We start from the raw sequence: 144179 nt of genomic DNA on the forward strand, positions 1-144179 counted from the left end.
CAGGCAACACTGGGTTCCCCAGGTGCCTCAATCCACCCAGATGTGTATTAAAGTTGCCACCTTATGTAAACCATTAATTCACAATCTCACATCTGTCATGGAGACACTCACCCAATCCACGTCTACTAGCATAGCATAGCGATATAAGCAAACATAGAAGTAACTCCCAAAAGTTTGATAATAAAACAGGTAATAGATTCTACCTCATCTACTTCCCAAAACCCACATATTAAATCAGAACCTAATCATGCAAGTGTTTGAGGATTGAGCTAATGGAATAAAACTGGGTGGAAAAGAGGTATGATCAAAGTGTTACTTGCCTTGCTGATGATCCGTGAAACCTACAGACTCGTAGTTGCAAGCGGCGCACTCCGGGTACTCTATTGCAAACAAACAAGCATACAATAAGAACTCATCTAATGCACGGGTAAAAGTCAAATAAGATATCTAACCAGAAAGTTCAACTTAAGAACTCCGGTTTGCAAAAAGGAATCAAATCAAACGAAGCAACGAAAGTCAAACGGCGAAAGAAACAAACTTCGTTTACTAATCTGGACCTAAGTCAAATTTTACAGTAGAAAAATCTTTTTTGAGTTGGTTAAGGGGAAAGAGGGATTCGATACGAAACTCTAGGCGCTTGAATCGCCTGATTCCGATAAACGAGCGAAAAGTTATACTAGAACGAAAATCGGATCAGAAATCACGATCGGAAATAATCGCGGAAAATCCGAGAAAAGAAAAACGGACGATCAGGCTAACGAACAAACGTTCGTTGTCTGCAGCTAAACGATGAAAACCGTTTGTTAAAACGAACGTACGGACGAACGTCCGCAAAATAAACTAAACCAAAAAATAAACCAAACCGGATCTAACAAAAAAACGGATCTAGGGTTTCGAAAAAAACCGATCGGTTTTCTCGCGAAAACCGAGGCGGCGGCAGCTACCTTCGGCGGCGGCGGCAGGCTCCGGCGGGGTCGACGGTAGTCGGCGGCGAGGCGGACAGCGACGGCGGCGGGGCAGGGCGGCAGCAGCGGGCAGCGCACGGCGCGGGCGTCGGCGGCGGCTGGCTAGGGTTAGTGTTCGGGCGGGGTGCGGTCTAGGCTGGGCCGGTGTGGTGGGCGGCTTATAAAGCCTGGCCGGCGGACGAGTCCGGGTCTCCCACGGCGGCCCGAGTCGGTTCGTTTGTTTGTTTTTCTTTATAAATAATCTCACGTAGAAAAACAAAAAAAAGAAATACTAAACGGACTCCAAAAATCCCGAAATAAATTTTCCCCGTCCTCTAAAAATAAGCCAGACAAGATGAACATTTATTTGGGGCCTAAATGCAATTTCAAAAACGTGCATTTTTCCTAAATTCAAATAAAATAGCGATAAACTCTGAAATAAAATCTTATTTGATTTTATTATTAATTCCTCAATATTTCTTTATTTTGGTAAAATCATTCTATTCCCTCTCTTTTATTTATGTATAAGAAATATTTGAAGATAAAATAAGTAAAATCAAATGATCCTATTTTCAAAATTTGAGAAAACTCGAATATGAAAATAACGAAATCTCCAACACTCTCCGTGGGTCCTTGAGTTGCGTGAAATTTCTAGGATCAAGCCAAAATGCAATAAAATATGATATGCAATGATGATCTATTGTATAACATTCCAAAATTGAAAATTTGGGATGTTACAAACCTACCCCTCTTAAGATGAATCTCGCCCTCGAGATTTGGGTTGGCTAGAAAATAAGTGAGGGTGGTCCTTCAGTAGATCTTCTTCTCGCTCCCAGGTGGCTTCCTCCTCGGTATGGTGCCTCCACTGAACTTTGCAAAACTTGATAACCTTGCTACGGGTGACTCAGCTGGCATATTCGAGAATCTTAACTGGTTTCTCCTCAAAGGTCAAATCACTATCCAGCTGAATCGCTTCCAGTGGCACTGTATCTCTCAGCGGTATGTCAGCCATCTCAGCGTGGCACTTCTTCAACTGGGAAATGTGGAACACATCATGAACTCCTGACAATCCTTCGCGCAACTCCAACTTGTAAGAAACTTCTCCTATACGCTCCAAAACTTTGTATGGTCCCACAAAATGTGGCGCTAACTTTCCCTTAACTCCAAAACGCTTAACTCCTCGAAGTGGGTACACTCAAATATAAACTCTGTCTCCTACTTCCTAAACTATCTCCTTGCGTTTAGAATCCGCATAGCTCTTCTGCCTAGACTGGGCTACCTTGAGGCTATCGTGAATCAGCTTAACCTTCCTTTCAGACTCTTTAATCAAATCTGGTCCAAAGAACTGACGGTCTCCAACTTCATCCCACAACAACGGTGTCCTGCACCTCCATTCGTACAGAGCTTCGAAAGGTGTCATCTTCAAACTGGTTTGATAACTGTTGTTGTAAGAGAACTCTGTATATGGCAAATTGTCGTCCCAACTAGATCCATAATCTAGCGCACAAGCTCTCAGCATGTCCTCCAGAATATGATTGACTCTCTCGGTCTGTCCATCTGTCTGTGGATGAAAGGTTGTACTGAACTCTAGCCTGGTACCCAAAGTTTCATGCAACTGTGAACTTTGAGGTAAACTGGGTTCCTCTATCTGATACAATGGTCCTCGGAACTCCATGCAGACATACGATCCTGGTCATGTATATCTTCGCCAACATAGCACTGGTGTAAGTGGTCTTCACTGGGATGAAATGAGCTACCTTCGTCAAACGATCGACTACAACCCATATTGACTCATAGCCTGAACGAGTCCTGGGCAATCCCGTAATAAAATCCATGCCTAACTTATCCCCCTTCTATTCGGGTATCGGCAATGGCTGTAGCAATCCTACTGGCTTCTGATGCTCTGCCTTCACTCTCTGACATACATCGCAAACTACTACATACTCCGCAATATCTTTCTTCATCCCGGTCCACCAGAAAGTGTCCTTCAAATCCAAATACATCTTGGTATTTCCTGGGTGAATCGAATACGGCAAATCATGGGCCTCTTGCAGAATCAACTTCCTGATTTCAGGATCATTAGGCACATAAACGTGGTCCTAAAACCATAAGGTATCGTGCTCATCCTCACGAAATCCTTTAGCCTTTTCTTTGCTCATCTTCTCCTTTATCTCGTCTATCTCCTTGTCAGTATTCTGAGCTTCTCCGATCTTGCCCATCAAAGTAGACTGAATCTCCAATGCTACTACATAGCCTCTCAGAACTATCTCCAAACATAGCTCGCGAAGATCCTCGGCTAACTCCCTATGTAACTCTCTGGTCATGAGTGTGTTGACGTGGCTCTTGCGGCTCAACGCATCGACTACTACATTAGCGTTTCTGGGATGATAATGCAATCTCATATCATAATCCTTAATGAGCTCTAACCATCTCCTTTGCCTGAGATTCAACTCCTTCTGGGTGAAGATGTACTTCAAACTCTTGTGATCCGTGTATACCTCACAATGGTTTCCGATGAGAAAATGTCTCCATGTCTTCAATGCATGCACTATGGCCGCTAAATCCAAATCATGTGTAGCATAATTTAACTCATGGGGCTTAAGCTGTCGTGAGGCATATGAAACAACTCTTCCCTCCTTCATAAGCACTGATCCAAGTCCTCGACGAGATGCATCGCAATATACTTCATAATCCTTGCGCTGATCTGGCAGAATCAACACCGGTGATGTAACCAAACATTTCTTCAACTCCTGAAAACTGGCCTCACATTCCACAGTCCAATTGAACTTGGTGTCCTTCTTCAACAACTCCATCATGGGCTTCGCAATCTTCGAGAAATTCTCAATGAACCTCCGGTAGTAACCTGCGAGTCCAAGAAAACTCTGGATCTCTCCAACTGTCATTGGGGCTTCCCAATTTTTCGTAGTGACAACTTTGGTGTGTTCTACTGCTATTCCTTCTCCGGATATAACATGTCCGAGAAATCCAACTTCCTTCAACCAGAATTCACACTTGCTGAACTTGGCATACAACTGATGTTCTCTGAGCTTCCCAAGTACGAAACGCAAATGCTCCTTATGCTCCTCTTCATTCTTTGAGTAGACGAAAATGTCATCAATGAACACCACGACGAACTTATCCAGAAACTCCATAAACACCTTGTTCATCATGTTCATGAAATAGGCAAGCGCGTTAGTCAGACCAAATGACATAACGGTATACTCATATTGCCCATACCTTGTGGTAAAAGCTGTCTTTGGTGTATCCTGGTCTCGAATCTTGAGCTGGTGGTATCCTGATCACAGATCGATCTTGGAAAATACCTTAGCTCCTTGCAACTGGTCAAACAGATCATTGATCATCGGTAGTGGATACTTGTTCTTGATTGTCACTTCATTCATTCCTAGATTATGGAGAACCATCCTCAATGATCCATACTTCTTCTCCACTAGAAGCACTTGCGATCCACAAGGTGAAGAACTTGGACGAGTATAGCCTTTATCAAGTAGCTCCTTAATCTTCTTCTTAATTTCCTCCAAATCTTTTGCGGGCATCCTGTACGGTCTCGTAGATATTGGCCCTGTGCCTTGCAAAAGCTCAATCAAAAACTCAATGACTCTGTCTGGTGGCATGCCTGGCAATTCTTCTGGAAATACATCAGGGAAATCCTTCACCACTGGTACTTCCTCTTGTACAACTCCTGATAAGGAATTCACTTCAGTCCTCTTCGGCTCGTGCCGGGATACATACTTGATCCTTCTTCCTTTTGGGGTGGTAAGCAAAATTGACTTGCTGGCGCAATCAATGTTTCCTCCATACATCAATAGCCAATCCATACCCAGAATCACATCCAAACCTTGTGACTCCAAAATGATTAAATTCAAGGGGAAAACATGCCTACCTATGGTTAATGGCACCTAAAAACATCCTTGACTGGCCATATACTCCGCTCCTGGTGAGCTTACTAACATAGGTGTTCTAAGAACTTTGGTGGACAGTTTATACTTATCCACAAATCCCCTTGATTTGTATGAATGCAATGCACCAGTATCAAAAAAAGAATGATTGCAGTAAATGACTTAACCAAAAAATTACCTATTACTGCATCTGGCTGGGCTTCAACCTCTTCCATGTTAACGTTGTTCACCTGTCCCCTGCTGAAAGGGTTTGGCTTCTTCCCAGAGTTTCCATTGCCATTTCCATTCTTAGCTTCAGGACACTCATTTGCCTAATGTCCAGTCTTCTGACACTTGTAGCATGTGACGTGGCTCAGGTCCTTCTTGGCTGGGGTTGATGGGTTGGTATGGTTCTGTCCGTTGCTTCCTCCATTCCCATTACCATTCTTGGGGCCACTATGGTTGTGTGAGCTCCCTCCTCCATGGGCATGCTGAAAAGCTCCTCTCGAGTTTGGGGTAAAACGAGGCTTCTGCTGAGCTCCTCCAGAATTGTACTTCCCTTGTCCATACTTCCTCTTGCGGTTGTCAATCTTCTGCTGCTTCCCTTTAATCATGAGCACTCTATCTACCAACTCCTGGTAATTGTTGAAGGTTGCCACCATCAACTACATGCTCAACTCATCATTCAGTCCTTCCAGAAACTTCTCCTGCTTAGCTGCATCCGTAGCAACGTCATCTGGGGCATAACATGCTAGCTTACTAAAATCATCCACATACTGGCCAACAGTACATCCTCCTTGGCGCAAGTTGCGAAACTCACACTTCTTCATGGCCATAGCTCCTGCTGAAACATGAGCAGTACAAAAAGCCTGCTGAAACTGGTCCCATGTGACAGTGTCGATGGGATAAGTGGCTGTAAAATTCTCCCACCATGATGCTGCGGGTCCATCAAGCTGATGTGCGGCAAAACGCACCTTTTCCGCATCTGTGCATCCTGCAGTGGTCAACTCCCTTCCCATCTTGCGGAGCCAATCATCTGCAAATATCAGCTCGATGCTGCTGGAGAACACCGGCGGATTCAGCCTCAAGAACGGGCTAAGTGATCAATAGGTGGTGGTGGTGGTGGGTTGTTGTTGTTGTTGTTCTTCCCCTGATTCTGATTCTGGACTAACATCTTCACCAATGCATTCTGCTACTGGATCAATTGAGTGATCTCCCATGGGAAAGCAAATCCATTGTCACGTCTCGGAGGCATCTGAGGGTTTAGAAAAGATGAGAATACAGAATATAAGGAGGTTTATAGAGAAAAACACTACCCATATGCACATGAGACAAATGCAATCAATATCACTCCAATAAATTCAAACAAGGGCATACAACGGTCTAACTATCGTTACAAAAGTGCTCTCACTATACTATATACATGGGGGAATACTACTACGGTTATGGTGGTCGACTAAAAAATTGATCGGTCGAAGACTCCATGATATCTGCTCCAGATTCATCAACAAAGTCATCATCACTATCATCTAGGTCCGAGTCGGTGTCGTCGATGATGATGTAGTTCTCCGGGCAAGTGCAATCATCCTCTTCTCCTCCAGTCGCGGGGAATCCCATAAATACTTTTAGCTTCTTCTTCAGATAATCATTCTTCTGCACGAGTGTCCTTATTTCTTCCTCATATCCATCGCGTGTAGACTTGAGTTCTTCTTCCAATTCTATGATTTTGGTCATAGCCTTCTTCAGATCTATCATGCCTGCGCACATCTGGTTCTCCTGGTGACGAATGTGCTGGTTTAACTCCTGGACGAAAGCTGCAATTGATCTATCCTTCCTGGTGCTGATCATCTCCCATTGCTCATCTCGGCGCCCACAAATCTGGTAAATAGTATCCTTGAAATCCTTATGGTAAACTTCTCCAACGCGTCCAATGGTGATGTGGGTTGCCATGCTCTTTCCTAGACTCCTGGTTGGTGCATCAAAGGAAAACTCTATGGGCTTAGTGACTGGCATGAATGTCCTTCCTGGAACTTGAACTTGAATCATCCAACGCTCCTCTTCTGGTAAAGTGGTGATGTAGGTCCCAGTGAAGCTAGGTACTCTGATGCTCAGGTATCTAGTGACTTCCTTCAAGTGGTGTACAAAGGGTGTATATTCATCCGGTTGCGTGAACTTGTTCCTTGCATCCACCATCCTAAAAGAGTAGAAAAGGGAGAGGAGTCAGAAATGAGAAGAGAGTAGTGATCTAGGGCTTTTAGCTTAGTGGTCGTGTCCTACAGTCAGCTGTGCTCTAATATCATCTTGTAGCGACCAGACCTCAAACAGTCTGATCTCTGTGCATTAGTGTCATCCCTGGATCGGTAATGCTAACACACACAGTACTTGAAGGATTTATAACCGAGTAGCAATCACACACTTATTACATTGAATGTCTCAAAAGAGAACTTATTATAATAAATATGGCTTAATTCCATCTAATAATGATAATAACGGAAGGCTTGGAAGACAAGCGAATCCATCAACTCCAATGGCATCACTGAGTATAAGACCACGAACTAAGGCACCTTACTCGTCATCTGAAAAGTCTGCAACATGAACGTTGCAGCCCAAAAACGGGTCAGCACATGGAATATGCTGGCAATGTAACACATAGAGAGTAATGAATAGAAATAATGCTATACTACATGCATATATGGCTGGTGGAAAGCTCTATGGTTACACTTTTGCATAAAGCCAATTTTTCCCTACGGCAAAGGAATAAATTTTATTTACCTATCATGGTGGTTGTTAAACATTGATAAGGTTCACCCAACTCAATCCCAATTAAGCATCATCATTAAAACCCAAAAAATTAAATAAAATAACATGATGAGATTCACATGATAATCCAGGTACTAGATAATCAAAACGTCCATAACCGGGGACACGGGTAACCATGATTAGTTTATATACTCTGCAGAGGTTTGCGCACTTTTCCCCGCAAGACTCGATCTCCTCCGTTGGAATTCTCGCACTACATGGTATTTGAGAAACGGATGACCGAGACATAGTCTTTCAGAAGCATTTGCACCTTACGATGGGTAGACAGTTACACCTACTTTCCCCTACATCTGCTAGTCTACCACTGTAAGAGTTCACACGACTTAATCAACTATGCTAGAGCCCATAGTAGCTTGCGGCTGCACACAAAAGTTTCTAGCAAGAATAATCTCATGATCCCTTTGAGCCTGGGTGGCGGTCCATAGGAGAATCACATGGTACCCCAGGATTTCCAAAAAATACAGGCAACACTGGGTTCCCCAGGTGCCTCAATCCACCCAGATGTGTAGTAAAGTTGCCACCTTATGTAAACCATTAATTCATAATCTCACATCTTTCATGGATACACTCACCCAATCCACGTCTAGTAGCATAGCATAGCGACATAAGCAAACGTAGAAGCAACTCCCAAAGGTTTGATAATAAAACAGGTAATAGGTTCCACCTCATCTACTTACCAAAACCCACATATTAAATCAGATCCTAATCATGCAAGTGTTTAAGGATTGATCTAACGCAATAAAACTGGATAGAAAAGAGGTATGATCAAAGTGTTACTTGCCTTGCTGAGGATCCATGAAACCTAGAGACTCGTAGTAGTAAGAGGCGCACTTCGGGTACTCTATCGCAAACAAACAAGCATACAATAAGCACTCATCTAATGCACGGGTAAAACTCAAATAAGAGATCTAACCAGAAAGTTCAACTTAAGTACTCCGGTTTGCAAAAAGGAATCAAATCAAATGAAGCAACGGAAGTCAAACGGCGAAAGAAACAAGCGTCATTTACTAATATGGACCTAAGTCAAATTTTACAGTAGCAAAATCTTCTTTGAGTTGGTTAAACAGAAAGAGGGTTTTGAGACGAAACTCTAGGGGCTTGAATCTCCTGATTCCGATAAACGAGCGAAAAGTTATACTAGAACGAAAATCGGATCAGAAATCGCGATCGGAAATAATCGAGGAAAATCCGAGAAAAAGAAAAACGGACGAACAGGCTAACGAACGAACGTTCGCTGTCTGCGGCTAAACGACAAAAACCGTTTGTTAAAACAAACGTAAGGACGAACATCCGCAAAATAAACTAAACCGAAAAATAAACCGAACCGGATCTAACAAAAAAACGGATCTAGGGTTTCAAAAACAACTGATCGGTTTTCTCGCGAAAACCGAGGCAGCGGCAACGGCTACCTTCGGCGGCGGCGGCGGGCTCCGGCGAGGCAGCGGGGTTGGCGGCAGTCGGCGGCGAGGCGGACGGCGCCGGCGGCGGGGCAGCGACAGTAGCGGGCGGCGTGCGGCGCGGGCGGGGGCGGCCGCGGCGGCGACAGGCTAGGGTTAGGGTTCGGGTGGGGTGCGGGCTGGGGTGGGGCGGCGGGGTGGGGCGGCTTATAAAGCCTGGGCAGCGAACGAGTCCGGGTCGCCCATGGCGGCCCGAGTCGGTTCGTTTTTTTGTATAAATAATTTCGTGCAGTAAAACAAAGAAAAGAAATACTAAATGGACTCCAAAAATCCAGAAATAAATTTTCCCTGTCTTCTAAAAATAAGCCGGATAAGATGAACATTTATTGGGGGCCTAAATGCAATTTTGAAAAACGCACATTTTTCCTAAATTCAAAGAAAATAGTGATAAACTCCGAAATAAAATCTTATTTGATTTTATTATTAAATCATCAACATTTCTTTATTTTGAGAAAATCATTTTATTCCCTCTCTTTTATTTTTGTATAAGAAATATTCAAAGATAAAATAATTAAAATTGAATGATCCTATTTTCAAAATTTGAGAAAACTCAAATATGAAAATAAAGAAATCTCCAAGTTTCTCCGTGGGTCCTTGAGTTACGTGAAATTTCTAGGATCAAGCCAAAATGCAATAAAATATGATAAGCAATGATGATCTATTGTATAACATTCCAAATTGAAAATTTGTTATGTTACAACCTATTTGTTTGTTGAATGTCAGCTTTAAAATATTCACCAAAGTGGGTACTAATAGGCTTCCCATGATTGCTCAATCGGTTGTCCACCCTACTCAAACTGCTTTCATGCCTGAATGAAACATCTTGGAGGGTGTAGTCGTTCTACATGAAACTATCCATGAGCTTCACAAAAATAAACTTGATGGAGTTGTTTTTAAGGTTTGTTTTGAAAAGGGGTATGATAAAGTCAAATGGCCTTTTCTTCAACAAGCTCTGCAGATGAAAGGCTTCGCAGCCGAATGGCATCAACATGTGCAATATTTTGTCCAGGGTGGGAGTGTCAGGGTCAAGGTAAATGATGATATTGGTCATTATTTCCAAACCCTGAAAGATTTAAGACAAGATGATCATATGTCTCTTATATACCCTTTTTAACATTGTAGCTGATATGTTGGCCATCCTCCTACCACGGGCTAACGAGGATAGATAGATTGGTGGGCTCATCCCGCACATGGTGGAGGGAGGCGTCTTTATTCTTCAATATACTAATGATACAGTTATCTTCATGGAGAATGATTTGTAGAAGGCGACAAATATGAAACTAATACTATGTCTTTTTGAGCAACTTTCTGTCCTCAAGATAAACTTTCATAAGAGTGAGCTCTTTTGCTTTGGTAGATCCAAAGAAAATGAAGACCAATATAGACATCTATTCGGGTATGAGGTCGGCACACTACTATTATTTATCTTGGTATACCCATTCATCATTGAAAGCTCGCTAACATAGAATGGAAAATTATAGAAGATCATTTTGAAGAAAAAACTAAGTTGTTGGAAGGGTAAACTCATGTCATAATGGGCACGATTAACTCTAATCAATGCAGTTCTCACAAGTTTGTCAATGTTTATGTTGTCTTTCTTTGAAATACCCAAAGGGGTATTAAAGAGACTTGATTTTTATCGGTCTAGGTTGTTCTAGCAGTGTGATGAACACACATGGAAGTATCAACTGGCAAGATGGGACATCTTGTGTAGACCAAAGGACCCAGGAGGATTGGACATTGAAAACATGGAAATCAAAAATAGGTGCTTGCTTAACAAATGGCTATTCAAGTTACAAAGTAAGGAAGGGGTCTGGCAAGAGCTCCTACACAATAAATACTTATATTCGAAGACCTTATCCCAGGTGGAAGCCAAACCAACTGGCTCTCCATTTTTAAGGGCTTGATGAAGGTCAAGTATTCTTTCTTTATGAGGGGTTTATTTGAAGTTGGTGACGGTCAATCTACTAGTTTCTAGGAAGATACCTGGCTAGGAAACAACCACTTGCGGTTCAGTACTCATCTTTGTATAATATTGTGCATAAGAAAGACGATATAGTTCAATCAGTCCTTGGTTCAACACCTCTGAACATCCAATTTAGGAGGGCCTTGATTGGCGATAAATGGATGTCACAGCTCCATTTAGTTCATAGGTTGATGTTGGTCAACCTATCTCATGCGCCTGACGTCTATAGATGGAGACTAAATAACAAAGGGGTGCTTGCTACCAAGTCTATGTATGAAGATATTATTAATACGGGGCTTGTGTTCCATAGAAAGCATATATGAAAATCAAAGTACCTTTAAAGATTAAATTTTTACGTGGTTTGTTCAGAGGGAGGTGATCCTCACCAAAGATAATTTGGCTAAACTAAACTGGAATGGATGTAAGAAGTGTTTTTTGTGATAAGGATGAAACAATTCAACATCTTTTTATTTCCTGCCCTTTCGCGGCTTTGATTTGGCGCACGGTTCATGTTGCATATAATTTGCCACCACCAACAAGTATCCCAAATTTGTTTGGAAACTGGTTGGTTGGTATCAACAAAATACTTAAGGGTCATATCTGTGTAGGGGTTTGTGCTTTACTTTGGGCAATTTGGAATTGCCGCAATTACTGTGTTTTCAACAGGTCTCACTCTATTAATTTTTTGCAGGTTATCTTCAGAGCCACCGCATTGATCAGTATGTGGTCATCACTTCAGCGCGGGGATGCTGGGGGCCTCATGGCCATTGGGTGCAACTGTGTGGAGATGGTTTCACAGGCGTTATTCAATCGGTTTGGCTGGCATGTCACTAATAGGTTATGTGGTTAAGTCATCTAATCTTTCGTTTGTACCCACCATTTGTGGTGTTTCCTTTTTCTTTTTGTTGTTTTAATTTATACTATGTACGTTTTAGACCTATTTATTTCCTTTTAATAAAAGTGGTTGTGTGCATCATGATGATGCAGAGGCCGGGGTCTTTCCCCTTTTTGAGAAAATAATAATCTGAAGAGGTGTCTTCTCATGATATTTGTACCTTACAAAGATTCTGTCTTTCTTGAAATTTACCAGGTTCTTTCATATTCTTGCCATTCAATTATTAAAGTTGTTACGCGTATCATATTTCCTATTCTTACCAACAAATTTCAGTCTATTGATTGAGTACAGGGCTGTAATGATTTCCCACTGTCATATCCCATTCCTTTATTAGCTATTTGTTGGTAATCTTATTTGTTGATTTGCTCTTTCAATTTTTTTGAAGTTACTTCCTAATTTATGTATAACACAGAGGAAGTGTGATCTGACAGATATAACAAGGAAACATCCACATCTAATTTGTTCTTGATATATTTTATTTGGTTTATATCTCGCTGATCATACCATTTTTATTTGTGAAATTAGAATCTTTGCGGTCCCAAACAGTTTGTCGGGCGATTGCATTATGCTCAATGAATTTAATAGAAGTATACCCAGAGGATGCTAAACAGGGAAACAAATTACACTCAATAAATTTAATTTGCTTTGTCAAGGATATATAGGGCAAAAATTCCTCTTATAGCTCTCCTGCTTGTATTTGTTGCAATAATCTTTTGGTCACCATTTGGGATCTTATTATAGGATCCATGTTAATCCCATACATTTTTCCTCTCGATTCTTGTCGGATGACTGGAATATTACCTCTCCAGGAGCCATACATGTTTATTTTTCTGTTGTTTATGTCTTGGTATTAATTAGTTGTAGTCTCTGAATATTGTTGTATATGCTCTCATACCAAGCCAATTTGTCTCCATGAACCTTGAGTTTTCCCTTGAATAATATTTTTGTTTGTCTTGATGCAAATTTAATGTGTTTTATGTGGCATTTATTTACAATTTATTTTATCATTTTTTTCATATAAATAGACGGGCGCGGCAACGCGCGCCCTTAATGATCTAGTAGTAGATGATTAGCCCAGCCTCGCGCCTATTGAATTCAAGCTCTGATATGTCTCCAACATATTGAATTTTTCTCACGCTTTTCCTCTTGTTTTGGACTGTAATTTGCATGATTTCAATGAAACTAACCCCGGACTGACGATGTTTTCAGCAGAACTACCATGGTGTTGTTTTTGTGCACAAATAAAACTTCTCTGAATGGAACGAAACTTTGCGAGCAATTTTTATGGAATAAAAGAGGATTTTTGGAGCCAAGACCCACCAGAGAGGGCCCCTTGGTGGGCACAACCCACTAGGGCGCGCCCCCCTCTCCTGGCGCACCCAGGTGGGTTGTACCCACCTAGTGGCCCCGTTGACGATCCACCTGATACTATAAAATCACATTATTCCAGAAAAAATCAGGGAGAAAGAATTATCGTGATCCACGAGACGAAGCCGCCGCGAAGCCCTGTTCTTCCTCAGGAGGGCAGATCTGGAGTCCGTTTGGGGCTCCGGAGAGGGGGATCTTCGTTCCTGGTCATCACCAACCCATCTCCATCGCTAATTCCATGATGCTCCCCACTGGGAGTGAGTAATTCCTTCTTAGGCTTGCTGGTCGATGACGAGTTGGATGAGATTCATCATGTAATCGAGTTAGTTTTGTTAGGGCCTGATCCGTAGTATCCACTATGTTCTTAGATAGATATTGCTATGACTTCTCTATGCTTAATGCTTGTTACTTTGGGCCCGGGTGCCATGATTTTAGGTCTGAACTGTTTATGAATTCATCATTATATCCATGTTTAGATCCGATCTTGCAAGTTATAGTCACCTACTATAGTTATGATCCGACAACCCCGGAGTGACAACAACCGGGCCCACTCTCGGCAATGACCTTAGTTTGAGGAGTTCATGTATTCATTATGTGTTAATGCTTTGTTCCGGTTCTCTATTAAAAGGAGGCCACAATATTCCATAGTTTCCAATATGGACCCCGCTGCCACGGAGGGTAGGACAAATGATGTCATGCAAGTTCTTTTAATAAAGCACGTATGACTATTTACAGAATACATGCCTACATTATATCGATGAACTGGAGCTAAGTGCCGTATCGCCCTAGGTTATAACTGTCACATGATGAATATCATCCAACAAGTCGCAAATCCAATGCCAACAAATTTATATTTATATTGTTCTTGCTAAGTTACTACTATTGCTACTGCTATCGTTACTGCTACAATATCACTGCTATCACTGTTAATGTTACCGTTGCTGCTGTCACTACTATCAAAACTATTATACTACTGTGCTACTAATCACTTTGCTGCAGATAATTAATCTCGAGGTGTGGTTGAATTGACAACTCAGCTACTAATACCTTCAAATATTTTTTGGCTCCCCTTGTGTCGAATTTGTAAATTTGGGTTAAGTACTTACCCTCGAAAACTGTTGCGATCCCCTGTACTTGTGGGTTATCAAGACCTTTTTCTGCCGCCGTTTCCGGGGAGCATAGCTATATTTGTTGAGTCACTTGAGATTATTATCAATTTATCACTATGAAGAATCTCAAGGATCCAAAGAGTAAGATATTTCCCTCAAAGACAAGGGGAGGTAAGGAACTGCCATCCAGTTCTGCTTTAGATTCACCTTCTGTTATGAGTAAACTTGCAACACCACCACCACATGGTATTAATTATGATATGTCGCAAGTTATTGATGATGCTACTTCTACTCTGAATGATGCTTATGATGATTCTAGTACCTTCCTTAATGTTGATGTGCCACTTGGTGAATTTCTTGATGAACAAATTGCTAGAGTAATACAACATGATGTTGTTGAATCTAATGATGAGCTTGAAACTGAAACTCATGAAACGCTTGCTAGAGCTATCCCTCCTAGATATGAATTGCCTAAGATACCGGAAGGTTATGTTATGAGTGATGAGGCAACTAGAGATATTCTTGCTTGTAAGTATAGAGATGATCTTGAGAAATTATTACACAGGTAAAAAAACTCTGAATGCTAGAGTGAAATGTGATCCTGAGTTTGCTACTTCACCTATTGCTATTGCTGATAAGGATTATGAATTCTCTGTCAATGTAGAGTTAATTACTGTGGTTGAATCTGATCCTTTCCATGGTTATGAAACTGAAGCTGTTGTGGCACATCTTACTAAGTTGAATGATATAGCCACCCTTTTTACTCATGATGTGAAAACTTGATACTACTTTATTCTCAAATTATTTCCTTTCTCATTAAAGGGTGATGCTAAAGCATGGTACAATACTATTGCTCCTGGTTGGGTGCGTAGTCCCCAGGATATGATTTACTACTTCTCTGAAAAATATTTTCCTGCTCATTAGAAACAAGCTGCCTTACAGGAAATATTTAACATTGTTCAAACTAAAGAAGAGAGTCTCCCACAAGCTTGGGGGAGGCTTTGTCTGATCATCCTCTTAAGAAAAATGAAATACTTGATATCTTCTATAATGGACTAACCTATGCTTCTAGGGACTTCCTAGATAGTTGTGCTGGTTGTGTTTTCAAGGAACGAAATATTGCTCAAGCTGAAGAATTATTGAATAACATATTGAAAAAATATGATGATTGGACTATTCCTGAACCACCTCCTAAACCAACTCCGAAGAAGAGGATCATATTATATCTCAGTCCTCAAGATATGCAAGAGGCAAAGAAATCTGTGAAAGAAAAAGGTATTAAGGCCGACGATATTAAAAAACCACCTATCGAAGAAATACATGGGCTTGAAGCACCACCACCACCCAATGTGGTAGAGGTAAAATCTTTACTGAAATTCAATGATAGTGATGATCCTCGTAATAAACATTCTAGTAAATGCCTTTATGAGTTTGACAATTACATTAGAAAGCAAGATCACTTCAATGCAAAATGTTATGAAACAATTGAAATATAATTCTGATATGATTGCTCGCTTAAGTGACTTGTTATTTAGAATCTCAAATGATGTTAGAGGTGTTGGAAAACATGCTTCTATGGTTCAAACCCAGTTAGAACAAGTTGCTAAATCACAAAGAGAATTACTTGATTAAATGAATCATAATATACATGACTTTGCTGTTAGAGTTCCAACTAGAGGAGGTAAAATGACTCAGGAACCACTTTATCCTGAGGGACACCCAAAAAGAATTGTACAAGATTCGCAAAGAAATAACACTAGTGCTCCTAGTCCTTATACAAAGGAAAAGAAAAAGAAAAAGAAAAATGATAGGACTTTGCATTCTTCTAGTGAACCTGAAATAGACAAACCTCCTGATAATGAAAATGAAACTTCTATCTCTGATGCCGAAACTCAATCTAGTAATGAACATCCACCTAGTGATAATGAAAAAGACAATGATGAGATTCATGAAGACACTCAACCTAATAATGACAAAGAAACAAATAATGATGTTGATATAGAACCACCTGTTGATATTGATAACCCACAACCTAAGAATAAAAGATATGATAAAAGAGACATTGTTGCTAGAAAACACAGTAAAGAAAGAGAACTGTGGGTTCAAAAACCTATGCATTTTCCACACAAGTCAACTAAAAGGAAAGATGATGAAGAATTTGAACGCTTTGCTGAAATGCTGAGGCCAGTCTTTTTGCGTACTCGCTTGACTGACATCTTTAAAATGCCTCCTTATGCAAAGTATATGAAAGATATCATAACAAATAAGAGAAAAATACCGGAAGCTGAAATCTCCACTATACTTTCTAACTATACTTTTAACGATGGAGTACCGAAAAAACTTGGAGATCCGGGTATACCAACTATACCTTGCTCTATCAAAAAGAATTATGTGAAAACTGCTTTGTGTGATTTAGGAGTTGGTGTTAGTGGTATGCCTTTCTCTTTTATATAAAAGACTTGACTTGAATAAACTCACACCTAATGAAATATCTTTGCAAATGGATGATAAATCAACTACCATACCTATCAACATATGTGAGGATGTGCCCATTGTTGTTGCTTATGTTAGTATTTTGACTAACTTTGTTAAACTTGAGATGCCCGAGGATGACAACATGTCAAATATCCTTGGTAGACCTTTCTTTAAGACTTCAGGGGCTGTTATTGATTGCAATAAAATCAAGCACACTTTTCATATTAATGGTAATGAGCATACGGTGCACTTTTGTGAAGAAACAATTCCAAGTGAATGGTATTAATGTTATTGAAAAACCTCCGACAAATACTATTGGAAGTTTTCAAATACCTCTACCTACTGTCAAAAAGAAATATGAAATGCTTATTTTTGAGGAAATGCATGTCCCCATTGAGGTAACTTAGTGATTTATGAAAGTTCTTCGGTTTCATGCTAATCAAAAGTGGTTGTTAATAAGACCTGATCAAGCTTATTAATGAATCATTTTTGAACGGTATGAAGTTCATGAATTTAGTAAGCACTACCTTATGTCCCTACCTTTTTGTTTTCTGTTTTTATTAGTTAAATAAAATAAAATGCCATGTTTTGTCTGTTTTTTGAATTTCCCATGCAATAAAAAATGACCCAAAAATAAAAGTTCTCGGAATGCTCTAAAAACCTGATATGATTTTTTTCTGAATATGAAAGAATTTTTGGTGCAAAAATAATACTAGAGGGAGGTGCACGAGGTGGGCACAACCCACCTGGGTGCACCAGAACCCCCGGGCGCGCCCTGGTGGGTTGTGGTCCCCTCGTGGTTCCCCTCACTTATCTCTTTAGCCCACGTCATCACTTACCTCCAGAAAAAAAATCCCAACTGCTCTCTCTCCCGTGTTCTTGAGCTCAAACCCGTGAATTTCAATCTCTTTGCACGAAGCTCCGTTTCCGAAACTGTTTCAGGGGATTGTTGCTTGGTATGTGACTCCACCATTTGTCCAATTAGTTTTTGTTTTTGTGGTTTATACTTTGAATAATTTGCTACTCTTGGTGCTGTTGTAGATGAGCTTGCATGTTAAATTCTTATTATTCAAAGTAGTTTGAATGCTTGCTATGGCATCTATGTATCCCCAGGAGTAGGTGCTATCAATTTTGTGAAGTTTTGTTAACAAATTTTTGTTACCTCAAAATTTTTATTTTTCAGAAATTGTACACGAACATGAATATCTTCGGGAAGTTTGGCTCGAGGAAGAACTCCAAGGGTGTTATTGGGGAGTCTTCCGATAGTGATCTCCGCCCTCAGAGGTTGGTGGAAGTACGACCATGCGAATGGCCGTTCATCCTGTTCCTACAAGAGGCTAGAACTTTTGAGGAGTTCATGCAATATATAGCTAATGCCAGCCTCACCTACTTCATCGTAGATGAGTGTGATCACCACCAAATCCTCATAAACATCTTTGTTCAAAGTTTTACTATCCTGCCTAGGAATAATCCTCTTGAAGTGAGCTTTGATTCATATGCTGAAAACCGTCAGATACCACTTACTGAATTTTGCAACATATGCATGGTCCCTTCTGATGGGAGCTTGGCTGAGCCTAGGCCGGCCGAGTTTGAGGCCTTTTATCGCACTTCGACGGTCGGGATGAGAGAGGAGTGTCAGCCACCATGACTGCTAGCTTACACTTTCCTGTCATACATTCTTTTGCTTTATTTGTTGCTAAGTGTCTGCTTGCTAGAAAGAAAGTAGGCGCGCTCAGCGCACCAGACTTTGCTGTTTTACGCCGGGCACTGGAGGGTGACAACACTTATAGCTTGGGAGCTATTGTAGCTCGTCGCCTGCATCTTAATAATTCTCAGGGTCAAATACATGGTTGGATTTTTGCTACTCATTTGGCGGCTCACTTTGAGGTTGAGATACGCCCGCATGACTATCCTTTGACCAAGGTTTACCTAGACCGAGCAGCCATGGATCACAACCATTTCACTGATGATAAATCTCCTGACATCCCTATTCCATATAACCTGGTTTTTAGTGTAAGAACTCGTGATATTATTTCGTTGCTTGCTCCTGCCTTGTTTGATTCTGTTGCCAGGGGCGGATACAGGATTATGCCTACAGACATCATCGCCTGCCGGAACACTCAGGCTGCTGCAGAGGTAGCACAGGAGGTGCCTCAGCAGTAGGATGAGTGGATGCCCACTCCTTAGCAGCCCTTCTACCCTCCAGGCTACTAATGGACTACCAAGTTAGGCCAAAAGCCTAAGCTTGGGGGAGTACGTGTTTCTCACCGACATTATATTCTTGTCCATATACTTCATTTGTCGGTGTTCACACTTTTTCATTGTATCATCCATTCTTAGATTTATTTTCTTTCTTTCTTCTTGTGTGTTTGAAAAACTTTAGAAAAAACAAAAAAAATTAGTTGTAGCTAGTTTACTTTCTATGCATGCTTAGTAGTAGTGTTAAAGAGAAAATCCAAAAATATTTCCTTGTTCTTCTTTTGCTTGTTGGGAGCTTTCCCGTGTAAATACTATTTTCCTTGTTTTTGTTTTTCCCTTTTATTTGCCCGTTCTAGAAAATCAAAATCTCCAAAAATATTTCAGTATGTTTATCTCAATTTCTTTTCTTTTTACTTGAGTCTTCCCAAGGAGAAGACCACGATGAAAATGTTGAGTGGCTCTCATATGAATAATGGTTGAACTAATAAGAGCATATTTTACCTTGTCTTCTCCTGTTGAATAAAATGTTTGCAGATTCCAGCTTAGTCCATTGCACTCTTGCAATATTATTATTTTCATATCATTCGGCCGTGCAAGTGAAAGGCAATAATGACAACATCCGATGAACTGGTCGTGGCAGAGAGAAACTGGTATGAACTCGACTTGTTCCGTTTTTGTAAATATGTTTAACCTAGTATCCATGATTCAACCCATTATGATTAAACACGTTTGCACTGACAATTAGAGATTATAGTTTCTCATGCCATGCATACGTAGCTGGGAGTTGATAATGATTTATCTTGGATATCAACATAGCGTTAAAATGATTGTGATGTAGTATGATGATATGGTATCCTCCTCTGAATGTTTGAGTGGCTTGACTTGGCACATGTTCATGCATGTAGTTGAATCAAAACCAACATAGCCTCTATGATATTTATGTTCATGGTGTTCATATCCTACTCATGCTAGTGTCCAATGTTACTTACGCATAATGCATGGTTATGGTCGTTATTTCTCTCTAGATGGCCGCTTCTCAATATAAATTGCTAGCCTTCGCCTGTACTAAGTGGGAACTCTGCTTGTACATCAAAAACCTTGAACCCAAAGTTATTCCAGATGAGTCCACCATACCTACCTAGATCCGGTATTACCCTGCCGTCCTAAGTAAATTTGCATGCGCCACCTCTAAAAACTTCTAAAACTTATCCTTTTTTGTGTGACTGGATCGTTCATGGAACGACATGTGGTGGTCCGTATCTTCCATGCTAAGAGGGTTATTCTCAGGTCGAGTGTTTATTCACTCGCCATCACACGAGAAAATGGGCGGTAATAGGGATTCCCAATCCCAAACTGCAAACATGAGTAAGAGTTCATCTCTGAAATAATCAAACAAAAGCTCCCAATGGAGTAAAAACCTTTACATTTCCCCTTTGGAACCGCCACTAGCGTGCTTAGCATGGAAGATGTTGATAACTGATGGTCGTGAAGTGAATAAGAAGGGTGCATGTCTCAAAATATCATTTATCTCTGTTTTAAAAATTGAGCTGTGGCACCTCTGCAAATCACTGCTTCCCTCTATGAAGGGACTATCTATTTACTTTTATGTTGTGTCACCACCTTCTAAACCAAGCACCAGAAACTGAGTAGAGCACAGCTGTCATGATTTATGCATTATGTGTAGCTAATGTTGGGTGCATCATGAATGGATCTTTTCTACCATGAATTACAATGTTTAGTCGCTGCTTGAACTTTGGAGGTGCTCTGCATTTATGTTTTGCAGTCTTAGAAAGGGCTAGCGAGATACAACTATTGTCATATTATATCATGGTTGTTTTGATAACGTGTTGCTGTTTGAGATATTTTATTATTGCTCGCTAGCTGATTATGTCATTGATATGAGTCATTATAATCTTTAAATGATATTGTTGACATGGTTAGTTATATTGTTGGCTAAAAACTTGGGTGCTGTTTAAGATTATTTATGCAAACAAGAGCAAAAGAGTTCCTAAAAGTTTTTCTTTCTCACTTTTAGTTCATCAACTGAATTGCTTGAGGACAAGCAAAGGTTTAAGCTTGGGGAGTTGATACGTCTCCAACGTATTGACTTTTTACTACGCTTTTCCTCTTGTTTTGGACTCTAGTTTGCACGATTTGAATGAAACTAACCCCGGACTGACGCTGTTTTCAATAGAACTACCATGGTGTTGATTTTGTGCAGAAATAAAAGTTCTCGGAATGGAATGAAATTTTGCAAGGATTTTTTATGGAATAAAATAGGATTTTTGGAGCCAAGACCCACCAGAGAGGGGCCCTTGGGTGGGAACAACCCACCAGGGCGCACCCCCTCTCCTGGCGCGCCCAGTTGGGTTGTACCCACCTGATGGCCCCGTTGACGATCCCCTTGATACTACAAAATCACATTATTCCAAAAAAAATCAGGGAGAAAGAATTATTGCGATCCATGAGACAAAGCCACCGCCAAGCCCTGTTCTTCCCCGGGAGGGCAGATTTGGAGTCCGTTTGGGGCTCCGGGGAGGGGGGGTCTTTGTTCTTCGTCATCACCAACCCATCTCCATCGCCAATTCCATGATGCTCCCCACCCGGAGTGAATAATTCCCTCGTAGGTTCGCTGGTCGGTGAGAAGTTGGATGAGATTCATCATGTAATCGAGTTAGTTCTGTTAGGGCCTGATCCCTAGTATCCACTATGTTCTTAGATTAATGGTGCTATGACTTTGCTATGCTTAATGCTTGTCACTTTGGGCCCGGGTTCCATGATTTCAGATCTAAACCATTTATGAATTCATCATTATATCCATGTTTTAGATCTGATCTTGCAAGTTATAGTCACCTACTATGGTTATGACCCGACAACCCTAGAGTAACAACAACCGGGCCCACTCTCGGTGATGACCGTAGTTTAAGGAGTTCATGTATTCACTATGTGTTAAAGCTTTGTTCCGGTTCTCTAATAAAAGGAGGCCTTAATATCCCTTAGTTTCCAATATGGACCCCGCTGCCACGGGAGGGTAGGACAAAAGATGGCAGGCAAGTTCTTTTAATAAAGCACGTATGACTATTTACGGAATACATGCCTACATTATATCGATGAACTGGAGCTAGTGCCATACCGCCCTAGGTTATAATTGTCCCATGATGAATATCATCCAACAACTCACCGATCCAATTCCTACGAATTTATATTATATTGTTCTTCCTAAGTTACTACTAGTGCTATCGATATCGTTACTGCTACAATACCGCCGATATCACTATTACCGTTACTGTTGCTACTGTCACTACTATCAAAACTATCATACTACTGTGCTACTAGTCACTTTGTTGTAGATAATTAATCTCCATGTGTGGTTGAATTGACAACTCAGCTGCTAACACCTTCGAAAACTGTTGCGATCCCCTTGTGCCGAATCTATAAATTGTGGGTTATCAAGCTCCCATGTGTACACCCCTTGTGCCGAATCTATAAATTTGGGTTAAATATTTACCCTCGAACACTGTTGCGATCCCCTATACTTATGGGTTATCAAGCTCCCATGTGTACACACTCTTGAATCGAACACACATCATCGCCATATCGAAGCGCACAATCCCTTGGGCCTGTACCACTTGTTTTCACACCTAGAAGTCAGTCATCATCAGCAGCGCACTCCTATGTCACTGCTGTTGAAATCATCAACGTCTTCTACTCTTGACCGCCGTCCCTATCGATCCGCCAAGCTGTTCAAGCCGCTGCCTTGTATGTATGACCCCATCTGCCGGACTACAACAATGCTCCACCTTCACGTCGTATCAACCCAGCACACCATTATGTATTGCTCGACGTCCATGTACAACATGATCCTCGCAATGCATTTGCAGGTTCCTCCGAACCTTATGTGTCTGTTGTTGTCCTTGTCGCACACTGAGGCCCTCCCAACAAACTAGATCCACCAGAAAAATAAACCTTCCGTGCAAATTGCACAACTCCTTTTTTTGTTGTCCCTGCTTGATTATAGCAGTTTTTCTAGAACAATGCAACAGTTATTATTGTTTTTGCAAACTAGCGCCGGTAGCTGGGCCGACCCGTCTAATGCCTAACTAGATCCAGCAGGAAAATAAACCTTCCGTGCAAATTGCACAACTCCTTTTTTTTCTTGTCCCTGCTTGATTGTAGCAGTTTTTTTAGAACAACGCAATAGTTATTATTGTTTCTGCAAACTAGCACCGGTAGCTAGGCTAACCCGTCTAAGGCCTAACTTTTTCTGTCGGAAAGTTTGAAAAGGGTATGTCATCCAGGTTCGAACCCGAGACCTCCCTGTTTAGAGGGAAGCGAACTAACCACTAGGCCATCGTAACCGATTGTGCTTACTTACTTCCTTTCCCTTTTTATCCTCCTTTTAGTTCATGGAACATTTTTCCTTTTTTTTCAATGAACGGGGTTGTTTGTTTTTTGTTTCCTTTTTGCTAAATGCATGAGCTTTTTCTTCATATTCATGAACTTCTAATCCAAAATCGATGAACTTTTCTTTGACATCGAAGAACTTATTTTCAAAACCGAGGAACTTTTTTGAAAATAGATGAACTTTTTTTTAGAACTGATGAACTTTTTCAACTTTGATTAACATTTTTTCATATTCGATGAACATTTTTCAAAATCAACGAACTTTTTTCAAAATAGATAACCTTTTTTCAGAATCGATGAACTTATTTTAAATTCTATGATTTTTTTTCAAGATTGATGACGTTTTTTCAAATAGATGATTATTTTTTCAAAATCAATGACATTTTGCCAAAATAAATGATTTTTTTCAAAATCGATGATCTTTTTTCAAAATAGACGAACTTTTTCCAGAATCGATGAACCATTTCCATAATCCGATGATTTTTTTCATATTCGACGAACTTTTTTTCAAAATTGATGAGCATTTTTTAAAGAAATAAATTTTTTGTGAACTGAATGGATTTTTTTATTTAAATCTATAACTCTTTTTTTATTTCACAATTTTATTTTATAAGAAATAGAAAAAGTGGGCAGTTTTTTTGCTACTGGATCAACAATAGAAAAAGGGAACCGAAAAAACTTGGCTGCTAGCGGGCGGCCGATCCAGTGAAGCGAGCGACCGAACTCAGTAGTAGTTTTTGTTTTCCGGAGCTAGCAAGGCGCTCGTGGGCCACCCATGCCAGCGACGGTGCGAGCGACAACTAGCTAACGGCCGCCTGAAGCACTGCATAGGAGCTCCCCAGTTTGTCGCCATGGGATACCTAGCACCGGCTTGCCACGCTGACTGCTACAGAGTTGCTGCATCCTCGCTTGGGCCTGCCCACGCTTGGGCTGCCTCCCCAGTTTGGGCCACTTCCACCTCATGGGCCTCACGCCACAGAGCATGTTGCCTGCCCTAGCCGGGAGGTCCTATGTGACGCATTCTGCGTCAGCTAGCTGTTGTTTTGTAGAGGGCAGTTCGTTTGTGGGCTTCGTCAATTACCTGGCCCATGATGCACGCATTGCTCAAAAATTTAATTGCGATCGCAGGGATTCAAACATTGGATCGAGTAATCTAGATGACGTGTTCCTACAAACTATGCTAGCTCTCTTATGTGATTATATGGTAGCACCAAACGTAAAGAACCAGACACCCTACGCAGATCAGAATTAGTTTAGGAATTTCTAAAGCAATTTTTTTTCCAAAAACAAAATATTCTATGAAACACAAACGCTTTGCAACTTTCAGAACTTTTTTTTGAAAAACTATAAATTTTTGGATAAACAGGGACATTTTTTGAAAATCATGAACATTCTTTTCTAAACATGAACTTTTTTTGAAATTACGAAACAATTTGTGTGAAACACAATTTTTTATAAAATTCAGAAAACATGGACATTTTTTATAAAATTGAAAACTCTGTAACATTTTCTGAAATTATAGAACATTTCCGAATTTATGAAACAAAATTTAGAAATGAAAACATATTTTAAATGCCTCGAACATATTTTGAGTTTGCCATTTATCAAAAAAAAAGATATTTTTTAAACCTGTGAACATATTTTGAAAATGTGAACATTTTTTATATTACCTATTATTTTGTGAACAAAACGATTTTTGACATTCTGGACATTTTGTGGAAAGTTGTGAAAACTTCGAAGCATAACATTCTGAAAAAATTTAGAAAACTCGAACATTTTTTGTAAATCCATAACAATATTATAAAAGCGGACATTTTCTGAAAACACAATTTTTTTTTCAAATTTGTGATTTTTTTTTTGAAAACACGAACATTTTTTTGAAAACCCCAAACATATTTTCAAATTTTCAAACAAATTTGAATTCTATACATTTTTTAAATTTGCGAATTTTAGAAGAAAGAAATAGAAAAAGGAAAGAAATGAAAAGAGAAGAATGAAACAGGAAAGATAAAAACCAAGACAAAAAAATAGAAGATAAAACCTAAAACAATCCAGCCACAAAAAACAACAGAAAAACCCCGATTCGGGGAACCTTCTAGAAGGTTCCCAAAACCGGGAGAAACCACCCGTACTTACGCTAACCGCTAACGGGACGGCCAGATCGCGTCGCTCGCATGTGAACCCTGTGCAACGTGCATTACAGATATCATGTGCCTTAGCCATCCCGTATGTACCAGTCAAAAAAAATCCATCCCGTACGCTTCTTGCCCAGCGGTTCCGCTGCCGGTGCTACTTCACTTTCCTCCAGGCGCCACATGTGCCTTTTTGTTTTGCCTGATATCATCTGTATTCTTATGAAAATTTCGTAGAGCATCTCTAGCAAACCCCGTATATCACCAACCCACATTATGCACGAGAGCACGAGGATCCAATCTAGCTCGATTCCACAGCCGCGCGAACGCTTGATTTCCATTGCTTCTTGTCGCCACTAAAAATCCTGTCAACACATCGCCTTTTCCTTGCATTTCCTGCACATTAAACAACGTGATTGAACCCACCAGGAAGACGCACCGTTGATTGAACCACCGTTCCATGTCCGTGATTTTAATATTGCGACCTCGAAACACCTATAGCTCATGATACTACTTGATCAGAAGCGCCTGCCAAGTTATAACATCTTGATGGAGCGTCTTCCTTCGATTAATCTCCATTTTATTTTCACCTCATGGTATGTTCTTTTTGACAATATTTGCTCCACAGTACAACACTCTATGTCACAGTAACAACAAGTGGCGAGGTGTATTAATTGCAACTTGATTTTTTGGGTACAATCCAACCCTCTCTCTCGAGATCTTCTATGACATTTTTGGTGCAGTGATGGTACCATTGCCATTTTCTTGTTTCAAGTACAACTGTGCAAGAAGATACTGTTGGAGTAGGACGGTATCTAAAGTTAAGTACCAACTATCAAGTGCATTTTATTAAAACAATTCCCTGCTTACATCAACCTGTGATCATCTAAAGCATCATAGAGGAAACACATGATGTTTCAGAAAGTTTCTGTGAGAGACCCTTTCTTCAAAGAATAAAAATAAAATATATGTTTTGTAACATATAAATTGTACAGAAATATGTGTCCAATGTGTTCATATATTCCACCTCAAAGCCAGCGAGAGAATTCATCCAACTGATACTAGTAGCCAGTTGACTTAGTGAATTCACCATTGTGGACTACTTCATTCGTCCGATAATGTAAGATGTTTTTTGACATTAATGTAGTTTCAGAAACTCTCTTAGATTATGGGATGGAGGGAGTAATAAATAATTATATGCACTTGGCATCCGATGCATTTGGAAGTTGAGAACTTGGGATGATAAAGATCAGTTGAAACTTGGGCACCACTTGTACCTTCTTTAAATATAAGAACTATACATATTATTGGTCTGTCTACCTAGATCAGTTGAAACCTAGCTTGGACCTATTTGGCTTTAGGAGCAGGCATAACCTGTATTTTATTGAAGAGATGTAGTTGCCATCCACGAGCATACAAACCACATCCCATTTCTTACACAGGATATGCAATCTAAATCTTGACCCTTTTTAATTAGTAGCAAGCAGATTGCTAGGTGAGCAATAGCGGTTAAGCGCCAAACACGGCAGCGGTAAAAATTAAAAATATTTTCATGGAAGAGGATTCACATCATAGGATACTTTCCTGTCAGGAGGAGAAGAATACAAGATGGTTAAAAGAGTTGTACCTCCGAATCTTATTGCCAGAATCCAAGAAGCCATGAATAAGATTTCTTCATATCCAACATTGGATCAGTACCCTGCACTCGCAACCAAAAATCCAAGGAGAAGCCCAATTATGGTGCCATTTGTTTTGGGCTCCTTGATGTGTATATCGTTCTTGAGATGGCGGGGTGGTGATTGGATGCGAAATGGACTTGCTAAGGGAGGCCTGGACTAAGGAATCCTCGGTCAGCCGGACTATATAATTTGGCCGGACTTTTGGACTACGAAGATACAAGATAGAAGACTTCGTCCTGTGTCCGGATGGGACTCTCCTTTGCGTGGAAGGCAGGCCTGGCGATTAGGATCTGTAGATTCCTTTCTCTATAACCGACTTTGTACAACCCTAGCCCCTCCTGGTGTCTATATAAACCGGAGGGTTTAGACTTCTAGTGTTTAGCCACAACAATCATAACCTCATAGGCTAGACTTCTAGGTTTAGCCATTACGATCTCGTGGTAGATCAACTCTTGTAATAGTCATATTCATCAAGATCAATCAAGCAGGAAGTAGGGTATTACCTCCATAGAGAGGGCCCGAACCTGGGTAAACATTGTGTCCCCCGCCTCCTGTTACCATTAGCCTTAGACGCACAGTTCGGGACCCCCTACCCGAGATCTGCCGGTTTTGACACTGATATTGGTGCTTTTATTGAGAGTTCCACTGCATCGTCACCAGAAGGCTTGATGGCTCCATCAATCATCTACAACAACATAGTCCAGGGAGAGATCTTCTTCCCCGGACAGATCTTCGTATTTGGCGGCTTCGCACTGCGGACCAACTCGCTTGGCCATCTAGAGCAGATCAATAGCTATGCCCCTGGCCATCAGGTTAGACTCGGAAGCATGGATTTTGTGTCCGACGTCCGCGGAGACTCGATCTTCGACGGGTTCGAGACCATGACGGCGGCCCTCGGCCACCATGATGAACATGACCTAGATCTGTCATTGGGCCACACGCAGGAGATAGCACCTATGACCGCCCTGGCCCTAGAGCCAGAGTGGACTGCGTCGTCCGAAGACGGGAAGCTTAACCCCGCCAAGGAGGCCGCAGACTCGGCGGCGCTCGAGCCACACATAGACCCAACATTGAGCGGGGCTTGTGTTACCGGAACCTCAGACTCGTCTCCGGCCATGGGTTCCGGACCGCGTGCATCCGCGTCCATCGAACCTGATTGGGCGTCGGTCCTGGAGTTCAGCTCCGCGGACATCTTCCAGCACTCGCCTTTTGGCGACATGTTAAGCTCGTTAAAATCCCTCTCCTTGTCGGGGAACTCTCTGCCGAACTATGTCCGGCTCGAGTGGGAAGTGGACAACGAAGAACTTTGTGTTGCACCCACCACCCACTTTGTAGCCACTGTCGACGACTTAACCGACATGCTGGATTACGACTCCGAATACATCGGCGGCATGGACGACCATGCTAGACTGGATCAGGAACCATCGCATACAGGGTGTTGGAGAGCCACCTCCTCTTACGACATATACATGGTGGATACACCCAAAGGAAACAACGGCGGCAACAAAAATCCAGTCGAGGATAAACCTCCTGAGACACAACCAAAGCACCGACGTCAACGATGCCGCTCTAAGCCACACCGTAGTAAAAACAGCAATATCATCACAGGAGAAAATAACACTCTGGATGATGCCGAAAACAACGAAGACCCCGTTGAGCCAACCTCCGAACAGGAGGAATGGGAGGATGGGCGAGTCATCCCTGGCAAACACGCCATGAACGAAGACTCAGAGGATAGCAACTACCTTCCGCTCTCCAAGGACGAGGTGAGCCTTGGCGACGAAGATTTCATCATGCCTGAGGAGCCCGCCGAACAGGAATGCTTTAAGAGTCAGCTAATTGCCACTTCAAGAAGCCTGAAAAAGAAGCAGCAGCAGCTTCAAGCAGATCAAGATCTGCTCAATGAAAGATGGACTAATGTCCTGGCAGCCGAGGAATATGGGCTCGAGCGCCCAACCAAAAGCTACCCGAAGTGCAAACTGTTACCACGTCCTACCAAGGTACGATGCGGCTGACCCACCACCACGTGGCCGGGACAGAGCGGCACCCCGAGCCGAACACCAGCCCGAACTACCTTGCTGAACAAACAGAAATACAACAGCTCGGGGATATACACATGACCTGCAACATGATATGGAAAACAGAGCAGGTCAGACAAGATCGATCTATGGATCACGGGGGTGTGCACCGACGCGCGATAATGGCCATCCGGCTGAACGTGACAAACATAACCACCTCCGGCCCAAAAACCGCATATGAACTCCATCCGAGCTACGTGATGACTTAGCCCGATATAGAGGTGCCGCACACCCCCTTTGCTTCACTAACAAAGTAATGAGACACGATTTCCCAGAAGGGTTTAAACCCATGAACGTCGAATCATATGATGGCACAACAGACCCCGCGGTATGGATCGAGAACTTTCTTCTCCATATTCATATGGCCTGCGGTGATGATCTTCACGCCATCAAATACCTCCCGCTCAAACTCCAGGGACCATCTAGGTACTGATTGAATAGTCTGCCCGAAAACTTCATTGGCAGCTGGGAGGACTTGGAGAACGCCTTCCTCGACAATTTCCAAGGCACATATATCCGACCTCCGGATGCCGATGACGTAAGTCACATAATCCAACAGCCCGGAGAGTCAGCGAAGAAATTCTGGACTAGGTTCTTAACTAAAAAGAACCAGATCGTCGACTGTCCGGACGCCGAAGCCCTAGCAGCCTTTAAACACATCATCCGTGATGAATGGTTGGCCAGACACCTTGGCCAGGATAAACAAAGTCAATGTCAGCCCTTACGGCACTCATGACCCGCTTCTGTTTGGGCAAAGATAGCTGGCTAGGCCGTAGCAACAACAATACAAGCGAGCCTAGCACTTTTGAAGCCAGAAACAGCAACGGCAAGCCCCGACGCAATAGACATAAGCATCGAAACAATGGTGATAACACCGAAGACACGACGGTCAATGCCAGATTCAGTGGCTCTAAGTCCAGTCAGCGGAAGTAGCCATTTAAGAGAAATAATCTGGGCATGTCCAGTCTGGACCGCATACTAGATCAACCATGCCAAATCCATGACACTCCTGATAAACCAGCCAATCATACTAATAGGGAATGTTGGGTCTTCAAACAGGCCAGCAAGTTAAATGCCGAGAATAAGGAGAAAGGGTCACAAAGCGATGACGACGACGAGGAACCCCGACCATCAAACACAGGGGGATAGAAGAAATTTACCCCCCAAGTCAAAAGGGTGAACATGATATACGCCACCCATATCCCCAAGAGGGAGCGCAAGCATGTACTTAGGGACATCTACGCGATAGTGCGAGTCGCCCCAAAGTTCAACCCGTGGTCGTCCTGTCCGATCACCTTCGATCGCAGGGACCATCTGACCAGTATCTGTCATGGCCGGTCAGCGGCACTGGTTCTTGACCCAATTATTGATGGATTCCACCTTACTTGAGTCCTGGTGGACGGTGGCAGTAGCCTGAACCTGCTCTATCAGGATATAGTGAGCAAAATGGGTATCGATCCCTCAAGGATCAAGCCCACAAAAACCACCTTTAAAGGTGTTGTACCAGGTGTAGAGGCATGATGTATGGGCTCAATCACACTGGAAGTGCTCTTCGGATCCCCGGATAATTTCTAAAGCGAAGAGTTAATCTTCGATATTGTCCCCTTCCACAGTGGCTATAATACACTGCTTGGACGAACCGCATTCGCCCGATTCAATGCGGTGCCGCACTACGCCTACTTCAAGCTCAAGATGCCCAGACCACGCGGTGTCATAACGGTCAATGGAAATACGGAACGCTCCCTCCGTACTGAGGAACACACCACGGCCCTTGCAGCAGAAGTATGGAGTAGCCTTTTTAGGCAGAACCTCAATTCGGTAGTAAAGCCCCCGGACACCGTCAAGCGAGTCTGAACTACTCTGCAGCGGGACTGTCCAGCTCGTCAAGAGCTTGACTAGCAATTCGGCCTCCATCCCAATACCAATCAAGCAGTGACATTTGTGCCGTGCGTACATAACTACGCACTCAAAATACCATGGGCATGGACAGAGGCACAGCTAGACCGTGGTCCATAATGCGGCTCAACCGCCCCTGGATTCGCATACCTTCACTTTTTCTTTTTTTCCAGTTTTTTCCTCTTCTCGAGGCTTTTCTGATAACCTGATCATCAGACGGATCATGGGATGGATACACCAAGAAGGCAAGGAGCTTTGACGTACAAGGGAACCCCTAGATGGTCTCTACTAACAATCGTTATACCAGTTTTTAATACTCGCACGTAGCTAGCCCCATGTCATGGCATGTCAAATAGCCTTATTTGCTTATCACATTACTTGTACAAATATGCCTTGACGTATTAATCAAATTACAATGTAAAATAACATGTGGGTCAATATTTGCGGCGTCAGCTTATTATTTCATTTTTTCCTTGTCTTTGTATATATTATAAATTGCACCCGTACACTGTGGTACGCATTAATTTGCCACGGGCTTCATCATACCCCATAACATGGCAATAAAGTCCGAACACTTTTACAGTGCAGTTCGGCACCCCGAACTTGTACCATTATATGCATCGGCTCCGAATCATGTCTTGGTCAATAGTTGGGTTGCCCGGCTCCCGTGCTTACTACCTTACGTTCTGCTATATCTGCTAGGGTAGTAAAGGGAGACTGTGATTGTGTCCCGGTTCTTCCGGACGAGCACCTCAGTAGAGAAATCCGAAAACTGACTGTCATGATGCGGCGAGAGCTGGTCAGCTATTCAAGAGGTTTCAAATCCTTAGAGATTTTTTCTGCATTATGCAAGGAATCGGTTTTTATCCGATTAGGCGTGTATAGCGCCCCAAGTTTGGCCTTCCGAACACCAGGGGATGCACCAAAATTTTCATTGTCAAACTCCTATGGCTAAGTGAGGGTGATAAAGTCGTAGAGTCCGATTGCCTTGTTCGTTGCGCTAAACACCTCCTTTAAGGACCAAAAAGTGGAGTAAAGAGTGTTTAGATTTATCCCGAACACCCCCGTATTATCTACATGGGGGCAGAAGTTGACAACTAGCCAACTCTCAGATTTTATAAACGGCCGCACAAGAGGTAAAATTTTAAATAAACCAGCATTATATGACATAAAGATCTTATTTCATATTATAGGACAGGATAACATGAATGTATTCATGGGAATATAATATCCTTGTCACATCGCTCCACCACAATGCGGGATTCCTCCAGGACACTATCAAAATATAGTTCGGATCAGCGGTGCTCCTTGCCCTTAGGCGGCCCCTCGGTCATCAGCTTCATGGCGTCCATCTTCGCCCAATGCATCTTCGCATGGGCAAAGGCCATCCGCGCGCCTTCGATACAGACCGACCGCTTGATGGCTTCAAGCCGTGGGCAGGCACTCACAATCCGCTTCACGAGTCCGAAGTAGCTGCTGGGCATGGGCTCGACAGGCCATAGCCAGATTATTAAGTCCTTCGTGGCTAGTTCGGCCACCTTATGCATCTCGACCAGCTGTTTCAGCTGGTCGCTAAAGGGCACTGGATATTCTAGTCCAAGGTATTGAGACCAGAATAGCTTCTCCGTAGAGATCCCTTCTTCGGCTCGATAGAATTCTACAGGGTATGATATGCTGCGTGGCAGATCCGCAAACGCCCCTGGAGAACTCCAAATCCGGGTCAATAAGAGGAACCTTTCCTTCACATGTTTGCTCTGCATTATAAAAGCCTTACCCGCCGCGATTTTCTTGGCCGCTTAGATTTCTTGGAGGGCGCTCTAGGCTTCGGCTCGGGCATCTTGTGTGCTCTAGCGGGCCTGGGCAAGTTCGGACTCTCGATCGTTAAAATCATGCTCCAATGACTTGTACTTATTGGTGGCGGCCTGGAGCTCTTGCTGGACCTCGCTGACACGGACCTCCTACTTCTTGCATGCGGCGCGTTCCTTGTCCACTTTGTCCTTGGCCTCGGCCAACGCCTTCTTGAGGGCCGCTACTTCGGTTGTGGCTCCTAATAAAGTTCATGACACTTTAGTCAGCACGAATCATTCGTCCTTCCTGAATAAATACAAGGGTACTGCATACCTTGACTGTCCTCCAGTTGCCTATTCACGTGACCGAGCTCTTCCTCGGCCCGCTCCAGATTCTACTTCAGTCCGGAGACTTCTGCAGTGTGAGTGGTCGTAGCCAGCAGCGACGCCTTCTTATTCACATACACATATCAGATTAGACTCCTGCGAAAATTAATTAATCCTCTGTTCGGCTTTTATTTCTGAACACCAGACAGAGCATCAGGGGCTACTTTCTATACTGTGACATTCTTTTTCTAATTATGTTGCTTACCTCAAAGCCTGTTAGAAGGCTAGTGCAGGCTTTGGTCTATCCGCTTTTCGCGGACTGGACCTTCAGGGTACGGTGTTCGTCAACAATGGAAGCGCCTTTCAGCGCTTCCACCAACCTGTCCGGTGCCTCTGGTTGGACAGAGGTCATCGGCGGGATAGGCGCGCCCCTTCCCTTCAAACGGGGCTGCTCGCCTGATTCCGTAACCGTAGGGGTCTCCAGAATTATATCCGGATAAGGGCCGAATCGAATATGACCCCCATCATCAATATCCATGGGGTCCGCTCCCCCGTATGTCCGGCAGCCGAGGCTTCACCCTCTACCGCCTCCTGGATGGCTGCCAGATTCTCTCCTGGGCCGGGGATCCTTTGGGACGACGCTTCGGTGCCATCCAAGTCCCGAGGAGAGGTGGCCGATGGAATGGTCCCGTTGTCCATCGCCGCCGGGTCTAGTGAATCCTTTAATAAGGACTGCTCAATATGGGACTAGGCCGGACTGCAAATGCATAATTTAAGCACATTAAAACAATAAAGTAAAGAAACCGGGTTGGAATACGTGTCCGTACACTTACGATTCGGCGAGGGGCTTCTCCCTGGGCTTCCACTCCTACTGCTGTTGGTGGCCGCTTTGGAGCTGTCCGGAAAGGAAGCTTTCCCTTTCTTGGTCGCCTCGGCCTCCGGATACGTGGAGGCCGTCCTTTTCTTTTTTTGCCCTACAGGGGGGGAGTGGATTTCTTCCTCTTCCTCCTATTCCTCTTCATCTTCGACGGAGGAGTGCTTGTTGGTGTCCTCGGACGTCACGTCCGAAGTACCCTTGTGGCGAAGACAACTTCTGGTCCGCTTGGCCTTCTTCTTCGCCTTCTTCTCCGGCACCCTGTAAGGTGCCAGAAACAACATCTTCGTCAGGAGCTGAGTCTCTTGGCCTTCAGGCAGTCGATCCGCTCCGATATCTCTATCTAGTCCTAAAATATTCGATAGGGACACTTGGATGCCTTCCTCTAGTATGTGAGTAAATGGTACGCCTTGAAAACACAAGAGAACTTACCGGATTAGCTGGGTGAGTTAGGTCGTGCCCACGATCCTCGTCTGTGGCCGGCGGCAACTCGTTGGCCTTAAAGTGCACCTTCCACATTTCTTCATTCATTGTGCCAAAGAGCTCTAATAGGGTCTGATGCTTGGCCGGATCAAACTCCCACAGATAGCAAGTCTAGCTTTGGCACGGAAGAATCCGGCGGACGAGCATAACCTGGAGTATGTTGACGAGCTTGACTTTCTTGATTATCATGCTCTGGACGCGCGTCTGGAGCGTTGTCATCTTGTCCAAAGAGCCCCATGCCATGCCATCCTCTTGCCAGGAGGTGAGCCGCATTGGGACTCCGGATCGGAAGGCGGGGGCCGCCGCCCAATTGGTGTCGCGTGGCTCGGTGATGTAGAACCACCCCGACTGCCATCCTTTTACAGTCTCCATGAAGGAGCCTTCGGGCCAGGTGACATTGGGCATCTTGCCCACCATGGCGCCTCCGCACTCTGCTTGTTGGCTGCTCACCACCTTCGGCTTCACATTGAAGGTCCTCAGCCATAGGCCGAAGTGAGGTGGGATGCGGAGGAAGGCCTCTGCTATGTCTTGACCTTGCGTTTGTTATCCTTGATGAGGAAAGGGTGATGCAGTAATAGTACCGTAAGTATTTCCCACAGTTTTTGAGAACCAAGGTATCAATTCAGTAAGAGGCTCCTCAAAAGTCCCACGCACCTACACAAACAAACAAAGAACTTGCAACCAACGCAATAAAGGGGTTGTCAATCCCTTCACGGCCACTTGCGAAAGTGAAATCTGATAGAGATAGTATGATAAGATACATATAGTTTTGGTATTTTATAATATAGATTGGAAAAGTAAAGATGCAAATAAAAGTAGATTGAAAGCTTATATGATAAAAGACCCGGGGGCCATAGGTTTCACTAGTGGCTTCTCTCAAGATAGCATAAGTATTATGGTGGGTGAACAAATTACTGTCGAGCAACTGATAGAAAAGCGAATAATTATGAGATTATCTAGGCATGATCATGTATATAGGCATCACGTCCGTGACAAGTAGACCGACTCCTGCCTGCATCTACTACTATTACTCCACACATCGACCGCTATCCATCTAGAGTATTAAGTTCATAAGAACAGAGTAACACATTAAGAAAGATGACATGATGTAGAGGGATAAACTCATGCAACATGATATAAACCCCATCTTTTTATCCTCGATGGCAACAATACAATACGTGCCTTGCAACCCCTGTTGTCACTGGGTAAGGACACTGCAAGATTGAACCCAAAGCTAAGCACTTCTCCCATTGCAAGAAAGATCAATCTAGTAGGCCAAACCAAACTGATAATTCGAAGAGACTTGGAAAGATAACTCAATCATACATAAAAGAATTCAGAGGAGATTCAAATATTTCTCATAGATAAACTTGATCATAAACCCACAATTCATCGGATCTCGACAAACACACCGCAAAAAGAGTTACATCGAATAGATCTCCACAAGAGAGGGGGAGAACATGGTATTGAGATCCAAAAAGAGAGAAGAAGCAATCTAGCTAATAACTATGGACCCGAAGGTCCATGGTAAACTACTGACAACTCATCGGAGGGGCTATGGTATTGATGTAGAAGCCCTCCATGGTCGATTCCCCCTCCGACGGAGCGCTGGCGAAGGCTCCAAGATGGGATCTCGCGGATACAGAAGGTTACGGCGGTGGAAATTGTTTTTTGTTGGATCCCTGGATGTTTTCGGGGTACGTTGGTATATATAGGAGGAAGAAGTAGGTCGGTGGCCGCCCGAGGGGCGCACGAGACAGCGGGCGCGCCCTGTAGGAGTGAGCGTGCCCTCCACCCTCCTGGCCGCCTAGGCTGCTTCTTGGCTTGCACTCCAAGTCCTCTGGATCACGTTCAGTCTAAAAATCACGCTCCCGAAGGTTTCATTCCGTTTGGACTCCGTTTGATATTCCTTTTCTTCAAAATACTGAAATAGGCAAAAAACAGCAATACGGGCCGGGCCTCCGGTTAGTAGGTTAGTCCCAAAGATGATATAAATGTGTAAAATAAAGCGCATAAACATCCAAAAGGGGGAATATAATATTATGGAAGAATAAAAAATTATAGATACGTTGGAGACGTATCAAGCATCCCCAAGCTTAATTCCTGCTCGTCCTCTTTTTGGGGACAATGCTCTAATATTGATCATCACACTTTTATTGATTTACAACATATGAATTAAAACTCAAAATTGGAACAAGATATGACTCTATATGAATGCCTCCGGCGGTGTACCAGGATGGTGCAATGAATCAAGAGTTACATGTATGAAAAATTATGCATGGTGTCTTTGCCACAAATACGATGTCAACTACATGATCATGGAATGGTAATATGACAAAAGTTATGTGTGTCATGATGATAAACGGAACGGTGGAAAGTTGCATGGCAATATATCTCGGAATGGCTATGGAAATGCCATAATAGATAGGTATGGTGGCTGTTTTGAGGAAGATATAAGGAGGTTTATGTGTGATAGAGCGTATCATATAACGGGGTTTGGATGCACCGGCGAAGTTTGCACCAACTCTCAAGGTGAGAAATGGCAATGCACGGTACCGAAGAGGCTAGCAATGGTGTAAAGGTAAAAGTGCGTATAATCCATGGACTCAACATTAGTCAAAAGAACTCATATACGTATTGCAATAATTTAGAAGTCATCCAAATCCAAGCAGTACGCGCATGATCCTTGAGGGATAGATTGCTAGGAAAAGACCATCGCTCGTCCCCGACCGCCACTCATAAGGATGCACAATCCAAGTACACTTCATGTTTCAAATTTGTTACACATCTTTAACCATACGTGCATGCTACGGGACTTGCTAACTTCAACACAAGCATGTTTTCAGGGTACGTGGTTATATATAGGAGGAAGAAGTAGGTCGGTGGCCGCCCGAGGGGCGCACGAGACAGGGGGCGCGCCTTGTAGGGGTTGGCATGACCTCCACCCTCGTGGCCGCCTCGGCTGCTTCTTGGCTTGCACTCCAAGTCCTCTGGATCACGTTCGTTCCAAAAATCATGCTCCTGAAGGTTTCATTCCGTTTGGACTCCGTTTGATATTCCTTTTCATCGAAATACTGAAATAGGCAAAAAACAGCAATACGGGCTGGGCCTCCGGTTAGTAGGTTAGTCCCAAAAATGATATAAATGTGTAAAATAAAGCCCATAAACATCCAAAAGGGGTAATATAATAGCATGGAACAATCAAAAATTATAGATATGTTGGAGACGTATCAGCCTCGCACACGACAATAAATGCCGAGATGTTGAGGATAGAGTTGGGGGCCAAATCATGGAATTCTAGCCCGTAGTGAAACATCAGTACGAGGATGAACGGGTGGAGGGGGAATCCCAGCTCGCGGACGAAGTGTGTGAGAAACACCACCCTTTCTTGGGGCTCCGGGGTGGGGATGATCTGTCCCTTGGCCGAAAGTCAGTGAGCGATATCCTTGGCCAGGTACCCGGCCTCCCGGAGCTCCTTGATGTCCTTCTTCTTGACAGAAGAGGCCATCCACTTGCCTCCTACTCCTGATCCGGACATGATTGGAGCGCTTTTTTGGGAGGAGAAGGCGAGAGCTTGAGTGTTGGAGCTCGAGAATGGATGGGCAGAGGAAGGAGAAGGCGTGGGTGAACAAGGATGAATCCTTATCCCTTTATGAAGGAGGTAAAAGTCATGCGCCTCCGTGCTCGCCTTAAAATCTGCCTATTCCCCAAGCGTCGTGAATATGGCACGGTTGGGTTACCCATGCACGTATTGATGAGAATCCCGTGAAAAGGGGACATGATCTCTGCTTCGACAAGACGTGCCAGTGAAACCACACCTCGAAATACGGAGTGGCAAGCTAAAAAAGGTTCGAATAATGACCGGGCAGTGGCGTGATGTCACGCTAAAAAAAGTTGTCAGTGGATTGGACTCGTGAAATATTATACTCTCTACGGTTGTGTGTGGTACTTGTTTTGCAGAGCCGAACACGTTTTCTATGTTCGGAAGGCTATGTTGGAGTATTTGGAGAAGGAACCCGCCTTGCAATGCCGAAGACAATCCGTGCGCCGGATTCATCATCATTGAACGCTGATTCAGGAGCTACCGAGGGAGTCCTGGTCTAAGGGGTCCTAGGACAGCCAGACTATATGCTTTGGCCGAAATGTTAGACTATGAAGATACAAGATAGAAGACTTCATCCTGTGTCCAGATGGGACTCTCCTTTGCGTGGAAGGCAAGCCTGGCGAGTCGGATATGTAGATTCCTTTCTTTGTAACCAACTTTGTACAACCCTAGCCCCTCCTGGTGTCTATATAAATCGGAGGGTTTAGACTTCTAGGGTTTAGCCACAACAATCATAACCTAATAGGCTAGACTTCTAGGGTTTAGCCATTACGATCTCGTGGTAGATCAACTCTTGTAATACTCATATTCATCAAGATCAATCAAGCGGGAAGTAGGGTATTACCTCCATAGAGAGGTCCCTAACCTAGGTAAACATTGTGTCCCCCGCCTCCTGTTACCATTAGCCTTAGACACACAGTTCAGGACCCCCTACCCGAGATCCGCCGGTTTCGACACCGACACTTGCCAAGTACTAACATGTACCACTAGCATAGTAGACAAGATGATGCCCAGATGACTGGAGCTTTTATTGGACGGTAGAACATTGAGAAGAATGCTTCACTCATCGTCATCGTTCTTGTGTGCTTTACTCCACCGTTGTCAGTACTTAGTTGCCATGCAAACTGTGCTCCATTTCGACTTCTCCAATTAGAAAATAAAATAGCTTTTCAACCATCATAGGTATAGAAAAGGGCTTATCAAATGTCATAGGATGTCGTTGTTGCTTGCTGCTAGACTTCTAGTAATAACACAAACTAAAGGCCCGTTTGGAACACAATAATTCCATAAAATTCTAATCAGTCTAATTCCCCCCAAATGTATAGCGTTTCAAATAGGCCAAATAAACCTGAACCTTGTTTGGTCCATCCATTTGACCAGGTGTGGTGGAGATGGTCTGCCAACGGAATCTACACGGCTAAATCAGCATATCTAATCCAGTTCGAGGGCTACACTCGGAGTGGTTTCGCCGAGTTCGTTTTGAAATCCGACATGCCAGGCAAGTGCGAGCTGTTTGCATGTCTAGCAATACTAGGGCACTGCAATACTACCGACCTGCTTCCTAAGAAGAGATGGCCCCATAACACAACTTGCTCTTTGTGTGCTGGGCCAATGGAAGAAGTCATTCACTTGTTGGCTACATGCCCCTTCACGCTACAGATTTGGCCAGCCGTCCTTCAGCTTTGCAACCCACCTCAAGTTCTTGCCCCCTCTCCAGCCACGACAATACTCTCACAATGGATAGAATGCATCACTAGTGTGCTTCCTGCAGCGTGATAACCCACAAGTATAGGGGATCGCAACAGTTTTCGAGGGTAGAGTATTCAAACCAAATATATTGATTCGACACAAGGGGAGCCAAAGAATATTCTCAAGTATTAGCAGTTGAGTTGTCAATTCAACCACACCTGGATAACTTAGTATCTGTAGCAAGGTATTTAGTAGCAAAGTAGTATGATAGTAACGGTAACAGTGTCAAAAGTAACATCGTCAGTTTTGTAGTAATTGTAACAGTAGCAACGGTAAAGTAAATAAGCAAAGCAGAATATGTGAAAAGCTCGTAGGCATTGGATCAGTGATGGATAATTATGTCGGATGCGATTCCTCATGTAATAGTTATAACATAGGGTGGCACAGAACTAGCTCCAATTCATCAATGTAATGTAGGCATGTATTCCGAATATAGTCATACGTGCTTATGGAAAAGAACTTGCATGACATCAGCGGGGTCCTAATGGAAACTAAGGGATATTAAGGCCTCCTTTTAATAGAGTACCGGACCAAAGCATTAGCACTTAGTGAATACATGAACTCCTCAAACTACGGTCATCACCAAGAAGTATCCCGATTATTGTCAGTTCGGGGTTGTTGGATCATAACACATAATAGGTGACTATAGACATGCAAGATAGGATCAAGAACTCACATATATTCATGAAAACATAATAGGTTCAGATCTCAAATCATGGCACTCGGGCCCTAGTGACAAGCATAAAGCATAGAAAAGTCTTAGCAACATCAATCTCAGAGCATAGTGGATACTAGGGATCAAACCCTAACAAAACTAACTTGATGACATGGTAAATCTCATCCAACCCATCACCATCTAGCAAGCCTACGATGGAATTACTCATGCACGGCGGTGAACATCATGAAGTTGGCAATGGAGGATGGTTGATGATGACGATGGCGATGAATCCCCCTCTCTGGAGCCCCGAACGGACTCCAGATTAGCCCTCCTGAGAGAGATTAGGGCTTGACGATGGCTCCGTATCGTAAAACGTGATGAAACTTTCTCTTTGATTTTTTTCTCCGCGAAAGAGAATATATGGAGTTGGAGTTGAGGTCGGTGGACGTCCAGGGGGCCCACGAGGCAGGAGGGCGCGCCCAGGGGGAGGGGGCACGCCTCCCACTCTCGTGGACCAGGTGTGGGCCCCCAGGCACTAATTCTTTCACCAGTATTTTTTTATTAATTCTGAAAAGTTGCTCCGTGCATTTTTAGGTCATTCCGAAAACATCATTAGTCCGGGTTAGTCTCATTCAAATCATGCAAGTTAGAGTCCAAAACAAGGGCAAAAGTGTTTGGAAAAGTAGATACGTCAGAGACGTATCACAACGACAAAAAAGAAGTGGAACGCCCTGGTGCAACTCATTTGGTGGTCCACATGGAACGAACATAACACCAGAATATTTTGGAACCAACAATCGCCCGTGAGGGCAGTGGTGGAGCAGATGATTGAGGAAGCATGTGTGTGGCGAGCCGTCGGTAGGAGCAAAGCGAGCTCCCTGCTTAATAGACCTAGGCACTACTAGGAAAAGGGCTATAGATGGGATGGACACTAATGGCGCACTGTACATGTGGTGTGCCATTACTAAATACTAATGGCGCACCATGTGTTGGTGCACCATTAGTGTGTAATTTTTTTTAATTCAAAACTACTAATGGCGCACCGTGGGTGTGGTGCGCCATTACTAGTTGAAACTAGTAATGGCGCACCACTCCCACGGTGCGCCATTAGTATTTTGGCCCAAACATTTCCCCGTTTGCACGCCCCCCTTGTGGATCGCCTTTTCAGTTTTAAAAAAAATAAAAGAAAATGATGAAAATGTCAAAAAAATAAAAGAAAATAATATTCCCATGTGATATGTGGTCTAGTTGTTAGCAAAATTTACAAACATGAATTTTCGACTTTTTTGCAAAATCTCTCGAGAATTTGTAAAAATAGGCATAACTTTTGCATACTAACTCGGATGAAAATGTTTTTATATGAAAAATCATCTACTCGAAAAGTTACATCCAAATTTAACGGGGGGAACCCCGTTAAACATTTTCAAAATCCTCAAAAACCTAACAGAAAAAAAGTTACGAGGCTTTTAAGATCTGGAGAGGCAAAAAAATTCAAAAAAATTCAAACTTACTAATGGCGCACCTGCCCGTGGTGCGCCATTACTATCTTCCCGCCTTCAAAATTCAAAATAAATCCAAAAACTAAAAAAAAGTTACTAATGGCACACCTGCCCGTGGTGCGCCATTAGTATCTTCCCGCCTTCAAAATTCAAAATAAATCAAAAAATAAGTTACTAATGGCGCACCTGCCTGCGGTGCGCCATTAGTATTTTCCCGCCTTCAAAATTCAAAATAAAAAAAAATAAAAAAAAGTTACTAATGGCGCACCTACCCGCGGTGCGCCATTAGTATGCCGTATATATGGCTGGGCTTGTCCTCTCCTCCTTACCTCTTCATTCTTCTCCTCCACTCCACCTCTCCTCCACTCCACCTCTCCTCCACTCCACCTCTCCTCCACTCCTCCACTCCTCCACCATACTACCCTCCTCCTCTCCGGCGACCTCCTCCTCCTCCTCTCCGGCGACCTCCTCCTCCTCCTCTCCGGCGACCTCCTCCTCCTCTCAAGTGACCTCCTCCTCCTCTCCGGCGACCTCCTCCTCCCTCCTCTCCTCTCCTCCCCTCCCCTCCCCTCACGGTTTCTCCTCCCTCCTCTCCGGTGAGCTCCTCCTCCCTCATCTCCGATGAGCTCCTCCTCCCTCATCTCATGTGAGCTCCTCCCCCCTCCTCTCCGGTGAGCTCCTCCTCCTCCTCTCCTCCCATCCCCTCATGGTTTCTCCTTCCTCTTCTCCGATGCTCCGATGAAGTCCTCTCCGGCGACCTCGTCCTCCTCTCCGGCGATGCTGCGGTCACCCACTCCTCCTCCTCTCCGGCGAAATCCTCTCCGGTGAACTACTCTCCGGCAAAAGAACATGGCAAAAGAATGTACAAGATCCAAAAACGGGAACAAAATTTGAAATAATATCGTGCAAAAAACGAGCCAAAAAAACGAGCAAAAAATGGGCAAAAAAATCGCGATCCAGATCCAAAATCAAAATTCAAATATAGCAATGGCGCACGGTGGGGGTTAGACGGTGCGCCACTACTATTTTCCCGCCTTCAAAATTCAAAAATACTAATGGCGCACCGTGGCCTATACTAATGGCGCACCAGTGGCCTATACTAATGGCGCACCGAGGCCTATACTAATGGCGCACCAGTGGTGCGCCATTAGTATACTAGATACTAATGGCGCACCACTGGTGCGCCATTAGTAAAAAATACTAGTGGCGTGATACTAATGGCGCACCAGTAGTGCGCCATTAGTAGGCAAAACTGGTGCGCCATTAGTAGGCCTTTTTCTAGTAGTGAGGGAACCTGACTAAGGACCTACATTAGTTGTTGTACTTGTACTGGTGTAGGCATGTCCAACGGTGCATGTGTTGGACATGTACATCCCATGTAACAAACTCCCCTGAACCCCCAAATATCAATGAAAAGCTGCTCTCAGCATTTTCTTTAAAAAATGGACTTGCCAAGTACTAACCCGTACCACTAGCATAGTAGACAAGATGATGCCCAGATGATTGGAGCTTTTATTGGACGGTAGAACTTTGAGGAGAATGCTTCTCTCATCATCATCGATCTTGTGTGCTTTACTCCACCCTTGTCAGTACTCAATTGCCATGCAAACTATGCTGCATTTGGACTTCTCCAATTAGAAAATAAAATAGCTTTTCAACCCTCATAGGTATAGAAAAGGTCTTATCAAGTGTCATAGGATGTTGTTGTTGCTTGCTGTTAGACTTCTAGTACTAACACAAACTAAAGGCCCGTTTGGAACACAAGAATTCCATAAAATTATAATCAATCTATTTCCCCCCAAAAGTATAGTGTTTCAAAAAGGCCAAATAAATGTGACCTTGATTGGTCCATCTGTTTGTGGGCCATTTTCTTGCACACTTCAGTAGAGAACTAGAGATCTGTATGGAGGAAGAACTCTGCAATGGCCAGTAAATTCTCATGGGTAAAGAAACCCTTTACTGAAATTTGGAACTATTTGCAGTTCTGCAGTCAAATTCATGGGACCATCTACTCATACTATCATTTGTCAATGGAACACATAACTAGATAGTATACCTTATCTTGGGAGCCTGCCCAGATTTTCTGTGTCATTGCCCTGAGTCCCATCGTGCCCCTGCCTTTGCCTACAACCATGCCTCTATTCTATTTGTTGATGTCTTTGTCTTGTCGCATTGCATCAACTTTAATAATGATGGTTGTGTGCATCGCAATGATGCAGAGGCTCGGGCACTAATATCCTTTAAAAAAAGCTCATGAGAGTATAACTTTTCATAGAAACAAAGTTAGAATTGTTTTGCCAGTTACAAAGTTCTGATTTCTTTGTGTCCTATACTCCTCAACATAATAAAACACAAATATGAAGAGCAACACACTTCCAGCAGATCCATATAAGATTTGGAAAAAGTGCAAGACTCGTTTTCAGGAATAAGGGTACCAGGAATCGATAAAATTAGTAGCCCAAGAAAACGATTCGAGTAAGTACTCTGGCGGCGCTTGCCAGGCAACGCCAGTGGCCAATCCTAGCCCCGCAAGCAACTGACCCCGACGGGGGTCTTCCCAACGCAGCTACGGCCGGCCTACACCGTGGATGCGGGCAGCCCCAATACCAAATGGTGGTTGGGGATCTCTCAAATAGTGGTGGTTGCATTGTTTGGGCGATCATAGCCTGAAATATGGAGATCATGGTAGCGTACCGCGGTCCTTTACCATTGCGGCAAAGGACATATGGTGGCCACCTAGCCTGCATCATGTACGATCTCGACATGTGCAAGTCTGTTGTGGGTGTTACCCGTGGCGGCACATATCTGCCTTTCGTGCTCTAGTTCCGGCAGCATCGGCCCAAGTGGTTGTTGTGTAGCATCATGCACTAGTTAACACAATCAAAAGTGTGAACTAATTAAAAAAGGCTAGGCAATCACATATATATATTTCAACACGCTTTCTCACATGTGACATGAGATGAAGCGCAAAGCACCACCCAAGTGGATGGGCCTGAACCTAAGGGGGTTAGGCGCGTTCCGCAAGGAGGCTAAATGAGCCGGAGAGGCGGACCGATGGAGGACGCGTGGAAGGAGCACCACTCAGGTCGCAACATGGAGCGCCTACATAACGAGATGGGGGAAGAGAGAGAGCGCACCATCGTATCGACCCACACACAAAAATGTACCAGCAAACCCATTGACTGTTGTCAGTAGCAAAATTCAACAACAAGACATCTTCATAAAAAATATAGCTACCAACACTTCAAAGTCCATTCGACAACACAGCAAATGCCTTCAAAAGCTGGCACCACAGACGACCCGGTCACTGCCTCTCCTCCCCAATTGGTTTTCCAGCGAGTTGTGCGAGGGCTATTTGATAACACCATTTCCACCCCTGGATTTTCTAAATCAAGGCCCCTCCACGCCACCTAACTATCTCTTGCCTAGACAAGACATGCAACAGTAGCAGACTTGCAGTGGTAACATTTCTACTAGTGCCCACATGCCCCCTCTCTCTCATTCCAAAAACAACTATTCATTGATGGGGTTCTTCCTCTGATATATCATTCTATCTCCTTGGGTGATCTTGGAAAGAAGCCCTTTTTTCAGGCTTTCCCTTTCCAGTTTGGTGTGAAGCACTTTCTGGTGTATAGCTTAGCTTTGCTTGTGTGCTGTTCTTGAGTGGAATAAAGCTAGAGTTGCATTCTTGTGGCTTAGGATAGGTAATATTCTTCCTTCTTCCACAGCCATGTGATGCATGAAGCTTTGAGCTTTCGCAATTGCTTCTAGCCACCTCCCACTCCAATCTTTAGCCATCAAGATCCAAGAAAGATCAGGACCAAAAAGTATTGAGCTGCAATCATTCTGAGCTGCATTGTAGTGAGGAAATTTCCCCAAGCTTGGCTCGCTCTTTATTCCTCATATTATCTATCCTTTTCTATAAAAAATCTGTCCTTACTCTAGTACTAGATCAAAGACCAAGAATAGAAACTCCGTGTTTCCCGAGGAATCAGGGGCAGGAGGCTCAAGCAGCAGCAGATTCTCTTCAAGGTACTTGTAAATTATGCTGGATTGGTGATCCTTCTTGTGTTCTTTTTGTCCATGTGGTAACTTCTATGCCAATAGATTCCTCTATCTTGTTCTGAAGAAGATATTTGGGAGAAGCCTCTATATTTAATTGGGTACAAGAGAATCTATAAATGCAACAATCACAAGGTATTAGAGAAATTATGTACTTTCTGTTCTTTAGCTGGGTAGATTCCCTTTGAAGTACTCCACACATATTTGATGTCTTCATGCCCGCACAGGGCCAATCATTGCAAAGGTGTTTGGAATATATTCCCTCTACTCTTGTCATTCTTTGCTTGTAAGGAGTTGTTTCATATTCCTTCACAAAGATAGTGCTGATACTCTAATTCCTTTTCCAGTTCTTCTCTAAGTATGAAGCAGATGAAGCTTCTCTGAGGAAGGAAGGAAGAAGAATCTCCTAGTTTCTTTGCATGGAGAAGGAGGACATGGAGGGGCATGTGAATGTAGTGCTGCCACAGTAGAACCTGAGCCCAGATCTCCCCAACAGTGGAATCGTACCTTGGCATGAGAAGGAAATCTCAACGCTACAAGGTTGAGTCCACCACACTCTCCTGCTGTTTATTAAGTCCATTCATGTGACGATTCACCGAAACAAAAAGGGAAATGTTTCCCTCCGATGGATCGGCCGGGTTTCGGCCGGTCGCTTCGTCGCGCGAGGCGCTAGCATGTGGGACCCATGCAGAAGATTTTTGACCACCGCTGGCCACCTATCTTATCTCTTCACGTGATCCATTTTCATCCCCCACCCACTTTGTTCCCCACCGCCTGTTCTCTCTCTCTCTCAATACAATTCAAGCGGCAGCAACGACGACACCCACGAATGACAACGGTGCTGCGACGGGGAGGTGGGGACCGACGGTGAATGGGATGCTGGAACTAGCAGCAATGGATGCAGCAACTGTCGGCTGCTGGAGCTACAATGACCTCGACCAGCGGCATGGGGGGAGGGGCACCACCGGTGCTCAAGAAGATGCAACCTCGACCGGCCATGGCGGGTGTGGGGACGGCGGTGGCAGTTTGCTATAGCCGACCCTGGCAGACGCTGGAAGCAACCATGGATTTTGCTGGAAGCATCCATGGTTTTTGCTGGATGGCAGACGCGGGCACGCAAGATGCTGCAAGCACGTGTCGGCGAGCTGCAAGCGTGGTTTGGAATAGCTTCAAGCCGCGAACCAGGCGGAACTGCGAGAGATGAGTGGTGGGCAGTGTGCTGGAACCAGATTCCCCGTCACTGCTGGCGCGTTATTTTTGCTGGAGCCATTATTTTTTTGCTAAAATTAGTCTAGTTTTTTGCCACAATCATTGTTTTTTCTGCTGGAACTAGTCTAGTTTTTTTGCTACAATCGAACACTGAATCTCCAGCTGAGTCTACTTTTTTGCTTCCACCATGTTCTATTTTAGATGGATCTTGTCATTGTTTTTGCTTCCACCATGTTCTAGTTTTTTGGCACCACATTCAGAGTTGCGACCATGGGGGCGTCGTCGGGCTGCCGCCGACGAGTTGTCCGGCACTGCGCTAGAAGCATGCGTAGGATTAGGGGGGGAGGAGGAGGTGCGTGGTTGCAGGGCATGGACATGGGGGAGACGAGGTGATTGGGGGGTGGAGATGCGGCGACAGCGAACTCTGACCCACGGTGGGGGCGGTGACCTGCATGGTGCGGGGTAGGTGGTCGTGGGGTGGGTGGGGCATGGTGGCTCGATTTATGGGGTGAGGGGATTTTTTCTCTTAATCGCTTCAAACGATGGGTGGGGGAACGAAGCAGGGAAGATGGCGGACGGGATGCCTTGCATCGTACAGCGTGGATGCGACCGACCCAAATTTGGGCTAGCACGCCAGTGGAGATCAGCGCCCAAGCAGAAACCACCAAATAATTCTTTCGGCTCGGTGGTGTTTCAGAAGAGATTTATGCTCTGAGATCGAGGCAGAGGCATCTCAGCCGGACAAGACATGAGGCGCTGGACAAGTTCATAGACCTGAAAGGTACCTCCTTTGATCCTAGAACTAAATAGCACTTGTTGTTCTCCCCAGCATAGATTTAGAGTTAGTATTCCTTGAGACTCTAAGAAGCTGAATTTGGATAAATTCAGGAAGTATCATGGTGTTCTGCCGAGTCTGGCTGTTAATCTCAACCAGCAACATCAAGATCAAATCACCTGTTACTGTCGAACAAGAGAACATCGCAGTTCAAGCAGTGGGGATCAAGAAAGATTTCAGTGTTGATCTAGTGTTTGACCAGGAGTCAGCGCAAGGTAGCTTCTCGATTGATCTTGCCTCACTACATTTTCACTTCTTATCTATCATCTTCAAGTGTAACTGTTGATGATGCATATGATGTGTTCCATGAGATGAGAATCTGCCAAAACTAGTCGGGGGGGGGGGTTAATATAATCAGGAGGAGAGATGAAAAGAACAATTACAATTTTGATGGACGTTGGTCTATGATGTTTAACATGATTATCGAGAGTCTTAATTTGAGAGCAATAGAACTCACTGGTAGACAATTTACATGGGCCAACTTGTTACCCATTCCGACTTATGAAAAGTTGGGTAGGGTACTTGCTAGTGTGGAGTGGGAAGAAAAGTATCCTTCGGTATCGGTCCATGAGATGCAGAGAGCGATCTCAGATTACACACCACTTGTATTAGACTCGGGTGAGGCTACCCATGTGGGAAATAAAAATGCCTTCTCCTTCAAACAAAGCTGGATCGAGAGAGAACGATTTTTGGAGATCATTGCACGCGAATGGGCTAAGCCGGTTAGTGGAAGGGCGCAAATTGGGAGACGGCAAAATAAAACTAGACATCTCCGACAGTTTTTGAGAGGTTGGGCCAGAAATGAGAGTGGGATTTACAAACAAGAAAAAGAGCATCTTACTCAATTAATTGAGGCACTAGGCTTAAAGGCTGAAGACACTGTTCTTACGGTTAATGAGCAAAGATCCAAGTCCGAGGATGAGCAAGGTCTATGAGATCTCTTGAGAGAGGAGGAGCTCAAGTGGGCATTGCGTGCTAAAACGCTTAAGGTTGTCCAAGGGGACGACAATACACAATTCTTCCATATGGTTGCAAATGGTAGACATAGGAAGAAGAAAATCATACAGCTTGAACAGGACGAGGGGACAATAGTGGGGCATGAAAATTTGAAAGCGTATATCTCTAATTACAATAAACAACTTTTTGCACACGCGAATAAAAGTACGGTGACACTAGATAAATCTGTGATTGATGATGTACCTCAATTACACGCAGCGGAGAATGATATTCTCTCTGCACCGTTTACTGAAAAAGAGGTTATTCAGGCAATATCACAAATCAAACCGAATAAAGCACAAGGACCAGATGGGTTTCCACTTGAATTATATAAGAAATGTTGGCATTTTGTTAAAGATGATCTTATGCCTATGTTTCACGATTTTTTCAACGGCCATTTAGAGCTGTTTCATCTTAACTTCGGCACGATAGTGCTGTTACAAAAGAATGATGAGGCAGTTCAAATCAAACAATTCCGACCCATATGTCTGCTGAATGTGAGTTTCAAAATTTTCACAAAGGTTGGAACCAATAGATTGACACAAATTTCTCATTCAGTGATCCAATCAAGCTAGACAGCGTTCATGTCGGGGCGACACATACTAGAAAGGGTGGCCGTTCTGCATGAAATGCTTCATGAGATTCATTCGAAGAAACTGGATGGGGTTATCTTCCAAGTGGATTTTGAGAAGGCGTATGATAAATTAAAGTGTCCTTTTCTTCAGTAGGCAATGCACATGAAAGGTTTTAGTGAAGCCTAGAGGAACCAAGTGGATACCCAAGTCCAGAAGGGTAGTGTGAGAATCAAGGTGAACGATGATATCGGTCATTACTTTTAGACACATAAGGGGTTGAGACAAGGGGATTCCATGTCTCCTCTTCTGTTTAATATTGTGGCAGATATGTTGGCTGTCATTATTGGCATTCCCAAGCAGCATGGCCGTGTAGAGGGGTTAGTTCCTCATCTAGTCGATGGAGGGGTATCCATTCAACAGTATGCTGATGACACTATCCTATTCATGGAACATGACATGGCTAAGGCACGTAATATGAAACTTATCTTATCTCTCTTCGAACAATTGTCTGGCTTAAAAATTAATTTTCATAAGAGCGAGTTGTTTAGCTTTGGGAAGGCCAAAGACGAGGAACACACTTATAGACAATTGTTCGGATGTGAATTAGGTGCTTTACCATTTAGTTACTTGGGTATACCGATTCACCATCATAAGTTATCCAATAAAGAATCGAAGTGTATTGAAGAATGAATTGAAAAAAACTTAGCTGCTGGAAGGGCAAGCTTATGTCATATGGAGGTCGGCTAGTCCTAATTAACTCGGTACTGACTAGTATGCCGATGTTTCTACTTTCGTTCTTCCAAATTCCGAGGGGTTCAGAAGCGACTTGATTTCTTTAGATCTCGGTTCTTCTGGCAGTCTGATGAGGCCAAGAGGAAATACCGTCTCGCGCGATGGGATATTCTTTGCCGACCTAAAGACCAAGGGGATCTCAGTATTGAGAACTTAGAAATTAAGAATAAATGTCTTATGAGCAAATGCCTATACAAGCTAGAGACAGAGTCGGAGGGTATGTGGTCACAAATCCTGCGCAATAAGTATTTACACTCGAATACACTAGCCCATGTTACCATGAGACTGCCGACTCGCCATTCTGGAAGGGACTTATGAGAACGAAGGACTTGTTCGTTGTTAGGGTCAAATTCTTGGTTGGCAATGGGATGTCAACAAGATTTTGGGAGGATACATGGTTAGGAGAGACGCACCTGGACGTCCAATATCCCAGCCTTTATAATATTGTGCAACGTAGGGAGGATTATGTAGGCACAGTCCTTCAAACTATTCCCTTGAGCATTCAGTTCCGACGTGTGTTAGTTGGTGAGAGATGGACTGCCTGGATGCATTTGGTTCGGAGAATGATAGAAGTTCAACTCTCCGACCAACCGGATTTGACACAATGGAAGTTAACTAAGAATGGAATTTTTACGATGAAATCACTCTATATGGATTTGATTAATTCTGGCCCAATCTCAAGATCATTGTACATGTGGAGGGTTAAGGTTCCTTTGCATATTAAAATCTTTATGTGGTTCATCCACAAGCAAGTGATACTCACAAAGGACAACTTAATCAAAAGGAGATGGTTAGGAAGTTCGCGGTGTTGTTTTTGTGATCATGATGAAACAATACAACCCTTATTTCTTGAATGCCCACTTGCGAAGTTACTTTGGAGAACGATTCATATAGCTTTCAACATTAATCCTCCAGTCGACATTGCGTTGTTGTTTGGGACGTGGTCAGCTGGGGTTGAACAGATTACTGCGGCTTGTATTCGGATTGGAATATGTGCGCTATTATGGGCTATATAGAACCGCATGAATGATATGATTTTTAACAGACAACACACTTTCACTTTCTTGCAGGTCATCTTCAGAGCCAGAAGTTGGATCCATACGTGGTCCTTACTCACTCCTACGGACTCCAGGGAGCCTTTGGTTACTGGGTGCAACCAATGGGAGATGGTAGCTCGGGTTATATTCAACCGGTTCGGATGGCGCTCGCATAATAGGATAGTAGTCTAGGGAGCTTATCCTTCATATTACCGTATCAGTTGCCTTTGTCAGCATGAAATTTTCCTTTTTACTTTGCTCTGCTCCGTTTGCGAGCTATAAGACTATTATGACGATACTTCATGGATTTTTAATAAAATGGCTGCATGCATCATCATGATGCAGAGGCTAGGGGCATGCCTCCATTTCTAAAAAAAATTAGGTGAGGCCAATCCTCCGATCTTCACTTGACGGGCACAACGTCTGCATCCTTGCTTTTGGCCAAACTGGGAGGAGGACCTATACAATGGTCAGTTGGTGCTTGAGCTCAATTGATTGAGTTCAAGGCAATATCTGAAATATGCTTTGAAACTGCTAACTGCTTGCAGGAAGGAACTAGGGATAACCTTGGCCTTGTGCCTCGAGCGATCCAGGAACTGTTTTCTCATGATGCTCAAGATACTTCATGCCTTGGGAGGATACATGATGCTTGAGGTCTACATGGGAAGTCTCAGGGACTTGTTGGCGCCAAGGCAACAACCTCTCTTCAGGTCCATGGAAGGCAATACAACTTGGTAAGACCCATCAATGCACTTGTAAATTAGTATTCCCTCTGTAATAAAATATAAGACGTTTTTTAAGACTCGTAGTATATTGCCTTCAATTCTAAAAGTGCAACAAATGCACTTTTTTTTGTGTTTTTCAGTAACCTCAGCATTCTAGCAACCACAAGTGGTTCTATCCAAGTCGAGGGGCTTACTGATGTCGCAGTACGGACCTCAAGAAAGCCAACCAGTGGTACTGCAGAGGGCGGCGATCCCGGTCGACATCCTGGACAAATGTCAACAATGTTTCAAGCCGATCACATTGGTGGGTTGGTCTAGACAGAGTTTCAGCTTGTGCAGTATGTAGTGGTAAGGTCGTGGTACTAAGTCTAATAGTAAGAATAGGGGGTACATATGAGGAGGCAAGGCCCTTGCTACGACAATGATGTACACACGAGTTTTACGAGTTCAGGCCCCTCTTGGAGGAGGTAAAAGCCCTACATCTCGGTGCCCTGAGGCGGTCGACTGGAATATGGATGTGTGTGTTACAGGGGGTGTGAACCCTTGTCCCAAAGGCGGGGGGGGGGGTGGGGGGTGGCTTATATAGAGTGAGTCAGGACCCCAGCCACCTCCGTTACAGGGGTTCAATGTACATTAAGATAGGGCATTACTGGTAAAGCCAACTATAAAGTGTATTTAATGACCTTTAAGGCTACGGAGTAAATGTCCGATCGTTGCTGTCCTGAGTGACTCCTAGTCTTCTATATGTCAAGTTGTTTCTCGTATAGTCGAATGGTTTGGTCTTGGTCGAGTGGTATCAGTAGGGAGGGATCCCGAGTGAGATGACTGGTCGAGTGGATTACACTCGACGGCTTTGATTTGTACTCTCTGTTGTTCTTTGAATGTCTTTGCTTCCAGGGTAGCGACCTTGGGTATGGCCTATAGGTCAGGCCTATGACCCTACCCTAGGTCCATGGCATCGTGATTAGCCCCTGAATGGATCCAGGTCTGAGTGGAAAGAAGGTGGAAGTTGGTCGTGCCTTGGCTCTTGTGCTTCACAAGTGTCCATGCTAGATTGGAGGCCCACGACGAGACTTCGGCTTCGTCTTTGTCTCCTTGATCGATTCAGAAGTTGTCGAGTGTACTTATGCTGGCTCGAGTGTTACTTTGATGCGAAATCTTTGGCGCGATTGGTTACTGCGTATCCCGGATCTTACGGGATTCAAAATTTTGGGGAAGCGTGTGTGGCGGAGTGCGCCGTAGTAAGTGGGACGGATAGACAGGGGCGCCTCAATTTCCGCGCCACCCTTTTCGCCATGTACCCGGCGTGCGACTATTGCGGGATTTGACAGGGTTGCTCGGGCCCACACGTCAGCCACTCAAAAGTTGGTCCTTAAAAGGCGTCAGGGCCGAGGCGTTTGCACTGTGCGCCCTCAATCCCCTTCTTATTTCTCTGCTTCTCGCCGCTCGCCACCATGGTGAAAGAGAAGACGGCGGCGCTGGAGCGAGCGAAAAAGGCGACAGGCACGACGAAATTCAAGAATACAAATTGGGGTCGTCGTCGAGGTCTGCTCTGCCGCCAGGCTGGATCCAGGGCGATTGGATCCAATCTTTGCCCCGACAAGAGGATCTGGACGAGTTGGCCACCTTCGGTTTGATTGTTTTCGGGTCCGAGAGGTTGCCGGAGGGGGAGACGGAGCCTCAGCCATGGTCGGGTGAGTATGTCCTGCTTGCTACCCATGTTGATCATGGTTTTTCTCTTCCTCCACATTCCTTTTTCTGGGGCTTCTTGAACTTTTTCGGTGCTCAGCTACACCACTTTTCTCCCAACACCATCACGTATCTCGCTGCGTGTGTCCATGTGTGAGAACTTTTTGGGCTGTCGACCGCACTGGGGTCTCTTCAAACACATCTTCATAGTTTGCTCCCAGGCTGTGAAGAAGGCAAATTCAAGTGACAAGAGGACGCACGTGATCCCGATGTGCGGGGGTCTAGGGATACAGATGAGGAAGAGGAGTTCTTTCCCTCCCGTGACACTTCCTGAGTCAGTCAAAGGTTGGCAATTGACCTAGTTCTATTGCCAGGATATTGCAACTCCTGGTCAGTCGACCGGTCTCCCCCCTTTTTCCCTAGATCGCGCCCAGCAACCTTCTTCACTAAAAGTGACCGCTGCGAAGAGGGTGGAAACGAACATGTTGGTGGAGAAGGAGGTCCAGTTGGTCCGTCAGGGTGTAACTGGCATGGATTTGTTGGAGGTGTTTCTCAGTCGACGCATCCAGCCGCTCCAAGCTCGTGACCACTCGATGTGGATATACTCGGGAGCCAACGACACCGCTCGGGTTCACGGATGAGATGGTGGACCTGTGGCTGAAGGACATTACAGGAAACAAGGATAACCCCGGGGGAACCAGGAGAGTCGATCCATTCGACACCAACAACCAGCCAGACAAGGTCTGATCTTCGCTACCGAGTGTACTTCAATCTGTTTTGCAACTGTTTCTGAATCCAACTAATATTTGATTAACTTGTTGTCTTGTAGGTTTATACCAAGATGTACTCAATGCCCAATGGTGAACAAGACCGCAAGACCAGGAAAGAGAGGACAACGCAGAAGAGAGCGGCGAGTGGCAATCTCTAGAAGATGCCCACGAGGAAGATAGTGATGAGTCGGACGACGAAGAGGTAGTCGACTCACCACCTCGCTCAGAGCTTCGATACAAGCAACTCCAAGATCTGGCGGGCGGGTGCGGCAAGACCGTGGCTCCAAGTACCCAAGCATACATGCGCACTCGGACTTCGATTCTAGAGCCGACGAAGAAGGTCGCCAAGCAAACCAAGGTCGCCCCTTCGAAGCGTCGGAAGACCTTGCCCAAGATCAAGATGGACGTTCATGTTTCCTCTGGGTGAGTGCTCTATCTTTCTGCGTTTTCTTCTACCAACTCATAATTCTGCTCTGACCAAGTGGATTATGAACTTTATCAGCGCTGCAACTTCTGCGACTTCCATGGACGTTGACAAGGCCCTAGGTGATGAGGAGGCTGATGACGCGGCCACTTCCAAAGCTGGTACACTCTTTCCAACTTGAATTTATTCTGCAGACTGGGTTGTTGGTTGATTGAACTCTTAAGGTTGCTTTTTGTTGCAGCTCCGCAGGACGTCATTGAGCTTCCGAATGATGAAGAAGAAGTGCCTCTGAGAGAGAGGAGAAGGAGGGGCAGGGCCTCAAGCGGTAGGACGGCTGAGGGTCAGGTGCCTCAGTCGACATCGGCTCCAGAGACGGTGGTCCAGCGAACCGTAGATCCGGCTCAGGCCAATGTTACCTTTGCCAATCCACTCTCGACTGACTGTTCTTCGGGGTCGACTGCTCGGGTCACCACTGCGTCCGCACAACTCCATGCTTCAGATCCTGTGACCGCGCCACCTATACCGCCATCATCACTTTCGCTGCATACGAGACTCCAGACGACCCGCCGACTGCCGCCAGGGAGGCCCTTCTCTAGGAAAACCTCATGATGGAGCAGATGAAGGTGGTGCACGAGGCTAGTCAGGTTGCCTACAACGCCAGCACCACTCTACAAGCCAACGTCAAGGTTACTTGGTTTCCGACTGGTCTTTTGAGTAGTGATAGTTGTGACTGTTGCTTCATTGTCCATACTGTGTACTTGGATGAGCGTTTTGGAACCTTTTATGTGCATCTATCATGGGTCTGCATTTCGCATCCAATCATCCACTGGGGTGTTTGTGACTTAGAGTTGAATAGTTCTTCCACTTGAGTCGACCAGACCATGCCGAGTGTTTTTCTGAACCAGTGGGGGAAGCAGAGTGCACCCACTGGGTGTAGTCCCTGAGACCGCAGTCGACTGCTAGTAGTCGGTTGGGGTTTGAGAATCTCCTTTTTACTCATGCTGGGCATACCATGCCGAGTGTAAAACCAGACCAGTGGGGGCACGCCAAGTGCACCCACTAGGTGTAGTCCCCGACCTACTGTTGAATGTTTGATTCACCGGTAGTCTTAGAGTAACTTTCGCTGTGATTGACTTTTGTTTCCATTGACTAACATATCTTGTTTGCTGACTGCAGATGTCTTATTATCTTGGAGCCCAATTTTCTGAACTTGGAAGAAGCAGATCAGTCTCAACCTTGATTTGGAACTGGCCAAGAAGAACCTCAAGAATGCTCAGGACGAAACAGCTACCTTGGGAGGTAACTGATACGTCTCCAATGTACCTATAATTTTTGATTGCTCCATGCTACTTTATCTACTGTTTTGGACTATATTGGGCTTTATTTTCCACTTTTATATTATTTTGGGGACTAACCTATTAACCGGAGGCCCAGCCCAGAATTGCTGTTTTTTGCCTATTGTAGTGTTTCGAAGAAACGGAATATCAAACGGAGTCCAAATGGAATGAAACCTTCGGGAACGTGATTTTCTCAGCGAACGTGATCCAGGAGACTTCGACCCTACTCCAAGAAGTAACAAAGTCGGTATATATTCTACGATCCAGCTTATCTATGAATAATATTTGAATCTTCTCTGATTCTTTTCTGTATGATCGAATTATCCATTTGGTTTGGCCAACTCCATTGGTAGTTCTTGCAATGGGAGAAGTGTTTAGCTTTGGGTTCAATCTTGCGGTGTCCTTTCCCAGTGACAAAAGGGGCAGCAAGGCACATATTTTATTGTTGCCATCAAGGATAACAAGATGGGGTTTTTATCATGTTGCATGAATTTATCCATCTACATCATGTCATCTTGCTTATGGCGTTACTCTGTTTTTAACTTAATATTCTAGATGGATGCTGGATAGTGGTCAATGAGTGGAGTAATAGTAGTAGATGCAGAATCGTTTCAATCTACTTGTCTTGGACGTGATGCCTATATACATGATCATACCTAGATATACTCATAATTATGCTCAATTCTGTCAATTGCTCAACAGTAATTTGTTCACCCACCGTAGAATATCTATGCTCTTGAGAGAAGCCACTAGTGAAACCTATGGCCCCCGGGTCTATTCTCATCATATCAATCTCCATTACTTTATTACTTGCTTTGTTTTTACTTTGCCTTTTACTTTTCACTTCGCATCTATATACCAAAAATACCAAAAATATTATTTATCATCTCTATCAGATCTCACTCTCATAAGTGACCGTGAAGGGATTGACAACCCCTAATCGCGTTGGTTGCGAGGAGCTATCGTTTTGTGTAGGTACGAGGGACTTGTGCATGGTCTCCTACTGGATTGATACCTTGGTTCTCAAAAACTGAGGGAAATACTTACGCTACTTTGCAGCATCATCCTCTCCTCTTCGGGGAAATCCAACACAGTGGTCAAGAGGTAGCAAGAAGAATTTTTGGCGCCGTTGCCGGGGAGGCTCACGCAAGAGCAAGTCAAGCATACCAAGTACCCATCACAATCCCTATCTCTCGCATTACATTATTTTCCATTTGCCTCTCGTTTTCCTCTCCCCCACTTCACCCTTGCCGTTTTATTCGCCCTCTCTTTCCCAATCTCCTCTTCTTTTTCCCGTTTTCCTTTCCCGTTTGCCTTTCTGTTTGCTTGTGTGTTCGATTACTTGTTGCCATGGCGCAAGATAATACCAAATTGTGTGACTTCTCGAATACCAATAATAATGATTTCCTTAGTACTCCAGTTGCTCCTCTTAGTAATGATGAGTCTTGTGAAATCAATACTGCTTTGTTGAATCTTGTTATGAAAGATCAATTTGCCGGCCTTCCTAGTGAAGATGCCGCTACTCATCTAAACAACTTTCTTGATTTGTGTGATATGCAAAAGAAGAAAGATACGGATAACAATTTTGTCAAATTGAAGTTATTTCCGTTTTCACTTAGAGATCGTGCTAAAGTTTGGTTTTCGTCTTTGCCTAAAAATAGTATTGATTCTTGGAACAAGTGCAAAGATGCTTTTATCTCTAAGTATTTTCCTCCCTCTAAGGTCATCACTCTTAGGAATGATATTATGAATTTTAAACAACTTGATCATGAGCATGTTGCCCAATCTTGGGAAAGAATGAAATTGATGCTTCGCAATTTCCCTACTCATGGTTTGAATTTATGGATGACCATACAAAATTTTTATGCCGGATTGAATTTTGCTTCTAGAAATCTTTTAGAGTTGGCCTCGGGAGGCACGTTTATGGAATTTACGTTAGGAGATGCAACAAAATTGCTTGATAATATTATGGCTAATTATTCTCAATGGCACACCGAAAGATGTTCTAGTAAAAAAGTGCATGCTATAGAAGAAATCAATGTTTTGAGTGAAAAGATGGATGAACTTATGAAGATGTTTGCTACTAAAAATACTTCTCTTGATCCCAATGATATGCCCTTGTCTACTTTGATTGAGAATAATAATTAATCTATGGATGTGAATTTTTTTGGTAGAAATAGTTTTCGAAATAACGCGAACAGAGGGAATTTTAATCCTAGGCCTTATCCTAGTAATCCTTCTAATAATTATGGAAATTCCTACAACAACTCTTATGGAAATTTTAATAATATGCCCTCTGAATTTGAGAGTAGTGTTAAAGAGTTTGTGAATTCACAAAAGAATTTTAATGCTTTGCTTGAAGAGAAATTGCTTAAAGTTGATGATTTGTCTAGGAACGTTGATACAATTTCTCTTGAAATTGATTCTTTAAAGCTTAGATCTATTCCTCCTAAGCATTATATCAATGAGTCTCTCAAATCCATGAGAATTTCCATTGATGAGTGCAAAGAAAGAACCGCTAGGATGTGTGCTTCCATAGATGCCTTCATTAAAGCGTGTTCTTCCAATTCCTATGAAAATCAAGATGAAGATCTAAAAGTTATTGATGTGTCCCCCATTAAATCTTTGTTTTGCAATATGAATCTTGATGAAACTGAATATGATCTTCCTTTACCTGGAAGGCACTCTAAGAGTTCGGAGTTTCTAGATCTTGATGATGAAATTGGTAAAAGTGGGATTGAAAGAAATAAAAACCTAGATGTTGCTAAACCCACTATTTTGGATCTCAAGGAATTTAATTATGAAAATTTCTCTTTAATTGGTTGTATTTCCTTGTTGCAATCCGTGCTAGATTCTCCTCATGCTTATAGTCAAAATAAGGCCTTTACCGAACACATTGTTGATGCCTTGATGCAATCTTATGAAGAAAAACTTGAGTTGAAAGTTTCTATCCCTAGAAAACTCTATTATGAGCGGGAACCTACTATTAAAATTAACATTAAAGATTATGATTTTCGTGCTTTGTGTGATTTGGGTGCTAGTGTCTCCACTATTCCCAAAACTTTGTGTGATTTGCTAGATTTCCGTGACTTTGATGATTGCTCTCTAAACTTGCATCTTGCGGATTCCACTATTAAAAAGCCTATGGGAAGAATTAATGATGTTCTTATTGTTGCAAATAGGAATTATGTGACCGTAGATTTTATCGTTCTTTGATGATTGCTCTCTAAATTGCAATCCTTCATGTCCTATTATTCTTGGTAGACCCTTCCTTAGAACGATTGGTGCAATTATTGCTTTGAAGGAAGGGAATATTAGATTCCAATTTCCCTTAAAGAAGGGCATGGAACACTTTGCTAGAAACAAAATAAAATTATCATATGAATCTATCATGAGAGCCAATTATGGATTGCCTACCAAAGATGACACTACCTAGATCTATCCTTGCTTCTATGCCTAGCTAGGGGCGTTAAACGACAGCGCTGGTTGGGAGGAAACCCAATTTTATTTTTGTTTTTTGTTTTTGCTTCTGTTTTGGAATAAATAATCCATCTAGCCTCTGTTTAGATGTGGTTTTATCTTTTAATTAGTGTTTGTGCCAAGTAGAACCTATAGGATAACCTACGATGATAGTCGATTTGATTCTTCTGAAAAACAGAAACTTTGCAGGCACGAATATAATTTTTTTCAATCACAGAAACATCATTTTGCGTTGATTCTTTTTTATTCTGTTCAATAGACAAATTTTCCAGGACTTCAAATTTTAGTAGGATTTTTAGAGTTCCAGAAATTTGCGCTAGTTACAGATTACTACAGACTGTTCTGTTTTTGACAGATTCTGTTTTGCGTGTGTTGTTTGCTTATTTTGATGAATCTATGGCTAGTAAAATAGTTTATAATCCATAGAGAAGTTGGAATACAGTAGGTTTAACACCAATATAAATAAATAATGAGTTCATTACAGTACCTTTAAGTAATTTTTTGTTTTCTTTCTCTAACGGAGCTCACGAGATTTCTATTGAGTTTTGTGTTGTGAAGTTTTCATGTTTTGGGTGAATTCTTTTGATGGATTATGGAACAAGGAGTGGAAAGAGCTTAAGCTTGGGGATGTCCATGGCACCCCCAAGATAATCCAAGGACACCAAAAATTCAAAGCTTGGGGATGCCCCGGAAGGCATCCCCTCTTTCGTCTACTTCCATCGGTAATTTACTTGGAGCTATATTTTTTATTCACCACATGATTGTGTTTTGCTTGGAGCATCTTGTATTATTTACGTCTTTGCTTGTTAGTTTACCACAATCATCCTTGCTGTACACACCTTTTTAGAGAGCCGTGCATGAACTGGAATTTGATAGAATACTCTATGTGCTTCACTTATATCTTTTGGGCTTGATAGTTTTGCTCATATTGCTTCACTTATATCTTTTGAGCATGATAATTTTTGCTCTAATGCTTCACTTAGATCTTTTAGAGAATGGTGGTGGATTTGTTTTAAAGAAACTATTGATCTCTCATGATTCACTTAGATTATTTTGAGAGTCATTAATAGCATGGTAATTTGCTTAATGTTAATATACTTGGTATTCAAGATATGTGAATCTTTCTTTTGAGTGCGTTGAATACTACGAAAAGTTTGATGCTTGATAATTGTTTTGAGACATGAAGATGGTGATATTAGAGTCATGCTAGTTGAGTAGTTGCGAATTTAAAGAATAATTGTGTTGAAGTTTGTGATTCCCGTAGCATGCATGTATGGTGAATCGTTATGTGATGAATTCGGAGCATGATTTATTTATTGATTGTCTTCCTTATGAGTGGCGGTCGGGGACGAGCGATGGTCTTTTCCTACCAATCTATCCCCCTAGGAGCATGCGCGTAATACTTTGCTTTGATAACTTCTAGATTTTTGCAACAAGTATATGAGTTCTTTACGACTAATGTTGAGTCCATGGATTATACACACTTTTTCCCATCCTTCGACCATTGCTAGCCTCTCTAATACCGCGCACTTTTCGCCGGTATCATACACCCACCATATATCTTCCTCAAAACAGCCACCATACCTACCTATCATGGCATTTCCATAGCCATTCCGAGATATATTGCCATGCAACTTTCCACCTTTCCATTTATTATGACACGCTCCATCATTGTCATATTGCTAGCATGATCATGTAGTTGACATCGTATTTGTGGCAAAGCCACCGTTCATAATTCTTTCATACATGTCACTCATTATTCATTGCATATCCCGGTACACCGCCAGAGGCATTCATATAGAGTCATACTTTGTTCTAAGTATCGAGTTGTAATTGATGAGTTGTGAGAAAAATAAAAGTGTGATGATCATCATTATTAGAGCATTGTCCCAAGTGAGGAAAGGATGATGGAGACTATGATTCGCCCATAAGTTGGGACGAGATTCCGGACGAAAAAAAGAGAAAGATGAAAAAAAGACGCCATAAAAAAGGTCCAAATAAAAAAATGAGAGAAAAAGAGAGAAGGGACAATGTTACTATCCTTTTACCACACTTGTGCTTCAAAGTAGCACCAAGATCTTCATGATAGAGAGTCTCTCATTTTGTCACTTTCATATACTAGTGGGAATTTTTCATTATAGAACTTGGCTTGTATATTCCAATGATGGGCTTCCTCAAAATGCCCTAGGTCTTCGTGAGAAAGCGAGTTAGATGCACACCCACTTAGTTTCTTTTGTAGAGCTTTCATATACTTATAGCTCTAGTGCATCCGTTGCATGGCAATCCCTACTCACTCACATTGATATATATTGATGGTCATCTCCATAGCCCGTTGATACGCCTAGTTGATGTGAGACTATCTTCCCTCTTTTTGTCTTCTCCACCACCACCATTCTATTCCACATATAGTCCTATATCCATGGCTCACGCTCATGTATTGCGTGAAGATTGAAAAAGTTTTGAAAATGTTAAAGTATGAAACAATTGCTTGGCTTGTCATCGGGGTCGTGCAGGATTTAAATATTTTGTGTGGGGAAGATGGAGCATAGCCAGAACATATGATTTTGTAGGGATAACTTTCTTTGGCCATGTTATTTTGAGATGACATAATTGCTTAGTTAGTATGCTTGAAGTATTATTATTTTTATGTCAATATGAACTTTTGTCTTGAATCTTTCGGTTCTAAATATTCATATCACAATTAAGAGGATTTACATTGAAATTATGCAAAAGTATCACTCCACATCAAAAATTCTTTTTTTATCATTTACCTACTCGAGGACGAGCAGGAATTAAGCTTGGGGATGCCTGATACATCTCAAACGTATCTATAATTTTTGATTGCTCCATGCTACTTTATCTACTGTTTTGGACTATATTGGGCTTTATTTTCCAATTTTATAAAAATTTTGGGACTAACCTATTAACCGGAGGCCCAGCCCAGAATTGCTGTTTTTGTGCCTATTTCAGTGTTTCGAAGAAACGGAATATCAAACGGAGTCGAAATGGAATGAAACCTTCGGGAACGTGATTTTCTCACCGAACGTGATCCAGGAGACTTGGACCCTACTCCAAGAAATAACAGAGGCGGTCACGAGGGTGGGGGGCGTGCCCCCCCTAGGGCGCGCCCCCTGCCTCGTGGCCCCCTGTTGCTCCACCGACGTACTCCTTCCTCCTATATATACCTACGTACCCCCAAACGATCGGAACAGGAGCCAAAAACCTAATTCCACCGCCGCAACCTTCTGTATCCACGAGATCCCATCTTGGGGCCTATTTCGGAGCTCCGCCGGAGGGGGCATGCACCATGGAGGGCTTCTACATCAACACCATAGCCCCTCCAATGAAGTGTGAGTAGTTTACTTCAGACCTTCGGGTCCATAGCTACTAGCTAGATGGCTTCTTCTCTCTTTTTGGATCTCACTACAATGTTCTCCCCCTCTCTCATGGAGATTTATTCGATGTAATCTTATTTTTGCGGTGTGTTTGTTGAGACCGTGGAATTGTGGGTTTATGATCCAGCTTATCTATGAATAATATTCGAATCTTCTCTGAATTCTTTTATGTATGATTGAGTTATCTTTGCAAGTCTCTTCGAATTATCCGTTTGGTTTGGCCAACTAGATTGGTAGTTCTTGCAATGGGAGAAGTGTTTAGCTTTGGGTTCAATCTTGCGGTGTCCTTTCCCAGTGACAGAAGGGGCAACAAGGCACGTATTGTATTGTTGCCATCGAGGATAAGAAGATGGGTTTTTTATCATATTGCATGAATTTATCCCTCTACATCATGTCATCTTGCTTAAGGTGTTACTCTGTTTTTAACTTAATACTCTAGATGCATGCTGGATAGCGGTCGATGAGTGAAGTAATAGTAGTAGATGCAGAATCGTTTCGATCTACTTGTCTTGGACGTGATGCCTATATACATGATCATACCTAGATATACTCATAATTATGCTCAATTCTGTCAATTGCTCAACAGTAATTTGTTCACCCACCGTAAGATATCTATGCTCTTGAGAGAAGCCACTAGTGAAACCTATGGCCCCCGAGTCTATTCTCATCATATCAATCTCCATTACTTTATTACTTGCTTTGTTTTTACTTCTCCTTTTACTTTTCACTTTGCATCTATATACCAAAATACCAAAAATATTATTTATCATCTCTATCAGATCTCACTCTCGTAAGTGATCATGAAGGGATTGACAACCTCTAATCGCGTTGGTTGCGAGGAGCTATCGTTTTGTGTAGGTATGAGGGACTTGTGCATGGTCTCCTACTGGATTGATACCTTGGTTCTCAAAAACTGAGGGAAATACTTACGCTACTTTGCTGCATCATCCTCTCCTCTTCGGGGAAATTCAACGCAGTGCTCAAGAGGTAGCAGTAACCATTCATCGACTGTCCACCTTATGACTTTCTCTCTCTCTCTCTCTCTCTTTTCTTTTAGTCTCTTTGAACCAACTCCACTCGAACATATGTGCATAGTGAAAACCTTCAACTCCAAGCTCGTCTGAAGAATGTTATTTCTTTAGAGGAAATGAAGCAGGCTCTAGAGAAGAAGGATCAAGATCTTGCCGCTGCCCAGAAGGAGGCACGAGAGAATATGGCACTTGTGGACAAGAAGTTGGCCTCAGTCAACAAGTTGGAAGGGGAGAACTCCAAGTTGAAGACTGCTATTTCTGAAGCCAACCAGGAGGTTGCGCGACTGAAGGACAAGGAAAGATTGACTGATGAAGTTGGAAGTCTCAAGGCTAAGAAGGGCGAATTGGAGTCTTATCTGGGGCAGCTTGCTACAAAGTTGGTCTTGAAGCTTAAATGTATTTCCTCTTGTTCGACCGATTTGTTGATGTCGACTGCCACGTCTTGTTAAACTATTGACTCACTGCTTTTCTGACTATGCAGAACTTTGTCTAGACTTCGAAGCAGAAACTGGGTGGGTCGAGACAGGTCTTGATCCCATAAACTCTCCTGTCAAAGATGACGTTGCAATGAATGTGCCGCAGTTGGAGTCTCTCCTGGACAGTGCTGTGGATTATCTCGCTCGTCAAAGGCATCAATGATGCGGATTGATGCTGAACTCTGGCCTCGGACGCAACTCTCACAGGATCTTGAGTCTCTGATGACTCGACTGAATCAAATCCCTAGTCGAGTGCAAGAATGGAATAAGTCATCTTCTCATTGTGGCGCTGATGTCGCTCTGTCATTGGTCTGAGTGCACTACAAGGATGTCAGAGAAGACAAGCTGGCGGCTCTCAAGGTTGCCAACACTAAGAAGCTCAACTTCCAGTCCTTTATGGACACCTTCCTTGATGCCACCACTCGCATCTCAGACAACATCGACCTTGACAGCTTTTGCAATCCAACAAGTCCTCCTCCTGCCGAGTGAACAAATATTATGCCCCACCTTTATTTGCCTTAGAATGTTGAGTGGTTATGTAACCGTAAACTCTTTCAGGCTTGATGCTTGAGTACTTCTGCCCGTTGTGGTTTTGAACTTTTGTGGGATTTATCTGAACTTGGTTTTCTTTGAATACCATGGCTTTTGCCTTTATCGCTTTTGAATGTCTTTCGATTCCGAGTGAACTTGATCTTTTCACCTTTCGTCGAATGGGTCTGGCGATGTGCTCAGTCAACACCTTGTCGTCCTTGCGGATCGGGATGGAGCGTACATTCTACTTGTGGTGCAGCTCAGACGTGGTGTTCAGTCGACACCTCATCTTCCTTGCGGATTGGGATGGAGCGTATGTTGTACTTGTGATGTAGCTCAAAGGATCTTTGCAACTTAGGCGAGTACAGGGTCGCAGCTAAGCCTCTGAGTGGGAGGTTTGCTCTCCACTCGAAGTGTTTGACTTAGGTGAGTACGGGGTCGCAGCTAAGCCCCCGAGTGGGAGGATTGCTCTCCACTCGGAATGTTTTTAACTTAGGCGAATACGGGGTCACCGCTAAGCCCCCGAGTGGGAGGACTGCTCTCCACTTGGAATGTTTTTAACTTAGGCGAATACGGGGTCACCGCTAAGCCCCCGAGTAGTAGGATTGCTCTCCACTCGGAATGTTTTTAACTTAGGTGAGTACGGGGTCGCCTCTAAGCCCCCGAGTGGGAGGATTGCTCTCCACTCGGTATGCTTTTAACTTAGGAGAATACGGGGTCGCCGGTAAGCCCCCGAGTGGGAGGATTGCTCTCCACTCGGAATGTTTTTAACTTAGGAGAGTACGGGGTCGCAGCTATGCCTCCGAGTGGGAGGATTGCTCTCCACTCGGAATGTTTTTAATTTAGGCAAGTTCGGGGTCACAGCTAAGCCTCCGAGTGGGAGGATTGCGATCCACTCGGAATGTTTTTTATCTTAGGCGAGTTCGGGGTTGCAGCTAAGTCTCCGAGTGGGAGGATTTCTCTCCACTCGAAATGTTTTTAACTTAGGTGAGTTCAGAGTCGTTGCTAAGCCTCCGAATGGGAGGATTGCTCTCCACTCGGAGTGTTTTTTAACTTAGGCGAATCAGGTTCGCGGCTAAGCCACCCACTGGGGGATTCACACACAAATGATTATGGGGAATCAATCATTAAGATACTATAAAAACCTTGTCTTTGGTAAGCAAACTGAAGTACTCTTATTACAACTCATCGGGTCAAGTGATTTTAGGTATAGAAAGGACGAAGCAGCTCTGCGTTCCATGCGTGTGGCTCGTCCATATTCTTGGCTACGTTGTAGATGTGGTATGCTCCGTTGTGAAGAACCTTGGTGATGATGAAGGGACCTTCCCAGGCCGGAGCAAGGTTGTGAGGCCGTTTCAGATCCACTCTGAGCACAAGTCTCCTTCCTGGACTGCTCGACCTCTGACATTTCGCGCATGGAATCGACGCAGATCTTGCTGATAGATGGTCGACTGAATCAAAGCCATCTCGCGTTCCTCTTCCAGGAGATCAATGGCGTCTTCATGTGCCTACTCCGCTTCAGGTTTTGAGAACAGTTCCACTCGGGGGCATTATACAACAAGTCACTCGGAAGCACAGCCTCGGTGCGTACACTAGGAAGAAAGGGGTTCGGTCAGTCGACCGGTTCGGCAGCGTTCTCAGCCCCCATAAGACGGATGGTAACTCAGTCACCCAAGCTCCAGCAGCGTGCTTGAGGTCGCGCATCAGCCGGGTTTTAACCCTTGATGGATCGAACCATTCATCCTTTCTGCTTGTCCATTCGACTGCGGGTGTGTGACTGACGCATAGTCGATCCGAGCACCTTGGGACGCACAGAACACCTTGAACTCATTAGAATGAAAGTTGGAGCCGTTATCTGTGATAATGCTGTGAGGAACTCCATATCTGAATATCAACTCCTTGATTAAACTGACGGTGGTGCTTGCATCAAGGTTTTGATGGGCTTGGCTTCGATCCACTTAGTGAAATTGTCGACTGCTACAAGAAAATGGGTGAAACCACTTCTGCCGGCCTTGAAGGGTCAAACCATATCCAATCCCCAGACTGCAAATGGCCAGACGAGTGGAATAGTCTTCAAGGCAGACACAAGCTTGTGGGACATGTTGGAGTAGAACTGGGAACCTGCGCACTTGTCGACTATCTCTTTTGCCATCTCATTTGCTAGAGGCCAATAGAATCCCGCTTGGTATGCTTTGGACATGATGATCTGAGAGGATGCATGGTGACCACAGGTCCCCGAGTGGATATCATTTAGGATCATTCGACCTTCTTCCAGTGTGAGGCAGCGTTGAGCCACTCCTGTGACACTTTCTCTGTAGAGCTATCATTTTATCACGGTGAAGGCTCTGGATCGACGGACTATCTGGCAAGCTTCATCCTCGTCCTCTGGGAGCTCCTGCCTAAGAATGTACGCGACGTACGGTACCATCCAATCTGGCGTGACCACCAAGACTTCCATGATCAAGTCGGCCACAGCTGGAACCTCAATCTCAGTCGGGTTGAACTTATTGATTGCAAGGGATCTTCCCTGAAGGGATCTACTTGTACTGACGGGGTGGGGAGATGCTCCAAAGAACACGTTGTTGGGGATAGGTTTCCGAGTGGAACCTATCTTCAGCAGATCATCAGCAGCTTGATTCTTGATTTGCGGTATGTGGTGCGCTCTAACCCCTCAAAATTCTTCTCCAGCTTTCTCACTGCATTGCAATGACCGGTCATTGCTGGACTCCTGACGTTCCATTCCTTCATTACTTGATTAACCACTAAGTCTGAGCCGCTGTAGACCCTTAAGCGCCAGACGCCGAGTGAAATGGCCATACGCAACCCATACAATAGTGCCTCATACTCAGCTTCATTGTTTGAAGAATCAAAGTGGATTTGGAGGACATAACTGAGCTTGTCTCCTCGTGGGGACACCAAAACCACTACTGCACCAGAGCCATTCAACATCTTGGACCCATCAAAGAACATGGTCCAATGTTCCGACTGAATCTGAGTCGGCTGTTGTCGTTCTACCCACTCTGTGAGGAAATCTACAAATGCCTGAGACTTGATGGCCTTCTTTGCCTCAAGCTTGATATCTAAAGGAAGGAGTTCAATCACCCATTTTGCCACTCGACCAGTTGCATCTCTGTTATTCAGTATTTCTGACAATGGAGCATCGCTGACGACTGAAACTGAATGATCAGGGAAATAGTGTGCAACCTTCTTCGTGATGAGGTAAATCCCATAAACAAGCTTCTGATAATGAGGGTATCTCTGCTTGGACGGGGTTAAGACTTCTGAGATGTAATACACAGGGCACTGGACTTTGAAGGCTTTGCCTTCTTCTTCCCGCTCAACCGTGAGCACTGTGAACTTGTCCTGTGGCTGCAATGTAAAGCAATAAAGGCTCCTTGCTGACTGGAGCAGTAAGCACCAGCTGGGTGGAGAGTAGGGTTTTAAGCTCTTCAAATGCTGCTTCGGCTTCGTCATTCCACTCGAACTTGTCAGCCTTCTTCATCAGTCGGTAAAGAGGCAGTGCCTTTTCACCGAGGTGTGAGATGCATCGAATCAATGCGGCTAAACAACAAGTAAGCTTCTGGACATCGTGCACATGCACTGGGCGCTTCATTCGGAGGATTGTGCCAATCTTCTCTGGATTCGCGTCGATTCCTTGTTCGAAAATGAGAAAACGGAGTAACTTTCTGCTGGGAACTCCCAATATGCACTTTGATGGATTGAGCTTGATATCATATCATCTTAAGTTCGCAAAGGTTTCGGCGAGGTCAGCCAGCAGGTTGGAACCTTTGCATGACTTAACCACTATGTCATCCATGTATGCTTCCACATTCCGACTGATTTGAGTGAGCTGGCACTTCTGAATAATGCGCATGAATGTGGCACCAACATTCTTGAGGCCAAAGGGCATAGTAACATAGCAAAAACACCCAAACGGGGTGATCAAAGCTGTCTTTATCTCGTCGGGTCCACACAGTCAGATCTGATGATACCCGAAATAAGCATCCAAAAAGGACAGTCACTCACATCCCACAGTTGAGTCGACTATCTGGTCGATACGGGGTAGAGGAAAATGATCTTTCGGGCAGGCCCAATTGATGTGCTTGAAGTCAATACACATCCAAGTGATTTATCTTTCTTGGGGACCATAACGACATTGGTATATCTCATGGATGAACTCAGCAGCCAGAAGCCGAGCCACCTCGTCGCCAATCTCCTTTCTTTTCTCCGTGGCGTATCGATAGAGATGTTCCTTAACGGGTTTTTCCTTTGGGTAGACTCACAAACAGTGCTCAGCCAGTCTCCTGGGTACACCTGACATGTCAGATGGCTTCCATGGAAAGATGTCCCAGTTCTCACGGAGGAACTGGATGAGCGCTTCTTCCTATTTGCTGTCGAGTGTCGTTGAGATATGGGTCGGAGTAGCATTGGGTCGGTCGGGTGAATGTGGACTGGCTTGGTCTCGCCGGCTGACTAAAATGCGGACTCCGAGGCAGGCCTCTTGGCACGCAGAAAATCACTCAGATCTGCAGTGTTTTGATACTCTTGAAACTCCACTGCTGCCATCTTCTATCTTTGCACCATCCTAAACATAGTCTTCTGCTCTTTGACGGTTACCGGAGACCATAATCACGCCTTTGGGGCTAGGCATCTTCATCTTGAGGTACACAAAACACGGTCGATACATGAAGCTAGCATAGGCAGGTCTGCCCAAAATAGCATGATAGGCACTCTGGAAATTCACAACCTCAAACGTCAACTTTTCCTTGCGGTAATTCTTCTCATCGCTGAAAACCATGTCAAGAGTTATCTGACCAAGTGAGTCATCTTTCTTTCCTGGGATGACTCCGTGGAATCACATGTTGCTCTCGCTGAGCTTGGACATCGGAATGCCCATTCCTTTGAGGGCGTCAGCGTATAGGATATTCAGACCACTGCCACCATCCATCAAGACCTTGGTCAGTCGGGTGCCCCCAATGAATGGGTCGACCACCAGCGCTTTCCGCCTATGGGTAGCAACGCGTGGCGGGTGGTCGGACTACCTGAATGTAATAGGGGTTTTTGACCACTTCAAATAATTTGGTGTTGTCGGTGCAACCATGTTCACCTCTCTGTTAATGACCTTCAGTCGACTTTTGCTCTCGAGATTAGCAAAAATCACCAAGGTGTCATTGACATTGGGGTAGCCACCATTATCATCTTTGTTTTCCTCCTTATCAGACTCTTTGTCCTTTTCACTGGGTCGGCTTTCTCGGAAGCTCTTGATTAGGAGTCGACATTGTCGAGTCGTATGCTTGGGGAGAATCAGGTTCCCCTTCTCATCCTTCTTGGTGTGAATATGACACGGTAAATCCATCACATCATTTCCTTCTTGGTCCTTCACTTTCTTAAGAATCCAAGGCCCTTTGGGCTTGCCCTTGAACTTTCCTTGATTCAACACTGCTGCCTCGGCAGGGCCTGCTGCCTCAGCCTTTCGCTTCTACTTCCGACTGGAATTTCCTCCTCCGGTGTCCTGGGTGACTAGTCTGTTCTTACCACTTTGGAGTCGGTCTTCTTCTTTGCCGTTAGCGTACTTTGTGGCAATCTCCATCATCTGAGCCAGAGACATATCTCCGGTCCGACTGAACTTTAGATTGAGCTCTCTGTAGTGAACGCCTTCCTTAAAGGCAAATACTGCTTGGTGGTCCAACATGTTCTCCACTGTGTGGTGCAGAGTGATCCATCTCTGGATATAATCTCTCAAGGTTTCATTTGGTTTCTGCACGCAATGCTACAATTCCGGCACACCATCAGGTCTCTTGTAGGTGCCCTCAACTATTCTAGTAAACACTCGGGCTAACTAATCCAAACTCAAAATGCTCCTAGGGGCCAGCTGATTCAGCCAGGCCCTGGCAAAACCTTCAAGCATTAGAGGGAAGTGGTTCATGGACACCTCATCGATGCCGCTACCAATGTGTACAACCACTAGGTAGTCTTCAAGGCAATTGTCGGGCTTTGATTCTCATGTGAACTTACTAACGCCAGTTGCCAATCTGAAGTTGTGAGGGATCTCAGCTGCTCTGATGGCTCTTCTGAAATACTCGGGGCCAAAAATGTGAACCCTGCTTCCATTGGGCCTATCTCAATCAAGCCCCTCTCTATATGCTCTATTCTGGTCTACCAAACCCTGAACAAGGAGTGATCTTGCGTCGAAGACAGGATCTCTTGGGTCGACTGGAACTCTGTGGTCATTTCCATACAGACGCCTATCATCATACCACCAGGGCGCGTATGACCCGTCCATCGGAAGGGGTGAAGGCGCTCGACGGTGGTTGTCACAGGCGTACTCACGATCATACTCTCCATGAGCTCTTCCCAGGTGCCAATCTCGGTGGTCATCACGATCTTCACATCGCAAAGGCAACCCAGGACTATGTGCCGACTGAACGGTGTCTTACCTTATTGAACGGTGTCTGCCCTTACTGATCTGTTGTGGATTCTATTTCGTGATTGGGACACAGCGGAGTTTTGGTCTCCCGCTGCTCAGAGCAGTGCCCTGATCTGTTCCAAGACTCTTCCAGCCTCTGAACGGGACGGTTGAATGGATCATGCGATGCCCGCAACAACCGCAAGATTCTGGATCGGTGTGCGGAATACAAGAGATTTTGCTGGAAACAACTGTCGTGAACATCGACTGGACTCGGGGATCAGTCGACAAGCTCGTCGAGAGATTGTTGGAGATTCTCCAAACGAGTGCGCTCAGCCAGCGTGGCCACGCGCACTGCCTCTAGGGCACAAGCCTCAGCGGTTTCCCCTATGATGGGGGTCTGGAGAGCCTACATGTTGCGGTGGTGTATGTTCTCCCTCTGCTGTGAGCTGAGAGTTTGGGGCTGATATTCCTCGTGACCGTATGACGGGCCATCGCCGCCACCGTTGTGGCCGTTGCGACCAAAACTAGGAGGGCAGCGATGGGAGTCGACCAGAAGGACTTCTGCCGCGGGGTCAGAGCTCCCGCTCTCGCAGAGTGTGTCTGCTAGGTCAGTCGACATGTCGATTGGACAGCAGTGAAACGCATCGGGCTCGATTGCCGCAACCTGGGGGTGAACGTCTGACGAGCCACCGCGTGCCTCACCCACCGCTGGAGCAGCGATCGACTAGATCGCTTGTGATAGCGTCCAGCGGAGCGAGAAGAAGACACGAGGATCGACTAATACGGGGTCGATGGCTGCCGAAGGAGGATGCCGCAGGCACGCGCATGAAAGTGTGATGAACCTTGGATCGGGAGAGCCTCGACGTCGTGAGGTGCCTCCTAGAGCTAGCGGAGTCGTTGGCGACGAAAGTGAGCGCGCCAAGTCAGAACTCGCGGCCCATGACCAAACCGCTGCCAGAAACCATGTTGATGAAGATCAAAGAAAACGCAACCTCGCCGGAAGTTGCTAAGACGCTCACAGCAAAGGTGGGCGCCAACTTCCATGGTAATAAGTCTCACAGCAAGAATAGGGGGTACGTATGAGGAGGCAAGGCCCTAGCTACGGCAAGGATGTACACACAAGTTTTACGACTTCAGGACCCTCTCGAAGGAGATAAAAATCCCTATGTCTCGGTGCCCTGAGGCGGTCGACTGGAATATGGATGTTTGTGTTACAGGGGGTGCGAATCCTTGTCCCAAAAGAGGGGGTGGCTTATATAGACTGCGCCAGGACCCTAGCCACCTCCATTACAGGGGTTCAATGTACATTAAGATAGGGCATTACTGGTAATGCCAGCTATGAAGTGTATTTAATGACCTTTAAGACTATAGAGTGAATGTCTAACCGTTGCTGTCCTTAGTGACTCCTGGAAACCTGTAGGTCGAGTGGTTTCTCGTACAGTCGAATGGATTTGTCTTGGTCGAGTCCTATGAGGAAGGAGGGATACCCGAGTGAGATGACTGGTCGAGTGGATTGCAATCGACGGCTTCGATTGGTACTCTTTGTTGTTCTTTGAATGCCTTTGCTTCTAGGGTAGCCACCTTGGGTAGGGCGTATAGGTCAGGCCTATGACCCTACCCTAGGTCTATGGCATCATCAAGTAACTCAAACAATACCCAATTTTATCTTGTCTTAGCTCTGTATGTGTGTAGTTTGACAAGAATTGCCATAAGGAGATGTGGAGGTGTGACTGGACAAGTCAGCAAGCTGTGGTTCGTGGATCTTGGTGGCAGCAAGCGGTTGCTCAAGATTGGTGCATCTGGGATGACAATGGATGAGGGTAAGGCCATAAACCTGTCTCTATCAGCCCTTGGAGATGTCTTGCTGCACTAAGGAGAAAGAGAAGCCATGTTCCATACAGGTAGTAATTCCTTCTCATGTTTCAAATTATCTCAGTACTACTCCCTCCGTTCTAAAATAGATGACTCAACTTTATAATAACTTTAGTACAAAGTTGGGTCATCTATTTTGGAACAGAGGGAGTACTTACTTAGGTCTTACTTTGTTTTTGTCGAAGTCTGCAGAAATAGAAAGCTTACCCAGATTATTAGTGATTCTCTCGCTACGGGAAAAAACCAACTTCGGATCAATTTGAAGCATCAAATGTGGAAACCTATATATATGTTTATGTTGATTTGCTGAAAACAAGTGATGGCTCAAAAGTTGTGATGGTAGTGCACATCAGCCCTTCCTAGGACGACGTTGGCGAGACAATTTGTTCGCTGGGCTTTGCGAAAAGAGCCAGCCTGATAGAATCCAGCCGAGAGCTTTCAGAGGTAAGATAAGTCATAAGAGGGTGAATGATGAACCAAAGCTCGTACGTACATTATTTACGTAGAGTACATGTAAAGGCATACCTTGTATTGTACTCCCTCCGTCCAGAAATACTTGTCCTAGAAATGAATAAAATGGATTTATCTATAACTAAAATAAGTCTAGATACAACCATTTTGGGGACAAGTATTTCTAGATGGAGGGAGTATTAATGTAGGACATGAAAATATTAAAGCGGAAGCGGATCATGGAGCATGACAAGGAAATATATGACGCCAAGCAAGAGCTTTGGGTTCCGAATGAACAAATAAGGAGTGCTATGAGGTCCGTGGATGAGAGGAAGAAGCTCTATCGGTTCGTCTGTCAGGCTCTAAGTGACGACGAGGGGTCGCCTAGAAGCATTCTGGTGGCAGGGCACATTGATGCCGCGGACATCCCTCAGGCAACTGAGAGGGTGTCAGCGAGTAGGAGAAGCACAAAGATGATGTTAAAGCTATGGGTCGGCCCAAGCGGCAGCCTCGCCTACCTGCTCGGCTGGCTGGGCCGGAGTGGGCCAAGTAAAGATGTAATACATATGTGCGTGATATGTGGTGAGAGAGGTAGGAAGGTGGAAATGGCTAGATGCCAGTGTAAGTCGCGTGTGTATCCCTCGCTCTGAGGAGGACGATCCCTTCTCCTCCTTGTAATCCTCCATTGTAGCTTGAGATTTGAAATCAATGGCGTAATCTGAATCCTAGCCCTCACAATCTGGTATCAGAGCGTCAAATCCTAGAGTTCCCAACCCACTTCCGCCATACTCGCCTAGCTGTTCGTCATTGAGCGGAAGCCATGGACAAAATTTCAGGGGAAACTCGCGCGATCTATGAGCTCCTTCGTGCGGATTTCGACGACGCCCTCACCAAGTCCTCGTAAGATTGCAACGAGGAGCTAGTCATCGCCTTCACCAAGTTGGAGCAGCTGTCAGGGCGCATCGACGATGTCAAGCTCGCCATCAGTGTCGACCTCGACAAACTCCGTGGTGATATTGAGGCCAATTTGTCGCCTCCATCAGTTCCGGTGTCTCCAAGGGAGACGCAACCAGCAGCAACTAGCGGGGGTTCGAGCGGATTGGAGAGGTTCATGCCAGATCTAGAGCAGAGGAATTCGGGCCCAAGGTACGTCCCACCCTCAGCCAGAGGTGTACCTCCAGAGGCAGTTCAATCGAGGCAGTTGATTCCAGCCCCTGAAAATTTGCGTTCCTTGTTGCCTGATGCTCTGAATTTTGGTCCCCGAATGGAGTTAGCGTGTTTTGATGGCTCTAATCCCAACCTATGGCCATCACGTTGCATAGATTATTTCAAATTGTGGGGTATTCCATTGAATCAGTGGATATCGTTTGCTTCAGCTCAATTTGATGGTCCTGCAGCACGTTGGCTTGAATCTGTTCAGCGTCGTGCCCCAATGTCAATTGGTCTGAATTCTGCACACTGTTGCAATCTCGTTTTGGATGAAACAAACACCAGAACCTGGTTCGTCAGATGTTCCACATACGTCAGACTAGCTCTGTTGAGGATTACGTTGAACGTTTCTCTGAGTTGTATGATCAACTGACAGCATATGAACCAAATCCTAGTATCATTCATTATGTTACAAGGTTCATGGAAGGATTGGTTCTGTCAGTTCACTTATTGGTTGGGATTCAACAACCCACTGATTTGGATTCAGCATATGCCCTTGCACTTTTGTCTGAAGAATTGGGTGACTCTTCTCTAGTTCAACATGTTGTTACTGTCAATACCAAGCGTTCTGTGCCGCCAAGCTCCTCTCATGTGTATCACATTGGTTTTGGTTCCAAAACACTCGATGACAGGAAGAATACTGATGTCATTCATTCAACTGCTCCTGTTGATGATCGTTGGGCAGCATTGCGTGCTTATAGGAAATCCAAGGGCGTTTGTTTCCCCTGTGGCGAATGTTGGGCTAGGGAGCATAAGTGCAAGCAGGAAGTGCAGTTGCATGTAGTGCAAGAGATGCTGGGCTATGTTCAGAATATGCCATCTAAATTCAGTGATACAAAAGAAGAATTCATTGGTGAAGCTAATGCTATTTCTCTGTGAGCTACAGCAATGGGAGACACATCAGTCCCAATAGTTTCTACAATGAAATTAAAAGTTAAGATGCAGGGTCTGACTTTGATTTTCTTAGTAGACTCTTGCAGTATTCATTCTTTTGTAGATTGCGCTGTTGCTTCCAAACTCCAAGGAGTTTCTCACATTCTAGTTCACATGCTTATGGTCGCTAATGGAGGTTTAATTCCTTGTACACAACAGTTACAACAGGGTTGTTGGAGTTATGATGAACATACTTTTATGACCAATTTCAAAGTCTTTCTCTTGGGTTCCTGTGATAGCATTTTAGGCCTTGATTGGCTTACTGCTCACAGTCCTATGGAGGTTGATTAGGCAGAACAGTGGCTATCTTTCTAGTTGTATGGTTCTATGGTCACTTTGCTAGGACAAGATGCTGCTCTTCAATATTGTGGTGTCATAGAAGTTTCTGCATTATCAATGTCTGAAGTTTCAGAACAGCTTGACCTTCCTGTTGAGATTAAGGAATTGTGGACTCAGTTTGCTCATGTATTTGAAGCTCCAAAAGGTTTGCCCCCAAGAAGGAAGTATGATCATACTATCCATCTCATTCCTGGAGCACAACCAGTGTCTATTAGGCCATATAGACTTGCCCCAGCTTTGAAGGATAAAATAGAGAAGAAAGTGTCGGATATCGGGTTCCGGCAAAACCCTTAAGGTTCGAACTCTGGGGTGCGCACGAAGATCTTCTCCCTACCGAAACACACCCACAACCTCGCCGCGATTTCTAAGCTAGCAAGATAAATAACACAAGAGACACGAGGTTTATACTGGTTCGGGCCACCGTTGTGGTGTAATACCCTAATCCAGTGTGTGGTGTGGTGGATTGCCTCCTGGGCTGATGATGAACAGTACAGAGGAAGAACAGCCTCGCGAGGAGAGGTATTCTAGTGGTGGTGTGTTTGGAGAGGAGTCGATCCGTCTCTCTTGGTTCTAGATGAGATTGCCTTCTACTGTGGTGGCCAGCCCTATTAATAGAGGCCCTGGTCCTCTTCCCACATATTGAGCGGGAATGGAGCCAACAACAGCCATTTTGAAAGGGGACAACTAATACAAGCCATCCTGACTAAAGGTGGTCTTCAACTGCAAAAGGCACTGGTGATGACGTCGTCTTGGGCTCCACGGTGACCTCCGTCCTGCCGTCCTGCTGGTCTTGGTCTCCTTGCACCGATATAGAAACCTTTGCCTGATGCCTCGGTACTCCACGACTACGCTTGCCCCCTTTGCACCAAAGAGGAAACAAGGACACTGCGCAGGCTGGCGCCCGCCTGGTCTTGATCGTCATGGCTTGCGTCATGGGAACCTCACGAGCCTGCCTGGTGGGGCTGCCCCTGAGGAGGCCTCGCGTTGTCCGTCCCGTGAGGCTTGCCCCTCGCGAGGGTATTTAACTTTGGTTGATGAAGACATGCCATACTGGGCCGCTGGCTGAGCCACGCTGCAGGCCGCAGGCAGGCATGTCTGGGGACCCCCGTTCGCAGAACGCCGACAGTAGCCCATGGGCACAAGGCATGCTTGGACTTGTCTTAGCGGCAAAGCCAAAGGGCAAGTGCGGAGCGCCGCAGGCCCCAACAGCCTGCAGCCTTGGTCACCGCGTGGCGATTGATTGGACATGGCCATCTCCGCTTCCCCATGCTGCCTCGGCAACTGCACGATTCAATGAGTCCTTGCTACAGCAAAAAGAGTCATCATTACCGGCGATCGTGGAGGTCGACGGTTGGCCTCCCTAGGACTATAAGTATAGAGAGGCGAGTGTCCCCGTCGTCGGCTTCTTCTCCCTTGCTCCACCTCCATTCTCTATGCCAATAGCACTAATCCGTAGGTTCTCAGCCGAAGAGAACGGAAAGGCCCCCCGGGAGGGGACTGACCCGCTCCCGCCGAAGAAACGGCCGGTCCCATGCCGCCTCGACGAGGTTGCGAGCCCGGAGATGACGAGGCCTTGGTGCGAGCGGCCGCCTCCTGGGTTCCCGCTACCCCTGTACGCCCAGGCCGAGGGCCCTGGAGAAAGGGACAGCGAGCGACGCCGCCCACGCCACAGACGGGATCGACGAGCCATGGCGGCATGCGCCATTGCTCCTGGAGTCCACACTATGGACTCCTCTCGCGAGCTCGTGCTTCATGCTGCAATGCCTCCAAACACCTGGATCCACTTCCCTTCATTCTTCGCCACTGAGATGCTGCCGAGGGGGCCTCTCGAGCTTTGGCTGCAGCATGCCGACTGTGGCGCCCCGGCAATCGGAGTGGAGGTTGAGGTTGTCGCTCCGAGCAAGGTCTTCATGACCCAAGGCTGGGGCGAGGTTGCCCGGGTCTACAGAACGGGGGGTGCCCTCATGATTCAATTTGAATACAATGGCACCTCCCTGCTGCTCTTCAAGGTCTTCAACATGGAAGGCTGCCACCTGGATTGCTACCCCAGGGGAGGCGGCCGGGACATGGACATGGCAGGGGCTAGGCCCGCCGTCCGCTTCCCCGATGGCTCCTCCGGCAGCAGTGGTTATGCTTGGGAGTCCAGCGACTCTCCCGAGCTCTTCGTGACTCTAGAGACGAGCGACGACAGTTACGTGCCCTCGAGCTCGCGCCGTGCCCGGAGCAAGGCGGCTGCATAAGGCCGTCGCCGCAGCTGATCTGGATGGGGTTGGTGCCGGCCTCCCGTTGCCCATTGTTGATGATGGCGTCGGCCATGGAGGCACGTGTAGTTTGGGCTCCTTAGGATTCGAGAAAACACCCCATGGGGGCATGTAAAGGGTCCGCGATGTCTTTTGTTTATGCAATCCTTATTATGAAATTGTGTGAATGCTTGCCCTGCCCCAGCTCGGTTCCCCCTTTCAAACCTCGCGAAGGTTTTTGTGTTGTACGCCTGCAAGTCCCGGTCCCCAGGCAGGCTTCAGCCGTCGCTGGTATGCCAAGTCGCAATGCTGTGGTCAAGGCCAGGAGGTGAGCGGCCCGAGGTCCAGTAAGAGGTCCCCTTTACCGTGCAAGCAACCGCTGAAAGGTGAGAAAGGAAGGCAACATTGCAGTCACAATGCTGCATTAAGTGGAGATTCGGTGCTTCATCAATTAGCTGTTCCAAGCGTGAAACTTATCTTGGTAATAGGGAGTCGCTCCTCCGAGTCACGCCGGACTTGCACGTCGGCAGCTAGGATGTAGCTGGGTTAGGCCCTCGCGAGCTTCCCTTCTCTTCCCCACACTTTCCTTTGTGCTCTACGTCCTCAGGTCCCGGTCCTCGAGCGAGCTCAGCCGCCGCTGGTATGCCAGGTCGCGATGCCATGGACAAGTCCAGGGGGTGAGGGCTGGAGAACCAGTAAGAGCTCCTGAGTCACGATGCTCAGGAGCCCCCCTTTTAACGCGCAAGCATATCGCGTGGGAAAGAGAGAGAGCTCGTGGTACCACCTGCTGTAGACCTCAGGGGGTTCCTGTAAACCAACATGAGAAAAGCACGAGTTGCCATTATGGTTGCCGGCCGGCCTTTGGTTGCTCCAAGAGAGAGGTGATTGCACTGAGGGCCTGGTAAGGTGACGCTTGCGGGGCTCCCGCGGGTCAGAGCTCGACCACTCAGATTTGTCGACATTGTAGGGACAGTCCCATGTGCAAGCACCATGCCAGCGCGAGCAGCTCCAAAGGTAGATGTCAATAGAGCAGGCGATAATCACAGGCAGGTTGAGCATGACAGGCAGATTAGCTTAGATAAACGCAGAAAGGATACATGCCACTGGGACTGGCCCGAGCGGCTTGGGGATGATGCAGCCCGAGGGGCGCCCCCATCAAGGTAAACTAAAGACATAAGCAAAAGGGATACATGCCGCAGGGACGGACCCATGCGGCCTGGGAATGATGCAGCCCTAAGGACGCTCCCAGCAGAAATGAACTCGAAAGATGTCACCTGGTGCCATTGTAGAAGGGGTGTTGGAGTAGCTGAAGATGTGCGGTGAAGAGGCCGATCCTGACGAGCCACCGGAGCCCTGAGCCTCGGGAGGCTCTGGGGGTCCAGGCGGTTCCTCGAGGACGATCTCCATCTCTGCTAGGACTGCGTGATGCATGGCCTCCTAAGCCACCAGAATGCTATGCAGATGATGCTGGTGGGGTGGCAGCCATGTTCGGAAGGCCGAAACGCATGCGAAGGTAGCTGTGCAGTGGACCCTCGCAACACCCGACGCGGGAAGGCCAGAGACGCTCCTGAGATGCGGCTCGGTTGAGCCCTAGGACGTCGATGCAGACACGCAGTCCGCCATCCTCGCCCGGATGGGGATCTATGCCAGGCAAACGGCAGTCGCCACGTATGACTCTTGCTTCCTGAAGCTCGTGAGTGGCCTTGGTGATTAACTCTTGAGGGTTGGGCTTTCCATGCCCTGAGACTTCCAGAGGGAAACGTGCCGTGAAGCACGCCTCCAAATGGTACCCGAGCGCCTCCTTTGTGATCTTGGCGAAGTCGGAGGCCCTCCACAAGAGATCCCCCGAGCCCTGCCCGAGGAGGGCGCCGAGCGCGCCTTCCTGTTCGATGGAAGGAGGCGCCCCTTGCATGGGGCAGATCCTGATGCTACACCTCCTGAGATGCCAACCTCCTGAGGCCTTGAGCTTGGCGATGCCTTCTTCTTCTTGGGGACTACCTAAGGAGGATTCTTGCCCCCTGTCTGGGTCCTCAATTGATGCAGCTTGGAAGGCGTGCTCGAGGGAGCACACCACATCCTTCTCTTCGCAGGGGACCATGATGATTCCGCCGCTTCCTGGCATCTTGAGGACATTGTAGCCATGGTGGGTTACTACCGTGAACTTGGCCAGGGCTGGATACCCGAGGATGGCATTGTATGGCAGGCGGATGTGGGCGACGTCGAAGTTGATGAGCTCGGTGTGGTAGTTGTTGCGCTGCACGAAAGTGACATGGAGGCGGACCTACCCTATCGGGGTGGTGGCACCGTCAGTAACTCCTGAGAAAGGCTTGGTAGGCTAAAGGTTATCATATGGCACTTGAAGGTTGTTGAACATCTCGACGGACAGAACGTTGAGCCCTGCACCGCCATTGATGAGGTTCCTAGTAACTTGCACGTTGCTGATGACCGGGGAACAAATCATCGGGAGGACGCCAGCGGTAGCCGCACACTTTAGTTGATCTGCTGAGCTGAAAGTGATGGCGCACATGGACCACCTGAGCGGGCGTGTGGCCTCAAGCTTGGGGAGGACTGCATTCACCACATGAGCAAACTGCTTGAAGATGCACTGAGCGGTTGGGGCCTGAGCTCCGCCCAAGATGCAAGCGATAGCACGTGGCTCCTGGAAGCCCCCAGCCCCCTCATCTTGGTGGTGGTCGTTATTCCTTCTTGGTGGTGGCAGCAGAGGAGGAAGGCCTATATTGCCCTGCAGGCGGTCCTCGCGAGGATGATCCCTCCAGGCTCCCTCACATGGCTGGTCCTGCCAGCGATCCTCGCGAGGTCGGTCACGCCACTCCCGGCGAGGGCCTCGGTCGTCCCATCGTCCTCTGCCTCGTCCTCCTCCTCGGCCATAGCCCCGGGCGTTGTGCTCGGGGCGACGACCGAAGCGTCCTTCTCGAACGGCCCTGAGCTCCTGGCATTCGTTGGTGTTGTGGGTGTGGAGGTTGTGGTAGGCGCAGAACGGTCGGCTGCCCTTGGAAGACTCCGGCTGGTCCCTGTCACGCTTCATGTCTGGTTTTACTGCAAGCACGACTGCTCCTTTGCGCTTCATGTCCTTAACCTTGGCCTTCTTCTCTTCCGGGTCAGCAGCTAGAAGCTCGAGGAGGGAGGGGCGCCCCTCCTCAGCTATTGCGCACTTGGTCGCCAGGTTGAACACCTCCAAAGACGTGCACAGATCCTCGTGAATGAGGAGCTCCTCCTTCATCTTGACATTGCGGACGGCATCGAAGAACACTGAGATGATGGCCTCGTCCGTCACCTTGGGGATCTTGAGGCGAGCGTTGTTGAAATGCTGGATGTATTTCTGCAGGGTCTCTCCAGGCTGCTGCTTGATGCAGCGCAGGTCACCGACGCCCGGAGGGCGGTCACGAGTGCCCTGGAAGTTGGCGATGAAGTGGCTACGCATCTCGTCCCAAGAGGAGATTGAGCCGGGAGGCAGGTTCAGGAGCCAGGTGCGGGCGCCGTCCTTGAGCGCCATTGGAAACCAGTTTGCCATGACCTTCTCGTCTCCACAGGAACTCCATGGGGTCGGTAGTACCGCAATAGCGAGGAGGCAGATCCGGCTTGAACTTGCCCGGCCAGGTGACGCTACGCAGCTCGGTGGTGAAGGCACGGCAACCTGCGGTGGCCACCAGAGACCTTTGCATACGCGGGGCTTGCTCTTGATGGTTCCCGCGCGCCGCCGCGAGGGGTAGCACAGGGTCTTGGCATGCTGGTGCGGGGATGCGGTCCTGTCGTGCTGGTGCAGGGAGCACTGAGCGCCTTCTTGAGGCCGAGGGATTTCTTGGTAGCTTCTTTCTTGATGCGCGGGTGCCGGACGCGGTGGGTCACATCCAGGAGCCGCGCTCCGAGCCAGGGCGCCTTCTAGGGGAGGAGGTGGCGGAGGCACTCCCTAAGCCGCGTCACCCATGCATGATGGAGGGCGAGGCAGCGAGCGGGACGGCGCGGGAGAGCCCCCTGCGGCGCTGACGAGCTTGGTGATGCGAGCTAGCCACACTTCATAGAGGTCGTCGATGGGGCGGTAGTGCAGGAGCTCACGTGCCAGGAGCAATGCGGCCTGAGCGTCCGTGGGGGCGCGATGAGCGTGAGAAGATGAACCAACTGGGGTTAGCGACGGAGTGGCGGTGCGGCCTTCCCGCCGCACCGAGGGATGCAGCAAATATGCTTGCTGCTCATTCCCCGCCGGGCCAGTGGCGGTGTCGGCGGCAGGCGATGGAGAACGACGAGGAGGCCCACCGATGGGAGCCGTCTGGGCAACACGGGCGGAAAAAGCATCCCGACGCTCGGCGCGAGCTCGGCGAGCGTTTGCCATGGATGCGACGAAGCGATGGGACGCAAGTAAGTGGAAAGAAGACTTCAGCGCACCCCTAACTGCTGCGCCAAATGTTGGATATCAGGTTCCGGCAAAACCCTTAAGGTTCGAACTCTGGGGTGCGCATGAAGATATTCTCCCTACTGAAACACGCCCACAACCTCGCCGCGATTTCTAAGCTAGCACGATGAACAACACAAGAGACACGAGGTTTATATTGGTTCGGGCCATCGTTGTGGCGGAATACCCTAATCCAGTGTGTGGTGTGGTGGATTACTTCCTGGGCTGATGATGAACAGTACAGAGGAAGAACAGCCTCGCGAGGAGAGGTGTTCTTGTGGTGGTGTGTTTGGAGAGGAGTCGATCCGTCTCTCTTGGCTCTAGATGAGATTGCCTTCTACTGTGGTGGCTAGCCCTATTTATAGAGGCCCTGGTCCTCTTCCCAAATATTGAGTGGGAAGGGACCCAACAACGGCAATTTTGAAAGGGGGCAGCTAGTACAAGCTATCCTGACTAAAGGTGGACTTCGACTGCAAAAGGCACTAGTGAAGACGTCGTCTTGGGCTCCACGGCGACCTCCGTCCTACCGTCCTGCTGGTCTTGGTCTCTTTGCACCGATATGGAAGTCTTTGCCTGATGCTTCGGTACTCCACGCCTGCGCTTGACCCCTTTGCACCAAAGAGGAAACGAGGACACTACGCAGGCTGGCGCCCGCCTGGTCTTTATCATCATGGCTTGTGTCATGGGAACCTCGCGAGGTACCCCTTGCCTTGATCTCTCTGCCTCCTCATGAGCCTGCCTGGTGAGGCTGCCACTGAGGAGGCCTTGCGTCGTTCGCCCTGCGAGGCTTGGCCCCTTGCGAGGGTGTTGAGCTTTGGTTGATGAAGATGGGACGTACTGGGCCACTGGCTGAGCCACGCTGCATGCCGCAGGTAGGAAAGTCTGGGGACCCCCATTCCCAGAACGCCGACAGCAAGTGACTGAAATGTTGCAATCTCGTATCATCAGACACAGCAACAGTGCCTTTTCCTCTCCCATGCTTTTAGTTCAAAAGAAAGATAAAACATGGAGACCAGTGTTTGACTACAGAAACTTGAATGCAATTACTGTCAAAAGAGAATTTCATATCCCAATCATTGATGAGTTTTTGGATGAACTTGCAGCCTGTTTTTGGTTTTCGAAACTTGATTTGAGATCTGGATATAAACAGATAAGATTATCCCCTGGAGAGGAACATAAAACTGCATTTCAGACTCATTTTGGCCATTTTAAGTTTTTGGTTCTCTCACAAGGATTAACTGGTGGACCTAACACTTTCCAGTTTGCTATGAATGACACTTTTTCACCTTGCCTGAGGAAAAATACAGATATTTTCTTTGATGACATATTGGTCTTTAGTGCTTCCTATGCTTTGCATTTACAACACTTGGCAGAAGTGTCGAAGTTGTTGTTGCAACATCAGTGTCAAGTTAAACTATCTAAATGTTATTTTGCTCAGATAGAAATTTCTTATTTGGGGCACATTATCAATGGACAAGGGGTTTCTACTGACCCAACAAAGATTTCTACTATTCAGGATTGGCCTGTTCCTGAATCTGCGAAAGAGGTTAGAGGATTTCTAGGTCTAGATGGCTATCATAGGAAATTTATTCGTCATTATGGCATTGTGAGAAAACCCTTGACCAATTTGCTGAAAAAGAGAGTGCCATTTCACTGGACAGCAAATGAGCAACAAGCTTTTGCAGTGCTTAAGCAGGCTTTAGTGATAGCCCCTGTTTTGGCCCTACCTGATTTCTCATCCACTTTTGTGATCGAGACAAATGCTTGTGATGTGGGTATTGGGGCAGTGCTTATGGAGAATGGACACCCATTGGCTTATGTTAGCAAGGCTCTGGGCCCCAGGAATCAAACTCTCTGTGTGTATGAAAAGGAATACTTAGCAATCCTGTTAGTTGTTGACCACTGGAGGTAGTACTTGCAGGTTTCAGAATCTATAATTCGTACTGATCAACGGAGTTTGGCTAGTCTTTCAGAATAGCGTTTGCACAAAAAATGGCAACAGAAAGCCCTCACAAAAATCTTGGGCCTTAAATAAAACATCTGTTACAAAAAGGGGGTTGAAAACAGTGCAGCAGACTCTCTGTCCAAAAAACCACACACATCTTGTGATATGCTACCTGAGCTACATCTTGTCTCTTCAGCCCAGCCTGCTTGGCTTGAAGATATTATACAGAGCTATGTTGGTGATAAATTTTGCACTGAATTACTCCAGAAGTTGTCCACTAGTCCCTCTGTTGATAGTAAGTTTACTTTGACAGTTGCTGTTCTCCGTACTAATAACTGTGTTTGGGTGGGTAATGCTCCAGAGTTACATTAGCAGATTGTATTTGCTTTTCATGATAGCCCTATTGGAGGACATTCAGGCTTTCCAGTTACTTATCATCGTGTCAGACAACTATTTCGTTGGAAACATATGAGGGGGTTTATCAAACATTATGTGCAGCATTTTTGATTTGTCAGCAAGAAAACCAGAACGTGTGCCCTACCCTGGCTTGTTGCAGCCATTACCTGTCCCTAAACTCCCTTGGGACATGGTTACAATCGATTTTTCAAAGGATTACTAGCATCTGGTCAGTTCAATTGCCAATTTGTGGTCATTGATAAATTTTCCAAATATGGCCATTTTGTTCCCATGCATCACCCATTCACGACAGAAGTAGTTGCTGAAACCTTTCTCAATTTAGTATATCATTTACATGGATGCCATAGTCTATTGTTTCGGACAGAGACCGCATATTCACTAGTGTTTTCTGGCAAGAGCTGTTTTCTAAGTATGGTACTCTGCTTCGAATGAGCTCTGCTCGTCACCCACAGTCTGATGGACAGACTGAACGAGTTAATCAACAAGTGAAATGCTTCTTGTGATGCTTTGTCAGTGCTCATCCCACTAAATGGGCTAAGTGGATCCCTCTCTATGAGTTTTGGTACAATACCAACTGGCATTCTACCATAGGTACTACTCCCTTTGACATCATATATGGGCATGCGCCTCGTCATTTTGCTATTTCTCCAGTTGAACTGATTCAGTCAGTGGATGTGCAGCAGTGGCTGGATGACCGCAAAGTGGTGTTTGCTTATATCAGACAACATCTATTGAGAGCCTAACAGCGCATGAAAGTCCAGGATGATAAGAACCACACTGAACGTGTGTTTGATGTGGGCGACGCAGTTTTTCTGAAACTTCAACCATATCTTCAGTCTTCGGTTACACCGCGCGCTAACCACAAACTTGCTTTCAAGTTCTATGGCCCCTATGAAGTGGTGGAACATGTGGGTGAGGTGGCTTATAGACTAGATCTTCCTCCAACCAGCCGTGTACATCCAGTCTTCCATCTTTCACTTCTCCGTAAAGTTCTCGCTCTAAGATGTTAGGTGCTTCCCTTACTTCCTGCTCCCGATAATCAGTTTTAGTATCCGGAAGAAATTCTTCAGCAACGAGTTGTTCGCCGGGGTGCTAATTCATTGATCCAAGTCCTAGTCAAATGGAGTGATGCTCCTAGAGAAATGGCCATTTGGGAAGATAAAGTGACACTACGCCAGAAGTTTCCTCATGCACTGGCTTGGGGTCAAGCCGCATCTAAGGCGGGAGGGATTGTCAGCGAGCAGGAGAAGCGCGAAGATGGTGTTCAAGCTATGGACGGGCCCAAGCGGCAGCCTCGCCTACCCGCTCAGCTGGCTGGGCCGGAGTGGGCCAAGTAAAGATGTAATACATATATGCGTGATGTGTGGTGAGACAGGTAGGAAGGCGGAAACGGCTAGATGCCAGTGTATGTCGCATGTGTATCCCTCTCTCTGAGGAAGACGATCCCCTCTCCTCCTTGTAATCCTCCATTGTAGCTCGAGATTCGAAATCAATGATGAATTCCAAATCCTAGCCCTCACAAAGGGGCAAGAGCAGGATGACCCATCATGGATCAGTCCCTCACTTCATGTCTGCAATAGTGTGCAGCCGTTAGAGACACGACGCGGCAAGCCATTCCATCTGTAAACCGAGGTTGACAAAATAAGTGAACACGTACTCATCTAAGCCCAGTGGGAGCCTATCGTTCAACCACTCGGCATCCAAGGCTAGGTCAGTGGCATTCTCATCCGGTGAGCCTAGGCTGAAATACTTGTCTGTCAAATCTGATCAGATCAACGTAAGCAGTAACAACATCGATTCAACGGCAGCATCGGCGCCTTGGCCTCGGCCAAGGGAGAGTCTTCTTTCCAGGCCGGTACGGAGAGCTCCCCTGCATCAGCAAAGGAGAAGGATGTCATGCTTAACCTGAGCTCCTAGAAATACTACATACAGATTACATAGCACTGATTTTGACTTGTTGTTTCATGGTGAAATGTTTTGGGAACATGTCTCCAGCTGTTTGATAGTTTGGTTGTGTTAACTTGTGTAACTACTGGAGGGACCTTCCATTGCTCCTTTTGGTTTCAGACAGAAGAGAAGAAGGATGTGAGTGTGAGGGGTATGGTAAATAGATTTGTAACTGTAATTGGATTTGACTAATGATTTTGATTGCTCTGTTGAATTGTAATTTGAAAAGGAAAAAGGGGGGATAGGAAATTGGGTCACGATTGTTGCGAAAGAAGTTCCCTACTTTTCTGTTGATTGACACAATAGTTTGGCCCCCCAAGACAGATGCGTGATGCGATGGACAAAACCTGATTCAAATCCCTTCCGAATCAGGACCTCACGGATGAACTTCCAGTTCACTCAATCCTAGGCTTTCTCAGAATCTAGTTTGAGGAGCACAACCTGCTGCTTAGTACATTTGAGCTCGTGGACAATTTCTTGAAGCATTACTGGACCCTCAAGGATGTTGCGGCCTTTGAGAAAGGCCGATTGGCTCCTATTAATCACACGTTGAGCTACTGGGGCAAGTCTCATCAAATAGGCCATAGCGCAGATTTTGATTTGGACATTGATGTCTCCGCGAGGTCCTGGCATCTTGAGCTTGAGATATGCGTAGTGCGGTAGCGCGTTGAATTTTGCGAATGAGGTTCGTCCGAGCAGGGCATGATAGCCACTGCGGAATGGGGCTATGTCGAAGATTAACTCTTCGCTTCAGAAATTATCCGAGGATCCGAAGACCACTTTGAGTGTAACCGAGCCTGTACAGCTGGCTTCTACACCTGGTATGACGCCTTTGAAGGTTGTCTTTGTGGGTTTAATCCTTGAGGGATCGATGCAAATTTTTCGCACTGTATCCTGATAAAGCATGTTCAGGCTACTGCCGCCGTCCATTAGGACTCTGGTGAGGTGAAATCTGTCGATAATTGGGTCTAGGACCAGTGCGGCGAATCCTCCGTGACAGATGCTAGTGGGGTGGTCCCTTCGATCAAAAGTGATCGGGCAGGAGGACCACGGGTTGAACTTTGGGGCGACTGGCTCCAACGCATACACATCCTTGAGAGCACGCTTCCGCTCTGTTTTGGGGATGTGGGTTGCATATATCATGTTCACCATCCAAACTTGCGAGGGGAATCCCTTCTGTCCTCTGTTGTTCGGCGGCCGGGGCTCCTCCTCGTCATTGCTATGCATCCCCTTGTCTCTGGTTTTAGCACTTAACTTGCCTGCCTGCTTGAACACCCAACAATCCCTGTTGGTGTGCTTGGCTGGCTGTTCGGGGGTGCCAAGTATCTGGCACGAGCGATCAAGTATCCGGTCTAAGTTGGATGGGCCCGGAGGGTTTCTTTTGAATGGCTTCTTCCGCTGATCGGGTTTAGAGCCTCTGAATCCGGCATTGACTGCCGTATCTTCAGTATTGTCGCCGTTAATGTGGCGCTTATGCTTGTTGCGACGTGACCTGCCGTTGTTGTCCTTGGTATCCGAATTGCCAGGGCTCTTGGTCATGTTATTGCTACGAGCTAGCCAGCTGTCTTCTCCCGCACAAAAGCGGGTCATGAGTGTCGTGAGGGCTGCCATAGATTTCGGCTTTTCCTGTCCTAGGTGCCGGGCAAGCCATTCGTCTCGGCTGTTGTGCCTGAAGGTTACAAGGGCCTCGACGTCCGGACAGTCAACTATTTGTTTTTTCTTGGTTAGGAACCGTGTCCAGAATTGTCTGGCCAATTCCTCTGGCTGCTGGATTATGTGGCTTAGGTCATCGGCGTCTGGTGGTCGCACATAAGTGCCCTGGAAGTTGTCAAGGAATGCGGATTCCAGGTCCTCCCAACAACTAATTGACTCTGCTGGCAGGCTGTTAAGCCAATGTCGAGCTGGTCCTTTAAGCTTGAGCGGGAGGTATTTGATGGCGTGTAGATCATCACCACGGGCCATGTGGATATGAAGGAGATAATCCTCGATCCATACCGCAGGATCTGTTGTGCCATCGTATGATTCAATGTTTACGGGTTTAAAGCCCTCGGGGATTTGATGATCCATTACTACGGTTGTGAAGCATAGTGGGTGTGCGGCGCCCCTGTACTGGACTATATCACGACGCAGCTCGGATGAGCTTGGTCTGTTGTATTTGGCCTGGCCGTACTTATCATGTCTGGCGTGACGGCTAGCGTCACGTGAAGTCGGGCGCCCATGCGATCCGTAGATCGATCTTGTTTGCCTTGCCTTATTCTCCAATATGTCTCGCAGGTCTGTTGCGTCTCCCCGTACTCTGGTATTTTTTGAGCGGTGCCAGGGTGCGGCTTGGGTCGAGGGCCTGAAGGCCTCTCTATCGCGGCCACGGGGTGGCTGATCGGGCGCATCGTACGCTGGTGATGTAGGTTTAGTTGCTTCCTCCTCAAGTTGGGGTAGCAACTTGCGCTTTGGGTAGCTCTTGGAGGGGCGTTCGAGTTTTTACTCTTCGGCCGCTAGGACTTCGGTCCATCTGGCGGCTAGCAAGTCTTGGTCAGCTCTAAGCTGCTGCTGTTTTTTCTTGATGCTGCTTGCCGGGGCCATAAGCCTGCCTTTGAAATGCTCTTGTTCGACGGGATCCTCTGGCACGACGAATTCGTCGTCGCCGAGGCTTGCCTCTTCTTCGGAGGGAGGCATATTGTTGTCGTCCTCAACCTCTCTGTCGGCCGCTCTCTCATGAGGGCTGGCTCCTTCGTCCTCCTGCACTGAATCTTGCTGGAGGGGGTTGTCTTTGGCACTGTCCGGCATGTTGTTATCTCCGGTGCCGGAATTGCTGTTTTTGCTTTGGCGCGACTTAGAGCGGCGCCGCTGACGTCCGTGCTTGGGTTGCTTCTTGGAGGGGTCATCCTCCATTTTTTCCTCGCCATCCCCTGCTTTGGGGGTGTCCACCATGTATATGTCATATGACGAGGTGGCTTTCCAGTTCCCTATAGGTGCTGGTTCTTGGTCGTCTCCTTCATCGGCGTCCATACCATCGATGTCTTCGGAGTCAAAGTCGAGCATGTCGGTTAAATTGTCGATCATGGCTATGAAGTGGGTGGTGGGTGGGCCTCGAATTTCTTCGTCGTCCGTATCCCAACCATGCTGATTGTAGTTTGGCCAGGGTTCTCCTGACAAAGAGAGACTTTAGTGAATTCAGGATATTGCCAAAGGGTGAGTGCTGAAAGACGTCCGTGGCGGTGAACTCCATGATCGGAGCCCAATCGGGTTCGATCGGAAGAGGTGCGTTGTCGGGACCCCGATCCTAAGTCACATCGATCTAGCATGTAACACATCATATCACTTTGCGGCCTCACGCACGGTATTCCCACGGGTGCCACCTTACTTGGCCCGGGACCATTTGCGCCTTTTGGCTCACGTATATGATAGTGCCGCTAGCATCCATATGACAAAGAACCCGGGCTAACATGGCTGGTCGTGAACCCAAAGTGGCACTAACTTACAGGGACAGGCATACATGACCCAACAACGAACGTGCCGGTCATCAGCGAGTGAATCCAGGCTGTAGCACTGGGCTAGCAGGACTCCGGTGAACCGGGCTGTAGCGGGCTAACAGGACTCCTTTATTCATCGCGTGACATTTCCCCGAGGGGACAGACACAGGAACGAAGAAGGACACATGCCGGCCAGCCTAAGTGTCTGAGTACCACTAGGAGACATTTCCCGGTAAGAGAGGCTACTAAGGATAAACAACTAGATAGTAAGATCCCACACATACCAAGCATTTCAATAACATACACACAATATGCTCGATATGTGCAAATACAACATGGCATCACAACATGACTCTACAACTCAAGTATTTTATTCAATAGGCTCCGAGAAGCGAGATATTACAAACATGGGTCTCATGACCCAGCATTCAGAGCACACAAGTCAAGCACAAGCGGAAGCTTAACATGTCTGATTACAGACATCTACAAATGAAAAAGGCTGAGAAGCCTGACTATCTACCAGATCTTGCCGAGGGCACAAGATCGTAGCAGAGGTAACAAGCTAAACGTCGAAGTCCACGCGGTACTACTAGCGAGACAGAAGTCTCTCTGCAAAAACATAAATTAAGAAACGTGAGTACAAATGTACCCAGCAAGACTTACATCAGATCTAACTACATATGCATCATTATCAATAAGGGGATGGTGGGGTTTAACTGCAGCAAACCAGCTTTGACTCGGTGGCTATCCTGAACTATGACTGCAAGTAACTCTTTTGAGGTGGCGCACACGAGTCCACATATTCACCATATCAATACACCTCTATGGATCCGCTCCCATCTCCCAACGAGAACACCATCCATCGCACTCACGCTTATCTTGCGTATTTTAGAGTATCCACTTTCACTTGTCTATGAACTGTACAGGCAACCCAGAAGTCCTTTACCGCGGACACGGCTATTCGAATAGATCATATTAACCCTGCAGGGGTGTACTTCTTCACACACGCTCTCACCACTTACTGCCGTTTACACGACATGTACTCGGCAACCTTCAAGCGGAAGCCCAGCGAGGGTGTCGGCCACGACCTGACTAACGACACAAGTCTCTCGTCCAGGTTTATCGCCTATTCGGGTCCGATCCGCAAGGAGATCCGGCCGGGGTGTCGCTCACAGCCCCAAACGATGTGTGCAGGGTTCCCAAGCCCACCATCCGGGTGCCACTTGGTACACCAGGCCACTGTGCCTAGTCTGTCCCAAGCCCACCTGTACCGGGTGCCACTTGGTAGACTACTAACACTACCTACAAACACCAGAAACTAGTTGCAACTTCTGGACAGAGATCAAGTTGGTTAATAAGCCGAGAGGGGCCGAGTTACCGGAACCCAATGTGTGGTAGTAACTGGTCATGGATCACAAACACAGAACTCAGTTCCTGAGGACGGCTGCAATGAGACAACCCACCATGTACTCCTACCTGGCCTCTCACCACTACCTTTACCAAATCGTGTTCACACACTTAACGCATACACAGTAGGACATGTTCACCACTTTCCAATTCATTCCTGATGAATCAGTCCTGACTCAACTCTAAGCAGTTGCAAGCATGACAAACAAGCATGAATGAGTAGGCACATCATGGCTCAAACAATTCCTACTCAGGGCTCTGAAATTTATAAATCATTTCCTGATTTATTTTAATTCCAGAAATGCTTTACTGCGTCAGCATGACGCCTGTGTGACGTCAGCAAGTCAACAGGGTTGACCAGAGTCAAACCTGTCGCGTGGGACCCGTGTGTTAGCTGCAGGGCTATTAAACAGAGCTAATTAACAAAGACTATTAGTGCTAATTTAATTCTCACTAAAAGTGTCAGTGGGGCTCGGGCCCACATGTCAGTGGCAGTGAGGTGGTAATTAGTGGGGGTTTAATCCTAACGATAGACACGTCGCCAGTCGCCGGAGTTTCGCCGGCGGCGAGCAAAACAACGGTGGCGCGTCTCGGGATTGCGCTACCTGCGGTGGTTTGCCGCGCTGAGGGCACTAGGGAGGAGCTCTTGCTCGTCCGCATCCAAAGGAACGGACGGGAGGCCGCGAGGTGGCCGGAGTTGAGCACGGCGTCGACCTCGGCGGCGGCCGGAGGTCGGGTGAGTGCGGGGTTGGCGCTGTGGTGCACGGGAAGGCAAGTTAGCGTGTGCGTTATGCTCCTGGTGGCTTCCTGAGCGCGGTGACGCGCTCCTAATCGAGTTCAAGCGGCTGCAGGGACGGCGGCGACATGGCCGGCGGCAGGGGAAGCTCGGCCACGGCAGGGCTACGGCCTAGAGGGCGGGCGCGACTAGGGGAGAAGGGGGAGACGATGCGGGTGCTCACAACGCGTCCGATGGCGTCGTCGGCGAGGTCGGGGCGGTCGGGTTGCTGCAAATCGATGACGACGACTGTCGGTGCAGAGGGCGAAGACAATGGCGATGGCGGTGCTGCGGGGCGCTCCGGCGTCGTTTAGCTCGGCGGAGACGAAGAAGAGGTCGGGCCGGAGCTCTTGGGGACGGCAGAGGGGCAAGGGGGGTGGCTGTGGCCGCGTGGCAGCGAACAGCAGCGACGAGCGCGCTCGGGCGTTCGTGGGAGGGAGAAACAGAAGAAGGGATGGGGTCCAGGGGGAGAAAGGAGAGGTGCAGGGGGGCGAGGGGGAGTGCATGGCACTCGGGGCTGGCTCCAGAAGCGGCGGAAGCAGGAGGTGGCTCGGGCGCGTGCCGGCGCGTGGTGGCCACACGCCCTCCTGCCCACTGGCAGGAGGTTGAAGACAGTAGGAGAGAGGAAGAGGTGGGCTGGGCCAGCACAGGTGAGGCTCAGGTAAGTGTTCTCTCTCTCTCTCTCTTTTCTAAATTTTTTTGTTTTCTATTTTTCTATAACTTCTGGGCTTTATTTAAAATACCAAAATCAATCCCAAAAATCATGCAACTGCTCATGACCACTGTTAGAAATATATCCTACAGTAAACATTTCAGTTTGGGATTATTTGAGCATTTAAAAAAAAATTATAGTATTTAAATTCCCAAATGCCAATAAGTAATGATTTAATTCAAAAATCCAGAATGGCCTAAAAATATGTGCGTCATTTTTGGCAGAGGTTTTCACCTTTACGAGAAATCATGAACATTTCCAGAGGGCATTTTAGGTTTATTGAAAAAGATTTTATTTTGACCCTAGTTGAATTCATTAGCTGCTAGGGTTTATCAGCCCCCATTTCAAGTTTCATAAAAAATTTAAACATGATGCATGGATGCTAAAGCAAAAACAAGCAAGGCCTGAACTGGGGATGTGACATGCGTGATATACGGAGTCCGGCACCTTAGAGTCACGGGCCCTGCAAAGGACTAGGTTGGTATTTGGCTCTATCGCCGTAGAGATTGCAGCTCCATCCCCGACTAGCGCAGTAGGCTCCGAGCTAATGGTCGAAGCGGACACCTGAGCGATGCTCTGGGCATTGTCCGGCGACAGAGCTAAATCATGCCCATCGTGACAGTGCGGCGTGCTCGGCCATGGCTCGAATGCATCGAAGATCAAGTCCCCGTGGTTGTCGGCCGTGTAGTTTAAGCTTCCAAACTTGACCTGATGGCCAGGGGCGTAGCTTTCGATCTGCTCCAGATGGCCAGACGAGTTGGCCCGTAGTGTGAAGCCGCCGAATACGAAGATCTATCCGAGGAGATAGGTCTCACCCTGGACCGCGTCGTGATTGACGATCGAAGAATCCATCGATCCTAAAGGCGACGACACAGAGGAACTCTCAATGAAATCACCAATGTCGGTGTCAAAACCGGCGGATCTCGGGTAGGGGGTCCCGAACTGTGCGTCTAGGCGGATGGTAACAGGAGGCAAGGGACACGATGTTTTTACCCAGGTTCGGGCCCTCTCGATGGAGGTAAAACCCTACTCCTGCTTGATTAATATTGATGATATGGGTAGTACAAGATTGGATCTACCACGAGACCGGAGAGGCTAAACCCTAGAAGATAGCCTATGGTATCATTGTTGTTCGTCCTACAGACTAAAACTCTCCGGTTTATATAGACACCGGAGAGGGCTAGGGTTACACAGAGTCAGTTACAATGTGAGGAGATCTTCATATCGTATCGCCAAGCTTGCCTTCCACGCCAAGGAAAGTCCCATCCGGACACGGGACGGAGTCTTCAATCTTGTATCTTCATAGTCTGGGAGTCTGGCCGAAGGTCATAGTCTGGCCATCCGGACACCCCCTAATCCAGGACTCCCTCAGTAGCCCCTGAACCAGGCTTCAATGACAATGAGACCGGCACGCAAGTTGTCTTCGGTATTGCAAGACGGGTTCCTTCTCCGAATACTCCATAGATGATGTTGAACACAAGGATAGTGTCCGACTCTGAAAGATAAGTTCCACATGCCACCATAGAGAGAATAATATCTGCACAAATCTAATCTACTGACGTATTCCGTAGCGTGACGTCACGGCCAAGCCTTTATTCAAATCATTTTACTGTTCCACCTCAGCGTGTTTAGCGAGGCGGTTTCCTTGGCACGTCTTGTCAAAGCAGAGATCGTGTCCCCTTATTCCGGGATTCTCATCAATACGAGCGTGGGTAACCCAACTGTGCCTTTGGTATGACTCCCTAATTGAAAGCGAGTCTGAAACGGTTACGGGGAGGGCTCTTGGTATTCAACTCCGTTATAAAGGGACCAAGGCTCGGCTCCCTTCTTCTCAATGCAATCGAATCCGCCCCTTGCTTTGAGTTCCAACACCCAAAGCTCTAGTTTTAGGCGCTTCGGACCCTCGACGATGTCCGGCTCTGACCTTCAAGGCCGATGGATGACTTCCTCCGTTACGGAAGAAGATTTGCGAAAGCTGAGAGATGCCAGGTATCTAACCGGCGAAATCTCGCATAGGCTGCCTACTCAAGGGCAGGCCATTCCCGCTCCCCAGCCCGGTGAGAGCGTGGTGTTCGCATCTCACTTCCTTCGGGGGCTAGGCTTCCCGATTGATCCCTTCGTGAGGGGGCTTATGTTTTATTACGGGCTGGAGTTCCACGACTTAGCTCCGGAGTCCATCCTCCAAATCTCATCATTCATTGTCGTGTGTGAGGCCTTCCTCCATATCACTCCTCACTTCGGATTGTGGCTAAAAACCTTCAAGGTGGAACCGAAGATGATCGAGGGGCAGCACGCTGAGTGCGGAGGAGCTATAATAAGCAAGATGGACGACGCTCCATGGCCCGAAGGCTCTTTTCAAGAGGAGTTCGGCTTATGGCAACGGGACTGGTTTTACATCACAGCCCCCAGGGGCACCACATGGGTGGCGCCACCTACTTTTCGCTCGGGTCCCCCACCACGGCTAGCGTCATGGGTTAATGAAGGACTTATCTGGGGGCCGCCCAAAGACGTGCCCTTGCTGCAGGACCGCATTCGAGATCTTCTAGAAAGAGATATCAATTTGACCGTAGTGGCGCAAGTCATGCTGATTCGCCGCACACTGCCCTGCAAACGTCGACCTCTCCGCCTGTGGGAATTTAATCCGGAGGGACCGCGAGTCCTCCAACATTTCATGGGTGCGACACCCGTGGAGATGTACAAATTGTTCTTCGGATCACAAGCAAGGTGTCCGGATTTGTCCGAGGACGCAGGTCTGAGCTGCAATCGCCCGGATGCTAAGGTAAGTAGCCCCGTATTTGGACACACCATCCGTATTTTCATCACAAAATTACCCTTAACAGAGTTGTCCTTTGAACAGGAGTGGATAGTGAAGGCAAAGCTTATCAGGTGTCCAGCCCCCCTGCCCGAGACCGCGCCGAATCCCATGCTAACCAGGATGCTGGAGGTCGCGCTTTTGGCGGAAGGCGAAGGGGGGAACCAAGGAGCTACTGCCTCCGCGAAGGAGGCTGTTAGGAAGGGAAGAATCGAAAATTCCCCCGACCAGGGAAAGAAAAGGACTGCCTCTGAAGACCCGGAGGTGATGGCCTCAAAACGGGGGAAGAAATCTTCACCAGAGGGTTCGGCACCGGAGAACGCCCCGGCCGAATCGCCCCCTAAAGGGGACCCGCTCTCTCCCGAGACGTAAGTGAAGGGAGGGGTTCCATAATAAATGACACTCCTGTCTTATTTCTGAGGAAAGTGACCGAAACATTACCTTGCAGTTCGGATCTCAACCCTTCTCAGCAGAGCTCATCTTCAGGGGATCTTCGTCCGGAGATGATAGAGAGCGAAACGCCTCCTCTTGTTGCACCGTCTCACGAGGCAGGCGACCCCGAGGTGTCGTCTCGGAGGGTTTTCCCAAGTCCGGACCCTGAAAAAGGTGGTCAGGCTAGTCCGGCACCCTCTGGTGCGCAGTCGGAGGGGCTGAAGGATCTGCTTGGTAGGGCGTCCATCTCAGAAGAACACCGTATGTTGATGAATACGGTGATTGGAAGGGTTTCATCCGCGGAAAGCGGATTGTACGAGGCTGCCAAGAGTTTGCTAACAGGCTTTGAGGTACGCAAAAAGTTGTATCTTTTGGTAGAGCCGCATATTAAACGTGCCCTGTATAAATAGTAGCCCCTGAGACTCTGTGTGTCGTCAAGAGTGACGGCGCACAGAGGATCATAACCCCAGGTATAATATGTCGCCTTTTCCATGAAGGTGGCGAGGCGTTCGGTGGCTACCCGGATTGATGAATCTGCCGAGCTAAAGCGGCAACTTGACGTAGCAGATGCCGACATCGCGCTTGTAAATAAGCGGCTGGACGAGGCACAAGGTATGTTCCAAAGACACCTGGTAATAGGAGCTCGATGCTCGGGCCTTATATATATGTGCTTAATGTAGATGGTGCTGCTGCCGTGGAGAACCTTCGGGTGGAACTTGCCCGAGCCAAGGAGCAAGCAAGGAGAAGCGATGCGGCTGCCGTTAAAGCGGCTGAAGAGCTAAAAGCCGAACAGGCTGCTCACTGCCAGAGCAAAAAGGTGGTAGCCGAAATGGCCATAAAATTGAAGGATGCTACCGACCGCTGTAAATTTCTTGAACAAGAAGATAGGGCGTCTCAGAAGGACCTTGAAAAGATCACTGCCGAAGCCAAGGATACTCGCTCTGCAATGAGAGCTATGAAGGAGGAGCTGCGTCAGGCCGGAGATATCACGTCTGGAAAGCCCTATATGCTGCGGATGAAGTTCGGAGACCCCAAGTATGCTCCGTTAGACCGGCAGTGGAGTGCGGAAAACACTTATCTGGATTTGGCAGCTAGTGCGGCGGACGCGACCGAACACTTCCGCGGCCGAGGTGACCATGGATTGGAAGAGCTTTTCTGGTCGTAGTTCCACAATCCAGAACGCCCACTTTCGGTATCCGACCGTTTGGCCGCCTGGGCGGAGCTGAACAGGTTATCTGGACTCGCCATGAGGTATGTTGCGAGTCATCTGTGGCTGGAGAAGCCGGAGCCGAAGAGTTATTTTGGCTTGGTGCAGCAGTTCCTTGGTTCGGTGCCGCATGCTGATGCAATGAAGAGGTCGGCGTGCATAGAGGGCGCACAGATGGCTCTTGCCCGTGTCAAAACATACTGGGCGGATATGAAGGCCAGTGTTGTTGCATCCCGGGATTCAGACGAAAGCCGAGTACCTGCCAAGCACTATTTTGAGGAAGTTCTCCATGGCGCTCGTTTAATAGAGTCGCAGTGCTCGAAGGATGTTGTGTTCGAATAGCTGATACTATTTGTAAAACGAATATTTTGATGGAAAAAGCTTTTTATACTTGTGCTTGCAAGAATTATGATGCCTCCTGTGCGGCCGTTTAATGTATATATTTGTATATAACCTGAAAGATGGCAGTCGTTGGCTTCAGCCCCCGCGCATAGAATGCGGGGGTGTTCGCAAAAAGGCGCCTTTTCACACTTAATCCAACATCTTGGTCCTATAAAGGAGGTGGTGGCGCGGCGAACTAGGCAACCGGACTATAATGCTTTATCACTTTCACTTAGCCATAGGAGTTTGACAGTGGGGCTACTGAATAGCCCCTAGGGGCACCGCGCTCACCCGAATTCGGGGCGCGAGTGTGCCTGACCGGGAAGCGGCCCTTCGTTAATGCGGAGGAATCCTAAAGATTCCGAAAGTCATCGAGTGGTTGACCAGTCTCTCGCTATATCATGACAGTCAGTTTTCGGCTTTCTCTACTGAGGTGCTCGCCTGGCCGAACCGGGGCACAATCGCAGTAGTTCTCCTGGTGCCGCGTTAGCCGATATGACGGAACGTAAGGCAGCAAAACACAGGAGCCGGTAAAACCCAACATTTGACCAAAGACATGATTTGGAGCTGATGCATATAGGGCCAAACTCGTGACACCGAACACTCCCTAAGGTATTCGGTCTTTATGAGGACGGGCCGAAATAGAGCCCTTGGTAAAAAAGCCCCTGGTGTCCAGGTATGCGCAAAAATTCTGGCATGGCCACATGCCAAGACGCCAGCCTCCTCCTCGGTTATAGAGAAAACCGGGGGATGTTGTCAACAAGAGACAGTAAAAAAGGTTTACACAGGGTCTTACTCTGAAAAGAATCCTTGAAACGGGTCCCTGCTGCACGTATGCGCCTGTGTCTCCGTTGTGCCATATCCTGGACGGGCGTAGCACGATGTTCATCTGCGAAAGAGAGGAACTTAGTAAAAAATAAGCGTGCAAGAAATCTATATTAAAATAAACAAAATATAGTTGGAGCAAGAATTGAGCCGTATTCTCTCCTGGTGTGAACACGCGGAGGCCCTTGTACGGGGTTATGCGGCTATTAAGCATGTTTACACCGGACTCGTCGAGCTGTGTCTGGGATAGTAGGGATGGATTAGTGGGCGGTTGTCCAGGCGGCCGCACCTTTTCCCGTACTTTGGGGGTCAATTTATATTCCCCTGTAATGAAATGATGCCCCTTGGGCCGGGCATTTTAAGTGTAAGGGATGCGTAATGCGGTATTGCATTAAAGCGGGTGAAAGCTTCACGTCCCAGTAGCGCTTGATAGCGACTTACGAATGGAGCGATGTGGAATGTTAGCTTTTCGCTTTGAAAGTTGTCGGGTGAGCTGAACGTGACTTCTAATGGAAGGGAACCCATACTTTGGGTATCTGGACCCGGCGTGACTCCTTGAAAGGAAGTGTTGCCATGGCGGATTATAGCTGGGTTTACCCCGAGTTTGCGGATTGTGTCCTGGTATAACAGGTTCAAGTCACTGCCACCGTCCATAAGGACTTTTGTAAATTGGAGTCCGTTAATAATCGGATTCACGACCAAGGCAGTCCAGCCTGCGTTTCGGTCTCCTTTGGAGTAATCCTGATGATCGAAGGTGGTTGGTTGTAACAACCAGTGGTGGTGCTCCTCTGGGGCTGGCCGTACGGCGCGTGTCTTCGTAAGCGCCGTTCTGTTTTTCCCTTTTGTCATCTGAAGTGAATTTACTGTCTTGACTTCTTGTGGGAACTTCTTTTGTTCTCCGGTGTTCTGCTTGTGGGGTGCGTCGTCATCCTCACTTGGTGTGTCGAGCCCCTTTTGGCGTTGAGTTTGCCGGACTGCTTGAAGACCCAACAATCTCTGCGGGTATGGTTTGCAGGTCTCCCAGGAGTGCTGTGGATTTGACATATCGTGTCCAAGAGTTTGCTGAGGTTGGATAGCTCGTCCCTGTCATCTTTGGGGGGCGCCTTTTTCTGATTTTGCCGAGAGCTTTTGAATCCGGCATTTATTGTTGTGCTCATCGGGCTGTTGTCCTTTATCCGGCGCGGTTCTTTGTTACGGCGCGGTTTGCCGTTCCCATCTCTGGGTTCGGATGTATTCGGGTCGCTAGTGCTGCTTCTTGCCAGCCAGCTGTCTTCTCCTACACAAAAGCGGGTCATGAGGCTTGTTAATGCGGCCATTGTTCTTGGCTTTTCTTGGCCGAGGTGTCTGGCGAGCCATTCGTCTCGGACACTGTGTTTGAAAGCTGCTAGAGCCTCAGCGTCCGGACAGTCGACTATCTGATTCTTTTTAGTGAGGAATCTGTTCTAGAGTTTCCGGGCTGACTCTCCGGGCTGCTGCGTTATATGACTCAGATCATCTGCATCCGGAGGTCGAACATAGGTCCCTTGAAAATTTGCCCGGAAAGCATCCTCGAGCGCTTCCCAACTTCCCATGGTGTTTTCGGGAAGGCTTTTAAGCCAATGCCGGGCTGGCCCTTTGAGCTTAAGGGGTAAGTATTTTATGGCGTGGAGGTCATCTCCTCTGGCCATGTGTATGTGGAGGATATAATCCTCGATCCAGACTCCAGGGTCTGTTGTTCCGTCGTATGCTTCTATGTTTACGGGCTTGAATCCCGCTGGAAATTCGTGGTCCAGCACCTCATCGGTGAAACATAGGGGATGCGCGGCGCCCCTGTATTTAGGTGTGCCGCGATGTTCGGATATTTTTTGCATTGCATTGCCCACTGGAGCTTGCTTTCTCGGCCCGTAGATGGATCTGGTTGGGCCAGTTTTTTGATGCGAATTCTTGGACGGGTCGCGCGCCGTATTGAGTGCGGCGCCCTTCGTTGCTTGAGATCGATCGTGGGGTCGTCTATCCGGCCTTGTGGCTTCCTTATTTTTTGACTGCTGGGGCTTTATGTCCTCTTCATCAAATTCCGGAAGTAGTTTCCGCTTCGGATAGCTCTTTGTATGACGACTGTTGCCGTATTTGTGTGCGGTATTGAGTACTTTGCCCCATCTGATCCTGAGTGCATCTTCCGCTGTTTTGAGCCTCCGCTTCTGCTTTTTCAGGCTACGTGCAGTGGCAACGAGCCTTTGGTGGAGGTTCTGATGTTCCAGCAATTTGTCCGGTGTGAGGTCGTCCGGACTATTATCTTTCCCGGGGATGGGTTGTTCGGATTGTCCGCCCTGTTTGGACGGTTGCTCGATGGCATGTTCGTCTTCCGTTGATTCACCCTGCTCTATGGCTGGGTCTTTGTCGAGGTGGGGCTTGGCCTTGCGCTTACGCCGCCGCTTTGATTGTTTTTCCAGGGAGCGATCCCTGGTTGCGCCCTTTTGATCCTCGTTGTCATTTCTGTTAGGTGTGTCCACCATGTATACATCGTATGATGAGGCGGCTTTACAATGCCCTATAGGTGCTGGTTCTTGTTCGTCTCCTTTATCGGCGTCCATACCGTCGATGTCTTCGGAGTCGAAGTCGAGCATGTCGGTTTGATCGTCGACAGTGGCTACCAAGTGGGTGGTGGGTGGGTTTCGAATTTCTTCGTCGACCGCATCCCAACCATGCTGACCGTAATCCGGCCAGGGCTCTCCTGACAAAGAGAGAGACTTTAGTGAATTCAGGATGTCGCCAAAGGGCGAGTGCTGAAAGACGTCCGCGGCGGTGAACTCCATGATCGGAGCCCAATCGGGTTCGATCGGAAGGGGTGCGGAATATACGGAGTCCGGAGAGGAGTCCGGCACCTTGGAGTCACGGGCCCTGTAAAGGACTAGGCTGGTATTCGGCTCTATTGCCGTAGAGATTGCGGCTCCCGGGGTGGCGTCCAACCGTCCATCCCCGACTAGCGCAGCAGGCTCCGAGCTAATGGTCGGAGCGGGCACCTGAGCGACGCTCTGGGCGTTGTCCGGCGGCAGAGCTAAATCATGCCCATCGTGACAGTGCGGCGTGCTCGGCCATGGCTCGAATCCATCGAAGATCAAGTCCCCGCGAATGTCGCCCGTGTAATTTAAGCTTCCGAACCTAACCTGATGGCCAGGGGCGTAGCTTTCGATCTGCTCCAGATGGCCAAACGAGTTGGCCCGCAGTACGAAGCCGCCGAATACGAAGATCTGTCCGGGGAGAAAGGTCTCACCCTGGCCCGCATCGTGATTGATGATCAAAGAAGCCATCGGGCCTAAAGGCGACGACACAGAGGAACTCTCAATGAAAGCACCAATGTCGGTGTCAAAACCGGCGGATCTCGGGTAGGGGGTCCCGAACTGTGCGTCTAGGCGGATGGTAACAGGAGACAAGGGACACGATGTTTTTACCCAGGTTCGGGCCCTCTCGATGGAGGTAAAACCCTACTCCTGCTTGATTAATATTGATGATATGGGTAGTACAAGAGTGGATCTACCACGAGATCAGAGAGGCTAAACCCTAGAAGCTAATCTATGGTATGATTGTTGTTCGTCCTACGGACTAAAACTCAACGGTTTATATAGAACGGAGAGGGCTAGGGTAACACAGAGTCGGTTACAATGGGAGGAGATCTTCATATCGTATCGCCAAGCTTGCCTTCCATGCCAAGGAAAGTCCCATCCGGACACAGGACGGAGTCTTCAATCTTGTATCTTCATAATCCGGGAGTCCGGCCGAAGGTCATAGTCCGGCCATCCGGACACCCCCTGATCCAGGACTCCCTCAAGGGGCAAGTCTCGTCAAATAGGCCTTAGCACAGATTTTGAATGGGACATTGATCAGGGTAATCGGTCGGTATTGGTTGATAGAGGCGGTAATGGACCTTTGGGATCAATCTTCAATCTTGGAGGTATGCATAGGCTTGAGGGACCAGTGGATGGGATCTGCGGTGGAACGGTGTTCCATGTGACGCATCGATGACGTGGAGTCTCGGCGGTGTGGCGTGGCAGGGCCTCGGCGACGGATGTGCGATGATGGACGCGCATAGGGAGGAGGTGTTGTTTGGCGCCGTGGTGGCTTTGACATCAGGCCTATCAAGGTTGATGTGTCAGTATTTGATTTGAAGATGGATCAATGGAAGACATCGGCGATGACCTAAGTGCGTCAGACGAGATTGTACTCCAGACCTCGTATGTGGCTTGGTTGGGGTCTTCGGCTTTAGATGTTTGGCTTAGGTGAGAGGTTTGGGTATTGGGCTCACACTTTCTGAGTAGCAACAGATGTTACCGAGATGACGGCTTTAGACATATTGATGTATTATTTTGTAAGGTCTTTGTGAATAATTGATAAAATGGTTGCTTGCATTTCCCAGATGCAGGGTCCCGGGGTCATCCTCCTTTTGTAAAAAAAGTATATGCAACTAGGTGTAGTACTAAAACATCTCAAATATATTACATATTGTCTTGTCAGTGTCTAGTTGACCAAGCCTCTACTCCGTTCCAAAACAAAATCCTACACCTACATAAACTTAATAAAGTTTACGTAATCCTAGCCCAATCCTAATCTTCCACGTATGTCTACCCGTTAAAACACTTAAAATATTTACGTATGTCAAGCATCACTAGTTCCAAAATACTTGAAGTTCTAGGTTTGTCTTAAGTCAAACTTACTCAAGTTTGACCAAACTTATAGAAAAAATTAGTACATCCACAACACCGTATATATATAATTTGAAAATATATTTTATGATGAATCCAACGAAGCTACTTTGGCATTGTAGGTGTTGATATATTTTTCTATAGAATTAGTCAAACTTAAAGCTCCTAGTAGAACTTAAGTATTTGGGATTGTAGGGAGCATGTATGTTCTTTAATCTGTTTTCTTCTGATAAATGTGAGGTCTTCATTGGTACACACATTTTATAACCATCTACTCTCCCGGTCCCAAAATAAGTGTCGATGATTTAGTATAAGTTGTACTAAATCATCGTCACTTATTTTAGGATGAAGGGAGTACTAAATTACTAAGCTCCTCCAAAATGATACACTCTGATTGACTAGGGTTGGGGAAGCATGTGGGACCCGATTTTCAGTTGGTGTTCGCCATTGGTTGTCCCCACATGTCATGTCTGCTTCACTTGGGGGCAGATGTTGGAGAGGCCCACGTTCTATCGCTCCGAACCTGTCCCCTTTCTCTCTCCTAAATTTGCAGCCGTCGCCTCTGATTCCCACCTACTACACTGTTGATATGTGCCACCAATGACTTAGGATGCCCTGCACTGCCCGATGACGCATCCTCCTGCGCGGTGAGAGAGTGAGCCAACAGGAATGGCGACGAATGAAGTGGACGAGCCAGCTTGATGCAACAAAGGGCAACATGCTTAGAGAGGTGCACTCGCGGCTTTCGCGAGTAGAAGAGTAGTTGGGGGCACAAGCACCCAACAATGGTTTGAATAGGGTGATCAGAGCAACGTTCATCGCCATGTCGTGTAGGATCGAAGCGAGAAGTGTCACGGCATTGGACTGGACCAATGACACTCTGCTAGAGCAAATAACACCTGCCTGGACGACGGTAACAACAATATTTATCTTAGCCTTCATTGTCCCACTAGGACATACTCCACATGCTAGAGGGTGCTAAGGTGGAGCGACATGGTCGTCCATGACACAAAGCTGCAGCTCATAGGGTAAGATGTGTCGCACGACCGCCATATTGGTCGTGGAAGGAGTCAATGATGTTTGGCGAGTAATCCTTGGCCAAGACAAGGTGGATCATCATGCCACCCATTAGGCCATGATGCCCCTCCTCAATCGGCATGTCCTCGGTCAGGTGATGGTGATTCGCTAGCGCGGGCAATGATGGTGAGGTCTGAGGCCTTTGAAAGGGCATTTCCCACCATAAGTGTTTTGGTGTTGATGACAATGCAAATTGCATACTAAACGTGTGCCTAAGCTAGATAGGTATACTCTATATGAAGAGACGATTGTGCAGCCCTCTACATGGAAAAGAGGGAAGATGGCATTTCTGACGTGTGTTTGTCTCTTTGGTATTAGGAAATGGCAGCTGCTAGGTGCCATCTGGATGCACCGATGGGAAAAACACCCGCTTTGTTGACCGTTCGATTAATCCTTCAGATGCACTTTGGATCAACTCACGTGATTGCTTATAACCCATTCCCGTCCGCCATGCATGTCCCTTTCGATGTCCACTAGCATGTCATGGTCACCAACGAATCTCTTTGTGCTAAATCACCTAGCCGTAGCACACTCGCTACCGCTTTCCCTCGCACAAGCGTGTCCAACATGCAGAACGCAACAAGCCTTTATATCATAGCGATAGGCATTGCAGTCCAAGCATCATCGTCATGGCCATAAAAAATGTTGAAGCATCCCTATAGAATCGCCATGATCGTCGACAATTACATCACGCCTCGACATCCGTCAAAGAATCACTACCAAAGAAAACCTTATACACAGAGGTATAGCAGTAGAGCTAGTCAAAACTAGGCGCTAGTGCTACTTAGTAGTAGCGCTTGTTGCAAAAGCACGCTACAACTATAGTTACAGCAGTAGTGCGTCTGCACAGGAAAGCGCTACTACTATAATTCCCACAGTGGTGCCTGTAGGCTAGGAATAGGAGTAGTGGTTCTTCCTAAAGCACGCTACTGCTAAATACTTTGTAGCAGCGTGTTTCTGGTGTAGAGCGCTACTGCTATGAAAAAGAAAATAAATAGGAAAATAAGTAGAAAAGTAAATAAAAATGAAAGAAATAGAAAAACGAGAAATGGAAAAAAAGAAAATGTAAAGAAAAACATAATAAAAATAAAAATAAAACATAAAGGCATACATGTAGCGCATTTTGGTGGAAAATGCTATAGCTAACTTAGCTATAGTGCGTTTTGCCAAAACGCGCTACTGCTATTTTGACTTAACCCCGGCCGCGCGGGCTTAATATTTCGCTAAGTCCTTTCCCCCCTCTACTCCCCCCTGTCCCCCAACTCCTCCATCATCACCATCAATTGCCCTGCCGCCTTCGACCACACCGCTGCCGCCCGAGGCTGCCCTCGACCTCACTACCGCCACCCGAGGCCATCGTCGACCTCACCGTCACCTCCCTCGAGCTCACCGTCGCCTCCCTCGACCTCATCGCCGCCGTGCTCGACCTCACCGCCGTAGCCCGCACCCGCCCAGGACCTCCGCCGCCCGAGCCCGAGCATGCCCTCTCTGCCGACCGTAAGGCTCTGCCTCTCCTCTTCCCTACCCTCCTCTCTCTCTCTCTGCTAGGGACAATTCATATGTTGCTGCTGTGTTAATGTTCATATGAACCCTAGCTGTTCATATGAACCCTAGATTTGTTTAGGGCAGTAGGCATTTTTTTTAGCATTTAGGAAAAATGATTAGCATTTTTTAAGGAATTTAGCTAGGGTAATTTTTTTATGGAAATGCCTAAACAATAATTCCATTTAGCTTTAAATTAATAGAGGGTATATAAATAATAGTAGCATCTAAATTTAAATTACTAGAGGCTATAAACAATAAACAGTTAGCTATAAAAAATTATTTGGACTATGGACCTGAATCTGTTTCAAATTTCATTCAAATGAAATTTGAATTATTTGGACTATGGACCTGAATATTTTTGAAGAAATTGGGTGTAGGTACTAAGGTCTTGCTATGTAAATTTTGGTGAGGTCAGAAGGGTTAGAGAAAATGGAGTTCCTAGACTTTTAGCTTTAGACAAAAAAACAAGAGTATTTAGCTATAAATAAAAAAAGTAGCTATGGCATTTAGCTATAAACAAAAAACAAAATTGTTTTTCTTTGCAAAAACGTGGTTAAAGTAATTTTTGCTATGTAAACAAAAAACAAGATTGTTGTTATATGATATATGTCATTGATGTTCATTTGCATAATCCATTATTGTTGATTATATATTTTCATTGAAGTGGTCATGTTATATGCAAATTCCTCAATAGTGTTTGCTCATGTTATATGCACCATTGAAGTGGTTCGATTGTGCCGAAGTGGCCTTTTGTTCTTTCCAGGGAATGAAGCCGAGTGGCCTATGTTTTGCCAGAATGTTGATTCATTTCCATTCCGGCAAATTTCAGGTGCTCGATTTGTCCACTTTTTAGCAAAGGTCATGCCGAAATTTTCTGTGAATTTCGGGATGACTTGTGTTACAAACTAGGACATATCAAGTGCCCGGGATTTGCCGCACTGGAAAGGAATCGACGTTCCAGCAAAACATAGGCCTTTTTTATGTCATTATTCATTTTATTAGGTCTAGCATTAATTGACTAGATTTAATCGTAGGAAACATGGCTATCAACGATGAAGGACAGGGTTCTGGTGATTACGACGATGTCTACCTGGCGGCAGACAAATATTTGAGCCTTAACAATGACCAGCAGTTGTTGTTGCTGGGCCCACCTGTCTCATCCGAGAACAACATCGAGACCAGCGCCGAGACTAGCGTTGAGACCCAAACCGGCACAGAGGCTGGCGCCGAGACCGGCACTAAGACTGGCAAAGCCATAGAACCGAAACAGAAGAGGAGATGTTGACGCCCAAACCAGCTCCTCACTACTAGACTAGTGGTCATGGAGGTGGACGACGGCAATTTTGAGCCAAAACTGCCGGTTGAAGTGTGCTCCTGCTACGACAATCAAATAGGCTGCATCGTACATGCATCCGCCACCATCAATGATGAGAAACTAAAGGAGAGGCCAAATATGAAGCACTCCCTCCTAACCCTGCTGCACAAGATATTCTTGTTCCCAGGCCGGGATGAAGTTCAATATAAAGATCGACAGAAAGACCTGGCAATTAAGAAGATAAACAAACACGCCATGAACAACCTTAGCAACATGTTGGCCGCCTAGAAAGTAAGGGTGAAATGCGCCATCGACAAAAAGGAACCCTACTCCGAGATTGTAAAGGAAAATCTGACAATCACGAAAGAGCAGTTTCAACTATTCAAGGTGGCTTCTGATGTCGAAGATGCCAAAAAAAGTTGAAGTACATGAAGGGGCTTCAAGTGTGGAATATGGGGCGCCACCACCTCGGAAGCCATGGTTATGAGGGGAAGAGGTCCATATGGGCCAAGGAGGACGCGAAACGCGAAAGTCTGGGCTTCCCAGACCCTTTGGCGGAATTCATCTTCCCATAGGAGTATGACGTCCTAAGGGCCCGGTACCGTTGGGACCAAGTCAAGAAGGTTTTCGAGACAGACCCGTTCACGAGGAGTTCATGAGACTGCTGGTAATTTTTGTTTCTGATCAATTCGAATGCACGTTTAGTCATATTTGCAAATGATCGTTGTTCCTTTTGTAGAGAGAGCAGGACAAGATTGCGGCTGAAAGCAACTCGCTGTCTGGCGTGTTGGCGAGGCCCAAGTGGGACACCCCATTCAACTGGGTGTTGAACATATTGAAACATCTCTCAGTGGATACACTACTGTCATATGGACGTGTGCACAGTGTAGGAGACAGGGCCACGTGGAAGAAGAACTATGGTGAGACCCCGAATGAGAAAAAGAAAAGTCGGAGGTTAACTGAAGAAACCATCGACAAGAAGGTTGAGATTGCGGTTGAGAAGAATTCAACTAAGACAGTCGCAACAACGGTAGCTACCGTAAAACGGGAGCTAATAGTCTTGGTTCTGGCAATCGTCGGTTGGAGCAGGCAAAATCTAGAAAAAGAAGCAGCAGACATTCCCCTTGTCGACTTGTTCGGGAGCAGCTCGACTAGCGTTGCACCAGCACGAGCACCTGCACCTACACCAGCACCTGCTCCTGCACCGGCTCCCGCACCTGCTCATAGTAGCCCATCCTCTGTCTCGGACGTGCTCGGCGGTGCTTCGTCTTTGGCTGAGCTCGACACCCTCATGGTACCTATCACACCGGCCCTCTTCAATAAATGTATAATCTCCCGTTTCCGTTGCATTTCAAATGTCTCACATTGCAGACATGTCTTTGAAGGCCGACGCCCCGTGCACCATATTGTATGACATCAATGGCCGGAAGGTGGACGTGGGGAAGGCGACAATAATGAAGCCAAAGGAGCAATTGTTCCATAGCCGGCCGATCGCCCGTGACGTCTTCAAGGTTTCCATGGCTAGTGTCAAACCGAGCCACAAGAATTTGGTTCCTCCGGTACTAGGGGGAGATGACGATGAGACCCCATGGCGGCTTGGTGATTGCAAGATGTGGGTCCTGTTGGGGCCAAAGAGACTGCTTCGTCTGGAGGCGGCCGGGAGCACACCTACGACCACGCAGCCTCCGCAAGGTATGAACATCAGCACCCCACCTACCCAATTAGCATCGCCAGTCATGCTGGGTGATAGTGGACTGGGTGAGGAAGAGGCTCCATTAGTCGTTGATGACATCGCCATAGATGAGGATGACTATGACGTTGACACTCAACAGTATCTCAATACTGGCGCCATTGATGATGGAGGATCGATGGCTCAGCAGTATGAGTACTTAGGGTTTGAGTGTCATGAGTCAGTGCCCGAATGTCCTCCTCCGTAGCCTGAACATACTATTCCACCAATGAAGCATCGGAAGAGAGCTAGGAAAGGCAACAATAAAGTTGCTACTATGATCCAGCCACCTCCGCAGCCTCGGGTTCAAGACCGTATACCTGTCCACGGTGTGGAGAAATTCCATATCCCCGGTGAACCAATCCTACCTGAAGCATCGGTACAAGCCATACACGGCGATCTAAGGAGACTTCATGATGATGTGCTGCTGAGAGAGAAAAGCCTAATCGCCTCGGAAAATCCAGGATACCCACTCTACGTGGTTAACGAGCCGTGGAAAAGGTTGTACGTCGACTCATTCCCCGCGAAGAAGTTCATCCTTTGATTCGATTACATCTTCGACATCTTTCACTTGAAAAAGTTGCATTTTACGTTTGTCCGCCTTTATGCCTTGTACATGAACTACATCATCGGGATTGAGCAGGTACCTTCTATATGTGTCGCTGACCCGTACTTCTTGCACGAGGGCTGCATGGCAGCCTGCCTAAATCACCGTCAATACGCGAGGGACTACATAGTTGATTTCATGGTTGCCAATGAGGACAAGGAGATGATTCTCGTGCCTTATCATCCCCTGTAAGTCATCCGCGTGGATATCCTTCCTTCGATTTCAATCATTCATTTGCATGGTGGAGGCTAATTAATTTGAGGTGTACTTATTTTGCGCAGACACGGGTGCACCATCCTCATCATCCTTTACCCCCGATACTCCCACGCTCTTTACTTGTACTCGTCGAAGAACATGAAAAAAAAGGATTACACCCACATCAAGTTTGTTCTCGACAGTGCTATCTTTTTCTACGGTGTACGGGGTGGAGAGATCAAGGACAAGAAGAACAGGAACGGTAGGCCCGCCTTCAGCCATAAGACCAACTTCCGCTGCATCCAGCAACCGAGTGATACTCTTAGTGATGAATTCTATGTCCTACACCACATGCTGGAGTACAGACGGGATCAACAGAACCTTCGCATGTCACCTACATCCGGGGATGCCCATTTTTGGCAATGGGCAAGGAATGTAGAAGATGTCGAGGATCATTGGCTTCGAGCTGAGTTATATCACATCCAGCACGAGCTTGCCCAAATCATCATGAAGGAGGTCCTAGAAAAAACAGCGTTGTTCTACGAGGAAGGGCAAATGTCACGGGAAGACGTCCAAAGACGCATAGCCGCTCAGCGTCTCGACCTGAAGCCTTTCACGAAGCTCGGGGACTTTCTCCCTGACTTGGATGGATGGCACGGCATGTTGTGATTGTCGATATATGACAATCTGTCCATTTAGTCCATACTTTATGTATGACAGAACTTTGAGTTATGCATGGCAAAACTTTATTTGTGATGTAATTAAACCGTCCTACTGGACCAGCGAAGATCACTCTAGTTAGGGCATTTTGGGTATGATGAACTTTGTTATTTGTGCTTATGATATGTTGCTTCTATTTTTGCCAAGTCTATCTCTTTCTGTTGCTCAACTATATACGTTGCATATCATCGACTCATGTGACGATGCAGGTGCATAGATCATCGATGGCAAAGAAGTGCTACACCAGGAGTATACAACGAGTGGCCGGAGTGTCAGGCCCAGGTGTACCGGTTTCCGATTCGAGCGATAGCTAGTAGTTAGTTTAGGTTCAAGCTACTGCGAGAGAGGGATATGAAGTCATGTACTACAAAGTTCTGCACTCACTCGTAGTGATAGATCTTCTCGCGTATATAATTGTTTAGATGGATGACGATGTAGTTGCAAGAACTTGTATTGCTATTTTTGAGATGATGACGAGAGACCACTTTGTGTTGGATGATGATTATGATGATGACATGATTTGATGCTATGATTAAATTTATATGTGTATGATATGCTAAAGATTATTGTATAAAGCCTATTCAAATACAAAACAAATTTGCAGAAAAAAACTAATAAAACTGAAAGTAGCGAGGGGAGTAGAGTTAGCAGCAGCGCGCCCTTACAAGTAGCGTGCCCTAGATTAAAGTGTTGCAGATATTAGCAGTAGCGCACTATGCTAAAGCCCACTGCTGCTAGCCATGTATAGCAGTAGCGTGGGTCAACACGCGCTACTAATACATGTTAGCTGTACGCCGTATCAGTAGCACGGTGCCCCGCGCTACTGATAGAACTAATATGCGCGCTACTACTAGGCTTTTCCCTAGTAGTGAATGTTGAAGCACGCCCGCAGCATTGCCACGGTCATCGACACCATTGTCTCACGCCTGGACGTCGTTGCCTTTCCAGCTCTCCTCGCAGGAATCGAGCTATCCTCATAGCATCGCCGCGACGTCACAACATGCCTGATCGTCACGGTCGTCAAAGCATGACATGGTGTCGTGGTCGTTGCTACACCCCTTGCAGTAGCCGAACCAACCTCATAGCATCATCATGATGTCAGAACACACCTTGTCGCTATGTCCGTCGAAGCATGCCTCAAAACGCCATCACCCACACCACACGACCATCACTACTAGGAAAAGGGTTATAGCTAATATGGACATTAATGGCGCACCACATATGTGGTGCGCCACTGCTATATAGCAGTGACGCACCATGTTTAGGTACACTATTAGTTTCCATATCACTAATGGCGCACCACACCCACGGTGGGCCACTACTAACAATTTTTATTTCCAAAACTAGTAATGGCGCACCAGGGCATAGTGCGCCTTTAGTAGTTTTAACTAGTAATGGCGCACCATACACTCTTTGCGCCACTACTAACAAATTTTTGTTTACTTTTTTTTCAAAACTAGTAATGGCGCATCGGGGTACAGTGCGCCATTACTAGTTCAAACTAGTAATGGCGCACCATAACCATGGAGCGCCACTACTAACAATTTTTTTTGCAAAACTAGTAATGGCGCACCACGTAACAGGTGTTTCATGGATGGCTATCAGTGGCAAGGTGATGAAGATGATTATGAAGTCTCCATTGGGGCCGGGCAAGAAATAAGGAAGGGCGGCAAGACAACCGTGGCGAGGGCGGGCGAGAAGACGAAGAATCTCCAGAACATGATCACGAAGTAGATGCAGTACACAGTCATCATGTAGAAAATGCCAGACATGATGATGAGGAAGATGTCGGAGCATACGAAGGGCATGATCATGAAGATGAAGATGCCGGAGCAGACGATGATGGACCATCGATGGGCTGGGTGCAGGACCCTCATATTCAAGAGCTGCTTCTCAAGCAGACGGATAACGCAAGAGCTGCCGCCCGAGAGAAAGCCAAGCTGGATCAATTGGACATAGACGCGGTTACTCCATTGTATGAAGGATGCAGGCCCGAGGATACCCGCCTGAAAGTAATGCTCATGGCTCTGGAGATGAAGGTAAAACACAAAATGAACGACGCATGCTTCAATGAGAACATGTCATTCTGGCATGAAAGTCTTCCCAAGGGGAACAAGTGCCCGACCAATTTCAAGGAGGCGAATAAAATCATGTGTCCACTGGATTTACCGCACATGAAATACCATGTGTGCATGAACAATTGCATCATTTATTAGGACGAGCACGCGGAGTCTACCATATGTCCGATGTGCGGCGTCACTCGATACAAGAAAAGGAACAAAGCTCCTCGAAAGGTGGTGTGGTACTTTCCGATCACTCCTCATCTGCAGCGGTATTTCGCGGACCCTAAGGTAGCAAAGCTCCTGCGTTGGCACGCGGATAGGGTGGAGAAGAAGCGAGAATATAACAAAAATGATCTGGATATAAATAAAAAAGACAAGATGCTGAGTCACCTTAAGGATGCGAGCCAGTGGCAAGCGTTGAACTTCAAACACCTAGAATTTGGGGATGATCCAAGGAATATCGTGCTGGGCGCGAGCACCAATGGAGTCAATCTGTTTGGCAGCCAAAGAAGCACACATAGCACCTGGCCTGTGTTTGTGTGGATGTACAACCTTCCCCCTGGTTGTGCATGAAGAGGAAGTACATTCACATGAGTATGCTAATTGAAGGGCCAACACAACTAGGGAACAACATCAATCTGTATCTGGGGCTGCCGAAAGAGGAGCTAGACACGTTGTGGAAAACGCCAGCCAATACGTGGGACGCCATAGAGAAAGAATATTTCCGTATGAGAGCCGCACTACTCACGACGGTGCACGACTATCTCGGTTACAAATATGTCATGGGGCAGGTGGTCCATGGATTTTCTGGATGCGGCAGGTGCATGGATGACACAACGTATCGCCAACTAGATAGAGATCCTGGGTCTTTGAAAACCGTGTTCATGGGACATCGAAGGTGGCTTCGCGATGGTGACTCATGGAGAAAAGGCAAGGATCTTTTCGATGGTGAAACCGAACCCCGAAGACGCCCACGTACGAGGGGCGGCGAGGAAATAGACGAGTTGTTGAAAGATTTGAAAGAGTGCCCACCGCCGGAAAAGGCGCCAGAGCCAGGAAAGAAGCGAAAGGCGCCAGAGCCACTGCTGAAGGTATGGAAAATGAGGTCTCTTTTCTGGGACTTGCCGTATTGGAAGATCCTCCATGTGGCTCATAGCCTTGATTTCATGCATATCATGAAGAACGTGTGCGAGAGTTTACTTGGTAGCCTGCTCAACATGCCAGAGAGGACCAAAGATGGGCCGAAAGCAAGGGCAGACTTGAAATCAATGGGCATCAGGGAGGAGCTTCACGCTAATGATGATTATGATGATGAGGCGAAGGACACGGAAAGTCGTCGCAAAAGAAAAAAGGCCAAGAAGATCCGATATGACTTCCCTCCCGCGTGCTTCACTCTAAGTCAGGAGGAGATCGAGCAGTTTTTCACCTGCCTCATACGAATAAAACTTCCTTACGGTTATGCGGGGAAGATAAGCAGATACCTAGACTCAGCGAGGCAGAAGTTCAGCGGGATGAAGTCTCACGACTGTCACGTGCTGATGACGCAGATACTTCCAGTTGCAATCCATGGGATCATGGATGCGCACGTCCGTGAAATGGTTTTTGGCCTGTGCAACTTTTTCGACGTCATCTCTCGGAAGTCGGTTGGCATGAGGAAACTCAGAAGGCTAGAGGAAGAGATCGTGGTGATACTATGCGAGCTTGAGATGTACTTCCCGCCCGCATTCATTGAAGTTATGGTGCATCTACTGGTCCATAACGTGGAGGATATCATCCAACTCGGGCCGACGTTCCTGCATAGCATGATGCCATTCGAAAGGATGAATGGTGTCATCAAAGGATACATTCGCAACATGTCACGTCCAGAGGAAAGCATACCCAGGGGCTTTCTGACCAAAGAGTGCATCTCCCATTGCACGAATTATCTAGGCGTCGAGAACCCCGTTGGTCTGCCCGTCAACAGGCACCTCGACAAGCTCACTGGATGGGGTCATCGTGAGGGTCGCCATGAAATGCATGTCGACTTCGAGGGTCGACTCGCCGACTTTGAAAGAGCAAACCTAGTCGCGCTAAAACACATAGACATGGTCGATCCTTGGGTGGTATAGCACAAAACCTTTATTGAGAAGACATACAATGACCGAGGCCAACAGAGGACGGACGGAGATATAATCAAAGAGCACAACTCATGTTTCACGCATTGGTTCAAGGAGAAGCTTCTGTCGTACCCTTTACATGAGGATTCTTCCACGGAAGAAAAACACATATTCACCTTGTCACAGGGGCCGAGCACAACTTGATGACCTATGAGGCATACGATATCAATGGCTACACATTCTACACCGAGGAAAAGGACATGAAGAGCGATGGTTATCAGACCTCCGGGGTAACAATGGAATCCTACACCGGTAACGACAAGGACAGATACTACGGAAGGATCGAGGAGATCTGGGAGCTGAGCTACACTGGAGAGAAGGTCCCGATGTTCCGTGTCAGATGGGCCAAGAGCATCCTAAAAGAAGACCGGTATTTCACCACCATGGTTATACCCGAAGCCAAATCCAAGACCGCGTGCGCAAACGTCACCGCGAAAAATGAGCCATGGGTACTGGCTTCCCAAGTGGACCAATGCTTCTTCATTAGCGACCCGTCAAAGCCCAGTCGTGTTGTCGTGAGGAGACGCAAAAGGAAGATCATCGGAATGGATGGAGTCGCCAATGAGCAAGACTTCGACAAGTATGGCGACCCGAAGATGGAACATGACGACGACGATGAAGTGCCATACACCACAAGAAGAAGCAGGACCACCCTACCTAAAGGACGTCCGTTCAAGACAAGAACTCCATTTGCGAAAAAGAAGGGCAAGAAGATTGTGAAAAGATATCTAGCTAAGATCGGTTGTATTTAAATTGTAGTCTTCATTTCTCGATTGTATTTCGACATATGGAAATGATATTTCTTCTGTTCTAGTCCTCATGAATATTTATTTATGTTTATTCTGGTATACCAATTTTTATTTTTTGAACTCATGAATATTTTTAAATTTCAGGGCACTTTTTGAATTCATGATCATTTTTTTCAAATTTGATGATATTTTTCATATTCATAAATGTTTTACCAATTCACAAATGTTCTGCTACTAAAAATCCAAAAAAAAGTTACTAATGTCGCACTAGGAGAAGGTGCGCCATTGCTATCAAGGTACTTATGGCGCACCGCAAGCAGGTGCGCCATTGGTATACAAATTTATATTTAGGTTTATTCTGGTATTGTATTTTTAACTCACAAAAAGTATTGAATTTGTTAATATTTTTTGAACTCATGAATATTTTTAAATTTCATGGGCACTTTTTGAATTCATGAATATTTTTTCAAATTTGATGATATTTTTTCATATTCATAAATGTTTTCTAAAAAACTATTAGATGCAACTAAAAATCCAAAAAAAGTTTTTTCAAATAAAAATTTGATGATATTTTTTCATATTCATAAATATTTTCAAATAACAAATTTGATGATATTTTTTCACATTCATAAATGTTTTCAAATTTGATAGTCATTTTCTAAAAAAATGTTAGATGCAACTAAAAATCCAAAAAATAAGTTAGTAATGGCGCACCAGGGGAAGGTGCGCCATTGCTATCACGGTATTTATGGCGCACCCCTAGAAGGTGGGCCATTGCTAACCTTCCCCCTCTGTATGTATGTGTGTGTTGTCCATCTCGCTTGCCATTCGTCCTTCTCCCATCTCGCCCCTCGCCTCTCGCCACCGCCGCCTATCCCCTTCCACCACCACCTCCGCGCCCACCCACCGGCGACCTCGCTCCCGGGCTCCACCGCCCCCACCCACCCCCTCCCTCGCCTTCGCCGAACCCACCCACCCCCTCCCTCACCTTCCCAGCCCTCAAAACCCTAGAAACCAGCGGCGCCCAGACCCACTGCGCCGCCGCCCCTACCGGCGCCACCCCAGATGAATTTTTTAATATTCTTGGACTCATGAATATTTTTTAAAAAAATTCTAACTCACAAAAAGTAATAACTACTTATATCGTAACATTCTAAAATTTATGGTCATTTTCTAAAAAATTAATACTTGCAACTAAAAATCCAAATAAAAGTTAGTCATGGCGCACCCCTGGGAGGTGCGCCATTGGTATATGTATGTTTATGGCACACCCCTAAGAGGTGCGCCATTGCTAACCCTCCCCCACTCCACTTTCTCCCCTCTCCCTCTGGCCTCTCTCCCTCCCTCGCCAGACAGCCACACGCCCTCCCCCGACCCACTGCGTCGCCGCCGCGACCCACTGCGCTGCCCCTAGCTTCCCTCCACTCCTCAATCACCCTCTCGGCCTCCCTTCCTCCTCCAGATCTGCCACCCCGACCGCGGCCACCGAGCGTCACCGCGGCCACCGACCGCGCCGTGCTCCGTCGTCGTGCCTAGGATCTGCGCCAGGAGCAACACCATCATCACCTTCATCGCCTACGTCCACGGATTGGAGCCGGGTCATCAAGGATCGAGCGCATCAACCTCTTCTTCCTCATCACCGACCACTTCTTCTCGGTGTCGATCCGTGCTGCCTCGACCACCCTCGGCCTCGCCGTCTCCTTCCCCAGCTCCGCGGTGAGCATCTCCATCGATTCCCTCGCTTTTCCCCTTGTTTAGTCGCCGTTTGTGCCGCCCACCACTTCCCTGCGGGCTTGTGCTCACCGCGCCGGCCACCCCTCGCGTGGCCGTGCGCCACCCACTCACGTAGATTCTAGAGGATGGCCCCTCGCGTAGAGCATATTGCAAATACATATTATAGAAGAAGTTGAATAGAAATAGTTAGTATTTGCGCTAGTTGTACAGATGAAGAGGCTAATTTTTTGGGTTAAATGGAGTACGTGGACATCACATATGTGTGTGTCTGTCCATGAGATGAGATCAGATAAGATCTCCAGTGATGTACGCAAAGTGCAACTGATTATGTGAACTAAATGTCACTTGCCATGCTCAACGAATATGCAAACTAATAATGTGATGAGCGGTGCCCCTTCATGCTTAAAGCAGCTGCTTTATTTAATTTCGTTTTCGAAGCAGGCAGGACTTGAGACGGTTGTTGAAATTTTAGAAAGCTAGTATCTACAAACAGTACGTACACTACAAGAAATATGTCAACTTATGACCTTCTGTCAGTGACCCTGGAAGAATTGGTCATAGATTTATGACCATTTGAGACCAATTGGTCAAAAGCTGTTCGAGGGGTGCCAAACCCTAAACCATTGCAACCATTTTGGTCAGAAAGGTCATAATGTCCTTACATGAAATGGTCATAAAGCTAACAGCGCTAGTCCGCTGCCTTATTTCTAGTTGTTAACGACCAATATAGATGGTCATAGCCTTGTAAATTATGGTGGGTTGCTATGACTAGGCGCCACCTCATCAGTTTTGCCTATGTGTCATGTCCATGTGGCAGTTTTTGCCCTAGGTTGTGAAGCAACCTATATTTCTGTCATTCCCAAAATTCCCAAAAAAAATCTCATAAATTCTTTGGGTCATATCTTCGTCAAATATGTAAAAACCTTACTTGCCTAGTTCAAAAATAATTCAAAAATATTCATTTTCCTATTCTGTTCAGAGTAACAGTTTGTGAAGGAAGTACCACTTTGGCATGTCCAAATAGTATCCATTTTCTACAGTGCTTTCCTATGCCCAAATAACCATCCTCCACCAAATGCCAGCTCAAGCCATTCATTATTTTGAGCCGAGCTTCAACATTCGTATTTATGTCCAGTGTGGTGGTTTGCAAAGCAAGTACCACCTAGGCTCCTCCTTTTGAGATGAAAATTTGTGAAAACGGTCTTCTTAGTAACTGATCATCCTCAGCCAAAACTCACGCCCATTAGCCATGTACATTTCCCGTACCGCTAATCAAACACTTGGCTGCTAATTCATGTTTGAGCATCGATTGGTCTCCTCGTGAGAATCTTATGTTGTAATTTTCTTCCTAGCACCAATCTGGGGAGTGCCCAATCCACTAGACATGCCTAGGCCGCCCAGAACACATGGGAACGCCACGGTCATGCGGTGACCACGCGGCGGGCATGCGAGTTTACGCACTCTAGAGTTGGGGCCCTCGGCCACCGCCCAAACCTCGACGTATCGCCACCAAACCATGTATTTATGATTAAATAGGTCCTTATGTAACTAGAAATGATTTTTGGGAAAAATAAATAGCAAACTATGAGGCAGCTGCAGTTCAAATTTGACCCGCTTCCAACTGAATCGGCAGAAATTTGTCTTTTTCACGAGAGGTGGATCAAAAAATTTTACACCAGACCATTTTGTCAATTGTGCATTAAATATGGCCTAGTATTTTATAAAAATGATTTGGTCCAATTTTGCAACAATTATTTGGTAGTTCCTTCACAAAAAAACCTCCTTTCGGGCACTCGAAAAATGGAAAATGGTTTTTTCGTCCAACGAAAATGAAAACTTCCTTAGGCAACATTGTTTGCTATTCCAATATGCACCCTTGTGCACAATATGAGATCATTTGAACAAACAATGCCATGAATGTGGCCATAAGATCGATCATTTGGCTTGAAAGCCATGAATCTTCACACTTGATAGCTCATTTCCGAGAACACTTTTTTAAAACAATTACCGTATTACAAGTTTATTATTTTTCCTGGAAACTTAGTCACATATAATGACACAATGCGAAGGTTTTCCAATTTTTTGAATTTTTTTGAATTTTTTATGCCCGTTTCAAAATGCGGTCAAAACGGCGGGCTTGACCGTTCCTAGCTAGTGGTTGAATCTTGGAAAACTTTTGGTGTTTCTCTGATTAAATAGATACTTATGTACCTAGAAATGTTTTTTTAAAAAATAAATAGCAAACTATGAGGCAGCTGCAGTTCAAATTTGACCCGCTTCCAACTAAATCGGCGGAAATTTGTCTTTTTCACGAGAGGTGGATCAAAATTTTTTACACCAGACCATTTTGTCAATTGTGCATTAAATATGTCCTAGTATTTTATAAAAATGATTTGGTCCAATTTTGCAACAATTATTTGGTAGTTCCTTCACAAAAAAACCTCCTTTCGGGCACTCGAAAAATGGAAAATGGTTTTTTCGTCCAACGAAAATGAAAACTTCCTTAGGCAACATTGTTTGCTATTCCAATATGCACCCTTGTGCACAATATGAGATCATTTGAACAAACTATGCCATGAATGTGGCCATAAGATTGATCATTTGGCTTGAAAGCCATAAATCTTCACACTTGATAGCTCATTTCTAAGAACACTTTTTTAAAATAATTACCGTATTACAAGTTTATTATTTTTCCTGGAAACTTAGTCACATATAATGGCACAATGTGAAGGTTTTCCAATTTTTTGATATTTTTTTGATTTTTTTATGCCCGTTTCAAAATGCGGTCAAAACGGCAGGCTTGACCGTTCCTAGCTAGTGGTTGAATCTTGGAAAACTTTTGGTGTTTCTCTGATTAAATAGATACTTATGTACCTAGAAATGATTTTTTAAAAAAATAAATAGCAAACTATGAGGCAGCTGCAGTTCAAATTTGACCCGTTTCCAACTAAATCGGCGGAAATTTGTCTTTTTCACGAGAGGTGGATCAAAAAAATTTACACCAGACCATTTTGTCAATTGTGCATTAAATATGGCCTAGTACTTTATAAAAATGATTCAGTCCAATTTTGCAACAATTATTTGGTACTTCCTTCACAAAAAAACCTCCTTTCAGGCACTCGAAAAATGGAAAATGGTTTTTTCGTCCAACGAAAATGAAAACTTCCTTAGGCAACATTGTTTACTATTCCAATATGCACCCTTGTGCACAATATGAGATCATTTGAACAAACTATGCCATGAATGTGGCCATAAGATTGATCATTTGGCTTGAAAGCCATGAATCTTCACACTTGATAGCTCATTTCTGAGAACACTTTTTTAAAATAATTACCGTATTACAAGTTTATTATTTTTCTGGAAATTTAGTCACATATAATGACACAATGCGAAGGTTTTCCAATTTTTTGATGTTTTTTGAATTTTTTATGCCCGTTTCAAAATGCGGTCAAAACGACGGGCTTGACCGTTCCTAGCTAGTGGTTGAATCTTGGAAATCTTTTGGTGTTTCTCTGATTAAATAGATACTTATGTACCTAGAAATGATTTTTTTAAAAATAAATAGCAAACTATGAGGTGGCTGCAGTTCAAATTTGACCCGCTTCCAACTAAATCGGCGGAAATTTGTCTTTTTCATGAGAGGTGGATCAAAAAAATTTACACCAGACCATTTTATCAATTGTGCATTAAAAATATGGCCTAGTATTTTATAAAAATGATTCGGTCCAATTTTGCAACAATTATTTGGTAGTTCCTTCACAAAAAACCTCCTTTCAGGCACTCGAAAAATGGAAAATGGTTTTTTTGTCCAACGAAAATGAAAACTTCCTTAGGCAACATTGTTTGCTATTCCAATATGCACCCTTGTGCACAATATGAGATCATTTGAACAAACTATGCCATGAATGTGGCCATAAGATTGATCATTTGGCTTGAAAGCCATGAATCTTCACACTTGTTAGCTCATTTCTGAGAACACTTTTTTAAAATAATTACCATATTACAAGTTTATTATATTTCCTGGAAACTTAGTCACATATAATTACACAATGCGAAGGTTTTCCAATTTTTTGATTTTTTTGAATTTTTTATGCCCGTTTCAAAATGCGGTCAAAACGGCGGGCTTGACCGTTCCTAGCTAGTGGTTGAATCTTGGAAAACTTTTGGTGTTTCTCTGATTAAATAGATACTTATGTACCTAGAAATGATTTTTTAAAAAAATAAATAGCAAACTATGAGGCAGCTGCAGTTCAAATTTGACCCGCTTCCAACTAAATCGGCAGAAATTTGTCTTTTTCACGAGAGGTGGATCAAAAATTTTTACACCAGACCATTTTGTCAAATGTGCATTAAATATGGCCTAGTATTTTATAAAAATGATTTGGTCCAATTTTGCAACAATTATTTGGTAGTTCCTTCACAAAAAAACCTCCTTTCGGGCACTCGAAAAATGGAAAATGGTTTTTTCGTCCAACGAAAATGAAAACTTCCTTAGGCAACATTGTTTACTATTCAAATATGCACCCTTGTGCACAATATGAGATCATTTTAACAAACTATGCCATGAATGTGGCCATAAGGTTGATCATTTGGCTTGAAAGCCATGAATCTTCACACTTGATAGCTCATTTCTGAGAACACTTTTTTAAAATAATTACCGTATTACAAGTTTATTATTTTTCTGGAAACTTAGTCACATATAATGACACAATGCGAAGGTTTTCCAATTTTTTGATTTTTTTTGAATTTTTTATGCCCGTTTCAAAATGCGGTCAAAACGACGGGCTTGACCGTTCCTAGCTAGTGGTTGAATCTTGGAAATCTTTTGGTGTTTCTCTGATTAAATAGATACTTATGTACCTAGAAATGATTTTTTTAAAAATAAATAGCAAACTATGAGGTGGCTGCAGTTCAAATTTGACCCGCTTCCAACTAAATCGGCGGAAATTTGTCTTTTTCATGAGAGGTGGATCAAAAAAATTTACACCAGACCATTTTATCAATTGTGCATTAAAATATGGCCTAGTATTTTATAAAAATGATTCGGTCCAATTTTGCAACAATTATTTGGTAGTTCCTTCACAAAAAACCTCCTTTCAGGCACTCGAAAAATGGAAAATGGTTTTTTTGTCCAACGAAAATGAAAACTTCCTTAGGCAACATTGTTTGCTATTCCAATATGCACCCTTGTGCACAATATGAGATCATTTGAACAAACTATGCCATGAATGTGGCCATAAGATTGATCATTTGGCTTGAAAGCCATGAATCTTCACACTTGTTAGCTCATTTCTGAGAACACTTTTTTAAAATAATTACCATATTACAAGTTTATTATATTTCCTGGAAACTTAGTCACATATAATTACACAATGCGAAGGTTTTCCAATTTTTTGATTTTTTTGAATTTTTTATGCCCGTTTCAAAATGCGGTCAAAACGGCGGGCTTGACCGTTCCTAGCTAGTGGTTGAATCTTGGAAAACTTTTGGTGTTTCTCTGATTAAATAGATACTTATGTACCTAGAAATGATTTTTTAAAAAAATAAATAGCAAACTATGAGGCAGCTGCAGTTCAAATTTGACCCGCTTCCAACTAAATCGGCAGAAATTTGTCTTTTTCACGAGAGGTGGATCAAAAAATTTTACACCAGACCATTTTGTCAATTGTGCATTAAATATGGCCTAGTATTTTATAAAAATGATTTGGTCCAATTTTGCAACAATTATTTGGCAGTTCCTTCACAAAAAAACCTCCTTTCGGGCACTCGAAAAATGGAAAATGGTTTTTTCGTCCAACGAAAATGAAAACTTCCTTAGGCAACATTGTTTGCTATTCCAATATGCACCCTTGTGCACAGTATGAGATCATTTGAACAAACTATGCCATGAATGTGGCCATAAGATTGATCATTTGGCTTGAAAGCCATAAATCTTCACACTTGATAGCTCATTTCTGAGAACACTTTTTTAAAATAATTACCGTATTACAAGTTTATTATTTTTCCTGGAAACTTAGTCACATATAATGGCACAATGCGAAGGTTTTCCAATTTTTTGATTTTTTTTTGAATTTTTTATGCCCGTTTCAAAATGCGGTGAAAACGGCGGGCTTGACCGTTCCTAGCTAGTGGTTGAATCTTGGAAAACTTTTGGTGTTTCTATGATTAAATAGATACTTATGTACCTAGAATGATTTTTTTTAAAAATAAATAGCAAACTATGAGGCAGCTGCAGTTCAAATTTGACCCGTTTCCATCTAAATCGGCGGAAATTTGTCTTTTTCACGAGAGGTGGATCAAAAAAATTTACACCAAACCATTTTGTCAATTGTGCATTAAATATGGCCTAGTATTTTAGAATAATGATTTGGTCCAATTTTGCAACAATTATTTGGTAGTTCCTTCACAAAAAAACCTCCTTTCAAGCACTCGAAAAATGGAAAATGGTTTTTTCGTCCAACGAAAATGAAAACTTCCTTAGGCAACATTGTTTACTATTCAAATATGCACCCTTGTGCACAATATGAGATCATTTTAACAAACTATGCCATGAATGTGGCCATAAGGTTGATCATTTGGCTTGAAAGCCATGAATCTTCACACTTGATAGCTCATTTCTGAGAACACTTTTTTAAAATAATTACCGTATTACAAGTTTATTATTTTTCTGGAAACTTAGTCACATATAATGACACAATGCGAAGGTTTTCCAATTTTTTGATTTTTTTTGAATTTTTTATGCCCGTTTCAAAATGCGGTCAAAACGACGGGCTTGACCGTTCCTAGCTAGTGGTTGAATCTTGGAAATCTTTTGGTGTTTCTCTGATTAAATAGATACTTATGTACCTAGAAATGATTTTTTTTAAAAATAAATAGCAAACTATGAGGGGGCTGCAGTTCAAATTTGACCCGCTTCCAACTAAATCGGCGGAAATTTGTCTTTTTCATGAGAGGTGGATCAAAAAAATTTACACCAGACCATTTTATCAATTGTGCATTAAAAATATGGCCTAGTATTTTATAAAAATGATTCGGTCCAATTTTGCAACAATTATTTGGTAGTTCCTTCACAAAAAAACCTCCTTTCAGGCACTCGAAAAATGGAAAATGGTTTTTTCGTCCAACGAAAATGAAAACTTCCTTAGGCAACATTGTTTGCTATTCCAATATGCACCCTTGTGCACAATATGAGATCATTTGAACAAACTATGCCATGAATGTGGCCATAAGATCGATCATTTGGCTTGAAAGCCATGAATCTTCACACTTGATAGCTCATTTCCGAGAACACTTTTTTAAAATAATTACCGTATTACAAGTTTATTATTTTTCCTGGAAACTTAGTCACATATAATGACACAATGCGAAGGTTTTCCAATTTTTTGAATTTTTTTGAATTTTTTATGCCCGTTTCAAAATGCGGTCAAAACGGCGGGCTTGACCGTTCCTAGCTAGTGGTTGAATCTTGGAAAACTTTTGGTGTTTCTCTGATTAAATAGATACTTATGTACCTAGAAATGTTTTTTAAAAAAATAAATAGCAAACTATGAGGTGGCTGCAGTTTAAATTTGACTCGCTTCCAACTAAATCGGCGGAAATTTGTCTTTTTCATGAGAGGTGGATCAAAAAAATTTACACCAGACCATTTTATCAATTGTGCATTAAAAATATGGCCTAGTATTTTACAAAAATGATTCGGTCCAATTTTGCAACAATTATTTGGTAGTTCCTTCACAAAAAAACCTCCTTTCAGGCACTCGAAAAATGGAAAATGGTTTTTTCGTCCAACGAAAATGAAAACTTCCTTAGGCAACATTGTTTGCTATTCCAATATGCACCCTTGTGCACAATATGAGATCATTTGAACAAACTATGCCATGAATGTGGCCATAAGATTGATCATTTGGCTTGAAAGCCATGAATCTTCACACTTGATAGCTCATTTCTGAGAACACTTTTTTAAAATAATTACCATATTACAAGTTTATTATATTTCCTGGAAACTTAGTCACATATAATTACACAATGCGAAGGTTTTCCAATTTTTTGATTTTTTTTTGAATTTTTTATGCCCGTTTCAAAATGCGGTCAAAACGGCGGGCTTCACCGTTCCTAGCTAGTGGTTGAATCTTGGAAAACTTTTGGTGTTTCTCTGATTAAATAGATACTTATGTACCTAGAAATGATTTTTAAAAAAAATAAATAGCAAACTATGAGGCAGCTGCAGTTCAAATTTGACCCACTTCCAACTAAATCGGCGGAAATTTGTCTTTTTCACGAGAGGTGGATCAAAAATTTTACACCAGACCATTTTGTCAATTGTGCATTAAATATGGCCTAGTATTTTATAAAAATGATTTGGTCCAATTTTGCAACAATTATTTGGTAGTTCCTTCACAAAAAAACCTCCTTTCGGGCACTCGAAAAATGGAAAATGGTTTTTTTGTCCAACGAAAATGAAAACTTCCTTAGGCAACATTGTTTGCTATTCCAATATGCACCCTTGTGCACAATAGGAGATCATTTGAACAAACTATGCCATGAATGTGGCCATAAGATTGATCATTTGGCTTGAAAGCCATAAATCTTCACACTTGATAGCTCATTTCTAAGAACACTTTTTTAAAATAATTACCGTAGTACAAGTTTATTATTTTTCCTGGAAACTTAGTCACATATAATGGCACAATGCGAAGGTTTTCCAATTTTTTGATTTTTTTTTGAATTTTTTATGCCCGTTTCAAAATGCGGTCACAACGGCGGGCTTGACCGTTCCTAGCTAGTGGTTGAATCTTGGAAAACTTTTTGTGATTCTCTGATTAAATAGATACTTATGTACCTAGAAATGATTTTTTAAAAAAATAAATAGCAAACTATGAGGCAGCTGCAGTTCAAATTTGACCCGTTTCCAACTAAATCGGCGGAAATTTGTCTTTTTCACGAGAGGTGGATCAAAAAAATTTACACCAAACCATTTTGTCAATTGTGCATTAAATATGGCCTAGTACTTTATAAAAATGATTCAGTCCAATTTTGCAACAATTATTTGGTAGTTCCTTCACAAAAAAACCTCCTTTCAGGCACTCGAAAAATGGAAAATGGTTTTTTCGTCCAACGAAAATGAAAACTTCCTTAGGCAACATTGTTTACTATTCCAATATGCACCCTTGTGCACAATATGAGATCATTTGAACAAACTATGCCATGAATGTGGCCATAAGATTGATCATTTGGCTTGAAAGCCATGAATCTTCACACTTGATAGCTCATTTCTGAGAACACTTTTTTAAAATAATTACTATATTACAAGTTTATTATTTTTCCTGGAAACTTAGTCACATATAATTACACAATGCGAAGGTTTTCCAATTTTTTGATTTTTTTTGAATTTTTTATGCCCGTTTCAAAATGCGATGAAAACGGCGGGCTTGACCGTTCCTAGCTAGTGGTTGAATCTTGGAAAACTTTTGGTGTTTCTCTGATTAAATATATACTTATGTACCTAGAAATGCTTTTTTTAAAAAATAAATAGCAAACTATGGGGCAGCTGCAGTTCAAATTTGACCCGCTTCCAACTAAATCGACGGAAATTTGTCTTTTTCACGAGAGGTGGATCAAAAATTTTACACCAGACCATTTTGTCAATTGTGCATTAAATATGGCCTAGTATTTTATAAAAATGATTTGGTCCAATTTTGCAACAATTATTTGGTAGTTCCTTCACAAAAAAACCTCCTTTCGGGCACTCGAAAAATGGAAAATGGTTTTTTCGTCCAACGAAAATGAAAACTTCCTTAGTCAACATTGTTTGCTATTCCAATATGCACCCTTGTGCACAATATGAGATCATTTGAACAAACTATGCCATGAATGTGGCCATAAGATTGATCATTTGGCTTGAAAGCCATAAATCTTCACACTTGATAGCTCATTTCTAAGAACACTTTTTTAAAATAATTACCGTATTACAAGTTTATTATTTTTCCTAGAAACTTAGTCACATATAATGGCACAATGCGAAGGTTTTCCAATTTTTTGATTTTTTTTGAATTTTTTATGCCCGTTTCAAAATGCGGTCAAAACGGCGGGCTTGACCGTTCCTAGCTAGTGGTTGAATCTTGGAAAACTTTTTGTGATTCTCTGATTAAATAGATACTTATGTACCTAGAAATGATTTTTAAAAAAAATAAATAGCAAACTATGAGGCAGCTGCAGTTCAAATTTGACCCATTTCCAACTAAATCGGCGGAAATTTGTCTTTTTCACGAGAGGTGGATCAAAAAAATTTACACCAAACCATTTTGTCAATTGTGCATTAAATATGGCCTAGTACTTTATAAAAATGATTCAGTCCAATTTTGCAACAATTATTTGGTAGTTCCTTCACAAAAAACCCTCCTTTCAGGCACTCGAAAAATGGAAAATGGTTTTTTCGTCCAACGAAAATGAAAACTTCCTTAGGCAACATTGTTTACTATTCCAATATGCACCCTTGTGCACAATATGAGATCATTTGAACAAACTATGCCATGAATGTGGCCATAAGATTGATCATTTGGCTTGAAAGCCATGAATCTTCACACTTGATAGCTCATTTCTGAGAACACATTTTTAAAATAATTACCATAATAAAAGTTTATTATTTTTCCTGGAAACTTAGTCACATATAATTACACAATGCGAAGGTTTTCCAATTTTTTGATTTTTTTTGAATTTTTTATGCCCGTTTCAAAATGCGGTGAAAACGGCGGGCTTGACCGTTCCTAGCTAGTGGTTGAATCTTGGAAAACTTTTGGTGTTTCTCTGATTAAATAGATACTTATGTACCTAGAAATGTTTTTTAAAAAAATAAATAGCAAACTATGAGGTGGCTGCAGTTTAAATTTGACTCGCTTCCAACTAAATCGGCGGAAATTTGTCTTTTTCATGAGAGGTGGATCAAAAAAATTTACACCAGACCATTTTATCAATTGTGCATTAAAAATATGGCCTAGTATTTTACAAAAATGATTCGGTCCAATTTTGCAACAATTATTTGGTAGTTCCTTCACAAAAAAACCTCCTTTCAGGCACTCGAAAAATGGAAAATGGTTTTTTCGTCCAACGAAAATGAAAACTTCCTTAGGCAACATTGTTTGCTATTCCAATATGCACCCTTGTGCACAATATGAGATCATTTGAACAAACTATGCCATGAATGTGGCCATAAGATTGATCATTTGGCTTGAAAGCCATGAATCTTCACACTTGATAGCTCATTTCTGAGAACACTTTTTTAAAATAATTACCATATTACAAGTTTATTATATTTCCTGGAAACTTAGTCACATATAATTACACAATGCGAAGGTTTTCCAATTTTTTGATTTTTTTTTGAATTTTTTATGCCCGTTTCAAAATGCGGTCAAAACGGCGGGCTTGACCGTTCCTAGCTAGTGGTTGAATCTTGGAAACTTTTGGTGTTTCTCTGATTAAATAGATACTTATGTACCTAGAAATGATTTTTAAAAAAAATAAATAGCAAACTATGAGGCAGCTGCAGTTCAAATTTGACCCGCTTCCAACTAAATCGGCGGAAATTTGTCTTTTTCACGAGAGGTGGATCAAAAAATTTTACACCAGACCATTTTGTCAATTGTGCATTAAATATGGCCTAGTATTTTATAAAAATGATTTGGTCCAATTTTGCAACAATTATTTGGTAGTTCCTTCACAAAAAAACCTCCTTTCGGGCACTCGAAAAATGGAAAATGGTTTTTTTGTCCAACGAAAATGAAAACTTCCTTAGGCAACATTGTTTGCTATTCCAATATGCACCCTTGTGCACAATAGGAGATCATTTGAACAAACTATGCCATGAATGTGGCCATAAGATTGATCATTTGGCTTGAAAGCCATAAATCTTCACACTTGATAGCTCATTTCTAAGAACACTTTTTTAAAATAATTACCGTATTACAAGTTTATTATTTTTCCTGGAAACTTAGTCACATATAATGGCACAATGCGAAGGTTTTCCAATTTTTTGATTTTTTTTTGAATTTTTTATGCCCGTTTCAAAATGCGGTCACAACGGCGGGCTTGACCGTTCCTAGCTAGTGGTTGAATCTTGGAAAACTTTTTGTGATTCTCTGATTAAATAGATACTTATGTACCTAGAAATGATTTTTTAAAAAAATAAATAGCAAACTATGAGGCAGCTGCAGTTCAAATTTGACCCGTTTCCAACTAAATCGGCGGAAATTTGTCTTTTTCACGAGAGGTGGATCAAAAAATTTACACCAAACCATTTTGTCAATTGTGCATTAAATATGGCCTAGTACTTTATAAAAATGATTCAGTCCAATTTTGCAACAATTATTTGGTAGTTCCTTCACAAAAAAACCTCCTTTCAGGCACTCGAAAAATGGAAAATGGTTTTTTCGTCCAACGAAAATGAAAACTTCCTTAGGCAACATTGTTTACTATTCCAATATGCACCCTTGTGCACAATATGAGATCATTTGAACAAACTATGCCATGAATGTGGCCATAAGATTGATCATTTGGCTTGAAAGCCATGAATCTTCACACTTGATAGCTCATTTCTGAGAACACTTTTTTAAAATAATTACTATATTACAAGTTTATTATTTTTCCTGGAAACTTAGTCACATATAATTACACAATGCGAAGGTTTTCCAATTTTTTGATTTTTTTTGAATTTTTTATGCCCGTTTCAAAATGCGATGAAAACGGCGGGCTTGACCGTTCCTAGCTAGTGGTTGAATCTTGGAAAACTTTTGGTGTTTCTCTGATTAAATATATACTTATGTACCTAGAAATGATTTTTTTAAAAAATAAATAGCAAACTATGGGGCAGCTGCAGTTCAAATTTGACCCGCTTCCAACTAAATCGACGGAAATTTGTCTTTTTCACGAGAGGTGGATCAAAAAATTTTACACCAGACCATTTTGTCAATTGTGCATTAAATATGGCCTAGTATTTTATAAAAATGATTTGGTCCAATTTTGCAACAATTATTTGGTAGTTCCTTCACAAAAAAACCTCCTTTCGGGCACTCGAAAAATGGAAAATGGTTTTTTCGTCCAACGAAAATGAAAACTTCCTTAGTCAACATTGTTTGCTATTCCAATATGCACCCTTGTGCACAATATGAGATCATTTGAACAAACTATGCCATGAATGTGGCCATAAGATTGATCATTTGGCTTGAAAGCCATAAATCTTCACACTTGATAGCTCATTTCTAAGAACACTTTTTTAAAATAATTACCGTATTACAAGTTTATTATTTTTCCTGGAAACTTAGTCACATATAATGGCACAATGCGAAGGTTTTCCAATTTTTTGATTTTTTTTGAATTTTTTATGCCCGTTTCAAAATGCGGTCAAAACGGCGGGCTTGACCGTTCCTAGCTAGTGGTTGAATCTTGGAAAACTTTTTGTGATTCTCTGATTAAATAGATACTTATGTACCTAGAAATGATTTTTAAAAAAATAAATAGCAAACTATGAGGCAGCTGCAGTTCAAATTTGACCCATTTCCAACTAAATCGGCGGAAATTTGTCTTTTTCACGAGAGGTGGATCAAAAAAATTTACACCAAACCATTTTGTCAATTGTGCATTAAATATGGCCTAGTACTTTATAAAAATGATTCAGTCCAATTTTGCAACAATTATTTGGTAGTTCCTTCACAAAAAACCCTCCTTTCAGGCACTCGAAAAATGGAAAATGGTTTTTTCGTCCAACGAAAATGAAAACTTCCTTAGGCAACATTGTTTACTATTCCAATATGCACCCTTGTGCACAATATGAGATCATTTGAACAAACTATGCCATGAATGTGGCCATAAGATTGATCATTTGGCTTGAAAGCCATGAATCTTCACACTTGATAGCTCATTTCTGAGAACACATTTTTAAAATAATTACCATATTACAAGTTTATTATTTTTCCTGGAAACTTAGTCACATATAATTACACAATGCGAAGGTTTTCCAATTTTTTGATTTTTTTTGAATTTTTTATGCCCGTTTCAAAATGCGGTGAAAACGGCGGGCTTGACCGTTCCTAGCTAGTGGTTGAATCTTGGAAAACTTTTGGTGTTTCTCTGATTAAATAGATACTTATGTACCTAGAAATGATTTTTTTAGAAAATAATAGCAAACTATGGGGCAGCTGCAGTTCAAATTTGACCCGCTTCGAACTAAATCGGCGGAAATTTGTCTTTTTCACGAGAGGTGGATCAAAAATTTTTACACCAGACCATTTTGTCAATTGTGCATTAAATATGGCCTAGTATTTTATAAAAATGATTTGGTCCAATTTTGCAACAATTATTTGGTAGTTCCTTCACAAAAAAACCTCCTTTCGGGCACTCGAAAAATGGAAAATGGTTTTTTCGTCCAACGAAAATGAAAACTTCCTTAGGCAACATTGTTTACTATTCCAATATGCACCCTTGTGCACAATATGAGATCATTTGAACAAACTATGCCATGAATGTGGCCATAAGATTGATCATTTGGCTTGAAAGCCATAAATCTTCACACTTGATAGCTCATTTCTAAGAACACTTTTTTAAAATAATTACCGTATTACAAGTTTATTATTTTTCCTGGAAACTTAGTCACATATAATGGCACAATGCGAATGTTTTCCAATTTTTTGATTTTTTTTGAATTTTTTATGCCCGTTTCAAAATGCGGTCAAAACGGCGGGCTTGACCGTTCCTAGCTAGTGGTTGAATCTTGGAAAACTTTTTGTGATTCTCTGATTAAATAGATACTTATGTACCTATAAATGATTTTTTAAAAAAATAAATAGCAAACTATGAGGCAGCTGCAGTTCAAATTTGACCCGTTTCCAACTAAATCGGCGGAAATTTGTCTTTTTCACGAGAGGTGGATCAAAAAAATTTACACCAAACCATTTTGTCAATTGTGCATTAAATATGGCCTAGTACTTTATAAAAATGATTCAGTCCAATTTTGCAACAATTATTTGGTAGTTCCTTCACAAAAAAACCTCCTTTCAGGCACTCGAAAAATGGAAAATGGTTTTTTCGTCCAACGAAAATGAAAACTTCCTTAGGCAACATTGTTTACTATTCCAATATGCACCCTTGTGCACAATATGAGATCATTTGAACAAACTATGCCATGAATGTGGCCATAAGATTGATCATTTGGCTTGAAAGCCATGAATCTTCACACTTGATAGCTCATTTCTGAGAACACTTTTTTAAAATAATTACCGTATTACAAGTTTATTATTTTTCTGGGAACTTAGTCACATATAATGACACAATGCGAAGGTTTTCCAATTTTTTGATTTTTTTTGAATTTTTATGCCCGTTTCAAAATGCGGTCAAAACGGCGGGCTTGACCGTTCCTAGCTAGTGGTTGAATCTTGGAAATCTTTTGGTGTTTCTCTGATTAAATAGATACTTATGTACCTAGAAATGATTTTTTTAAAAAATAAATAGCAAACTATGAGGTGGCTGCAGTTCAAATTTGACCCGCTTCCAACTAAATCGGCGGAAATTTGTCTTTTTCACGAGAGGTGGATCAAAAAAATTTACACCAGACCATTTTATCAATTGTGCATTAAAAATATGGCCTAGTATATTATAAAAATGATTCGGTCCAATTTTGCAACAATTATTTGGTAGTTCCTTCACAAAAAAACCTCCTTTCAGGCACTCGAAAAATGGAAAATGGTTTTTTCGTCCAACGAAAATGAAAACTTCCTTAGGCAACATTGTTTGCTATTCCAATATGCACCCTTGTGCACAATATGAGATCATTTGAACAAACTATGCCATGAATGTGGCCATAAGATTGATCATTTGGCTTGAAAGCCATGAATCTTCACACTTGATAGCTCATTTCTGAGAACACTTTTTTAAAATAATTACCGTATTACAAGTTTATTATTTTTCTGGAAACTTAGTCACATATAATGACACAATGCGAAGGTTTTCCAATTTTTTGATTTTTTTTTGAATTTTTTATGCCCGTTTCAAAATGCGGTCAAAACGGCGGGCTTGACCGTTCCTAGCTAGTGGTTGAATCTTGGAAAACTTTTGGTGTTTCTCTGATTAAATAGATACTTATGTACCTAGAAATGATTTAAAAAAAAAAAATAGCAAACTATGAGGCAGCTGCAGTTCAAATTTGACCCTCTTCCAACTAAATCGCCAGAAATTTGTCTTTTTCACGAGAGGTGGATCAAAATTTTTTACACCAGACCATTTTGTCAATTGTGCATTAAATATGGCCTAGTATTTTATAAAAATGATTCGGTCCAATTTTGCAACAATTATTTGGTAGTTCCTTCACAAAAAAACCTCCTTTCGGGCACTCGAAAAATGGAAAATGGTTTTTTCGTCCAACGAAAATGAAAACTTCCTTAGGCAACATTGTTTGCCATTCCAATATGCACCCTTGTGCACAATATGAGATCATTTGAACAAACTATGCCATGAATGTGGCCATAAGATTGATCATTTTGGCTTGAAAGCCATTGATCTCCACACGTGATAGCTCGTTTCTGAGAACAATATGAGATCATTCCAGCTAAATCGGGGGAAATTTGTCTTTTTCACGAGAGGTGGATCAAAACTTTTTACACCCAGCCATTTTGTCAATTGTGCATTAAATATGGCCTAGTATTTTATAAATTGATTCGGTCCAATTTTGCAACAAATATATGGTTGGTCCTTCACAAAAAAACTCATTTCGGGCACTTGGAAAATGGAAATGGAATTTTTTGTGCATAGAAAATGAAAACTCCCTTTGTCAATGTTGTTTGCCAATCTAAGATGTAAACTTGTGCAAAATATGACATCGTTTAAACAACTATTTTATATGTCTTTCACCAAAAAACTCATTTTGAGCATTGAAAATGGAATGAAAAATTTGTATGTAATCAATCATGACCAATTTATATGGTCAAAAGATCTTCAAATTATTTGGTGCACTCTGATTGGTCCATAGGTATATCACGCGGATCATGCGTCAACCACCGTTGGATGCTTCCGGATCCAACGGCAGCCCTCGCCCCCTTACCCTCTCACCCAAACCCTAACTTCTGGATCCCCACCTCTCCCCCGATCCACTCTCCCCTCTCGTCCCACAGCCGCCATGCCCCAACCCTCTCGCTCCTTCTCAATCTCTCGATCCCCAACCACCCAGCCGCCGCCGCCACCATCCTCCTTCCTCTCCCCTAACCCCGGCCGTCGTCAACCCCTCACCTTCCCTTCTCTCCCACGGCGGCGGTCGGATCCGTGCTCCCCCCTCGCTCATGACCTAGACCTAGCCGCATGGCACGGCCATGGCCATGGCGGCGGCCAGATCCACCCCCTCCCCTACTCCGTTCCCTCGACGGCCAGTGGTCATCCCCCATTAGGCCACCCGCAGCAGCTCACCCGCCCCTCCTCCTCCTCCCCGACGCCGATGCGCTCGTTCCCCGCCTTCCCCCGCCTGAACCGCCTCCTCGATCCTCCCGCCGATCCTTCGCTTCCCCGTGGCCCTAGGCCAGCATCGACAATGCTCCCTCCCAGATCCAGCAGCGCCGTCGTCGAGGTCAAGTGCTTCTTTGACCCGGTCCTTGATGGAGGGCAGGCTCGAGCGTCGGGAGATGACCTACGTGTGCTTCTACGCGGCCCAGATCGAGCAAGGCAGTGGTACGCGCCCATTTTCTTGCATGTTCGTGAAGAGACCCGATCTGGTTTTGTGAAGGAAGGGGCCGGCCATGGAGAAGATCCCGCGGGCATCAGATCATCCATGGCGGCCTAGGAGGAGCACCACCGGTTCAGTTTCGTCACTTGCTCCACCGGTTCAGGTGAGTCCCTCCACTTCTCCTCATTTGGATAATCCCAAATCTCCGCTCTCTTACTCACCTCGTCCGTTCTCCCTCCCAGATCCGTCGTCACTCGAGCACCAGGATGTCGGGTTGACTACTATCGACGCCAACAGCCGCCGCCGGCCTCGTCATCGACGACCACACCAACTGGCGTTGCCTCTCCCATTCCATGCCTGTTTAGTAGCTCTGCGTGGTCATGTTTACAGTTGCATGCATATGTTAACTGGTATTAGATAAATTTTAAGAGACAATGTCATTTGGTACTCAAGGTTGCCTAAAATTACTCAGCCATTGTTAACTGAATGAACAGAAACAATACTACATGAGTTCCACTAGTTACTTTATATGAAGCAACAGTTATCTTGTAGCCATCTAATATGCAATTCTAATAATATTTCATATCCTGATTTTTAAGTTGTATATGTCATTCATGCATGAATTCCTTTCTTATGTACCAGCTCCCTAATCATGTTTTTTGTTTTTCGGGTTGCTATCTTGGGATAGAATCCCTTCTCCTGTCTCATTGTGATTCCTGCCCTTGGTTTGATTTGTTTTGTTTTTTGTGCAGGTTGCTTAGATCTGATTTGGACGAGTTGTTGCTGCTCCCGCAGGTGGATGACGAGGCCTCATGGCTGCTCCCCACTCCTCCAACCACATGACTTGGTGTGGTGAGCTCATGTCATGTCATCTCATCTCATCTCACGTGCACAACAAACTTTGGATTGTTCTGGACATGTCTTGGTTCATTATTTGAAAATTTGATTGCTATGGTGTTGTTTGAGGCTGGCTTGAGCAGAGGAAAAGTTGTTCCTTTTTTGATGATCACGGTGATACTGCTGTCATGTTGCTTCTTGTAGTGAGTAGTATACACATGGACCTGATAAAATGGTCCTTGATATGATGGAATTAGTAGCATTTGTGTGGGTTTACACTGTTGTGCCTAAACTACTATGGTTGCCAAGCCATCATCCATTGCATCAATCCTCATGAATTAGTGGAGAATGTACAGATAAACTCTATGGAACAATAATGATAGTGATCCAGCACAATAGTTTACTTAATTCCTTTGCTGATGTTTAAACTGATAATTATGATGCATTGGTCCATATGGCCTTGTTTTTTAATGCATATATATGATTTAGTTGACAGGCCTTGATCTCAACCTCTGAAGTTTAACAAACGGGTCTATATTACTAAGGATGTATAATGTAGAAGTATAGAAACCATAAATTCAAGCTTCCGCTATAGCATGCTCAATATATACTGTTAGAGAACAGTGTGTTCTACAAAAGGTTGAAACAGCATGGTCTCGGTCAGTTGTAGGAAGTAGAAACACTAAGGCTGACATCTTTTGCACCTCACTATTTTATTTGTTTTTTCTAATTTAATTTTGTGGATAGTAAATTTGCAATTGTAAGCCCTTTGTAAAAAAATGCATTTTACGTTTCCATGCCCTGTAGTGATGAAGCATGTGTCTCTGATATTCTGCATGACTGAAAGGCTGATATCTTGTATAAATTTGGCTTTTGCAGGTAATCCTTTTCCCTGGCACGTTCAGCTGCATCACTCTGATGCCCATGAAGGGTGATAGGAACCATCTTCCTGCCGCCATGAAGGGCCACTTGAAGCTGTCAAAAGACACCTGTAGAGTTTGTTATACTGTGATCGCATTTGTATGTGTTGATGTAACAGATTGTTGCTTCTTGTTGATGTAACAGATTGATCGCATTTGTATATTAGAATCGGCTTGTTACACCTGTTTTCTGTCTATTTTGATTTAAATACTGGTTGTTTAATTATTGGCATATTGAAATATGAGGAACATGGGCATGACAACAAAGTTCCACAAATTGGGACCTGCTTATCAGAACCTGACAATTGGGACCCATTTGAAAAAGGAAAAAAAGGGCCACAACCCAGAAATAAAAAGGCCGAATTATAGGGCCTGGCCCATGTAGCTTACCCAAATTGCAAGAAAAAAACAATAAATGGGCTGAATTAATGGGCTCGGCCCATGTAGAAAATCGAATTGGACCGGGCTGAATCTTGTGCCTCGTCGGATTGCCACGTTGGATGCCTACGTGGCCTGGGGAGGATGCTAGTGACCAAAACGCCACAGTAGACGTATTTTGGTCATAAACGTTTGCGACCATTCCGGAAGAAAGGTCGCTATAGTCAGTTTACGACGCCCAGCTTTTGACCTTATGTTTTTGGTCACAAAAAGGTCATAAATGGAAATTTGTGACCTTTCAGTGACCAATAGTGGTGGTCATAAGTTGACATATTTCTTGTAGTGGTAGCAGCAGAATGTGAGTGGGGACTAGTTAGATTTCTTCCCTAGTGAGCTGAACTGGAACTGTAATATATAGTCATAGTCAAAAGCCAACCGAAATCATCGTGTGTTAATGACGAACATTAACATTGAAAGGCGTCACTTCTTAAAGGCTGACAGGAACTGCTGCGTACATTACATAGGTATCAAAATGACCATGCAGAGAAAGTAAATAAGTAACAAATTTCAACTGTACGTACCTTGGTTATTAGTATTAAGAAGAAGACACCAATCTTGTCCTGCTAGCTTCGTCTGATGGATTATTTAGGGTGCAGCTCCAACTGAAACTGAAACTGAAACTGACAGAAACAAATCACTACAACTAACTAGTTATGGAAGATTCTTGTTTCCTTTAGCATATTGTAAATGCTTTGAAATAACTGAACCAAATTCAGTTTGTATCCTACAATAATTCAGTTTTTCAGGTTTTGTGCATAGGCTGTCTGTCTTCTAAGTTCATTCTGCAAAACAGTTCTCCGACGGTTGCCTTAGCTGTGACATGGATATGTTCAGTGCATCAACAGTGCTACTATAGTATCTAGTTGGGGAGGGACAAATGGACAGGGCATCACTATAGTTGTACTACACAACAAACTATTTGTCTTAGGATTAACACTCCTCATATGAGATGAGAGGATTTTTTTTTGCTTTGGATATGATGTACTCTCAGGCTTCTGTTTTCCCTGTTGAGCTAAAATAAAAAAATCAGCACTGTCTTGTGAGATTTCTTCTGCAAACTATGGACTCTATTAGTGTAAAATGAATGATTTCCTTATGATATGATAATGATTCCTCTTCCATTCTAATTAACAAATTTAGCTAAGGATAAGCAACATGATGAGGTTTAGCTATTATAGCCTTTTATCATGCGAAGATAAACATTAGTCTATCAAAATAGTACTTATATCCCTTTTTCAGATATTCATTGCATAAGCTCGCTATTTTTTTGTTCAGAGTATTCCTTTTTACATCCTTCATTCTAGTTATGACTTCCAAATGTGTGCTTTCTATGATGGCTTACATACTCTACAGATTATCTTGAAATATGGAACTTAAAAATGCTACATGTCTCTGATCTGTTATATATATTCTGCATCGCTTATCCAGTAATCTGGATAAAATGCATAGTAGTTAGTTCATTTTGCTTGAAAACTTCTGACTGATGGAAATGTTGGTCCAATGGTTGTGTATACATTTTTTTTAACATATATAGCAGTCATAAAATGTGTGCCCACTACTAATTATAGTACACAATACAAAACACTAGTATTTGTGGCAGCAGACTTGTGTGCGGAAAGTGTCTACACAAGGAAAATGTGGCAGCTGACATGTGTGAGAACTGAGCCTAGCAGATTGGTTTCTATCACTTTGTACATGCTATGAAAACTTTATTCACTGCTGCTATACTACTTGTGATGCTGCTGCTGCTGTACTACTTGTGATGCTGCTGCTGTTGTACTACTTGTGATGCTCCTACTATACTACTTGGGAATTTTGTCAACTTATGATGCTCTTGTGATCTTCTTAAATGACCCCTTTCTCCTGAAATGTTGATTAATTTCTGTTTTGGTTGAGAATGGGGCACTCCTAGGTCAAGAAAATTAGCGAATGTCATGCCCAATTTTCTTGACCTAGAAGGTGCCCGATTCTCAAACGAAACAAAGAAAAATTTCACGCTTTAGTGGTTGGATTAGTTTAGTATTTTTTCACACACTCAGACACCCTTGCTTGCCATGCGTGTGAGAGAGATAGTGAGAGGATACAACAAGAAGGGGGTTAGGAAGATGCTGCATGCTCATCAAAGCTAACCATCTCCCCCTTTTCTACCCTTTTCCATTCTCTTTTGTGGGTTGCAAGGAAGCTACTGTCTTAGCTAGCTTAGCTTGTGCACAAATCCACTTCCACTACCCTGATTAAATTATCTTAGACCTTGAGAACGTGGACTTGGACCTTAGCAACAACACACTAACAAGTTCCATCCCAAAACACCTAGGCAATATCACAAACATTTTTCAATTGTTCCTTGACAATAACCAACTTTTTGGCGACATTCCTCGAGAATTAGGTTATTTGGTCAACTTAGAGATCTTGTTCCTTGACAATAACCAACTTTTTGACCAAACTTTTTTCCTATTTAGAGCAAACATAGCCCACAATGATGAGGCTGGCGGTTCGGGCAAGCAATTCTGGGAGCTGTCCCAGGAGATGGAGGAAGAAACTCACCGCTATGAGGACGCCGTGGAAGACACCGATCCCGACTACACAACCCCTAGTGGCATGGGGGATGACACCACTAATGGTACTGCCAAGGATTCCACCACTGATGATGGCAGTGCACGCACAGATGGCAGCACACCGAAGAGGCAATGGAAGGACCGGCGCCTGAACGTGCTCGGCACCGTCAAGCAGGAATTCACTGAAGTGTCCTTTAGTGGGCATCCAACGGCGCCCAAAGAATTAGTCAGTGGGTACTCGGGACAACTCGGGTGCATTCTCCGGAGCACTGTCTCGATCAACACCGAGAACCTAAGGCATCATGACCGAGGGAATTTGCGCAACCTCCTCTTCATGAAGCTGCACGAATGATACAAGTTCCCTGGTGACCTTGCATACACACGCCTCTCAGGGAATAAAGTGAAAAGTGCCGCCCTCACGAAGATGAGCACGGCCCTGGCTACTTGGAGAGCCGCGGTGAGAAGAAGGATTCTAAGAGGTGATAGTTATGAGAAGATCGAGGAGACAAATCCTTCGATCAGCAAAGCTGACTACCGGGAGTTCAAGATCAAGTGCGAGAGCAATGCAACAGCGGAATTAAGTCAGTGGGGGAAATATATGCGGGACTTGAACTTACGGGTCCACAAACTTGGTCCCGGCGGATGCAGAGTGGCAGAACCTATATGGGACAAGGAGGACGCGGAGCGTTCCGAGCAAGTCCTACCACCCTTCTTCGATAAATACCATGACAAGAAGACAGGAACTATCTAGGGCCCGGTACAAGTTGGACCCGATAACAAAGGAGCTTACCACGGATCCAAAGACCAAGGTGCTTGAGCTTGTTCTGGTAAGGAATACACACCTGCGTAATTAGCTCCATATGGTTGCATTCTAATTAATGAAGCCAAATTTCTAAATGGTTCACGTTCCTTCCACAGGACACTCAAAGCAGTAGCGCGGGGTCGTCTCAGATCTCCCCTTGGGACACTACTTTAAATAGGGCGTTGAACGTAATGAAACACAAGGATAAGTTCAGTAAGCCGTTGTTAGCTGGTCGTGTGGCCGGCAAAGGCTTTTCCACAAAATGGTCGGAATACTATAACGCTGGGCGAAAGTAGAGGAAGACCAGCTCAGAAAGCCAGGAGCGCGAGGTTCAAGAACTCAAGGCACAAGTGGTGCGAATTACGGAGAAGTTCCGAGAGTAAGTGCGACACCAACTGGGAGTGACGATCACCGCCATCATGCCTACCTTGATTGAGGGGCTGCAGGCATGGATTGCGGGCGGCCAACATGGGCCGCCCCCGATTCCCAGCTTCACGGCCAGCAACTCGCACAATGCACCGGCGGCGCCATTGGTGTCTCCGGCGGAGGTGGTATTGGTGTCTACGGCGCCGGCGCGGGCATTGGACCTTAGTGCACCCAGGTGTGGGAAGAATACTCCGGCTGGCACCTCGGCAGCAAGCGGCCCCTCCGTCAATTGCACGCCCGTCATTGGCAGTGCCTCGACATTAGCCGAGCTTGACGCCAACACGGAAACGAAGCCTCTCGGCCGATGACTTCATCTCCCTGCCTTTGACTGGGCATCCCTAACGCCCTACATGTTTTCGCAGGGCGCCGCCGATGTTCCATGCACTCTCCTACATTTCGTGGGCGGTGAGTTGATCGATGTCGCCAAGGCCAGAATCGTTCAACTGGGTAACCCCGTGTTCCACGGTAATCCAATGCCACCCACCGTGTATAGGGTTCAACTGGTTCGGGTGCTGCCCGGCTGCGACGACTTGTTACCTCCGTTTTGACCCGCTGGGGCTGACGAAGATGATGTGATGACCCTCAGTGCCTGCTTAAGCTGGCCCCTGCTTTGGCCAAAGAGCCAAATTCGTTTGGGGGCGGGGGACACCACCCCATAGACAACACCGCTAGTCGTGCCGGCGCCAAGCCATGGCAAGACCGCCGCAACGCTACCGGACATGCCGGACATGGATATGGCAGAGGATCCGGACATGCATATGGCACATGATTCGGACGACGACGACGATACATTTACCAATGTTGATAAGTACTTCAACGAATATGGGTACGGTGACGAATTCTTAGGGCCTCCTTCGCAAGAACCCAACCATGCAAAAGATGATCGCGATCTAGCTGGTACCACGGAGAAACCCATTTCAACAGGCGTCATCTGGCGTTCAGTTCTCAGGAGACGCCTCCCGCTGCCGTCTTCACCGAGCCTCAGATAGCCGAGTTGCGAAATATTATCAGCCTCAACACAAGAAGGCGGTCTCTAAGCAGAACTCAATCCCATTACAGCAGAAGAAGAAGGGACTGAAAAGAAAGAATAACAAGGGTGCGAGCCAGCTGGCACCGAGTATTATCCGTGCTCAGGACGGGCCACCTTCACCTAAGGATATCTCGAGGAGGGTGCATGTGGCGGGTAGGCCGATGCTACCAACTAATCTGCTCAATGCTGCAACCGGTGCTATGCAGAGTCTGCATGACAGTGTTCTTTCTTTGGAGAAGCGGCGTCTCTCCGAGAATGATGTGGCATACCCAATGAAGCGGCTTTGTTGATAGCACCATCGGGGGTATGATCGTCCTGTGGTTTGATGACATCTTTGCTATGTTTAACCTTCATCCGCTGCATTACACCTTCATTCGGCTATTTTCACTAAGTATGGAGATGTGGATCATTAGAGACAAGACCCCGGACATCATGATAGTCGACCCCTTCTACATGCGTGCCAAGATCTTGGGCAGCGCTGGGGACCGACAAGTCGCGAGTTCATACCTCGAAGGCGTCATTCTGGCAAACCCAGATAAGGATAACTTCCTCATGCATACTTTCCGGAGTAAGTCATCCCCTCACCGCCCCGTAACATACGATTTCTTAGGTTTCGATCGTTATTTTCTTCTTCTAACATTCCGTGTTTTGTGCAGTGACACACATTGCACACTCATCCTCTTAAGCCCGAAATATTCCGTGGCCACGTATTTCGACTCTGACCGTCAGTCGAAGAAAGACTACACCAATATCAAGAAAGTTCATAATGAAGCTCTTCCCGCGTACGCCAGATCTGGAGGCACCTTCAGCAGTCCAATTCGTAGGTATGGCAAGCACATGTTCACCCACAATACGATGTTCCCCTACGTGAAGCAGCCGCCTGGCGGTCAAAAGGATGCCTACTATGCCCTCTATCACATGTGGGCGATCGTACAGGACCAAAATCACCTTCTGCTACCAAATAATCTCAAAGATTGGGCCGCACGCTTGTTGGTAATCCAGGACACGGACATCAGACAAGAATTCTTTCACATCCAGTCGGAGTTTGCAGGAATCATCC

The 144179-nt window shown here is 45.0% G+C and overlaps 1 pseudogene; it reads left to right on the forward strand.

Moving 5' to 3' along the window:
- The first annotated feature begins 46795 nt into the window (after nucleotides 1–46795).
- Nucleotides 46796–88130, forward strand: LOC123090065 (kinesin-like protein KIN-14O; annotated as a pseudogene).
- Nucleotides 88131–144179: the final 56049 nt, after the last annotated feature.

The sequence above is a fragment of the Triticum aestivum genome, chromosome 4B, assembly GCF_018294505.1.
Source record: "Triticum aestivum cultivar Chinese Spring chromosome 4B, IWGSC CS RefSeq v2.1, whole genome shotgun sequence".
NCBI lineage: Eukaryota > Viridiplantae > Streptophyta > Magnoliopsida > Poales > Poaceae > Triticum > Triticum aestivum.